The 121896-nt window shown below is 44.2% G+C and overlaps 9 protein-coding genes and 1 non-coding gene across 10 annotated transcripts in view; 3 read left to right on the top strand and 7 right to left on the bottom strand.

Moving 5' to 3' along the window:
* Window positions 1–1263: 1263 nt before the first annotated feature.
* sympk (symplekin) lies at window positions 1264–17856 on the bottom strand. The gene is made up of 27 exons (XM_062988421.1): window positions 17766–17856; window positions 16567–16654; window positions 16286–16351; window positions 16142–16195; window positions 15974–16047; window positions 14454–14580; window positions 14081–14330; window positions 13179–13349; window positions 12802–13041; window positions 12570–12721; window positions 11367–11517; window positions 11058–11280; window positions 10814–10964; window positions 8394–8629; window positions 7897–7978; window positions 7644–7757; window positions 7416–7563; window positions 6343–6503; window positions 6153–6261; window positions 5737–5837; window positions 4438–4528; window positions 4250–4351; window positions 3969–4156; window positions 3230–3406; window positions 2709–2819; window positions 1552–1734; window positions 1264–1472 (listed from the first exon to the last, which is right to left on the bottom strand). The coding sequence occupies exons 2-27, from the start codon at window positions 16636–16638 to the stop codon at window positions 1314–1316; spliced, it is 3693 nt and encodes a 1230-aa protein (XP_062844491.1). The 5' UTR covers window positions 16639–16654; window positions 17766–17856; the 3' UTR covers window positions 1264–1313.
* A 2137-nt stretch (window positions 17857–19993) lies between these two features.
* hnrnpul1l (heterogeneous nuclear ribonucleoprotein U-like 1 like) lies at window positions 19994–35634 on the bottom strand. The gene is made up of 16 exons (XM_062988315.1): window positions 35564–35634; window positions 34014–34220; window positions 33627–33923; window positions 33247–33439; window positions 33082–33155; window positions 32120–32259; window positions 31881–31980; window positions 30529–30641; window positions 30167–30433; window positions 29211–29333; window positions 28815–28943; window positions 25834–26002; window positions 23720–23983; window positions 23287–23459; window positions 21076–21330; window positions 19994–20212 (listed from the first exon to the last, which is right to left on the bottom strand). The coding sequence occupies exons 2-16, from the start codon at window positions 34201–34203 to the stop codon at window positions 20096–20098; spliced, it is 2604 nt and encodes an 867-aa protein (XP_062844385.1). The 5' UTR covers window positions 34204–34220; window positions 35564–35634; the 3' UTR covers window positions 19994–20095.
* Window positions 35635–36283: 649 nt separating this feature from the next.
* On the top strand, window positions 36284–42017 carry im:7138535 (uncharacterized protein LOC797998 homolog). Its single transcript, XM_062988821.1, has 9 exons — window positions 36284–36338; window positions 36457–36604; window positions 37560–37666; window positions 38132–38248; window positions 39096–39349; window positions 39474–39551; window positions 40048–40164; window positions 41187–41330; window positions 41404–42017. The coding sequence occupies exons 2-9, from the start codon at window positions 36561–36563 to the stop codon at window positions 41578–41580; spliced, it is 1038 nt and encodes a 345-aa protein (XP_062844891.1). The 5' UTR covers window positions 36284–36338; window positions 36457–36560; the 3' UTR covers window positions 41581–42017.
* A 2488-nt stretch (window positions 42018–44505) lies between these two features.
* LOC134303703 (GAS2-like protein 2A) lies at window positions 44506–52289 on the top strand. Its single transcript, XM_062989177.1, has 6 exons — window positions 44506–44869; window positions 45603–45820; window positions 46545–46652; window positions 46818–46914; window positions 47484–47688; window positions 50753–52289. The coding sequence occupies exons 1-6, from the start codon at window positions 44506–44508 to the stop codon at window positions 52287–52289; spliced, it is 2529 nt and encodes an 842-aa protein (XP_062845247.1).
* A 5421-nt stretch (window positions 52290–57710) lies between these two features.
* On the bottom strand, window positions 57711–63484 carry LOC134303594 (ras-like protein family member 10B). Its single transcript, XM_062989046.1, has 3 exons — window positions 63254–63484; window positions 61116–61240; window positions 57711–58073 (listed from the first exon to the last, which is right to left on the bottom strand). Exons 1-3 carry the CDS (start codon window positions 63467–63469, stop codon window positions 57803–57805), a joined length of 612 nt encoding a protein of 203 aa, XP_062845116.1. The 5' UTR covers window positions 63470–63484; the 3' UTR covers window positions 57711–57802.
* A 6037-nt stretch (window positions 63485–69521) lies between these two features.
* ap2b1 (adaptor related protein complex 2 subunit beta 1) lies at window positions 69522–98800 on the bottom strand. Its single transcript, XM_062988288.1, has 22 exons — window positions 98751–98800; window positions 96803–96857; window positions 96581–96686; window positions 95011–95146; window positions 93818–94063; window positions 93010–93200; window positions 91575–91796; window positions 91263–91383; window positions 89517–89612; window positions 88264–88379; window positions 88007–88172; window positions 87129–87227; window positions 86701–86960; window positions 85560–85758; window positions 81961–82002; window positions 81458–81604; window positions 80867–81012; window positions 79728–79857; window positions 79003–79087; window positions 78004–78090; window positions 75207–75361; window positions 69522–72122 (listed from the first exon to the last, which is right to left on the bottom strand). Exons 2-22 carry the CDS (start codon window positions 96837–96839, stop codon window positions 72048–72050), a joined length of 2862 nt encoding a protein of 953 aa, XP_062844358.1. The 5' UTR covers window positions 96840–96857; window positions 98751–98800; the 3' UTR covers window positions 69522–72047.
* A 282-nt stretch (window positions 98801–99082) lies between these two features.
* pex12 (peroxisomal biogenesis factor 12) lies at window positions 99083–101831 on the top strand. Its single transcript, XM_062988932.1, has 3 exons — window positions 99083–99208; window positions 100103–100638; window positions 101189–101831. Exons 1-3 carry the CDS (start codon window positions 99083–99085, stop codon window positions 101577–101579), a joined length of 1053 nt encoding a protein of 350 aa, XP_062845002.1. The 3' UTR covers window positions 101580–101831.
* Window positions 101832–104404: 2573 nt separating this feature from the next.
* Window positions 104405–104500, bottom strand: LOC134303766 (Z30 small nucleolar RNA). The gene has a single exon (XR_010007697.1). It is a non-coding gene; the product is annotated as a Z30 small nucleolar RNA (small nucleolar RNA).
* Window positions 104501–113249: 8749 nt separating this feature from the next.
* orai2 (ORAI calcium release-activated calcium modulator 2) lies at window positions 113250–117598 on the bottom strand. The gene is made up of 4 exons (XM_062988957.1): window positions 117520–117598; window positions 115079–115134; window positions 114690–114922; window positions 113250–113857 (listed from the first exon to the last, which is right to left on the bottom strand). The coding sequence occupies exons 2-4, from the start codon at window positions 115113–115115 to the stop codon at window positions 113318–113320; spliced, it is 810 nt and encodes a 269-aa protein (XP_062845027.1). The 5' UTR covers window positions 115116–115134; window positions 117520–117598; the 3' UTR covers window positions 113250–113317.
* A 1736-nt stretch (window positions 117599–119334) lies between these two features.
* Window positions 119335–121896, bottom strand: part of bckdk (branched chain ketoacid dehydrogenase kinase) — a 16134-nt gene continuing 13572 nt past the window's right edge. The window contains exon 11 of the mRNA XM_062988683.1: window positions 119335–120462. Coding sequence (XP_062844753.1) covers window positions 120318–120462 — 145 coding nt within the window. The 3' untranslated portion in view covers window positions 119335–120317. The remainder of the gene's footprint in view (window positions 120463–121896) is intronic.

Here is a 121896-nt window from a genome sequence, read left to right as displayed (position 1 = left end):
ATATTGTGAAGAACTTAAATGAAGCTTCCAGTCTTTTAGTGCGTAAGTACGCTTTCAGGTCAGGGTTTATCCCTCCCAATACTTAGGAATACTGAATACAGAATGGTTGAAAAGACGCTTTGGAAATAGGGTGAAAAGCCAGCTCGGCGAGGTCACTGTAGGAGACATGACAAGAGATGGTCAGGAGCTTTAATTATGGTATACACTAGTGACCCAGTAGTAGCCGTATGCAATCAAACAACTAAAATGAGTATGGTTACTAGGAATTGTCTCAATACTAGTATAATACATCAAACACAATTTGGGACATAGCCTCAGATTACATGCCAGATGTTTTTGAGACCCAATGATGAGTTGTAGTGCCACCTTCAGTAGTGAAGCTATAATATACACCGATCAGCCATAACATTAAAACCACCTCCTTGTTTCTACACTCACTGTCCATTTTATCAGCTCCACTTACCATATAGAAGCACTTTGTAGTTCGACAATTACTGACTGTAGTCCATCTGTTTCTCTACATACTTTTTTGGCCTCCTTTCATGCTGTTCTTCAATGGTCAGGACCACCACAGAGCAGGTATTATTTAGGTGGTGGATCATTCTCAGCACTGCAGTGACACTGACATGGTGGTGGTGTGTTAGTGTGTGTTGTGCTGGTATGAGTGGATCAGATACAGCAGCGCTGCTGGAGTTCTTAAATACCGTGTCCACTCACTGTCCACTCTAGTAGACATTCCTACCTAGTTGGTCCATCCAGGGTTGGTCCATCGCTCATCTATTGCTGCTGTTTGAGTCGGCCATCTTCTAGACCTTCATCAGTGGTCACAGGACGCTGCCCACGGGGCACTGTTGGCTGGATATTTTTGGTTGGTGGACTATTCTCAGTCCAGCAGTGACAGTGAGGGGTTTAAAAACTCCATCAGCACTCATACCAGCACAACACACACTAACACACCACCACCATGTCAGTGTCAGTGCAGTGCCGAGAATGATCCACCACCTAAATAATACCTGCTCTGTGGGGGTCCTGACCATTAAAGAACAGCATGAAAGGGGGTAACAAAGCATGCAGAGAAACAGATGGACTACAGTCAGTAATTGTAGAACTACAAAGTGCTTCTATATGGTAAGTGGAGCCGATAAAATGGACAGTGAGTGTAGAAACAAGGAGGTGGTTTTAATGTTATGGCTGATCGGTGTATGTACGCTTATTTTGTCTCTTGTCTATCTGACGCTAAGTACCTCACTACAATCAGTCTGATTAGGCTTTTAGGAGGCATTTTATTATTATTCAGTCCTTATTCAGAACGGTCACTCTGCGCTGTCCACTGTTTCAGGTTCTGCACCACCGTGCTCCACCGCCTCCTCCGGATGATCTTCCGCAGCTTCCGCCTCCTCCATCGGTTCCTCTGGCTGTTCCTGAGGAACGGGTGTCGCCTCAGGTGTCGCCTCGTCTTCGAGTGCTTCGTTCTGGCAGGGTACAAATCATTCGACGTCAAGCCGTGAACCGAACAGACGTGGTACTATTGTGCAATAACGGGATTCTTACTTGTGTTGTGGTTTCGGTGGCGATCTCGAGAGATTCTGCACCTGCCGGACCTTCCTCCATGGGTTCTTCTTCTTCGTCCTCCAGAGTGAATCCTGACTGAGGTGCTAGTTCAGGGGGTGCTACCAGGGTTGGAGCTGGGGGTTCAGCGTGGACGATGGGCATCACGTACGGCTGGTGATGGATCTAAAGAACAAAGAGGTGGATACATTTGGATATAGATTCCACCTATGTTGCTGCTCATGCCTCCTCTGTCCCTAGGCAGTCCTAGCAGACCCCTTCTTTTCGCCCATCCTTTATCTGCTAACCAGGGTCCTTACACAAGTGTTTGAAGACCCGACCCACTAGTCCGGTCATTCCACCGTGGCCAATTTTTGTGTCTGCTGCAGGCACTGCCAACTGTGCCGGCTAGATGGCGTCCAGCCGACCGGGGTGTTCAGAATCTCGGCGCTGGTGTGCTAGTGGAATATCCTGCCACACTGACCGAGGAGATCGAAGCTAACCCGCGCCCCCTCCGACGCGTGGGCAGCAAGCCGCATGCATCTCATCACCCACACATTGACGAGTGTTGTGCCGCCTAGCGTTGTGTACGGAGAGACACACCCCAAGAGCGCTCCTTCCTCATCTCTGTGCAGGCGCCTCTAATCAGCCAGCAGGGGTCGTAATTGCACCAGTCTGACAGAGAGAGACCCACATCCGGCTTAGTCCCGCCCATCTGAACAACCGGCCAATCGTTGTTCATGTGGCCGCTCAGCCTCGACCGGCAAGGCAGAGCTGAGATTCCATACGATGTATTCGAGATCCCAGCCTGGTTGCAGCGTGTGTTTTTAGCGCTGCGCCACCTCAGCGGCCTGGGCACCTATATCTTTATTTTATTTTCCATTGAATGAGAAACTAAAAATGCAGTATAGAGACACAACGACACAGAGCTAGGGATTACAAGAAATCCACATATCCACATGCTAGACACATTTAGAGCTCATTTAACATGTCCCACACCCTTCCCGCTGCTCCTGTACTTGGGTCCTCATGCCTAATTTGGCAGTTTTTACACCGGTTGCCTTTCCTGAAGCAACCCTCTTTATCTCTCATATTAACTAACTGATGAGAAATGGGATGTGATGAACAATTATTAGGTAAAATAAAATTTTAAATGGGACCTCTCTTTGCTCCAGTGCTTCCATGCGTTCAAGTGCAGGCTGCGGTTCAGGCTCGGGCACCCTGCTGTTGGCCTCCAGAATAGCCATGATGGATGATGGAATGTGGGCTTGCTATAGAGACAGTGGAACACAAGTTAAGTGAATGTGTACAAACAGATTAAGCCCCTAAGTCCCTAAAACAGCTTTTTTGTGCTCTTTTTGTGCTTCTAGCTGCATTACATGAACATCATGTGTTTGTATTTTTGTGTACATCAAGTCTAAGTGAAAGAGAACCTATTTTTATGCTTTATTTATGTATAACTAACACACTGTGCATTCAAGCTGCCAAAGCATCACATGTAATCATAACTAGTAGCTGGGAGATATGGCTGATTTAAATACGAAATATTCATGCCCCCTTTCCTCCCCCCCCCATTGTCCGAATATATATATATTTAAAATACTAGCTGGCCAAGCTGGATCCCCCCCCATTCACACTTTAGGTTGACAACAGACTGTACTATGGATGTTTATGTTCTTACCTGGTGTGGCGTGAATAACCGGACATGCTGCAAAAGAGGCTCCCTCATCTCGGGGCAGCGTTCAAACACACTGACCAGCTGTGCGGGCGGCAGCTGGAGCAACACGGTGTAGGACTGCGGCTTGGTGCGCTGGCAGCACTTCACAAAACCTTCCCACACCTTGGGGTACTTCCAGACCTACGAACACAAGACGGACAGTCAGCTCAAGCGTAGATTTGTGGAGGATTTTGTGTGTGTATATATATATATATATATATATATACACACACTAATCAGGCATAACATTATGACCACCGTCCTAATATTGTGTTGGTCCCCCTTTTGCTGCCAAAACAGCCCTGCAACTGCGATGCGCTGTGTATTCTGACACCTTTCTATCAGAACCAGCATTAACCTCTTCAGCTATTTGGTGGATCGGCCCACACGGACCAGCCATCGCTCCCCAAGTGCATCAATGAGCCTTGGCCTCCCATGACCCTGTCGCCGGTTTACCACTGTTCCTTCCTTGGACCACTTTTGATACATACTGACCACCGCAGGCCGGGAACACCCCACAAGAGCTGCGGGGTTTTGGAGATGCTCTGACCCAGTCGTCAAATCCTCACGCTCGCCCATTTTTCCTGCTTCTAACATGTAACAGGTAACAGGTGCCGTGATGAAGAGATAATCAGTGGTCATAATGTTATGCCTGGTCGGTGTATACAAGGTAAAGCGATCTAAAATCAAAGCAGGGACGCACCTGTTTGGGGATCAGGCGAGACAGGATGTTCATGACGAAGCCACCCAGGCGAGGGTACATGGTAAGCGACTGGATGACGGTTCGCATGAGCAGCATGGGTAGAGGACTCTGTTCCATCAGGTGCTGCATGACCACGGCCAGCACCTCAGACGTGTACACGTTCTTCTCAACGAAGCACAGGTTTGTGGCTGGAGGTTGCAGTAAATTGCAGTAAACAAAGGAAGTGAGAACAATGCGACACACTGTACGCACTTTTTTTAAATTTCTATTAGCTCGGTTACCTTTGATGATGGACTTCATGTCGCACTTGTTGGAGTCGATGTTATGGAGAGCGACGAGGAGCTCACCAGGAGTCAGGGGCGACATAGAGGAACTACCTTCACCTGAGCACAAAATTCAGTGATTTTACAGAGTATCGATGCTGATCTATTTCCCATAATGCAAAAAAAGAGCTGTAACTCGTGCTTACTGTGCTGTGTGCCCAGGAGACGGTTGAAGACTTCTTTGACTACTATGGGGTTCAGCTTGATGAGTTTGGGCAGTGCTTGAATCACCTCTTTCTGTTGAACATGAACATACAGTGGGTGTGAGTTTACATGCTTAATAAACCACCAGATAACACGTAGGGCGGGTGTAGCCTAGCGGTTAAGGTACAGGAGTAGTAATTGGTCACTGGTTCAAGCCCCACCACTGCCAGCGTGCTACTGTTGGGCCCTTGACCTTTATTGCTTAGACTGATGAACTGTAAGTCGCTTTTAATAAGGAGTCTCCGAAAATGTAAATACCATTTCAGTATTTTAAGTGTGCAGTTTTCTCTCATGGGTGGGGAGAATGTACAACCCCAAATCAGAAAAAGTTGGGACAGTATGGAAAATGCAAATAAAATAAAAATGCAGTGTTCCTTACATTGACTTTGACTTTTCTCTGATTGCAGACAGTTTGAATCCAAGATATTGCAAAAAAGAAGCCTTATGTTAACAATGTCCAGAAGCGGCGTCGACTTCTCTGGGCTCGGAGGCATCTAGGATGGACCATCACACAGTGGAAACGTGTACAGTATTGTGAAAATGGATGCTGTGTGCTCCGGACCAAATGCGAAAAGAACCATCCAGGCTGTTGTCGGGAACAAGTCCAAAAGCCAGGGTGTGTCATGGTATGGGGGCGTGTCAGTGCCCTTGGCAGAGGTCGTTTACACTTCTGTGATGGCAGCATTAATGCAGAAAAGTACATTGAGATCTTAGAGCAACTTATGCTGCCTTCAAGGGACGTCCATGCACTTTTCAACAAGACGATGCAAAACCACACGCTGCACACATTACAAAGGCACGGCTGCGGAAGAAGAGGGTACGGGTACTGGACTGGCCCGCCTGCAGTCCTGACCTGTCCCCAAGAGAGAATGTGTGGAGAATTTTGAAATGAAAAATGCAACGATGCATACCCCCGTACTGCTGCACATCTTAAAACCTGAAACACTAAATGCTTGGTGTCCTCGGTGCCAAAACGTCTTTTGCAGGCCTGAAATGCAGGAATGGCTGTTTATTAATGAATGAAATAAACTTGACCAGACATAACATGAAATATCTCAGGTTCATCCTGTCTGCAATCAAATAAAATTCAGTCAATGTAAGAAACTGTGTTAAAATTATTTGCATTTTCCATGCTGTCCAAACTTTTTTTGATTTGGGGTTGTATTAAATGTAATTGCTCATAAATATCACATTATGAAATACAAAATATCAGCGTAAGAACAAAGTGAGTGAGCAAAGACCTTCTCAAGACCATTGATGACCGGGATGAGGAAACGGACGTCTGGGACTCGTTTGTGATACAGATCCCGCACTCGCTTCACTAGGTCTGGAGAGGGAGGAACTGCAGAGGAAAACAGAGAACAGGGTAATGAGACGGGGCGGCTGATGCATTCTGATCAACCAATGAGAGGTACAAGATCTTTTTCTATTTTTTTCCATCAAATCTAGTCATATCCAATTCCCGATTGTGAATCCACTGCTGCTTGGACAACCTCAGTCGAGATTGATAAGATCCGGATCACCAAACGCCCTCTGTGGCTGCTTATCATCACCTGCCAGTGTTCGGTTCCTCTACACAGAGCCTAATCACATATGGAGAGCCACGCCCACCCATCCTACCCCTTGCAAGAAGCAGCAGGAAGCTGCACCTTTGTACCTTTGTCGGTCAGTATGTGCAGACAGCGAGTGACCAGAGTTTCTGCTCCCTTGGGACAGTTTTCCACCAGCAGCAGCAGGTCAGGAGAGTTCATACCCATGCCCCTGATCTAAAGAGATAAATAGTTAAGCAGCTAGAATTCGGTCTCGTCTCCCAGACAGGACAGACTGAGGAAAGTAAAAGGTCTTACGGGCTGCTCGATGACGCGGAGCACGCTGCGTTTGATGTCGGCGATGGCTTCTGTGTAGACGGCTGCTAACTCGTGGACCAGGCGGTGGTTAAGAGGGAGGAGGGAGAGGTAGAGATATAGGCACTGTCTGACCGTCTCCTCCGTCCAGGGAGACGCCACCTCTACAGGCAAAAGAGAAGAGTTTAGAGATTCTTTAGAACATAAACAGACAGACAGACAGATAGGTAGACACAGACATATAGATAGATAGCTAGACAGACATACAGACAGATAGGTAGACAGACAGACAGACAGATAGATTGATAGGTAGACAGACAGACAGGTAGATAGACAGGCATACATACAAATAGATAAATAGACAGACAGATAGACACAGACAGATAGCTAGACAGACATACAGACAGATAGCTAGACAGACATACAGACAGATAGTTAGACAGACAGATAGAAAGACAAACTGACAGATAGATAGCTAGACAGACAGATAGACAGACATACAGACAGATAGGTAGACAGACAGAAAGATAGATTGATAGGTAGACAGACAGGTAGATAGACAGACATACATACAAATAGATAAATAGACAGACAAATAGCTAGACAGACAGGTAGGTAGACAGACAGATAGAAAGACAAACTGACAGAGCTAGATAGCTAGACAGACAGATAGACAGACAGATAGACAGACAGACAGATAAATAGATTGACAGGTAGATAAACAGACAGACAGACAAACAGGTGGATAGACAGTCAGACTGACAGATAAATAGATTGATAGTTAGACAGACAGCTAGATAAACAGACAAGTAGACAGACAGACAGACAGACATAAACAGACAGGCAGATATACAGACAGACAGAAAGACAAACTGACAGAGATAGATCGGTAAACAGACAGGTAAGCAGACAGACAGATAGGTGGATAGACAGACAGACAGACAGACAGATAGATCGGTAGAGAGGCAGATAGGTGGATAGACGGACAGACAGACAGACAGACGAACAGATAGGTAGATAAACAGATAGATAGATAGACAGACAGACAGGTAGATATGAGAGAAGCTTTTCTGAACCTGTGTCCTCTCCGACTCCGAACAGCAGCGACGGAGGATTTGGGTGAACCAGCAGCTGCATGTAGTTCAGAGCAAATTTCTCGATGTAGTCTCGCAGATGCTCCTTCTCGTACATGCGCTTGATGAAGGTGAGAGCGGTGGAGCGAACCTGAAACAATCGGAGCTTATAATTCAGCAGATTTTTTAAAGGACGTAAACAGAAAATGCACTGCATGATGGGAGACCAACCTTTTCTTTCTCGTGGGAGCTGAGATCCAGAAGAACGTGGAGGTACTGGAACTGTCTGGATGGGCGTTTGTATATGAGCTCTTTTAGAGTGGTCATGCCCAGGTACACGCGAGACTGGCGCACGACAGGACAAAGACAAAATTGCACACAAGAGTTCAGTTTAAAACTTCTTTACACTTTATACACGTCTTTCGTGATTTGTATTTATTGATTACTGTTCTTTCACTACGCCCACGCTGGCTATTCCTTTTACCTCGTCCTCACAGTAGCGCCGTATCACTTCCAGGGCTGACTCAGTGATCAGAGGAGCTTCCAACACCAGCTTTGTGAACAGCCTAGAAAAGAAAATAACTATGGTCACGGTGGGGGGGGCTTTTCAATGGGCGCAAGGCACACAGAAACACCCTGGATGGGGCAACAGTCCATCGCAAGGCAGACACACACACACCCATTCACCTATAGGGCAATATAGTGTAACCTCCAATTAACCTGACTGCATGTTTTTGGACTGTGGGAGGAAACCGGAGCTCCCGGAGGAAACCCACGCAGACACGGGGAGAACATGCAAACTCCGCACAGAAAGGACCCGGACCGCCCCGCCCCGCCTGGGGATCGAACCCAGGACCTTCTTGCTGTGAGGCGACAATGCTACCCCACAGAAATTTATCAACCACTCTATCATGGTCTGGGTCTGGTTCCACTGGGAAACACTGGGTGCAAGGTAGGAATACACTGGACAGCGGGACTCACCCGTCTCTTTGCTCAGGTCGCTCTTGTAGGCCCGACAGCATAACGATCAGGCATTGCTCGTAGCTTTCCAGCGATCCCGAGGGCAGCTGGCTCAGGTACTGGTTGTACTCTTGGTAGAGGAGGGAAAAAGCCAGGTCGCTGCGGTTCCGGATATCCTCCAGAATGAAGCTCAGCACGTGTTCTTTCAGCGTACCGTCGAACTGGGTCATCAGTCTCGCCAGCAGCTTGACTCGGACCTTGAAGGCAACACAGACAGCCAAACCGGATAAGCTTACACTGATTAATGCCGATTATCAGTCACGTTCCTTGATGCCATGACATATATCGACATCTATTGCTGCTCACGCCTCCTCCGACCCGCGCGCAGCCCTTAACGGAACCCTTATCCGCCAATCAGGATCCTTACACAGCGTTTGAAGACCCCACCCACATATTCCGGTCCTGCCTCCCTGCGGGCACTGCCAATTATGCCCGCTAGATGGCGCCCAGCCGACCGGTGGCAAGTTCGGAATCTCGGCGCTGGTGTGCTAGCGGAATAACCCGCTGCGCCACCTGGGCGTCCTGAAAAGACCATTTTGATTTCAAATTACCTTTGAAATTGCATTTAGATTTTCGGTATTTAGCAGACGCCTTTATCCAAAGCGACTTACAGTACTGGGACAGGGCAGTTGTAGCCTAGTGGTGAAGGTACTGGACCAGTAATCAGAAGGTTGCCGGTTCACGTCCCACCACTGCCAGGTTGCCACTGTTGGGCCCTTGAGAAAGACCCTTGACCCTCAATTGCTTAGACTGTATACTGTCACAGTACTGTAAGTCGCTTTGGATAAAAGCGTCTGCTAAATGCTGAGAATGTAAATGAATGTATACAGTCCCAGTAGCCTGGCAGTGGTGGGGCTTGAACCAGCAACCTTCTGATTACTAGTCAAGTACCTTAAGTGACTTTTTACTCGACCCAGGCAACACAATGCATCTAACTCTCTCTATACAACATGTAACATAAAGCGTCCACAAGGGGGTGTTCACATACAACTTTATTTAATTATTATTATTTTTCTTTGCGTCCCATTTTTTTCGGCTTTTTGAAAAACCCTGCAGTGAAGAACGCTGCCAAGTTACCAACAGCTAATCAAGGAGAGCTGACCATTATGGACTTCTCTCATTGAACCTAAAAATCCTCAGGTCAAGCATTCCATAACATCACAAGACGCCCAGTGGAATAGTGTGAAATCATTAGGGCTGGGTATCGCCACTAATTTCCTGGATCGATTCGATTCCGATTCACAAGGTCCCGATTCGATTCGATTTTCGATTCGAATTTCGATTCGATTTCGATTCAACACATTTAGGCATATTTGAGTTACATTAACAGGTTTTGTTTAAATATGTACAGATATTCAGAGAACGAATGTGATAATTGTACAAAGAACACTCATTATTAAAAATATTTGTGTATTTTGTTTACATAAATAATTAATCCAAAACAGAAAACAGTAACATTCATTTTTTATTATTATTTTATATGTCTGACACGCTACAACATTGTAAATGTAATGTAAACATTCACCTGGCTGTTGAACAGCTTATGCCAAGTTTACACGACACTCTGATTAACACCTGGTCGCTGTAATGTTCACACTACACGACTGATCGGCGATGGGGGGTTTTACACTACACCATCTATCACCAGGGGGAATCACAGGCGAGCTTCTCTGCTCTCCGAAACTACGTTTTGTCACGAAAACACACGTGAGAAGTGATGAAAGGTTTAATGATACCACATCCAAACATGCACATCAACAAGTAGCGAGAGATGAAAGTGTGCGCGCTGATGAAATAAATGAATCTGAGTGGATTTGGCAACACGAGCAGCATGGCTTGTTCTATAGTGAGTTGGAGGTTAATAAATATTTTGTTTTGTAGAGAACGATCAGGTCAGAAATACTGTAAAACTCGCGTGTGCTGATGTATTCTGATAGAAACTATATTGCGCTCCACCACCTGTTTACAACCTCGCCCCTGTGTTTCCCCTCGCTGTTTCTCACATTGATCGAGAGCCGAGTTTTGATCGCAGAGCGAACACCGAGTTCCTCCCGAATCCAGCACCGACCCGTCGCCGAGCGAAAATCAGTGCAAAAAGTTGTGTAGTGGTCATAACTTGAGCTTCTGCCATGCTGAACTGATGTGCAGGTCAGATCTCGTTGCATGAAAAAACAGTGGCTGGTCACGCGAAATTAAAGGGGGTAACAGATTTCCGTGTGCACCGTAAAAAGGGGCGTACTTAAAAGATCGATCTCGCGTTTATATGAATCGATATCGGATCGTTCAAATAAAGATCGATTCGAATCGAAAAATCGATTTTATAAACCCACCCCTAGAAATCATGCTGGGATAACATGGATAGTAAAAAAAATGAAGTTTACGTGTGACATTCCACTACGAGCGATGGTCTTCTCTGCTTGAAGGATGCGCTTCACGGCCATGCCTGTGAACTTCTCCAGGTGCGATTCGGACAATGGCTGGACCACATCTGCCAGTCTGAAGACTTTCTTCCGTCCACTGGTTCCAGGAGCTCTGATCACAAAATAAATATATTGTATACTGTAAAGACCAAAAAAACACCAGTACTCTTAGATCTCACTAAGCCATTAGTGTCTATGTTTATACTTGGATTGTGTTGTAAGCAGAATGGGTTCTGGAAGCTTTTTGGTCTGAGGTGTATCTTCAGCAGCTTGGGTCTTGTAGGAGGACCCCACTACGGATATAGCCTGGCCCAGGGACACGGCAGACACTTTTCGGATGATGATGGGATCCTTGGAGGTGGATTCCCCGGCTTCGGCGTCGCCCTCTCCTCCCTTTTCTTCACCCCGGGCCTTGCACTGCTCCAAACCTGAGGTGAAAGAGGTGAAATAAGATGAGACGTGTTAACACTATCTGCACATATGATGACATATGAAGTCATAGGAGGCTACCGACCTGGTCCGAGCCCTGCCGAAGTCATCTGTGTGGCCATCAGCCGGGCCAGATGTTTGATCTGGGAGTCTGTGCCAGCTGACTCCACAGGTGTGTAAGTAGCCTGGAAGGAGGCTGGCATGACATCTGGGAGGTAGACCATGCTAATGAGTACCTGCGACGAGACACAACATGAGAAAGGTAATCATAACAGAAGTTACATGTCACCTGATTGAACGTTGACCCAGTTTGACTTTTTTTTTTTTTTGTTTTTTTAATTATCAATTTTTTTATAGATAATAACTTTTATCCCCTAATCTAGTCGTGTCCAATTACCCCGATTGCCTCCTCTATACTGATTCGACCCTTTTGCCGCTGACTGAGGACGCCACTCAACTGACTTGCGCCCCCCTCCGGCACGCAGTCAGTACAGCCTGCATTTTTCACCCGCACGAGCAGAGTTCATACACCGAGAGACACCGCACACGGAGGGTCACACCCCCCTCGATGTTATTCCTCAGCCCTGTGCAGGCGCCGTCAGTCAACCAGCAGGGGCCGCAGTCGCGCCGGTTATGAGTACCTGTGCTCCGACTCTACCCCTAACTCTGAACAACAGCCAAACGGTGTTCATACTGCCGCCCAACCCAGTCGGAAAGGCAGAGCCGAGTTTCGATACGATGCATCTAGAAACCCAACTCTGGTGAGCTAGCGTACTTTACCGCTGCGCCACCTGAGCGGCAACCAGTTTGACCTTTTCAAAGCACCTCCAATGAGACGAACTGTTTGATATGACGTGGTAAAATCGACTCCGTATGAACAAAGCTTAACATGACTTGTTGTAAAACAACGACAGAGGAATTTAATTAGTGGAGAGAACTTATGAGCAGTAATAACTGAGATAGGTTTAGTGCTCCTGTGTCGATTTAAATACATTAAGTCATATTAAGCTTTTTTTTTTTTTTTTTTTTTAACAATAAGCGTTTTAGACTCTCAGAAAAGCTGATTCTTACAATTTCTCAGAACCTCGAGCTGTAACACAAGTTTAAAAGTGAAACAGTGAGCAAAATCCAGCTAAACACAGATACAAGTGGACGCTTTCAGACTGGATTTTGATGAATCTCATATTCACACTTTGATGACGTCTTACAGCACGGCTCAAGCCGAGCTCTGAGCAAAGCGGCAGTCTGCACCCTAAAAGCATAATAAAACAGTATAAATGAGGAATACCAGGTTGGCCACGTTGTCCGGCGTGAGAAGAGGCAGCAGGAACTCAGCGGTGAGATCAATAGCAGACTGTGAGCCCGTGGTGGCCGACGGCTTGGGCGCAGCGACAGGTACGGACTCCTCCTTATCCTCGTCGTCCTCGATCAACGCAGGTTCTGTAACACAGACCCTGAATTGTCATCCAACTTACGTGACCTGAAGTTTGTTTATTGAGATTGTGCAGCTTTTTACTCACCAATTTTGATCCTCTTGCCCTCGCTGTAGGGCTCGTGCCGCACTCTCTTGCGCTGCACGGATGCCGCCGGGACGATTCTCGTGATCTCGGCCTGGGTCATGCCCAGGTCCAGCAGCAGTGTAGAGATCTGGCTGTTGAAGTCTATGCTGCTGGGGTGGCGCAGCAGAGACATCAGGTGCAGCTTGAGGCATTTTCGCACGCTGCTCACCTGAGATTTGGCCAGAGTTGGGGGCAGGTTGGCTGGGGGAGGAAAAGGGGCAAGAAAGATTGTGAATCTGCTGCTGCTTGCGCAACCCCATACAGACATTTGGCCTAAATGATAAACTACATAGTCTGCACCCAGACTGTGATACAGTGCATGTGACATCATCACTCACCATGTAAAGTCTCATAGGCCTGCACCACTTCGGACATGAACATGGGTCTCTGTCGGGCTAGGGTGGCCAGTGAACCCAGAGCCGTGGTCAGATTAATGCTGGAGATGGCGGGATGAACCATGAACTCCAGTAGTTTGTCCAGAGCCGACTTCCCCTCCGAGCTCAGGACGTCTGAGGGGGAGAGAAGCAGTAAATTAAATGCCAAAGAGCTGATGGATGTTTCTCAGACTGACCAACATAACACACTGGGATTGTTTCAACCAATCAAAAGCAACTTAACCCTAACCACAAGATATCTGGTATCAGCTTAGTTACAAGGTGGAAGCCAATCTGATTTACTGAATGAACGATTCCCTCCAAGTAACAATTGCTTCCATTCGGGGACGTCATTTATCTTGACTGGTCAGGTCAGTTTTTAATATCAAACACAGTCATGGACAATTTTGTATTTCCAATTCAACTCACTTGCATGTTTTTGGACTGTCGGGGGAAACTAGATCCCAGAGGAAACCCATGCAGACACGGGGAAAACAGGCAAACACCATACAGAAAGGACCCAGACCGTTCCACCTGGGAATTAAACCCAGGACCTTCTTGCTGTGAAGCGACCGTGTTGCCCAAGGGTCACCGCAGTGGATCATTCGTCTGCATATTTTCTTTTGGCACAGTTTTTACACCGCATGCCATTTTTGACTCATTCCTCTTATTTATCTGGGCTTGGGATTAGCACTATAAGAGAACTGCTATGTCTCCCCCGCCCAGGCATCCCCCCCCCCCACACACACACACACATTACACCGTGTGCCCAGGTTTCAAGCCTTCAAACTAAAACATGGCTATGTTACTTAATGACACAAGAATAAGCAATTATACAATCAGCAAAGAAATGACCCTTCACCGACCCCAGCGAATGTACGAGTGATCCTTGGGGACTTTGTCCAGACTGATGTCCCCCTCCTGCTTCTTTGGGACGTCCGAGTCGGCCGTTCGGGGGGACAGCGCGATGATGAGCGACTCTGTGAACTTGATGGCGTGTGTGCGGATGCCGTCGTTCTCCGAGTCGAGCAGAGCCAGAACCTGGTCTTTCATCTGGGTCACCATGACCCAGCACGACTCCTGTGTTTCCGAGATGCTCCTGGTTCGCACCAACCACTGCCGGGACGAACGAGAACGGAATGTTACGATGGCGACAATGAAAGATATGGTAGGGTATAATCTTCCTTAATGGAAAACCATTATGCTATGCATATTTCTTAACTACATATCAGCCAGTACCTGTAGAGCCACTTTGTATAGTTGCGAAAATGTGAGGATGGCTTTCTTGACGACGTTCACACCCTCGTCTGTCAGCCAATTGTTCAGGTTCGCAATCAGCTTCCACAACAACTCGTTATCCCGTTTACTGTAACACAGACAGAAAGGTCAACCGAGGGTCATCCAGGCTTAGATTACTGTGCAAGTGTTTCTTTAATTGGTGTTTTTTATTTAATTTTTATTAATCACAACCAGCCAAGATAGCCAGTCGTGTCTGTGTAGATGCCTGGCTGTCCGATAGCACCACTGAGAATCAAACCTGAATCATTTATATCAACCGCAACCCTCCAAGATAGCCAGTCGTGTCTGTGTAGATGCCTGGCTGTCCGGTAGCACCACTGAGAATCAAACCTGAAGCATTTATATCAATTACAACCCTGCAAGATAGCCAGTCGTGTCTGTGTAGATGCCTGGCTGTCTGATAGCACCACTGAGAATCAAACCTGAATCATTTATATCAACCGCAACCCTCCAAGATAGCCAGTCGTGTCTGTGTAGATGCCTGGCTGTCTGATAGCACCACTGAGAATCAAACCTGAATCATTTATATCAACCGCAACCCTCCAAGATAGCCAGTCGTGTCTGTGTAGATGCCTGGCTGTCTGATAGCACCACTGAGAATCAAACCTGAATCATTTATATCAACCGCAACCCTCCAAGATAGCCAGTCGTGTCTGTGTAGATGCCTGGCTGTCTGATAGCACCACTGAGAATCAAACCTGAATCATTTATATCAACCGCAACCCTCCAAGATAGCCAGTCGTGTCTGTGTAGATGCCTGGCTGTCCGATAGCACCACTGAGAATCAAACCTGAATCATTTATATCAACCGCAACCCTCCAAGATAGCCAGTCGTGTCTGTGTAGATGCCTGGCTGTCCGGTAGCACCACTGAGAATCAAACCTGAAGCATTTATATCAATTACAACCCTGCAAGATAGCCAGTCGTGTCTGTGTAGATGCCTGGCTGTCTGATAGCACCACTGAGAATCAAACCTGAATCATTTATATCAACCGCAACCCTCCAAGATAGCCAGTCGTGTCTGTGTAGATGCCTGGCTGTCTGATAGCACCACTGAGAATCAAACCTGAATCATTTATATCAACCGCAACCCTCCAAGATAGCCAGTCGTGTCTGTGTAGATGCCTGGCTGTCTGATAGCACCACTGAGAATCAAACCTGAATCATTTATATCAACCGCAACCCTCCAAGATAGCCAGTCGTGTCTGTGTAGATGCCTGGCTGTCCGATAGCACCACTGAGAATCAAACCTGAATCATTTATATCAACCGCAACCCTCCAAGATAGCCAGTCGTGTCTGTGTAGATGCCTGGCTGTCTGATAGCACCACTGAGAATCAAACCTGAAGCATTTATATCAATTACAACCCTGCAAGATAGCCAGTCGTGTCTGTGTAGATGCCTGGCTGTCTGATAGCACAATCTACTGTATAATTAACAGTGTATAAGTGCTGCACTCACCATGCCTCTTCAATGAAACCAATAACAAATTTCTTCACTTCCACTGATTTGTCTGACTGAAAGGCCAGCATCTCCTGTTAAGATATCAACAAACATGAATGCATTATGATTTGTTGGCACTGTGATCCACATCTTGTTGCAATATTCACAAGAAGAAATGGCACTTACATCCAGGTAGTTGTCGAGCAGTGTGGGATCCTTATTAATAATCAACTCTTGGACCTAAAATACAAAACAAATTCACTCAGTAAGTCTGAGTTCAACCATCTAAACATTCACTGATGTCTGACAAGCTGGTAGAAATACGTTTACCTGCTTAAGGATGGTAAGTTTCTCATCAGTGGACTTAAGAGATGCCGTGTTCAGCAGTTCTACGACCTGAGATACAGACAGAAAAGGAAATCAGCTCTTAAATCGTACACATACACGTGCACAGTGCAAAACAATTGCCATTGTACGGCTCCCCCGTCACCGAAAGCGGATGCATGACAAAGCCGGGATTCAAACCTACAACTAGAGCAACATAACCTGTTCAAATTCAATCAGAGGACAGAAAACAAGACCACTTTGTGATCTGTTTATGACCAACATACCCTTTCATTAGTAGTCATATCGATTGCTGCATCCCCCGCTCCAGACGGCGCGTCTCCCGAGCCCAAATCCATCTTGGTCACGTTGTTACTAGAACGATTATGCACAAAGGTTTACACTAAGGTTAAAAAAGACATTTGCACAACGCACTGCATGTATGCAAGTCACATAGAAGTAGTTTGATGAGGTCAGATTCGAGCATTGGCTATGACCAAATCCCCTGATCTATACACCTATACACACTTGCAATATGTATACATACACCGATCAGCAACAACATTAAAACCACCTCCTTGTTTCTACACACATTGTCCATTTTATCAGCTCCACTTACCATATAGAAGCACTTTGTAGTTCTACAATTACTGACTGTAGTCCATCTGTTTCTCTACATACTTTGTTAGTCCCCTTTCACCCTGTTCTTCAACGGTCAGGGCAGTCCCCACAGAGCAGGTATTATTTGGGTGGTGGATGATTCTCAGCACTGCAGTGACACTGACATGGTGGTGGTGTGTTAGTGCGTGTTGTGCTGGTATGAGCGGATCAGACACAGCAGCGCTGCTGGAGTTTTTAAATACCGTGTCCACTCACTGTCCACTCTATTAGACACTCCTACCTAGTCGGTCCACCTTGTAGATGTAAAGTCAGAGACGATCGCTCATCTATTGCTGCTGTTTGAGTCGGTCATCTTCTAGACCTTCATCAGTGGTCACAGGACGCTGCCCACGGGGCGCTGTCGGCTGGATATTTTTGGTTGGTGGACTATTCTCAGTCCAGCAGTGACAGTGAGGTGTTTAAAAACTCCAGCAGCGCTGCTGTGTCTGATCTACTCATACCAGCACAACACACACTAACACTCCACCACCATGTCAGTGTCACTGCAGGGCTGAGAATGATCCAACACCTAAATAATACCTGCTCTGTGGTGGTCCTGACCATTGAAGAACAGCATGAAAAAGGGCTAACAAAGTATGCAGAGAAACAGATGGACTACAGTCAGTAATTGTAGAACCATATATATATATATATGTTACACCATTTACATTCACAAGCACTTAGTTGCTAAAGCTAGTGAGAGCTAGGTTAGCTATGCTAGCTAACGCTAACAACTCCAACTTTGTTCTATTGGCTATTTTAAACTATAGACAATAAAATAAACTATGAGTTGATTTATTTGCACATATCGAACAATTCACAATACCTTGCTGGAATGTTATTTCTTCTGTTTAACAGTGAGATAACTATTAGAATCAGACTAGCAGCTTCACCGGCGCCATGTTGAACCGGTACCGAACGATTCCATTAGCGCCTGAACTCTGAGGAGTTGGGCTGTATTTCAATCGGAGGTGAACTTCACTACACCCTACGTCCTGCCAAGGGTGCATCCTTCACACTCAGAGATTTTACCTCAGAATGCACTTTATAGTTTACACGGCACAATATACACTCACTAAGCACTTTGTTAGGTACATCTATTTATCTAAATCTATCTCGTTTATTATTTTAAAGCTACACATACCGTACAGATGAATTTTATGGGTATACAATCACTGACTTTGGCTCATCTGTTGCTCTGTACACTTTGAGCTCTCACTGACCAGATTTTAAATTCTTAGAACTTGCAGTGACACCATGGTAATAATATGGTAATATGTGTTGCAATGGTTGAGCTTATTTGATACAGGAGTATTACTGTGATTTTTACACGGTGCTTCAACCAAAAATATTAAGCCAACAGTCTTGTGATCAGTACGTGGCCACGAATTGAGGCCTCGAGGACGATTAACACAAATTGAAAAAATAAATGATCTCTAGTCTCTAACTGTACACCTACAACCGATGCTAACAGGGCATGTGTTCCTAATAAAAAAGCCAGTAAGTTTTAACAGTAATTTAAAAATCCTAACAACATTGCTGCACCTGCTACATCTATACAATGTCCTACCATGTCATTACTATGTTAACCGATCAGCTATTACATTAAAACCACCTCCTTGTTTCTAAACTCACTGTCCACTTACCATATAGGAGCACTTTGTAGTTCTACAATTACTGACTGTAATCCATCTGTTTCTCTGCATGCTTTGTTAGCCCCCTTTCATGCTGTTCTTCAATGGTCAGAACCCCCACAGAGCAGGTATTATTCAGGTGGTGTATCATTCTCAGTGGTGCAGTGACAATAACATGGTGATGGAGTTTTTAAATACCGTGTCCACTCATTGTCCACTCTATTAGACACCCCTACCTACTTGGTCCACCTTGTAGATGTAAAGTCACAGACGATCGCTCATCTATTGCTGCTGTTTGAATTGGTCATCTTTAAGACCTTCATCAGTGGTCACAAAACGCTGCCCACGGAGTGCTGTTGGCTGGATGTTTTTGGTTGGTGGACTATTCTCGGTCCAGCAGTGACAGTGAAGTGTTTAAAAACTCCATCAGCACTCATACCAGCACAACACACACTAACACACCACCACCATGTCAGTCATTGTCAGTGCAGTGCTGAGAATGATCCACCACCCGAATAATACCTGCTCTGTGGTGGTCCTGACCATTGAAGAACAGGGTGAAAGGGGGCTAACAAAGCATGCAGAGAAACAGATGGACAAAGTGCTTCTATATGGTAAGTGGAGCTGATAAAATGGACAGTGAGTGTAGAAACAAGGAAGAGGTCATAATGTTATGCCTGATCGGTGTAGTCTATGCATTCTGTTAATGGAACCTTAAAAAATGAATAAATAAACACAACACAGCTTTTTTCTTCCATATTATAATCTCAAATACAAAAACAGCTTTGATCTGACACAAATCCACATGCAGATACTCTTTCACAAACCTGATACAAGGTATAAAAACTTACAACCACAATGATACGGGGGAGAAAACATGAATGACGTTTAAAGGATGGTATAAAAAAAGATGCGCTGTTAAACTCCACAGGTATGCATAATCAGTCAGGTTTCATTCAATCGTAATTAAAACTGAGCTTCTTTAAATACACTTACATGTACTAGATCTAGACAAATTGCGTTTATGAATGAATTCTGGCCTATCGTTGTAAATGAGTCTACCGAACCTGCTATTCGTAATAAATGGGGTTAAGACAAATCAAGCGAGTAAAATGTTCCATTAAAAAAAGCTAACTGATTAGATGTGTAAATGTTCCTATTGCGAAGCACTCGAGCATGAAGCGTACAAGCAGAACGGCTGTGCGTGCAGGATCCTGAGCAAACTACACACGTGGCTACTCCTTTCAAGTAGACCGGGTTTCCATTTATAAATATACTTTAGCACTGAAGCTAGTGCCACCGAAAAGAAAAAAACGATAATGGGGCATAAAGAAACCGCGGTTAGCTCGGAGACTGAATCTTTTAAAGAGAGAGAGAAAGAGCTAACGTAGCAGGATTAGGAGGGATTGGTCTATGGAAGATGGAAGGAAGACTGGGTAAGGCTGGGGATAGAAACTTTAAAAACAGGTCGAAGAAGAATGGCAATGATGGAATGATAACGAAGCGTCGGAGCTGGATGTGGCTACTGCTGCGGTGCGCCTTGGGAGCCCTGCTGGTAGCTTCCGTAGCCGCCGTACTGGTTGTAGTACTGATTCCACTGGCTCTGGTTCTGGTAATACTGCTGCCACTGCTGAGCGTACTGCAATCACATAAAAAAAATAGAGTCCGTTATAACAGACGATTCATTTTGTACAGTCTTAATAACGTTGTATAGTTGTATATACACCAATCAGCCATAACATTAAAACCACCTCCTTTTTAAACACTTTGTAGTTCTACAATTACTGACTGTAGTCCATCTGTTTCTCTGCATGCTTTGTTAGCCCCCTTTCATGCTGTTCTTCAACGGTCAGGACCCCCACAGAGCAGGTATTATTTAGGTGGTGGATCATTCTCAGCACTGCAGTGACACTGACATGGTGGTGGTGTGTTAGTGTGTGTTGTGCTGGTATGAGTAGATCAGACACAGCAGCGCTGATGGACTGGGAATAGTCCACCAACCAAATATATTCAGTCAACAGCGCCCCGAGGGCAGCGTCCTGTGACCACTGATGAAGGTCTAGAAGATGACCGACTCAAACGGCAGCAATAGATGAGCGATCGTCTCTGACTTTACATCTACAAGGTGGACCAACTAGGTAGGAGTGTCTAATAGAGTGGACAATGAGTGGACACGGTATTTAAAAACTCCAGCAGCGCTGCTGTGTCTGATCCACTCATACCAGCACAACACACACTAACACACCACCACCATGTCAGTGTCACTGCAGGGCTGAGAATGATCCACCACCTAAATAATACCTGCTCTGTGGTGGTCCTGACCGTTGAAGAACAGAGTGAAAGGGGGCTAACAAAGCACGCAGAGAAACAGATGGACTACAGTCAGGTATGGTAGATGGAGCTGATAAAATGGACAGTGAGTGTAGAAACAAGGAGGTGGTTTTAATGTTATGGCTGATCAGTGTGTGTGTATATACCTGTATATAACTACTCATCACTGACCTGCTGGTACTGCTGGTTATAGCTCTGCTGCTGCTGCTGCTGCTGCTGCTGCTGGGCCGGTGGTGCCGGCTGCTGCTGCTGATGTTGCTGCTGCTGCTGCTGCTGATGGTGATTGTATCCCTGGGCCGTGGCAGCAGGTGCCTGACTGTAGGGCTGGTTGTAGCTTGGATACTGGCCGTAGTTTCCGTAGTTGTATCCCTGGCTGTAGCTGCCTTGGTTGTAGCCTTGGTTATAACCTTGACCGTAGTTCTGAGGCTACAAAAACGAGAAGGTATGTGGCGTTACTATATGAACTGAGTTTGACTGAAGCGACTGACTGATACAAATCAAAAGCGGTGAAGACTGCTCGTCATTTATAAAGGAAAACCTACATAGGCCAAAAGGGCGTGCTGGTTGCGGCAAGTGCACACCGGTAAAGCTGAGCAGTATTTACTACATGAGTACAAAAGTATGTCACACAGAAAGGACCCGGACCACCCCACCTGGGGACTGAACCCAGGACCTTCTTGCTATGAGGCGACAGTGATAGCCACTTATGCCAAGTTCACACTACACGACTTTCCAAGTCTTTCAGTCGGTGTATATTTCACACTACACGACTGATCGGCGATAGGGGGTTTCACACTACACGATCCATCACCAACTGGAATCGCAGGCGAGCTTCTCTGGTCTCCTTTTTTTTCTTCTTTACAAAAACACACGTCAGAAGTGACGAGGGTTTTAATGACACCACGTCCAAAAATGCACGTCAACAAATAGCGAGAGATCAAAGTTTGTGCGCTGACGTGATGAAATCAAGGAGGAAAAATAAATGAATCTGAGTGGATTTGGCAACACGAACAGTATGTGGCTTGTTCTGTAGTAAGTTGGAGGTTAATTAATAATTTTGTAATGCAGTGTGGGTGTTATGTTTTGTAGAGGACGATCAAATCAGAAATACTACGTGTGTGTGCCGGTGTATCCTGATATAAACTATATCCTCTTCTGCATTTCCCTTCACGCTGTATCCTGCGTTCTCATTGGCTGTTCGACATGTCACTCATTCCCAGTTGCCCATCCGAGATCAGATATCTGACGTGCTAGAAAACTCGATCCGGTGGGCGAGCCGGTCGGGTCGAGTTGTTGGATAGTTCACACTTAGCGACTGAGAGCCGAGTTTTGATCGCCGAGCGAACGCCGAGTTGCTCCCGACCCGGAAAATCGGGAAAACCAGTCGCCGAGCGAAAATCAGGGCAAAAATCGTGTAGTGTGAACTAGGCATTAGACACTGTGCTGCCCTCATGAATATCGTTATGGAAAACAGTGTGTCGTTTTTAGACATTAACTTTGTAATGCTGCATTATTGTGAAGTCACATGACACATCTGAATACAGAATCTCCTCCGATTCTTTAGACTCCTGGATCCTTACTTGTAGCCTTTTCTCTTAATATTATTAAGATTGTCAGTGGGCAAGTGCTTAATTCCCCGATTTGTAACTCGTCCTCTTCACTTCTTGCCCTGACTATCACTCGTTCCCCTGAGACAGGGGTAGAGTCTCACAGAGAGCCATATCTGGGACAGTGGTAGCCTAGTGGGTAGAGCTTTGGGTCCTTAACCCTGTCTGCTCCAGGGGCGCTGTACAATGGCTGACCCTGTGCTCTGACCCCAACCTCCAAGCAAGCTGGTATATGCGAAGAAAGAATTTCATTGTACTGTACGTCTGTATATGCATACATGACACATAAAGGCGTTCTATTCTATTCTATATGGCATACTGAGGGCCATGCTATGTTGTCGGGTGATCCACCACCCCTCAGGCGCTTGGACCTTATTGTATACTATCCTGTCGTACCTTCCTGTTAATCATCTGACCCTTATTTGCTTCCCACAGCTTGTCAGCAACATATCATTTGCCTGCCATAATGTATCAATCACACGTGTTAATATTCCACACACTCCTGTTTTTTTTCTGTGTCAATTTGGTTTATTTGGTTTTATTTTTCCATTTAAAACCACAATGACATTCATTTACCACCCATTACCTTCTATTCCCTTTAATATACATGTACACTATAGTTACTTGATTCTTTGTGATATATATTTTCATCACAAATAAATGAGCCATGTCCCTTGGTTACACTGCTTCGATGTCGTGTATATCTGTTTATGTAGCCAACAACAAACTGGAACCTGAAATTGAGAAACCGTGCACCACTAGGGCAAAGGAATACCTGGGACTGATTGTAGCTACTGCCTGCTCCGCTGCCTCCTTTGTTGTAGGAGCCCTGGCGACTGTGGTTGAAGCTTCCCCCTGATTGCTGGGTACGGTTGTAGCCTCCCCGGTTGCCTGAATCTCTGTAGTTGTTCCCCCAGCGGTTCTGGTTGTAGCCGCCGCGGTTGAAACCTGGATTAAAACACAGAAGAACGTGTTTATAAATGTAATTTGACAGGATTGGCCACTGTTGAGCATATAATAATGTGAAAGGAGAATATAATTAAAATGTAATGTTAGACCAGACTGTGCTATTTATGAATATAGATTTAAATCTGAGGTTATGACCAGATTTGTTTTTTAAATTATATATAAATTATGTTTTTATAACGTCGACAATTTTCACTGTTTCACTACGTCAGTTCAGACACAGACCATCACAAGTTCATTACCTCCGCGGAATCCGCCACCGCCACCGCCACCGCCAGAGCCGCGGTTCTGGTACGAGCCTCGTCCGCCCTGCGGGGGGCTCTGATGCTGAGACCCGCGTCCACGGAAGCCTCCCGGGCGGTTATCGAAGCGTTTGTCGGGCGGCGGGCCGGCCTTTTTGCCCTCCTCGTTGTACTGCTTGATCAGCGCGTCGGTTTCGTCGCGTTGCAGCTCGACGAAGGTCACGTCGTCCAGGAACTCCCCGGGTTCGGGCAGCGCAAAGTTGGCTGAGGGAGGCAGAGGGCACGCAGTGAGGGTGAGAAGGGATGTTTCAGAGAAGACAAAGAGAATTGGACGTTAGATTTATTCAAAATAATGGCCAAAATAAATAAGAACAAGGGGAGAAGAAGTGGGAAGAGAGTAGTGGGTATGGTAGGATAGTGGACAAATATTGCTATATAAGTGATTAAGGGAAAATTTGTACCAGACTAGGTGTAGGCATGTAAATAAAAAAATAAATAAAAGGGACAGTTGCCAGAGTTCCTTTCAAATAATTTATTTTACACTGGTGTTAAATTTAAAAGTTCCCAATGTACACTATATTGCCAAAAGTATTCACTCACCCATCCAAATCATTGAATTCAGGTGTTCCGATCACTTCCATGGCCATAGGTGTATAAAACCAAGCACCTAGGCATGCAGACTGCTTCTACGAACATTAGAACGAAAGAATGGGTCGCTCTCAGGAGCTCAGTGAATTCCAGCGTGGTACCGTAATAGGATGCCACCTGTGCAACAAGTCCAGTCGTGAAATTTCCTCACTACTAAATATTCCACAGTCGACTGTCACTGGTATTAGAACAAAGTGGAAGTGATTAGGAACGACAGCAACTCAACCACGAAGTGTTAGCCACGTAAAATGACAGAGCGGGGTCAGCGGATGCTGAGGCGCATAGTGCGCAGAGGTCAATTGCTACAGACCTCCAAACTTCATGTGGCCTTCAGATGAGCTCAAGAACAGAGCGTAGAGAGCTTCATGGAATGGGTTTCCATGGCCGAGCAGCTGCATCCAAGCCTTACATCACCGGATGCAGAGGTGTAAAGTACGCCGCCACTGGACTCTAGAGCGGTGGAGATGTGTTCTCTGGAGTGACGAATCATGCTTCTCCGTCTGGCGATCTGATGGACGAGTCTGGGTTTGGCGCTTGCCAGGAGAACGGTACTCGTCTGACTGCATTGTGCCGAGTGTAAAGTTTGGTGGAGGGGGGATTATGGTGTGAGGTCGTTTCTCAGGAGTTGGGCTCGGCCCCTCAGTTCCAGTGAAAGGAACTCGTAATGCTTCAGCATACCAAGAGATTTTGGACAATTTCATGCTCCCAACTTTGTGGGAAGAGTTTGGGGATGGCCCCTTTCTGTTCCAACATGACTGCGCACCAGTGCACAAAGCAAGGTCCATAAAGACGTGGATGAGTGAGTTTGGTGTGGAAGAACTTGACTGGCCTGCACCTCAACCTGATAGAACACCTTTGGGATGAATTAGAGCGGAGACTGCGAGCCAGGCCTTCTCGTCCAACATCGGCGTCTGACCTCACAAATGCGCTCCTGGAAGAATGGTCAAAAATTCCCATAAACACACTCCTGAACCTTGTGGAAAGCCTTCCCAGAAGAGTTGAAGCTGTTATAGCTGCAAAGGGTGGGCCGCCATCATATCAAACCCTGTGGATTAATATTATGGGATGTCACTCAAGTTCATACGCGTGTGAAGGCAGACGAGCGAATACTTTTGGCAATAGTGTATCTCTGTGCTCATCGGAGTGTCTGTGCAGTGTACGCTGACGACGTCAAAGTACGTTTTAAAAGTAGAGTAAATTTGAAATGAAATGTCACAGGAAACGGGGTTAAAGGACAGAAAAAAAATCACAATTAAAGACAAGAACAAGAGGACGAGCTCTTTTGTCTGGCAAAACAGAAAAAAACAGGGTCTTCCAATTATAGGGGAAAAATTAAACCAAATAAAAAAAGTACATATATATATATATAAAAAAAAAAAAAAAAAAAAAAAAAAAAAAAACAGCAAAAGCAGATCTGGGTGTGTAGTTGGAAGCATTGTTGTTTGGTTAATCCATGGCATTCCTACCTTTCATTTCTAAAACAGCATGATCAGGCACATCCTTCCCTTCCTCATCAGTTCGCTTTAACGTTCGCTCTTTTAAATCCTCATCCGTGGGACAAATTACAATAGCCTTGCGTTGAAACCCTTCAAAAGGACGCATTTTTCGTCTCTGGGCTGATCCATATACATTTGTCTAGCAATGGTGACAAGAAAGAAGTAGAAGCTTTTTCATTATTGTTCACTTGTTTGCTTTTTGTTACGGCTTCGGGTTCCGAAGGAGGGGTTTGGGGATCCTGCAATGATGAAAGTGAGAGATTTTTTTATGGCTAGATTTACTACCAGGAATGACTAATGGCTCTCTCTCACAAACCCCCCAATTCACTTACCTTAGAAAAGACAGGAACCATTTCACCACAGGAGTACTTTTGGGTTTTATTTAGATAAAAAGAGGACCAAGCTTTTTTTCCTACAGATTCTAGTCTATATTTTACGGTGTGCAAAGTTCAACCTTCTTAATTCGGTATCAACTTGACCAGAAATCTATTCCAACGTAATTATAAAATTCCATTCCTACTTGCCCCTTACATCCAAACCTCTATAACTAACTATAAATAACAGGTTACCTTTGCAACATTTACACATACCTGCTTTACGTATCAGTTTACCAGGGTCTAACTTTTATAAATGAAAAGCTCAATACACACAACTTAACACAACAATCTCACCTACAATACGTCTGATGGAGTTAAACTTAGCTTAGCAGTACATCATCAAATAAAACACTGCCTAACAAATGGTGCCTATTGCAGCTCCTTACTGGGCTGCTGGTAGCACTTTGATTTCCCAATAACGTAAATTTGCAGCCAGCGTAACTTATTATCTTCAATGCTATACACTATGTCTGAAAGGATTTTCTTTATCAGCTGATGCTGAGTTTCCCCACATGATCTAGCAGTCAGGATTTCTGGTTTTCACCCAGGCTGCCTGGGTTCGACTTTAGGTATGGGAATTCTTTATTATTATAATTATTATTAATTTCTATGGATGTAACTCTCTACCTACACTCTACCCACGATGCGATTCACGATACTGGGTTCACGATACGATATTTTCCTTTTATTATTTCTCTTAAAAAAAATAAATAAAAAATAATACTGTATTTGTGCTTATCTTTTATTTAATCTAAATAATGAATGTCCTTTTTAAATTAAGCCCAATTTAGCAAAAAAACAAACAAACCCGAATTTGGCAACCAGACGTATAGTGCCAGTGACGTCAACCAGGCGAGGTGTATAGCGCCAGTGCCCTCTGCTGTTTAAAGTGAATATCAATTCATTATGCATGTCGAATCGATTTAAATTGTGGAATTTTTGAATCAGTTATTACCTGTCTTGTGGTGAATCGTTACATCTCTATCTATCTATCTATCTATCTATCTATCTATCTATCTATCTATCTATCTATCTATCTATCTATCTATCTATCTATCTAACTGTCAGGGTCACCACAGTGGATTATTCTGACTTGCATACCTAACGAACTAGCTCGAAAACGAATCATAGACATTTTATTTGTTTATTGATTTAATTACATAAATGCCATGTTAAATGAAAGATCACATTCATGGCAGAACAGGTTGAGTTTTCACTCCTAGCAAATAAGTCAGTGGTGTTTCTCTAAGAGACATTATTTTCCATTGGTCTTTAGTAGTTTTTTTTAATTACTTAGTATTTGTATCATTGTACCTCTATCTCAAACAAAATGTCTTTCAAAGACCTGGGTATGAGCGTTGTTTGACGATCGTGATTCAGATGTTTGAATCGTAGATAGTATTTCAGCCACATCAACTGACATGTAAAGAGGTTTGCCGTTTTGGGGTGTATGGTCTTCAACAATATTGAATTTACCACATTAAACCAATTTTAAAGCACTAAGTACAGTTTGAATTATTAACAACTGAAAAAAACCCCACTATTAAATAATGAATAGTGTCAGTACTAGTTACCATGACAGTCCGACCGCCTACCTACTCACCCTAATTAACTATTAAATCATAACCGCAGCATGCAGGTTTTTCTCTTTTGAAGCGACCCACAGTCTGTCCAAATTGTTTTTACCTGGACCCAGGCAACACAAACAATGCATCAAAACGAAACACAAAATCTGGTCCCGTCGTAGTTTACAAGATGTAACTTAAAGCCTCCACAAGGGGGCGAACACGTGCAAGTTCATTCATATTCGTTTATTTCTAATTATTATTACTATTTTTCTGGCTGCGAGCCACCCTGGTCTAGTCTACACTCTCCTAGGTCCCCTTACTTACCGATACTTACCAGCTCGTCGAATGGCCAGCTATGCCCACTACAGACAAACATTCACGACCTACCTGCCAGTACTCACGGTTTCCCTAATGAACCCGAGGTGCGTCCGTTTGACCCTACCTACCTTATTCTGACTCGTCGAGAACTGGCCTGAAAACTTCAAAGCGGGTTAATTCTACTTACCGTGCGCATCATTATTAATACAACAATTAACAGTTCCAAGTATATCTATCAGTAAACATCAAAGCGATGTTGTGTTTTTAGCATTACCATAGCAACAGAAGGTGTTTTCTTACTCACCAGGCTGTGATTACTTGTTTTTCAACATCTTACTATTGACATGGACTATTTGTACAATGTACAAGCTATTTAACAACACATACAGTATAAAAGGAAAACAAGCATGTTTAGGGTCATTAATGAACGACTAAATATCTTTCCTGTTAATGAAAGATCAGTACAAAACAGAATTCTATACAAGATAATGAAGGGCAACATAAAGTGGCGTCTTCAGAAGCACAAGCCGCTAACCGATGCTTATGGGCTACAGAAAGAGCAGAAGTGTGTTAACGAACATCAGCATCAGGGAGCAGCAATAGGCTGCTTTTTTACAGGGGTCGGAAATGTTTCAAAAGGAGAAAATGGGTGGACTAGTAGCACCGACAGAGGGGGAAATGACAGTACCTGGTCTAGGATGTAGTTACGCTTCTTGCGGGCGGCGATCTGGATGAGGCGATTGAGGCACTGAGTGGCCTGCGAGATGAGAACGTCCCAACGGCCGGCGTAGTTCCTCTGCCTACGGAGTCCCATCACCTGCAAACAGAAACAGTAGTGATTTCACATTTTTCCAATTCACGTTTAATGGTTAATCAGCATAATGAGGCTGTCCGAGCAATCCTACAGCAATTCAGTTAGCAATCGGTTATTCAAAATATCCAAGATGTCAAAGTTTAAAGCAGCTAAAAACTTGGCTAACCCAACCAATTCTGTGGACGCAGAGTGGGGGTGTCAAAACACAGAGCACACTTTCCCGTGAGTGTAGTAGGGCCCTAGTGATATTGAACAGCGGTCTGTACTTACCTTCATCTTCTCTATGATGGCATTGGTACCCAGGATATTGAACTTCTTTTCTGGGTGCTGTTGATAGTGCTTGTTGGCCCAGGTGGTCTTTCCAGCACCAGGCAGGCCGACCATCATAAGGATCTGTTAATAATGGTAAAAAGTCATCCTGATGAGCTCTTTGTAGTTCTACAATTACTGACTGTAGGCCATCTGTTTCTCTACATACTTTTTTAGCCCCCTTTCACCCTGTTCTTCAACGGTCAGGACCCTCACAGGACCACTACAGTGACACTGACATGGTGGTGGTGTGTTAGTGTGTGTTGTGCTGGTATGAGTGGATCAGACACAGCAGCGCTGCTGGAGTTTTTTCCCCACTCACTGTCCACTCTATTAGACACTTTTACCTAGTCGGTCCACCTTGTAGATGTAAAGTCAGAGACGATCGCTCATCTATTGCTGCTGTTTGAGTCGGTCATCTTCTAGACTGACATCAGTGGTCACAGGACGCTGCCCACAGGGCGCTGTTGGCTGGATATTTTTGGTTGGTGGGCTATTCTCAGTCCAGCAGTGACAGTGAGGTGTTTAAAAACTCCATCAGTGCCGCTGTGTCTGATCCACTCATACCAGCACAACACACACTAACACACCACCACCATGTCAGTGTCACTGCAGTGCTGAGAATGATCCACCACCTAAATAATACCTGCTCTGTGGTGGTCCTGACCATTGAAAAACAGCATGAAAGGGGGCTAACAAGGTATGTAGAGAAACAGATGGACTACAGTCAGTAATTGTAGAACTACAAAGTGCTTCTATATGGTAAGTAAAGCTGATAAAATGGACAGTGAGTGTAGAAACAAGGAGGTGGTTTTAATGTTATGGCTGATCAGTGTATATATATATATATATATATATATATATATATATATAAACACATTTGGGGGTAAATGGTGCTTTACTACATCTGCGTATACCTCACACTCAGCCTTGTTGGCTGGCCCGACTGTTCCTCTGGTTCGGTCCTGCAGCGGCAGGTCCTGTAGAAACGTATAACCCGGAGGCTGGGGGAAGAGCGGCTCGTCACGCTGGCCGAAGTTGAACTCCACGGAGCAGTTCTTCACCAGGACGTGCGGGAAGAGAGCGCGGCCGGCCAGGTCGCATCGGGGGATGCTGTAGCAGACACCCAGCCACTTGCCATTTTTAGTGAATGCCATTTCCACTTGCTCTTGGCTTTCGAAGTCCTGAAGGAGAAGGTGTGAGATTCGTGAGGTAAGAAATAAGCAGCTTCTCAGCGTTTCTAAATAAAACGTCGCTTAATTGTCAAAAATGCACTCACGATGTAGCAGCCGATGACATCATTTTCACCAAACTTCTCCCCATAGTCATCAAATTTACAGTTACAGGATTTCTTGCCAGTTCCACCGTAGCCATAAGAGAAGGGTTCCTCTCCTATTAAAAAAAACATTAATATTGATAAACAATAAGCAGCTAAACAGTGCAAATATGACTTCCATTTAAAAGTCATTTAATATTTTAGAAAGTGTACACAAGCCCACTACAACTAAGATCCAGATCTGGAGTTCTGAGTGAATCTCAGTTTGTTTTGTTTGTTTATTTATTGGGATTTTAACGTTCCATCAAGATCCATCAGTTCACAAGTTTAATGTTAAACACAGTCATGGACAATTTTGTATCTCCAGTTCATCTGACGGCACGTCTTTGGACTGTGGGAAGAAACTGGAGACCCCGGAGGAAACCCACACGGACACGGGGAGAACATGCACAGTCCACACAGAAAGGACCCGGACCGCCCCACCTGGGGATTAAACCCAGGACCTCCTTGCTGTGAGGCTACAGTGCTACCCACTGAGCCATCGTGCCGCCCCAGTGAATCTCAGCAGTGCTGTCGGCTGGTCAGGTGTTTGCACAGACTTGATTGTTTAATGACCGAAAGAGGGGCGGCCATTTGGAGGTGCACTTGGATAAAAATATAAACGTCACAACAAGCCTGGCTTCCCCAGGAAACACTGGATGCAGGGCAAGAAAAACCCAATCGAGTCTGTGCAGTCGCCCAGCTGGACGATAGCACGTGCTGTGATCTGAACCTGAATCTCCGCAGTGACGTGGTAGCATAATAAGCCGCTGTATGTATTCAGTTGAATGGAATTGTTCATATGCAGTATTATACAGCGATCCCCAACCTTTTTTTGCACCACGGACCGGTTTCATACAAGATATATTTTCACAGATCTGCGGGGGGGGCGGGAGGATTTAAAATAGAATAACTCTAATGCTCACAAATGAGCTTTTTTCGCTGCAATGAGACTTTGCTTCCACCTGAGGGTGATATAAGACGATAAACACCAGTGTGTTGTCATTGAAGTAGCGATCTCTAATTATTCTTTCTGTGCAGCCCGGTAATAAGTGACCCGTTGGTTGGGGACCAATAAAACAACAATAACAACAATAAATCTACATTTAAATTTGTGGCACTTTGCAGAGGCTTTTATCCAAGGCGAATTACAATCATCACCGAATACAATTTGAGTAATTAAAGGTTAAAGGGCCTTGCTTAAGGGCCCAACAGTGGCAAATTGGTGATAGTGAGGCTTGAAACAGCACTTACTGTTCAAAAGTTAACAGATAACTATTGATAACAATTACAACAGAGTTTCCTTTTCTACTTACCAAGTTGGGTATTACAGGAGTCCAGGGACCATCCAATTCTCACCACGTGTGGATCAGGCTCGGATGTGGGAAGGTGCTTTACTGAGATCTCCTCATTGATCTAAAAAAATAAACAAATAAAGGCATGTCACGTAATCCTTCACTGATCAGTAACCACATTTATATTAAGGGCCATTAAAGAAAACATCAGAAAACATCATTTTCAACATCAGGTTCAACAGCTGTTTCTAGAATATTACCCTCATTTCGTAGCAAACACGTCCTTTGGTAACACCATAGGAAGCTCGGGCGCCTGCCCACAAGTAGGCGAATCCTTCGATGGTAAGTGGATAGCCATTGTAGCGGTCACGAGCCACCTTAAAATGCAAGTCACAATTATCTGCAAAAAAAAAAAAAAATGAGAAAAGATCAATACACAGTCAGTGATATCAGTCACATGTACACTGCTTAGCCATAACATTAAAACCTCCTCCTTGTTTCTACACTCACGGTCCATTTTATCAGCTCCACTTACCATATAGGAGCACTTTGTAGTTCTACAATTACTGACTGTAGTCCATGCATGCTTTGTTACACCTCTTTCATGCTGTTCTTCAATGGTCAGAACCACCACAGAGCAGGTGTTATTTGGGTGGTGGACACGGCAATGCTGCTGGAGTTTTTAAACACCTCACTGTCACTGCTGGACTGAGAATAGTCCAGCAACCAAAAACATCCAGCTAACAGTGCCCTGTGGGCAGCGTCCTGTGACCACTGATGAAGGTCTAGAAGATGACCGACTCAAACAGCAGCAATAGATGAGCGATCGTCTCTGACTTTACATCTACAAGGTGGACCGACTAGGTAGGAGTGTCTAATAGAGTGCACACGGTATTTAAAATCTCCAGCAGCGCTGCTGTGTCTGATCCACTCATACCAGCACAACACACACTAACACACCACCACCATGTCAGTGTCACTGCAGTGCTGAGAATGATCCACCACCCAAATAATACCTGCTCTGTAGTGGTCCTGTGGGGGTCCTAACCATTGAAGAGCAGGGTGAAAGCAGGTTAACTAAGCATACAGAGAAACAGATGGACTACAGTCAGTAATTGTAGAACTACAAAGTGCTTCTATATGGTAAGTGGAGCTGATAAAATGGACAGTGAGTGTAGAATATATACATATAACACATATGTGTTTATAGCATTGTACTTACAAGTGTCAATGGCCACGAGCGTGTCATCAAAGTCCTCCTCGTCTTCCTCAGCTGGAGGTTGAGGCGATCGCCCCCTGTGAACCAAACGAAAGGTACGTGTCTGCCAAGGTGGACGAAAACCAAATTAATATAATATTTTAAAACAAAGGCAAACAGAGGATTTACCTTCGGTCTTCACGATGCTCATAGTAGCCATATCCTCTGCCATCATCGTGGGGTCTTTTCCGACTGTATCGCTCCTCTTCTGTCTTTACTTGATGTGTTTGGTCTCCTTCCAAAGGTGCATGCTGATTTGCTGCTTCTGAGTTTTCGGGCACGTCTTCCTCTTTCTTTGGCTCTTCTTTTACTTTGCAGGGAGCTGGTGAGATTGTACAGCGTTCATTAATACAACATATTAAACAATAATGCTTATAAATATATTTTGTATATTCGACAGGCTTTATTAAGGTGCTGTGTGTCTGTGTGTCAACAGCCCTACCATTAAATCAGGTAATCTGGACTATAGATATGTGATGCTGTTATATATGATGCAAGATCAGACTCACCTGGTTCACTAGCCTCCTGCTCCTGAGACTCTTGCTCCTGTGACTGATCCTCTTGCTCCGCTGCAGGCTCCTCACACTCCAGCTTCACCTCAGGATCCTGAGCTGGCTCATCCCCGGCCCAGTTTTCTTCCTGATTCTCATCGCCCTGTTCATCTGGAGCAACGTCGGTCATTTCAAAACCAGAATCAGGAGCACTGTCGAGGTTCTCGTTATCGTCTTGCTCTTGGGTTTCGCCGTTTCCATCGTCACTCTGAGGTATGTCGGCTTCCCCGTTACCAGGTGCCTCTAGAGCGGATTCTGGAGTCAGACATACTGATTATTATGGACTGTCATCACTCAGTCATAGGTGCATAAAGTACAGAAGTATGCTATTAAACGTGTTGTTACCTTCTTCACTGTATTCATCTTCTTCCCCGGCGTCCGGCTCTTGCGTGGCTTCTCCGGCGGCCTCTGCGTCCAGTGCCGCCTGCAACCTGTCCACCAGGTCGGCCTTCAGACCGCGAGTGTCCAGGCCACGCCGCTGTAGCTCCTCTTTTAGCTCGTTGACTTTGAGCTTTTTTACATTCAGGGTGCTCATTGTGTCCTCTGCTCACCCTGTTAATAAAAAATAAAACAAGCTCAGAGAGATGCAAATTATGTTCGCAATTCTTATTACATCTTCTTACATGTACACTAAACTCTGCAATCTGCTGAAAATGCCCACTTACATATTAGATCCAAATGAGAATGTTAAAAAGTAATCAATTACTTAATAACAGAAAAAGAAATCGATGTATTTGATCATCACTGTTGGATAAAAAAATGCTTAAGTACACTCATACAAATTTAAATACAGTGCACCCTTGAGTGTCTGTGTTGGGCCCTTGAACAAGGCCCTTAGGGTTCAACTACACGATCGTACTTGGTCACAATTACATAAATGGATAAACACATTTGCTAAATAACACAAGTGGGTAGCACTGTCGCCTCACAGCAAGAAGGTCCTGGGTTCGATCCCCAGGTGGGACGGTCCGGGTCCTTTCTGTGTGGACTTTGCATGTTCTCCCCGTGTCCGCGAGGGTTTCCTCCGGGTGCTCCGGTTTCCTCCCACAGTCCAAAGACGTGCAAGTGAGGTGAATTAGAAGACAATAAATTGTCCAAGACTGTGTTTGATAACCTTGTGAACTGATGAACCTTGTGTAATGAGTAACTACCGTTCCTGTCATGAATGTAAGTGTAGAACATGACGTTACAATCCTAATAAACAAACAAACGACACAAATGTAATCGTAGAGTCGATGTAAAGCTAAAAAAACAAAACTGTGAAGTCAGAGGGTCTATGACTTTGATATGTTTAGCTGTAGTAATTAAGAAAACAATTAATTGTAAATTTTACTCTAAATTGTGATCCTCCTCGGATGAAGGTCAGTCAGGTTCCCAAACCCTCGTTTCAAGCTGCAGCTGAATGCAAGTGTAAACATTGATAAGCCAACAAATAGCTCTGAATTCAATCTTAGTGCACTATAAAGTGTGCTAATGCCATTAAATTGCACTAAATGTAGGGCGCATGTGTAGGGAGCATGAAGCCTGTTGTTATGTGGCCCGCCTCGATGGGACGCTCGGTTGTCAGCCAAACAAACCCTAAATGGCAATGTTTTTGCACATGTAGTGCAACAAAAGAGTGCCTAATTACAATTTTGTCGAAGCTGGTTAACTATAAGACCCAAAAATGTGCGCAAATTGAGCTTTGCGTTGTATTGTTTAATATTTAAAAATAAACAGGTTAGTTTAGCCTAGCCTAGCCTAGCTTAGCATAGTTTACCTAACCAACGTTAAGCAAGTCAGCTAAAACCACCGCTGAGCAAATTCCCGCGGTTGTTGCGATATGCAAAATAATTGTGAAGTAATTAACCCGAAGCTAACACAACATTTTAGCAAATGAAAGCCTATTCGCATACCTTATAAGTTTGTTTTATTTACTGCAAGCCTCTGTAGCTGCGGTGTCTACAAGATGGAGGATGACCGAAGCTTACCAACTTACGCTACTTCCGTGAGAGTGTTAACCCGCGTTATTTTAAGCACGTAATGATTGGCTGAACAAGCTGTCAATCACAAAAGTCTTTGTTCTCATTGGCTAGTTTAGTATTAGTGCAGGAGATGGGCGTGCCCATTCGCAAGTTGAGGTTGCCTTTTAGACCGTACACTAGCGTAATAATTAGGAGAACGAATTAGAACACCGCCAACAGCGCTGTTGGTTGTCTGTAGCGAAGCTCGGAGTCGACTCCGATTCAGATTCGAGGTGTCGGGTATCTGCCTGATTTGTAGTAAATCAACATATGACATATAAAAAAGTCAATATTTCAAACTATTAACTGTACTAAAACTGTATTTTGTTAATTAGTTTACATTTTTTATGGTAATTATTAATATACTTTTGGCACATCTGTGGGATCAAACACTTGGTCAAAGTGAAAGTAAATATGTGGTCGAACTATCAAACTTATTTCCATAAAATGATTGATAAAGTCTGCTTCCTTACCATTTTTGAATTAATTTAATGACCTGCAGTGTTCTATCATTCGTCACACAAGTTAATATTTTTCTCTTAAAAGAACAATTAAGTAAACTCATCATAACTCTGTGAGGAGTCGACTCCAAAGCTTCAGTGTCGACTCTCAGTTCATGAAGCCTGAAAGTTGGGATTCGTATTTTTGTTGTCGCTGCATTAATCCTGTAATTATTCTCTGTTTCTCTTTCTTCTGTTTGTAGAACTTTTGAGCTTGAAATGTAATTTACATTAAAGTCTATAATAATTCGGATCTACTTGATTAGTTCGGTTTGTTGTTGCTAGTTCTCATGTGCAGGTGAAGGCTGTCAGTGTGAATCAGGAAGTGAAGGGAAAGCAAAGATTCCGACCGTATTTCATGTGAATCTGTATCAGAATCAGTTCTTGCGATGGAAAGAGAAGTCTGGACCATAAAGACCCTCAAATCTCTGGGGTAAAGTATCAAAATGTATCCTGCAGTCCCATACTTACACCGATCAGCCATAACATTAAAACCACCTCCTTGTTTCAGCTCCACTTACCATATAGAAGCACTTTGTAGTTCTACAATTACTGACTGTAGTCCATCTGTTTCTCTGCATGCTTCGTTAGCCCCCTTTTATGCTGTCCTTCAATGGTCAGGACTCTCCTAGGACCACCACAGAACAGGTGTTATTTAGGTCATGGGTCATTCTCAGCACTGCACTGACACTGACATGGTGGTGGTGTGTTAGTGTGTGTTGTGCTTGTATGAGTGGATCAGACACCTTACTGTCACTGCTGGACTGAGAGTAGTCCACCAACCAAAAAATATCCAGCCAACAGCGCCCGTGGGCAGCATCCTGTAACCACTGATGAAGATACTCAAACAGCAGCAATAGATGAGCGATCGTCTCTGACTCTACATCTACAAGGTGGACCAACTAGATAGGAGTGGACAGTGAGTGGACACGGTGTTTAAAAACTCCAGCAGCGCTGCTGTGTCTGATCCACTCGTACCAGCACGACACACACTAACACACCACCACCATGTCAATGCAGTGCTGAGAATGACCCATAACCTAAATAATACCTGCTCTGTGGGGGTCCTGACCATTGAAGAACGGCATGAAACGGGGCTAACAAAGCATGCAGTGAAACAGATGGACTACAGTCAGTAGTCCACTGTTCATGACAGATTCTCGCAAGCTCCATCAGATTGGTGAGCATCTGTGAGCTGCCATCTAGAGAACATTAGATACTCGCCCCAAAGCCTCTACAGTGTTTCTATTCAAGGATATTTCTGTATTTGTCTGTATTCGTCACTCAATTCCTACCCATCTAAGCTAACGTTATTTCAAATGGCCATTGGGTTTTTCGTCTTGCATCAGTAACCAAACTTCTAACCAAAGTATGTTGTTTCTTTTCAGGTATAAGAGCGATCAGTGTATGACTGAGTGTAAATGTGATGAACTGCCATGTCCTCTCATTTCCTGGCTGGTGTCAGAGCTCAGGAACGTCTGTCCTGAAATTACAGGTATGAATCCACAACAAATAATTCTATCCAAGGGTGATATCCAATTGGTGGCTGGATTTTGGCCTGGTTTACAAAAGGCTGCATAAGCAGTTTGAGCTACTGAGTTCAAGTCTCAGTGTTGTTACTCATTAGATTCAATCGGCCATGCCGGAGGAAAAGACTCATAGGATTCGTACTCACTGCTACTGCAATATGGCACTTTAAACATCCAACAAGGGTTGTGCACGTGTGGTGGTGGTCTGCCGTGGCAGTGGCAGTGTAGCCCTGCAGTTAAGGTACCGGACTAGTAATCGTAAGGCTCCTGGTTCAAAGCCACACCACTGTCACTATTGGATACTACAGTAATAGTTCTAAGTCACTTTGAATAAAAGCTCTGCTAAGTGACATAAATGTGACACTGTTCTCTGCCAGTGTGCGGGACCATTAGAACCATCACAACACGCATCACAATACTGTTTTTTTCAGGAGACGGTGGGACCGTTCTGGCTGGGGAGCTGAAGGAGATCCTAAATGTTACGTTCTACCCTTATGACGCTCTCAACTCAGAAACTCTGACCCCTATTCATCTCAAAAGAATAACAGGTAAACTAGTGATGGCAAAAGATTTGATCAAATGAACTTTTGTATGTATTTAAAACAATAGAAACATCATAATCATCACTGTCCATTTTATCAGCTCCACTTACCATATAGAAGCACTTTGTAGTTCTACAATTACTGACTGTAGTCCATCTGTTTCTCTGCATGCTTTGTTATCCTTTCAAGCTGTTCTTCAATGGTCAGGACCCCCACAGAGCAGGTATTATTTAGGAGGTGGATGATTCTCAGCACTGCAGTGACACTGACATGGTGGTGGTGTGTTAGTGTGTGTTGTGCTGGTATGAGTGGATCAGACACAGCAGCGCTGCTGGAGTTTTTAAACACCTCACAGTCACTGCTGGACTGAGAATAGTCCACCAACCAAAAACATCCAGCCAACAGCGCCCCGTGGGCAGTGTCCTGTGACCACTGATGGTCTGAAGGTCTAGAAGATGACCAAGTCAAACAGCAGCAATAGATGAGCGATCGTCTCTGACTTTAGGTCTACAAGGTGGACCGACTAGGTAGGAGTGTCTAATAGAGTGGACAGTGAGTGGACACGGTATTTAAAAACTCCAGCAGCGCTGCTGTGTCTGATCCACTCATACCAGCACAACACACACTAACACACCACCACCATGTAATTGTAGAACTACAAAGTGCTTCTATATGGTAAGTGGAGCTGATAAAATGGACAGTAAGTGTAGAAACAAGGAGGTGGTTTTAATGTTATGGTCTTGGAATAGGATGTCCGTTATGCTCGCCCTTTATTACATTCATCTTTGTTGCATGTTTGCTGTTGCTACAATCGTCCACGCAGTAACTTCCATATCGTCATCTGTGGTTACAGAGTTCCTAGTGTCCGAGCTACAGGCAGCACATTTGGTCCGTTATAAAGAGAGCTGTCCAGAAAACATTGAGCCGCTGAGTGAAACCTGCAAAGAACAGAGACAAACAGATTCCAATGCACACACTGAGGAGAAACCTGAACCCGAAGAAGATAAGGATGATAAAGATGGAAAGGAGATGATGAAAGAACTAGAAGAGTTGTTCAGGACCCTTGATATGGGTCCCACTTCTCAGCTCAGTGATGCCTATTCGCAGGTAAGACCACCACTCAGACGGCACACAGCCTCAGACTATCAGACCCCTCTTCTGACATACATAGTCGCCTACCGCTTCTTTTCACCTGCCAGAAATGATGTATTTTTAAAACCTGCATTTTTAGGTGGAGTCACGACTGGCATCTCTCGAGGCTGAAGTCGGAGAGCCGTTGCTAAAGACCAATCTGAGTTCTTCACAATGGGTATGTATTGTTAAGACTCTTATATCCAACCAGTCAAACTACTGGTTGGCCAGATTGCTACACAACTGCATATTCATTAAAATGCCATGAAGAATGTTTTGCCCTCTATGATGTCTTCTGATCATCGAGGGTGGAAAGCCAGTCTGTGATCAGAGGGTCAAATGCAGCTCAGTTTTGCAAGGTAACACGGTAAAAATCGAAGCGCAAGAGCTCAAGAGTTCATCTCTAAATGGCTCCAAAGAAGCGGTATTAGAGTTTGCGGTGGTCTTAAGTTGAACCACGTGGAGATGATGTGGCATGACGCTAATTAAACAGTTGATCAACGAAGCCAGTGTAGAAAGAGTTGGTCTCAATTCCTCCATAATAATGTAACAGATTAATTCATTTGGATCTCTAGTTATCTGAAGACGTGCGTTCAGGTTTGGCGTTTCTCATTATTGGACGGCCTTTGATCATCTTTTATTCAAGTCTGTTTTCTTGACCATGTGTGTTTCAGAGTAAACTGCAGCAGATTAACCGAGCTCTCCGCAAAGACTACGACAACCGACGTCAGATGATGATCAAGCGCTTCTATGTCACCCTCCAGTCCTTTACATGGGGAGAGCGAGGCAAGGTAAAACACGGCTGTTTAATAGACCAAGTACTGCTTCATCTTGTTAAGAATTGTGGTGTGTAATGTGAAAAACCTTTGACCTGTATTTATACACAAAGTATACAGACCAAGATATAAATGTTTTGCATTATGAACCTAAGTGTTGTTTGTATGTATGTGTTCCAAAAGACTTGGAACTTGGAAGAATAGGAACGTTGTGAAATAGTCAAAAACATGGTAAACAAGTAATGCATTCATAATCATAACATAATTATTCGGAATCATTCATAACAACTTAGCTAACCAAGCAATTGTCGATAAACAAATGCAAGTAAAACGGTACTATAGGGCACTCAGGTGTTGAACACACTGTTTCGGATCCAGTCTCAGCTCTGCCATCCGGCTGGGCTGGGTGCCCACATGAACAACGACTGGCTGTTGTTCGTACAGGGTGGGAAGCCGGACCAGGGACTCCTCATAACTGATGAAATTACGGCCTCTGCTGGCTGATTGTCGAGGGATAATGCGTTGATCAGGGTGTGGCTCGCCGTACACAAAGCTGATCCGCATATGAACTCGCCTCGTGTAGGTAAAAAGATGCAGTTGGTACTGCACACGTGTCGAAGAGGGGGTGTGTCGGCTGCGTTTGCTCCTCAGTCAGCAGTTGAGGGGTGTATCGGTAGGGGGGAAGCGTAATGCAATCAGGGGGATTGGATACGACTACATTAGGGAGAAAAATTGGTGGGAAAATTTGCAAAAAAAAAAAAAAAATAACCCAAACAAACTGTACTATAGCCAAATGTCAACAACATCCAGAAACGGTGCAGACATCTCTGGGTTTGAGCTCTCTTAAATTGGAACAATGCTCAATAAAAACTTGTATTGTTTTTTGACAAGACGACCTTTCTCATTGCTTATTTAAATAATGAATGTTCTGTTCTCTTGGCCAAAGAAGAAAAGGACCGTCCAGATTGTACCCAGCGTAAATCTGAATAACGTATATTGTACAACATTTATTCGAAACGTTTGTGTCTTCCTTTAAGGATCGCAGTGCTCTGCTCTCCAAGATTCCTCCCTTCTCAGTACATCTGGAGTCTTGTGTTTCCATTGCCCTCTTGCTGGCAGCTAGAGAGGATCAGTCTTGCATCCTCCCAGTGACAGCGGGACCGTCCACGGCCATCCACAAGGTGCCTGTTTGCAAGCCAGTTCATCCACCCATGCTTAGTATGAAGCTAAATGCTAAATGCCTGATTCTTGCAGGTGCTGATGGGCAGCGTACCAGATAGAGGAGGTCGACCCGGAGAGATCGAGCCCCCTATGCCGATTTTCACCCGCCGCAGTGAGGGAGGCGGCGGTCAGAGGCGCGAAAAGAACAGATTTAAGAAGCGGGAGTACTCAGGAAAAAAGAAGAAAAATAAGAAGAAGGATGAAAGTTAAATTGTAGCTTTAATTTTGGCTGTACAAGATATTATTTCTTATTTATTTGCATTCATATTTTGCTGATAATGTTGCTTTCATAATTAAGAAATGTGCAGAGTATAAATAAAGTAAATGAATATATTTAGATTCGGTTTAGCACTTTTAAAACGTATATTAAATTGTACGTCTTGAATCATATTTGAATCATTTTTGCACTACAAAATATATGATAAATTTTGAATCTGCTTTTTTTCCACTACCTTCTGTATACAATGCTTTGAATATTACTTTGTTGTATTGCTGTATAACAGATTTGTGTTAATTGATGACTGACTGTGCACTGATAGTGGATTCATTTATTAAGATTTGGTTTAATATTACTGATATACAGTTGACTTTAGTTTACATTCGCATTGCAATCATTTCTGTACCTGTTACTTTTTCTGGCTAAATGATTAAAACTCTAATTTCTTTAGTTAATTTTTGGGATCTCAGAAAATGTGATGGTTCAATATATACAGTGACTTGATTTATGATTCATTTATGCAAAAAGCTCTATAACATTGTTTAGATTCGTGGCATGGTCTTCTGGTTCCTAGATGGGATTATAACTGATGGCAAGTCCGCCATAAGCTGAAGGTTGTTGGAATATGAGTGACACTATTCCGGTATTCTTTACACCCCCAAATGCTTAAAGAATGCATTGTAAAAATGAGACCACTGTTTTCTGTACTTTTAAGATGCAGTCATACAACCCCTATTTAGATGGGCACAAAGGCCCCAATTTTTACCATGGCATTGTGTGCTATTTTACATGGTACTGTGACTCAATAGGCCTATATCACCAAGGTTTTTCGACTCCATGTATCTGTGGCTGTTCGACAAAGGTTGAAAACCCCCGCATCTTTTGCTTTAAAGTGCAGTAGTTCTACGTTTTACACCAACAACCTGGCATTGGCATTGTTTATAGTGAACTTATACTAGATGTCATGAGCTTTAAGAAAAAAGAAAAAAGGCAAGTTATTTGATGCCAGTCTTGGTTGTTTTTTTTTGATAATCTGTACTTTCTGTCGCTTAATAATCAGAACACTATGCCTTAAAAGCTTCTGGGTTCTTTGCTAGGTTGGAATATGTTTATAGAAGCTGTAGAAAGTTCTTCAATATCATGGAAGCCATGATATTATGTCTTGGTAGTCAAAGGCAATCTTAAAATCATCAGAACCTTGGATGGATGGATGGATAGACATACAGATAGATAGATAGATAGATGGATGGATGGATGGATGGATGGATGGACATACAGATAGATATATGGATGGATGGATAGACATACAGATAGATAGATAGACAGACAGATAGCATTATTGGATTATACAGCAGGACGTTTATCCAAAATACAATACAAAAACGAGTTTCGGTGTGGTCCTATTAAAGTCCTTTGTAGTTGGTGTGGCAAGACTCGATATGAGCAGTTCGTGTCTGATGAAGAACTGTGCGCCAGATTCAGAAAAGAATTGCTGTGATTTGTTTAGTAAAGTAAAATAATTTAGTATGTATCTAAAATGATGTGATTTTTTTTTACAGCTCTGTAAATACACTGTAACAGGAGTTTACTCTGTGGTGATGAAATGGTTAAACTGATTGTTTGGGTGTAGAAGCTACTTGGTCACCAAGGGCGACATGAACACCAAGGGCAGCTCAGCTTCAAAATACAACCAGATACTTCAGACGAATGGGAGATTATTTCCACATTTTTGTATTATTTTCTGCTCATTTGAGTGTTTTTTTTAATTTATTTATATTGTTAAACCATGCAGTAGTGAATGAGTTTGTCTTTAATTGTAAGTACTGCATTGCAACTCTGTTAAAGTGCTTTTACCACATGGCTTTATTTTGCATTAGGATGCATATTAGTTTAAACTGTATATATTTAATGCATTACTTCCATACTTTCCATACTTTAAACCCTTTGCATTAATTAATATTGATGCCAGTCATATTGGCTGCAGTAATAAGTCACAGTGTTCCATACAGTGTTTTCTGATACAGCACTTTTTGCAAGTACATGTCAGGACAATAAATTAGAAAGTGGATCAGTGGTCTCAACCCAGATTTGTTCAATTATGGCCAGTCAAATTAAGAATTAAGAATTAAGACCAGTTTTCACTGGCTGATCATTCAGTACATATAAGATAAGATATTCTTTAATTGTCAGATATACATATACAGGTGTACAATACGTACAATAAAAACTCCTTCTTCACATATCCAAGCTTGTTTGGAAGCTGGGATCAGAGCGCAGGGTCAGCCATCGTACGGCGCCCCTGGAGCAGAGAGGGTTAAGGGCCTTGCTCAAGGGCCCAACAGTGGCTGCATAGCAGAGTCTGGACTTGAACCACCAATATTCCAGTTGATAGTGCAAAGCTCTACCCACTAGGCTACCACTGTCCCTATCTGTATTTTCTCTAAGTTTATTGAGAGTTTCCTCTCAAACCTGAACTCTTTTTAGGATCAGAAGATTTTGGAGTGTGTCTGTGTGTGGCTATTTTGTTAAGAGATTTGTCAGGTTAGGCTATTTCGATGTTTATAAGAAGCTCTGGCTTGCAAATGACTTTCCAATTCGTTCCAAAGGTGTTCAATTGGGATCCTGGACATCAAACTTGTAAAACCATTTCTTTATGGACCTATATGCAACTTCCCATACTTGGAAAAGTTGGGAGCATATCATTTGTCTTCATAAAATTGGTTGTGGACACCTGTTAGGAATGGGAGTCATGACGTCTAGCCTGAAAGGTTGTAGTCAAGACGAAGAGTTCTTTTCAAACTGTATTTAAAACATTTTAAAAACATGTTACTATTTTGATTTCATACTGAATATATCACTGAATATATGTATATAATAGTCATTTGTACTTCTAGACAGAGCTAAACGAAATCCTTGCCATGTCTGGGATCGAGTTGGCCTCCTCTCAGAGTATCCGAGCATTCAAATCGAGTGAGGAGTATCTATACGCGATGAAGGAGGACCTGGCTGAATGGCTAAATGATCTGTACGGAATGGACATTACCGTGGATAACTTGGTGCAGGTGCTGCAGACCGGCTCTCTGCTTTGCGTGCATGCCAACAAAGTGACCTGTGCTGCGGCCGAATTCCTGCACGAGCATGGGAGTGCACACGTGCAGCTACAACTGCGGCTGCCCACGTCTGAAGTGGGCTTCATCTGGTCGGCTCAACCGAACACCTTCCAGGCCCGGGATAATGTGTCCAATTTTATCAACTGGTGTCGAACTCAGATGCACATCAAAGGTAACTCTGACATTTGTGGCGCTATTGACCTGTCTGGGCGCTTAACAGACATAGTTTGAAAAGGAAAAGTCAGATGGGGTGCTAGCATGAGTAGTGGAGGACTCGCATTAGGTGTATCATGACTCTCCGTGCTTTGTTTGCATCTCAGTGAGCATCCACTGTCGGGCGTAAAGAAGCAGCCAGTGATTGCAAACATGACATGTGGGCTGGGTGCTAGTCCGGGGCTCTCCTTGGCCAGTATGGAGATGGTGTAAGTTACTAGTTATGGGAAATGCAAATACTGTATATACACAGCTTATACTGTATATCAGTATTTATTTAATAATGATTCTACAGTTGTACCACTAGAGGGTACTACTACTTTAAATTCTCGTTTTTGGATGAGGTCCCCCCCACACACAAGCAAACACGTGGTATTTCTTCTTTTTAAAAATGTCTGCAGTGATAAAAACAACACACAAGATAGATTACGATCAGGGTTTGCCTCAAAAACAACCTAGGTATTGTCTAAATGCTGCAATGCGTGGTTTGTGGTGGCATGTTGGAGCAATGTGCAAAATAAAATCTTCCAGATCTACTTTCCACATTGTGTTCCAGAACTTCCCGTACATTTTCCAAGCTCAGACCTGATAATAAAACTGGAACTCATAACCCCTGCCTAAAATAAAGTCTTTAAATTTGTCAGTGGTTCTCCTGAACAGTTCAACTTACCTACTGTTCTAACCCCCTGCAGACGTTCTGATGTTCGAGACGGACGACCTCGTCCTGAGAAAGAATGAGAAGAACGTCGTGCTGTGTCTGCTCGAGGTGGCTCGCCGGGCCTCTCGCTTCGGCATGGCCGCACCCGTCCTCATACAGCTGGAGCAGGAGATCGACGAGGAGATGAGGGTGGAGAATGACCAGCCTGTGGTGCAGAGATGCCTGATGGACAGTCAGAACCTGGATAACATGGTGATTGGTTTGGCATATGTGCTGTAGATTTTTGAATAGGTCACTACCATTGTTGCAGATTTACATGTGGCATGAGAGGGGGTTAAAAGGGGATTTATAACGGTCATCAGTTCTGACGTTGTTTGACCCTGTGTTATAGTAGAAATTGATACCCGGTACTCAGTATTAGAGTCAAGTCCAGTTACTTTGTAGTAGCATAATATGAATAACTTTAATACTGAATAGACAGGTTTTAACTTTGAGTTAGTGTCCACGAAAAGGCCACGCAGGAGCCACTGCAGCCTGTGGTCCAGAGACCCTTGATGGACACTCAGGAACTGCAGTGTAGTTGGTTAATGTCCAAGAATAGTCCATGTTCAGTGACCTCAAGACTATGTTTGTTTTCAAGTCATATCTGATGTTCAAATTTAGACATTCCAAAACTAGTGAAAACTAGCTCTTATGTGGCCTGCAAAACATAATTTCCACTAGCAATAAAGCATCACCTTGGCCTAACCTCCATTAGAAACATTGATTTATCTGGTTTGCATTCCAGTCAGCAGACACCTTGTGCTAGACATGAATTTTGATATGTGAGATCGCTTGCCATTTATTTACAGATAAATGCTGAAAGCTTTATGATATATTGAGCTGGATTAGGCAGACTGCTGTGAGATTAGTGAGAGGGATTGAATCAAAGCCTCAAAATAAGTGTCTGTGTGTTCTTCAATCCCTGTGTGTGCAGGTTCAGTGTCTGATAAGTCGATGCACTTGTCCTACTCAGTTTCCCATGGTGAAGATAACCGAGGGCAAATACAGAGTCGGAGACTCCAGTACCAACATATTTGTCAGAGTAAATAAACTTCAGTGTCATTGCTCTCTCTATCTCTCTTTTCAGTCTTCTATCGCTCTGGCAGTCTGACAAATAACTAGAGATGTTCTCTCCAGAGACACTGTTCTTGTTCATGTACTGCATGGAATATGGGTTGTATTAAACAGTGTGTGTGTGTGTGTGTAGATCTTAAGAAATCACGTAATGGTGAGAGTGGGCGGAGGATGGGACACCTTGGAGCACTATCTGGACAAACACGACCCCTGCCACTGCACGTCTCTCAGTGAGGGTCCGCACACATACACAAACAGTTCGGCCCTGGAAGCAAATGCATCATATACAATTACCCAGTAATATCTGGCCAACCTCTTCTTTTCACCTGAATGGGGCAGATTCACACAGGGATTAGTTGTGTATATGGAGAGTCACTGATCTCCATTATTCCCCGTCTGTCTGTCAAGGCGCTATCGACCAGCCACAGCCAGCAGAGGTCGTAATTGTAGCAGCATTCGGCTGGCCATTAGAAGAGCTGAGTGGGCTACCAGCGGACAGCTTCTCTTATAGAGTGCAATTATAAAATTCCACAATATTTATGGTCTTCTACGCTGAGCTGATAGCCATTTAATAGGACAAAACATAAGACAAACATCAGTGCTGTAAAACTGCTCAGACAGAACTAAATCAAATGGTAAGCTTATTTCTTAAGGCTTCTCACTAGAGTGTAGATGTTTGGTAGGGTTTAGCCATGCCCTTTGTCTAATACACCGTTTTAAGAATTGAAACACAGCCCTTGAACTGATGTCCCTTTGCTTTTCCCCCAATCTGTGTTTTTGTTTCCCTTCTCCTTACCAGTACATAAACTGGCACAGCGACCAGCTACTCCGGTCCACGAGATCAAAGCCAGACAATTTGGGCCAGACGGCCAGACCGTATCTCAAACGTCTTTGTTGCTGAGCCGAGTTCAGTCCCCCGTTGATCCTGTAGTCTGGTCACCTTCTGGCCCCCCCAGGACGTCCAGATCAGACCCAGTGCTCCGGAACAGCTGTTCTCCTACTAAGTAAGTAATGAAATACAGTACAAATGAAATATTACATAATATATACGTATATAAAGACTGTAAATGGTAAACCTTTGCTGCTATAACAGCCTCTAATCATTTATCATCCAGAAAGTCACTTTAGAAGCCAAACATCTAAGAAAATGCTTGCATTGCTCCTCTTAGATCAATGTTTATGGGCAAAAATAGTATCTATGGGACAGTTCCCGGGTGAAACCACTGCTAACCAAGAAAAACATTAAGGCTCATCTTACAATTGGAAAAAAATCCACCCCTGTGTGTCGGAGGGGGCTCATATATGGTCTGCAGCTCTCTTTGGCCAGGATGGTGGGGTGCAAATGGCAGTCAATTTACAATGGAGGGATTGAAAAGGGAAGAATTCTACACAGTATGTTTCATTTGATGTACCCCCGCCCCATGTTTCAGATGTGTCACTTTTTATCTTTTAACAGGGGCAAGGAAGGTTGCGAAAAAAGTAATAAGTGGGTGAATGTCACTGAATGCCACAGACATTACTCACAGTATGAGACTAATAAATCCTTTAAAAGTGCTGTAGGTTAATTAGACTCAGCGGGACCCTGATGACAGGTTAAGGAGCATCAGTAATCAAATCAAACGTTGTTTTCGCATTGCACATATAACTGGTCCAACAAGATCACCAATAAGATATACACTGATCCAAGTTTCTACACTCACTGTCCATTTTATCAGCTCCACTTACCATATAGAAGCACTTTGTAGTTCTACAATTACTGAATGTAGACCATCTATTTCTCTACATACCCTGTTCTTCGATGGTCAGGACCCCCACAGGACCACCACAGAGCAGGTATTATTTAGGTGGTGGATCATTCTCAGCACTGCAGTGACACTGACATGGTGGTGGTGTGTTAGTGTGTGTTGTGCTGGTATGAGTGGATCAGACACAGCAGTCCACCCACTGTCCACTCTATTAGACACTCCTACCTAGTTGGTCCACCTTGTAGATGTAAAGTCAGAGACGATCGCTCATCTATTGCTGCTGTTTGAGTCGGTCATCTTTGAGACCTTCATCAGTGGTTACAGGACACAGGATATATTTTTGGTTGGTGGACTATTCTGACCATTGAAGAACAGCATGAAAGCAGGCTAAAAAAGTATGGTCTAAACTGGTATGTTTGCATGCCAGGTGTCCACAAACTTTTGGTCATTTATTGTATTTTTAGAAAGAAACGTTTTTAATATGCTCTAGTGATGGACTTCCATTCATTACTTCATATCTCATTGTTTTCAGACTGGTATCAGAGTGACAGAAATCCATTAAGCTCTGCAGATTTGGGTCACCGGGCTCATAGTCAGATAACAAATACACATACTGTTCAGAAATCTGAATATCATGAAGTGTTCGAGCTGTGCAGCCACAGGGAGCTGTTTCTGTTCTGAAAATACATTTCATCCGTCCTTTATGAAGTGCACTCATCCAGCACTTCATTACTCATAATTAATCAAATTCCTGTCACACCATGTTAATATCTCAGCAACGTTGCTACACACCGGAGAACGAACAATGGCATCTGGAAGTAGATGGATATTGGTTTTAAATTATTCATATTGCCATAAATGTGCTGCTTTTAAACAGATTTAACAAACTTGCTAAACGATTGGTTTATTAATTACTCTAGTGAACCAGGATATAACAGGGGAGAAACCAGTTAGCCTTACAATCACCCTGTTTAGGGAAAAAGTCCATTTTATCAGCTCCACTTACCATATAGAAGCACTTTGTATTTCTACAATTACTGACTGTAGTCCATCTGTTTCTCTGCATGCTTTGTTTCCCCCTTTTCATAATGTTCTTCAACGGTCAGGACCCCCACAGGACCACTACAAAGCAGGTATTATTTGGGTGGTGGATCATTCTCAGCACTGCACTGACACTGACATGGTGGTGGTGTGTCAGTGTGTGTTGTGCTGCTATAAGTGAATAAGACACAGCAATGCTGCTGGAGGGAGGTTTTGTCCACTCTATTAGACACTCCTACCTAGTCGGTCCACCTTGTAGATGTAAAGTCAGAGACGATCGCTCATCTATTGCTGCTGTTTGAGTCGGTCATCTTCTAGACCTTTATCCGTGGTCACAGGACGCTGCCTACGGGGTGCTGTTGGCTGGATATTTTTGGTTGGTGGACTATTCTCAGTCCAGCAGTGACAGTGAGGTGTTTAAACACTCCAGGAGCACTGCTGTGTCACTGCTGTGTCTGATCCACTCATACCAGCACAACACACACTAACACACCACCACCATGTCAGTGTCACTGCAGTGCTAAGAATGATCCACCACCCAAATAATCTCTGTAGTGGTCCTGTGAGAGTCCTGACCATTGAAGAACAGCATGAAAGGGGGCTAACAAAGCATGCAGAGAAACAGATGGACTACAGTCAGTAATTGTAGAACTACAAAGTGCTCCTATATGGGAAGTGGAGCTGATAACATGGACAGTGAGTGTAGAAACAAGGAGGTGGTTTTAATGTTATGGCTGATCAGTGTATATTGAAATAATAAACTATTGCATTCAGCTCACATAAGCAGCAGTACCTGTGGTACTCCTTATTGGCAGCCCCCAGCCCAGAGGTGTCAGAGCCAGACGTCACTTTAAGACATTCTGCATCTTTTAAAACACCTGACTGAACCCATCTGCTCATTAGCTTGGCCGTCGTGTGCCGAGTTTGATGTGATAGAAGAGGGGAAATACGAGTCTTCAGGGACCCACGTTTGACACTTCTTTTCTATCTTAAGTGCCTCGGCCGAGGGGATTACCATATAGTGAGTCTCAGTGGGGTAAGGCAGTGGAAATCTGTCATGGCAACTATCACTGTATTCAGCTTGGAAATGTCTGGCCTGATCATCAGAATGTTAATAAGGGTTTGATAGAGCTTGTTTTTGACATTTAATGTATGAATCTGTTTCACTTTATCTGAATATTACTGCTTTCTGGTTAAATGGTCATACTAATAGACCCAAATTAATAATATCAAGCTAATTAGAGGTTGTCAGTGTCATTCGGCTTTGTGGATCTTCTTTCAGACTGAGACAGCCCAATTCCGAGTCTAAGGATGACATGGTGCTGAAGTCCACCAGCAGAACTAGCAGAGATTCCAACAGGGCATCTCCATCTCCACGTCTAACGAGCAGTCTCCCACGGCCAACCCGGCCCTCCACCCCGACACGACCTGAGACTCATCGTCCCAGTACGCCTTTGGTTTTCCACAAGGTTAACAACCAAGCTTGTATCAAAACCCAACAAGGACCGGACAACAAGCTCGGCCAAACCTGGACCAAATCACAGTTTGTTTCAAAGCTGAGACAAAATGCTACAGTTGTGACAAAGACCAACCAGGAGAGCCAGAGACTTCAAGAGAAACCGGCTGGTCAACACCGCCAAAGAAATAACACTCAAGCTAAGCCTTTCCAGTGCGTCACACCGGTTCAAAGTGTCAACCAAAGTTGTAGCACTCAAGAGCCTGAGAACAATATCAATGTTGGAAAGAACCAGTTCATTCGTACATTTTGCCCCTCCAGAGGAAGGATGGGGGTTATTTTAGGGGAATCAAATAAAAAAGGTCAGTCAGACTCTTCAGAACAAATTCAACCTACTGTTCAAGGACTCATGAGAAGCCTACAAAGATATTCATCACCCACCAAATCACATTCCAAAGGGACACCCCCTGAGCCATACTCTATTGTAAATGCAAAAAGAAGAGATGGAGATTTGGGTAATAGGTACCTCTTTACTCCCCCTCCGATCAGTCCTGCTCAGGAGGCCATGCTGTATCAGAGCCTTGAAGAGGAGATCCTGTCCAATCTGCAACAGCTTGAGATGGACTCCGACTCTGGTGACTCAGAGCAAAACGAATTTAGTATTCGCCCTGAGACTCCATATTTGCTCAATTCTACAGAGAACACATCCTCTGTTTTCAGTTCAACTTCTAGACCTACTAGTAGGAAGGATGCTAGCTTTGATGGCTTCATCGGAGCGCTCACGAAAGAAAAGAAGCCACGTGAGAAAGGATCCACTGAAAGATGCAGAGGCAGGAAGCAAGAAAGACAGTCTCAGTTTGATCCAAGATATGGCCGATCCATGGCCAATTCCTGGTCCTCACTAGGATCAAGTATGGAGTCGAGAGAATCGATTGAACCACCCAAGATGTCAGGTGTTTACACCGCTGTGCAGGCAGATTCCTCGGACTCTGGGATTAAATGTAAAGAAAGGCCTCAGGGTTCCTCTTCAAGTAAGAGAAGGTCCCTAAAGAAGCCAGAACGAGTGCCTTCCATCTACAAGTTAAAACTGAGGCCTTGTGTGCGCCCCAGACGGGACCACAGGCCTGACAAGAATCCTACAAGAATCCCTAAACCAGTCTTCTACCGGAGAAGTCAAAGCCCGAAAGACACCACTCATACTATCACGGACAGTACTGCTATGTCTAATACTCGGAAAGGACTCAGTATAATTCGTAGATCATCCACCCTGAGGCGCTCCAGGAAAAACTTAGGGAGGACCACAAAGTGCCAAGGAATAGTCCAGGAGAGAGTGACTGATCAGGATGTTGAATACTGGGTTTAACCTACAAACAGCACTAAAATCTGGACCTCAACTGTCCAGATCCTATTTGGACGCACAGCAGTCTAATGTGTTAGCCTACCACCACTGAGATCTAGAGCTCTCAAGGTCAAATCTACACTCTGCAGAGATTGGTTGACCAGGCACCTACACATACATGATTGGATGCCTGAGGATGGGCAGGCTAAAGGAATTTCTTATTTCTGCTTCAATTATACCCCAGTAGTATTTCGTTAACATTGGCTTTTGCTGAATTTGTACTACTGTACTATAGCCTGTTTGTCCTGTTTAAGCCCTGAATTGTTTAGTTGCTGTATATTTTGCTGACCTCTTGAAGCAGTATAGCCCATTTTGAGCATTTTGTTCAATTGAGGCATGCAGTGAAGGAAGTTTTTACAGTAGTTTGGAATTCCATTCCAAAGAATATTCTTGAAGTTGTAATTAAATATTTAATGTTTTTAGATTTAGATATTTTATAATGTGTTGTGCCAGGTTTTTATCCCAGATCTCTTTGCACTGTCACAATGCAATTCTGTTTACAATTCAAGCCAAAAAAAGAATAATCCAAATGGTTTAAGATACAGTTGAAATATCAGTTATTTGAATTCTGATAAACTGTAAATGCTTTTTTAAAAATTTTTTCTTGTAATTTGAACCTGTTTTATATATCATCTGCAGATAAAGAAAAAAATATAAGAATATTTTAGGCCAGCGGCCCCCAACCTTTTTTTGCACCACGGACCGGTTTCATATAAGATATAATTTCACGGACCGGGCGGAAAGGGGGGGGGGGGGGGGGTTAAAATAGAATAACTATAGAATGGAAAATCAGTGTGAATACTGCACTGCTCCCACCTAGTGGTGATTGGAGACAATAACACCTGAAGAGTATTGGAAATTTAATTGCTCTTGTAGCGACCTCTCTTTCTGTGCGGTCTGGTAATAAAGACCCACAGACCGGTACCGGTCCGCGACCCGGTGGTTGGGGACCACTGTTTTAGGGGACTGAATAGTTTCTCAGGGCATTGCATTCATAGATGATTGTGATTGTGGATTGTTAACATTAATGTGATGTAACATCAGTAAACTAAATCTGCAGTACATAACGTTTGGGGAATAGTAATTTGAAGAGCAGTACCTAAGTTATAAGGAAATCTGGGTGTAAATTTAGATGCAATCCATAAATCATCAAAACAGAAGATCTACCATGAATTAGTAATCATAGCTGCTGGAAAATACGGGTAACTGTCCACAGTCAAGCCAGCTTCACATCGATACTGTGATGAGCAATGTACCAAAGTCACGCTTACGAGTGCTTACCTGTTTGGTCGTAGTTCCTGGGTTACACCTGACTATCACAAGTGCAGTCAAACTATGCTTATTAATATAGGCACAGAGAAGTCACCAGGATGCCTGTACCCAAAATTAAATCTAAACGAACCCTGTAAACATATGATTTGATTTGGATTTTGAAATGAAAATCGATTATGAGCTTATTTGTGGGTGCGTTTTCATTGTAAGTGTTTACAGATCACCATGCAGCCTGCCAGTGTTTGTTGATGCAGTCTATAAATACACCCATGTGTAGTCTGGATCTATTTATAGCCGTAGTCTGTCACAACAGAGCGGCCGTCCGCGCCCCATAGCTCTTTCTCTTGCATCCTAAATTTTCTCTCGAAGGACAGTAGCACTTCATTATCCTTGGGGAATGAAATTGCCTGTCGATGCTGATTGATAGCTTTTGTCAAAATGACACCAAAATTTGTAATTGAAGTGTCCATAAGTAACTGTCAACATTGAATGTAATTTATTATATTGGGTTGCACAGGAAAAACTATAATATCTGAGACCTGATATGAGAAAAAAATGATTTATTATCAGATTTAGTGCAACAAATACATCCTGACCTGTAATCCTTTAAGTACAGTTTGTATTTGTACCATATTATATTAATTTCATTACAAAGGAATCATATTTTCTCCTACTAAAACTGTTCTCCCAAGGGGTGAGGACATAAACATAACATGCCATAACATTAAAACCACCTCCTTGTTTCTACACACTGTCCATTTTATCAGCTCCATATAGGATCTGAGTTCTACAATTACTGACTGTAGTCCATCTGTTTCTCTGCACAACACACACTAACACACCACCACCATGTCAGTGTCACTGCAGTGCTGAGAATGATCCACCACCTAAATAATACCTGCTCTGTAGTGGTCCTGTGGGGGTCCTGACCATTGAAGAACAAGGTGAAAGCAGACTAAAAAAGTATGCAGAGAAACAGATGGACTACAGTCAGTAATTGTAGAACTACAAAGTGCTCCTATATAAGTGGAGCTGATAAAATAGACAGTGAGTGTAGAAACAAGGAGGTGGTTATAGAAAATATATATTAAGCTTTTATGCTTAATATAACCTGAATATTAGTATTGTGCTGTTTTATACATTTAATCCTTATGAAGCTGTTGTAAAATGTTGTAAGCAGATAAGAAACAACAGTCAGCACAGAATGGAGGTTCCAAAGTCCAACACCCAATGTAATGTGACTAGAGCAGTAGAAAGGGAGGCACAGTTCTGCTCCTTGTTCTTCAGCTATTCCATTGCTGTAAGAACCCACGATCGTACGATACCTGTGGGATGAATTGGACCTCACAAATGCTCTTTTGAGTCTGTTATAATTGGTGGCACAGTTTCTGTCCAACAGGCTTATAGTCAGATGTCCACCACATAGTGTAGATGTTTAAATAAACGTAGTGCATGAATAAAATCATTTAGAATCTCAGTACTGTTATAAATGTGTGAAGAAAGTGCAATTCTCGCACTACAATGCTTTTCCTGACAAGATTGTGCTTTCCTTTAGAATAAAAATGAGGTCAGGTCGAAATTTGGTTTCACATTATTGGATCGTTTAATTTAAACCTTTTACTCATGCAGTCCTGGTACACTGGTGAACTAAATCAAATGATTCACTGGCCTCATTCCTGTTCTTTCATCTTATTGAGGGAAGTCGAGACATAACGCCTGACAATACCAGGACTAAACTGCGTCTGGACAAAGTAAACAGCATCAGTTGTACGATATATTCCGAAACCCTTCTAAATAATAATCATAATAATAAATAATAATAAATTATTTAGAAGGAACAGCAAAGAACCTTGAAGCGGATTCCGCACCAGGTGTATCCCCACAAGTCCAAGACCTGGAAATGATCCCAATCTGCAGAATGTTGAACCAAGTTAGAAACCAGAGACAAACAGAGTAACGTGAAAATAAAAGAGATGGCCAAAATAATGGAAACAAAGTAACAAATCAAAGTCAAAAACATTTGCCGCACCCATTGGAGAAAGTGGACAGAAAAGGGACAGTGCAGAAACGTTACAATATGGCAAGGTGCTCAGAGCGCCTGCGACAACCAAATTCTCAGGAAAAAGATGGAACTAGACGCCAACTGGCACAAACGTAGGGCCCTCTGGGGTAGCTTTTTCATCCAGGGCAGTCCCTCAGCAGAAAACAGGACTGGATCGAGCCCGGCATCATGGTTACAAGAAACAGAAGAGCTGGCAAATCTTTGAGGAGGAAACCTACTTCCACCTGGAGCAAATAACGAATAAGACAAAGTGTGCCAGCAGAAAACTGGACCAGGTTGAGCCAGGCATCACAGTTTCAAGAGCTGGCAAATCTTTGAGGAGGAAACCGTGATAAATAGAAATACTTCCACCTGGAGCAAATAATGAAAAGACAAAGTGTGCCAGCAGAAATCTGGACCAGGTTGAGCCAGGCGTCACGGTTTCAAGAAACAGAAGAGCTGGCAAATCTGTGAGGAAGAAACCGTGATATATAGAAATACTTCCACCTGGAGCAAATAATGTTTAATGAGTTGTGAGTGATCATCAGTTGAGAGAAACTGACAGGTTAATCATCTGCACCTAAATATCTCAGTGGGACATGATACCGTAACCGAGCCCCCTAGCTGAGCTCCACGACAGGTGGGCCAGTTAGATGCGTGAAGCTGGACAATGGCATTTCTGAAGGCACTGATTTTGCCAGCCTGGCAGGGTGCTCAACAGACAATTGGATGGTAATTGGAAGGTAGGGTTTCTCCTACCCTCCAGCAACCTCTGGTCTGGTTGAAGCACTGACATTAGCCACAGAAGAATATGGAATATGCTTGCATTCTCAGGGTTTCTGTAGGAACCCAGCAAAGGTTGAGTGACAACTGGACAAACGTTCTACAAATTGAGCACTAGATGTCCTGCACATCCAGAGCATGATCTGCATTCCTAAACAGGAAACAAACATCATAGTTTGAGCCATTCTGGCCTAAATAGCATCAATCACTGATGGAACGATTAATTTAAAATGTATTTTTAATCTCCCAGGAGATTATCGGGGTAGCAATGCAGCACATGGGACATAAAGCCTAATGAAAGATGATGCAACAAGACAGAAACGGATTTGCCAAGGGTTCACATTTATTTTCCATTAATGTCTTTATTGTTATTGGAAATCAATGCAGAAATCCATGATATAAAAGGGTTCACACAATTCTCCCATTGAAGTACCTGTTGAGGATTCACATATATTCACACTGATCAGCCATAACATTAAAACCACCTCCTTGTTTGTACACTCACTGTCCATTTTATCAGCTCCACTCTACAATTACTGACTAGTCCATCTGTTTCTCTGCATGCTTTGTTAGCTTGCTTTCACCCTGTTCTTTACTGGTCAGGACTCTCCCAGGACCACTACGGTATTATTTAGGTGGTGGAACATTCTCAGCACTGCACTGACACTGCACTGACACTGACATGGTGTCACTTCTGGACTGAGAATAGTCCACCAACCATCAGCGTCCTCTGACCACCAATGAAGGTCTACAAGATGACCGACTCAAACAGCAGCAATAGATGAGCGATCGTCTCTGACTTTACATCTACAAGGTGGACCAACTAGGTAGGAGTGTCTAATAGAGTGGACGGTGAATGGACACGGTATTTAAAAACTCCAGAGGCGATGCTGTGTCTAATCCACTCATACCAGCACAACACACACTAACACACCACCACCATGTCAGTGTAGTGCAGTGCTGAGAATGATCCACCACCTAAATAATACCTGCTCTGTAGTGGTCTTATATGGTAAGCGGAGCTGATAAACTGGACAGTGTGTGTAGAAACATGGAGGTGGTCATAATGTTATGCCTGATCGGTGTATTTGTGCTCACGTTTCTGAACAGAACTGGAAGATCCATCAGTGTACGCCCATGAAAAGGCAGACTGGTTTGAGTAAAGCAGTTCTTATTTGCATTTCAGTAGCATGATAATAAAGCTGATATTTTTTTGATGCCTCACCATCGTCGAGGCATTTCGTCCGACTCCTTGTTTGGAGAAGCAGCATTTGAGGACTCCTCTTGGCATCAAAAAGCGAATCATTCTGTCAAAGTTCCTTGGCGAAAGAATAATCCAAGCTCCTCTTCGGAAACAGTGAGGCATCGGGACTGACCTGTCTCACATGAGCGTGCAGCGCTCCCTCCTCAATGCCCGCTGAAAGCGCACGGTGGCGTGCACGTGTTTGCAGCGGACGCAGCCCACGCTGCGCAGCGCCTCGCCGAAGAGCAACAAGACGTGCCAGTTGAATTTGGCCGAGCACTCCACGTAGGCGCACTTCCAGCTCTTGCGCACCAGGTCCGACACGTTGTGGCGCGGGATGACCCGGCCCCGCTGGAGGTCCCGCTTGTTTCCCACGATGAGGATCGGCGTCTCTGAGGCGCCCATCGTCCTGTGGAAACACAGCACAAGCACTACTGATCACCAGCTTAAACATATGGACAGATAGACCTTTTTAAAATGTTTGTATTTTATTCGAACTATAAAATGCAGTATTTGTATTTGCATACTTTGAAGTTTGGGATGCGGCGATTTGTATTTTGCAATAGGCTTCAATATCTGTTAGACCTGGAAATTCCACATAGCCACATAAGTCATTAACTAAAGAGGGGCAGGTGTAGCCTAGTGGTTAAGGTACTGGACTAGCAATCAAAAGGTTGCTGGTTCAAGCCCCACCACTGCCAAGTAGCCACTGTTGGGCCCCTGAGCAAGGCCCTTAACCCTCAATTGCTTAGACAGTATACTGTCACAGTACTGTAAGTCGTCTGCCAAATGCCAAAAATGTAAATGTACTCAATATTGGGGCAGTGTAGCTTAGTGGTTACTGTAGTAGACCATCAATCAAAAGGTTGCTGGTTCAAGCTCCACCACTGCCAAGTAGCCACTGTTGGGCCCCTGAGCAAGGCAAAGCAAACCCTCAATTGCTTACTTAATATTGGGGCAGTGGTAGCCTGGTGGTTAAGGTAGTTGGCTAGCAATCAAAAGGTTGCTGGTTCAAGCTTCACCACTGCCAGGTTGCTGCTGTTGGACCCTCAATTGCTTAAACAGTTTACTGTCACAGTACTGTACGTCGCTTTGGATAAGAGCGTCTGTAAAATGCCTAAACTGTAAATGTACTCAATATTGGGGCAGTGGTAGCTAAGTGGTTACGGTAGTGGACTAGCAATCAAAAGGTTGCTGGTTCAAGCCCCACCACTGCCAGGTTGCTGCTGTTGGGCCCCTAAGTAAGGCCTTTAACCCTCAATTGCTCAGACTGTATAATGTAACTATAATGTAAATCGCTTTAGATAAAGGCGTCTGCTAAATGCCGAAATCTTGTAAACCACAGTAGGACCAGATTGTACAGTAAAATGCATTGTTTGTGTTGCCCGGGTTGCTTAAAAAAAATTGGTATAGAGGACACCCGAATTAAAATGCCATCAGTCTCTAAACAGGATGCGAATGATTTTTCTAATTTAGCATACACTTGTTTACCCTAATCAACTCTCCGACGCCCTTGCTATCAATCTTCGTGTCCGGCCAAGGTCTCTGTGTGCAAGGTGGCCAAGATTGGCTCATCTATCACACGCTGTGACGTTCTGCAGTCTGCGGGCTTTGCACATCTGCTCTTTCCCCGTCATCCTACACCTCTCAGACACAGTTCTGACGGTACAGATGTGCGCTGTGTGTATTTACACCGCTTAGAAAAAAGCGTTCGCCCATAGACCGTACATAACTGAGCTATTGTTGTGGACCATGGCTTGTTGGATATCACATGGGCATTAATGTAATATACTGTAAGTCCCACCCTCTCCTTTTCCCAAGATGTCAGAGTGTGTCATGGGAATTTGTGCCCGTGTGGTTCTTTGTAGAGTTCCAGTGGAGTTCCGTCACATCAATACACCGATCAGCCATAACATTAAAACCACCTCCTTGTTTCTACCCTCACTGTCCATCTTAACAGCTCCACTTACCATATAGGCCCACTTTGCAGTTCTACAATTACTGACTGTAGTCCATCTGTTTCTCTGCATGCTTTGTTACCCCGCTTTCATGCTGTTCCTCAATGGTCAGGACCCCCACAGGACCCCCACAGAGCAGGTATTATTTAGGTGGTGGATCGTTCTCTGCACTGCAGTGACACTGACATGGTGGTGGTGTGTTAGTGTGTGTTGTGCTGGTATGAGTGGATCAGTTTTTAAACACCTCACTGTCACTGCTGGACTGAGAATAGTCCACCAACCAAAAACATCCAGCCAACAGCGTCCTGTGACTACTGATGAAGGTCTAGAAGATGACCGACTCAAACAGCAGCAATAGATGAGCGATCATCTTTGACTTTACATCTACAAGGTGAACCAACTAGGTAGGAGTGTCTAATAGAGTGGACAGTGAGTGGACACGGTATTTAATAATTTTATTTCATGATAAGAGCAGCTCTTATCCTAATTAATTAACCGTCATCATTACATCTAGCAGAAATAGAACACAGACACTGGTCTATAAAGCAAAACTGCCTGAGACAAAATCCCTGAGTGGACAGCAGTGGACAGCAGGACTGTCAGCCTTGACAGGACTTCATCGTGCTGAGATCGATAGAACATATTCGTCCCCACCGAGAGCGGTTCACCTTGGCTTTGACGCAATCAGATTGCGATGCCGTGGTGTCCAATCGATCCACGTCAAAATGACAAGGGTCACATACGCAACGAGGGAATAAAAACAGGACGTACCGCTTGGATAGTCCAGTTGGCTTACTTTAGATTAAGTACACACAAGACCATAGGCTTAAGACTACTGTCTTAATGAGATTCATCATCACGATGGTCGAAGCAGTTAAAGTCAAGGCTCTGCAAAGGCTACTGGAGTGTCTCCACACCAAACCCGTCCACTAATCAAACCGTGTCTTTATGGACTGTGACACTAGGGTGATGTATGAAGACACGACATATGAGGGTTCTTCAAAAAGTTTCCTCACTTTTCAAACTCTATTTATTAAGAATTTCTCCTGGTGTCGTACCAACTTTTTAATGCCATCAGCAAAAAACACTGCTGCTTTTACATCATCATCACATGAAAATCTTCTTCCCCTTAAAGCTTCTCCGAGCATCCAAAAAGGTGGAAATCAGATGGCGCTAAATCCAAACTATAAGTGTCTCTCTCGGTCTCTTAGTCTCTCAGACACGACCGATTACTCCTCCTCCCACCCTCACCGCTTATAACCAAAATATAAAAGTGCGGAAACTTTTTGAAGATCCAGATTAAGGCAGACCAGAATTGACTTAAAAATGACCATTTTGTACTGAACATGTCTGGTCAGTTTGTGTTAACTGACCATTATAAATCATTATTTTTATAGATTTTTACCCAATAAATTGGGGATCACTTAGCACCTCAAGAACAGAAGTCCAGAACATGGAAAGGTGGGACTGTATTGTGAAGCAGACGTCCGTACCTGGTCTCCAGGATCTGCTGGCGCATGGTCTTGACGTACTCGAAGCTGTCGAAACGGCAGATGTCGTAAACCAGAATGTACACGTGGGCACTCCGGATACCCCGGCAGCAGACGTCCGACCACTCCTGAGTATGACACAGACAACAGCCAATTGTATTACAGACTTGTTTCCCAACAATTACTCAATTGCTCATCTAATTACTTCAAAATACCCAGTTCTTAATTTTCTTAGCCCAGTCATTCACACATAACCCCTAATCAGAAAAAGTTGGGACAGTATGGAAAATGCAAATAAAATAAAATTGCTTTAAATTAGCATATTTCTCCCCGTACAGTGCATAATATTATTAAAAGATTCAAGGAATCGGGAGTGTGTAAAGGCCAAGGGCGCAAGCTTAAGCACAAATGCCACTTAAAACTTTACTGTGCAAAAAAGAAGCCTTATGTTAACCATGTCCATAAGCGGCGTCGACTTCTCTGGGCTCGGAGGCATCTACGATGGACCATCACACAGTGGATGAACATGTAAGACAATGTAAGAACATCTGTGTTTTTTATTATTTGCATTTTCCATGCTGTCCCAACTTTTTCTGATTTGGGGTTGTACTTTTTAGTATGTGAAGAGCACTTGTCTCTACTTTAAGTAGATTGAGATTAGTAATTACTGCACTGATGAGAGGGCTGGGTATATACAAAGGAGTAAAGAAGCATCCTGATCGGTGTGAATATTATTTACCCACAAACGACTATTAATATTCACATTTCACACCCTTCTCTTCCGTTTCCGAGCCTGCGATATTCAGCCCACGATCGATGCCAGAGGAAGCGGGGGTGACAAATGTGCCAGGACCATCTAGAGCGCATCATTCATATCAGACCGAGGTGAGAAATAATTTTAACTAGTTCATTTCTGAGCCGGGGGGGGAAGGGGGGGGGGGCTGTCAGTGCAGAGAGAGTGAATTTAACACGACTCCCGGGATCAAAATAACTTTAATCCAAGGAGACGTACAGTTGTGTCAGGATACAGTGCAAGGATTTGGGGTTAAGGGTCTTGTTTAGGGGTGTTTGCACCCTTGGATTTGGGCAGTTTATCCCATCTGGGCTTTGACTGGGCCCTAAAGCCACTCCAGTGTTGTTTTGGCTGTATGGTTTGGGTCATTGTTTGTTTGTTTTTTGATGGATGTTCCCATACTTGGTTGCACTCATCCGCCCCTGTGTTCTTAGACTTCCAGTCTAGCACATTCTGTCACATGTCCATCTCAGGGCTTAAAATCTTGTATTACAGCTGCAAGGATTTCTGGTTATGTCCCAACAAGCTTTGCACCCTTGGCACACTTGGATTTGGGCAGTTTATCCCATTCTTCATGGTATTCTCTGTGGACCATGTTCAGATCTCTCTACAGCTGTTCAATAGGGGTTAAGTCTGGGCTTTGACTGGGCCCTAAAGCCACTTCGGTGTTGTTTTGGGTGTATGGTTGGGGTCATTGTTAGGTTTTTTTGTTATGGATGTTCACATATTTTGCTGCACTAATCCGCCCCTGTGTTCTTACCAGACTTCCAGTCTAGCACATGCTGTTGTAAAGCCATTCCAGTGTTGTTTTTGGTGTATGGTTTGGGTCACTGTTAGGTTAATAGGTGAACTTTTTGAGTTTACCACGAGGGTTTTTTTGTTTTTGATGGATGTCCCCGTATTTGGCTGCACTCATCCGCCCCTGTGTTCTTACCAGACTTCCTGTCTAGCACATGCTGTTGTGCCCAAATAGTTTTTCATCTCATCAGACCAGCAGTGGTGGGGCTCGAACCAGCGACCTTTTGATTACTAGTCCAGTACCTTACCTGCTAAGCTACAACTGCCCTCTTAACAACTAAACCTTTTTGAGGAACCTTTCTCAGTCTACATTAAGTGGCCAAAAGAATGTGGACACCCCTCCTAATTAGTGAGTAAGTTAGTCACACAAATAGCTAAAATATGTATTTTTGCCCAACATGACCCTGATCAAGGTAAAAGCTGATGGAGACTGTTAGAGCTGCAAAGAAATTAGGATTCCATGTAATGCTTATAATTTTAAAATGAGGTCAAAATCAGGTGTCTACATACTTTTGGCCACAGTGTAATTATCAGCGCCAGATGCTTGTACCTGTAGGGAGCTGCCAGGAAAGCTGCTGATGGCCGGGTAGTCCGTAATCTGCAGGTCATGGACGTGCCCGTTGAGCACAGCGGCGGACAGGTGCACCCGGCGGGTGCGGCTCGGGACGTGGGACTCGCTGTAGTCATCGTTGAGGAAGCACTGCACTATGGCCGACTTGCCCACGCCCTGCGCGCCGAGAACCGCTATCCGAAACGACGGGGGCATAGCACCACGCCCGCCCCGCCCTCTGTGGCCCAATCCGCCCTCCTTGCTTTCGCAAACCGCCGGCCAGTGCATTTAGGGAGGCACCAGGGCGATGCATAGTCCTGACCGGGGCACGGGGAGCAGAGCCGGGCGCGACACTGTCCCATTCATAGGACGACTGCACCTGGGAGTGGGAGAAATACACAGATCAGGCATAACATTAAAACCACCTCCTTGTTTCTACACTCACTGTCCACTTTGTAGTTCTATAATTACTGACTGTAGTCCATCTGTTTCTCTACATATTTTTTAACCTCCTTTCACCACCACGACAGGACCACCACAGAGCAGGTATTATTTAGGTGGTGGATCTTTCTCAGCACTGCAGTGACACTGACATGGTGGTGGTGTGTTAGTGCATGTTGTGCTGGTATGAGCGGATCAGACACAGCAGCGCTGCTGGAGTTTTTAAACACCGTGTCCACTCACTGTCCACTCTATTAGACACTCCTACCTAGTTGGTCCACCTTGTAGATGTAAAGTCAGAGACGATCGCTCATCTATTGCTGCTGTTTGAGTCGGTCATCTTCTAGACCATCAGTGGTCACAGGACGCTGCCCATGGGGCGCTGTTGGCTGGATGTTTTTGGTTGGTGAACTATTCTCAGTCCAGCAGTGACAGTGAGGTGTTTAAAAACTCCAGCAGCGCTGCTGTGTCTGATCCACTCATACCAGCACACCACCACCATGTCAGTCACTGCAGTGCTGAGAATGATCCACCACCTAAATAATACCTGCTCTGTAGTGGTCCTGTGGGGGTCCTGACCATTGAAGAACAGCATGAAAGAGGGCTAACAAAGCATGCAGAGAAACAGATGGACTACAGTCAGTAATTGTAGAACTACAAAGTGCTCCTATATGGTAAGTGGAGCTGATAAAATAGGAAAGTGAAATAAAAATAAAAAAATAAAATAAAATAAAATATTGTATGAATTATATGCACTTTCACTTTGGGACCACACTGAACCACACTGACAGCAAATACGTAACAGAAATGTATCCAAAGCAGGAAATCAACCACTGAAATGGTATCTGGTGGCATATCAATGTGTCTGGGTGGTTAGTAAAAATTAATATATTAATATCTATAAAGTTGCACATTCATATGTCACCGCTTTATCTTATTATGGGATGTGGTGGGTGCTATTCACACCCTGGTTAGGGCACACACACACACACACACACACACACACACACACATAGGGCAATTTTGAATCTCCAGTTCAACTGACTGCATGTCTTTGGACTGCACTTAAGCATGGGAAGAACATGAAAACTCCACCTGGGAATTGAACCCAAGACCTTCTTGCTGTGAGGCAACAGCTCCCCAAGTGCACAGTATTATATTATAGTAACACTATAGTAAACTATAGCACAGGCTATGTAATATGTCTCATTAGTGCATACCTGTGTATGGCTATGGATGCATCCTCGTCGGCGTGTGATTCATCCTAATCAGCAGGTTAGAAGCTCGATTCGGCGCAAACAGCGACTTTTCACGACTTTTGGCTGCCCATTAGTTTCCCAGTGTGAAGGTATTCCAGGTGTTTCCAGCTGCAGCAGTTCCACTCCTGAAGGAACATCCTCGTGTTCTGGTTGCTGCAACCCTCATCAAGAGAGAGAGAGAGAGAGAGAGAGGGAGAAAAAAATCCCCAAACCAAGACACAACAGGTTCCGGTGCGCTGCGCATACGGCGCAGACTGTGCACGCAGTGGCGCAAAGGACGCGACCTTGCTGCCTCGCCTCGCTGCCTCGCTGCTCGGCTCGGCGTTGCGCTCTGTACGCAGATCTCGAATGGCACAACGTGAAGGATGCTGGTGTATCAATCCTTCCATCCCTCCACCTCCACCTCCACCCCCATCGGATCCTCCCTCCCTCCCTGCTTCCCACCAGCGCCCGCATGCTCTCGTCCTCCGGTACCACACACGCCAGAAATAATAAGACGCACCGCAGTCGGGTCGTTATTCGGATCTGGGGTGGATCAGGGAGCAAAACATTCAAGTTTCTGTTCAATATCGTGTCACGTTTTTAATGATGAACAGTTTGCAGCTCTTAAAGGTTCAACTGAAGTCAAAAGTTTGCATACACTTGCAATTCACAAATACCTGTCACCTATTTGAGTTCCTTTATAAGTTTATTTAGTGTCATTCAACTTTGTTACTCTATTAGTGATTATTATTGACTCGGAGTACTTTGATGTGTCCTTATAATTATGGATAGTTCGACTGCACCCATAAAGGTACAGCAAACAATCCAAGACGCCAAGACAAAAAGGTCATGATATTAAAAACTTTATTCCCCCCAAATTTAAGGTTTGTATTTAGCGCTTTACCATTTTCATTCATGTGCCTCACGTTTACTGGTTAATCTGCAATATGAGGCGTCCTAGCAATCCTACGGCAATTCAGTTAGCAACCGTTTAGTCAAAATGTCAAAGTCTAAAGAAGCCAAAAAACACGACTCTTGAGTTTGGAACCGAGATTGGAAAACTTCCAACCGATTCTGTGGACGCGAGGATGGTGGTGGGTTGTCTCTGAGATCGTCGCTGGATGTTCTAGGTTTACATTCAACCGTTAAGGTAGCTGTGCTGTGTATTGTAGCTTCCATTTATTCTATCGTTCGAATTATGAGTGTTATTTAATGACTGCCGTGAAATGCGACACTTTTCTATTAAATGCAGTTATTCCAGTTCCAGTTCCAGAGCCATAGACCAGCTCCCCAGCCCTTCTCAAAAGATGCTTCTTTTACACAAGCCAGCATTGGAGTTCTATCAATCATGATGATTCACCAACCAACAACACTGTAAGGAGTCCTTCACTATGTGTGTCCTTGACCCATCAGGAGGAGTGACTGTTATAGTGAAATAGAAGGACAAACCTTTGCCTGGCGTGGCTGGTAGCACCAATGATGCTTGAACCCAAGAGCTTGAACTCTGGCTTGTTAGACTGCTGCACCATCTGAGTGACCTTAGATTGCTCAACTTTTTAGTGCACACTTGAATTTAAATCTATCTAAAAATGTTACCTTTAATCGTTTCCATTGGCATGGTTGAAGTCCGCTGCATCCATGACTTGCTGTTTAATTAGAATATAAATATGTGATGATGAACAGGTGGGTGGGTTGGCGCGTTAGCCAGAAGTGTCACCAAGGATAAGCGTATTCAGAAAGGCAGCACAGTGTTGGAGCAGGCAATGTGGGTCCAACTTAGCACCAGGGTCATGGGCACCTGGGGTCGAACCTCAACCTCACCTTTGGTCGTTGACTGGGTTGGCATATTTCTTATGGTGGTTGGACTGGCTGCTTTATATTAAATCCCAGGGTGTACATGGGTGACTGTCTGGTGCCATTCAATGAACTGGAATCCAGTATGGGATGTCTGGGATACCAAGGGTTAGTGTATTTAAAAAGGCAGCACAGTGTTGGAGCAGGCAATGTGGGTTCAACTTAGCACCAGGGTCATGGGCACCTGGGGTCGAACCTCAACCTCACCTTTGGTCGTTGACTGGGTTGGCATATTTCTTATGGTGGTTGGACTGGCTGCTTTATATTAAATCCCAGGGTGTACATGGGTGACTGTCTGGTGCCCTGCAATGAACTGGAATCCAGTCTGGGATAGAAGGCAATGTGGGTCCAACATAGCACCAGGGTCATGGGCACCTGGGGTCGAACCTCACCCTTGGTCATTGACTGGTTTGGCATATATGTAGTGGTTGGACTGGCTGCTCTGTATTAAGCCCCAGGGTGTAAATGGGTGACTGTCTGGTGCCCTGCAATGAACTGGAATCCAGTCTGGGATGTCTGGGATGAAGGAATGGGATGTATCAACTTGTAGACTAGAGACCAGGTCAATGGTTCAAGCCCTACATCTGCCAGGTTGCCACTGTCGGGCGCTTTTGGGAGTCTGCCCAATGTGATAATTAAATCCATGTTTCATTTACCACCCAAAGCTTGTAATCACCCTAGCACCATACATCATGTACCACAAACCATGGTAAACCTCCAGTGCTGCTGTATCACTCCATTCCCGCGTCTCTTTGTTCATCCCGAACCCTTTAAAATTCACACCGATTTTCGCAGAACGTTTTACTACACAACGCGTGCCACGCCGAGCATCTGAAGTGCAGTAGTACCACGGCTGTTCCTTAGCAACCCAGACTTTCCCCTTGTTGCTAAGTAACCACGTGGTCCGTACCTGTCTCCTCGTCCCTGGCGCGCTCCGCGGCCAGATGTGTACAGGTACGGGACGGCGTCGGGGCTTACCGATCCACGCGCGACTCCTGCTAAGAGCGAGAACTAACAGGTCACCATCTGTTAAGCGAGCGGGGAAAGGGGAAATTGAGCGTGAACGTGACGTGATGCGAGGCGTGTTCAATTTAAACCTGGACAGAGTGGAGCGTTTATGAGGTTCAGATGGTCAAATGTAGGTGGACGTTCCAACATTCTTTCAAAACCATGGTTACTAATATGGAGTTTTATCAGCTCCGCTTACCATATACAAGCACTTTGTAGTTCTACAATTACTGACTGTAGTCCATCTGTTTCTCTACATGCTTTATTAGCCCCCTTTCATGCTGTTCTTCATTGGTCAGGACCCCCACAGGACCACCACAGAGCAGGTATTATTTAGTTGTTGGATCATTCACAGCACTGCAGTGACACCGACATGGTGCTGGTATGAGTGGATCAGACACAGCGGCGCTGCTGGAGTTTTTAAATAGTGTCCACTCACTGTCCACTCTATTAGACACTCCTACCTAGTCAGTCCACCTTGTAGATGTAAAGTCAGAGACAATCGCTCATCTATTGCAGTCCAGCAGTGACACTGAGGTGTTTAAAAACTCCAGCAGCGCTGCTGTGTCTGATCCACTCATACCAGCACAACACACACTAACACACCACCACCATGTCAGTGTAGTGCTGAGAATGATCCACCACCCAAATAATACCTGCTCTGTAGTGGTCCTCAGAGAGTCCTGACCATTGAAGAACAGGATACAAGGGGGGTAACAAAGCATGCAGAGAAACAGATGGACTACAGTCAGTAATTGTAGAACTACAAAGTGCTTTTATATGGTAAGTGGAGCTGAAACAAGGAGGTGGTTTTAATGTTATGGCTGATCGGTGTAGTAGTGTAGCAGCACTGGTTGGACATTGCATTACTGAGCCATGTTTCAATCCTGGAACTCAATTTGTTGAAGTGAAGTGAAGCTGGTGAAGCACAGAGTGTTCTCAAGTGGTGTAGCGGTCCATTACACCGGTCACCGCCTACTGGGTGAACGAGATGGATTGGCGTCCCGACAGAGTTTCCTAGTGAAACCGGACCCGCTGCAACCCAACCAATATAATAAAACGTTTAATATAAATGAATTAAAAGTAAATAAAGGTAAAGCATCTTCAAATGACCATGAGACGACATTTATCAGGTTCATTTAGAGATGTAGCTTAAAGCGTCTTGGTTGGCGAGCGCTCCTTGGTATTCAGCCGGGAGGCTTAAAAAGCGGGAACATTACGGACCACAGGCGTCAGAGCCGGCACCCATGTCACAACGACCAATCTAGTCGTGTCCAATTACCCTGATTGCGTCCTCTATACCGATTCGACCCTTCACCGCTGACTGAGGACGCCTCTCAACCGACATACGCCCCCTCCGGAACGTAGTCAGTACAGACTGCATTTTTCGACGGGCACTGTGTACGGAGGGACTCACCCCATCAGCATTATTCCTCAGCCAGCAGGGGCAGCAGTCGCACCAGTTATGAGGACCCATGATCCGACTTTCTTACCCTCTAACCCTGAACAACAGCCAATCGTCGTTCGTGCAGCCGCCCAGCCCGGTCGGAAAGGCAGAGCCGAGATCCGATACGACGTATTCGAAACCCCAACTCTGGTGCTCAGCTTTCTCAAAATCCGGTAATATTCCCCACAGTGAGACGGAAACACGGCCAGTTTTTTTATTTGATTTATTTAAAAATGAAAAAGGCATGAAGCGAGTACAGACAAGGAATGATTGAGAGTTGTTGACTTGGAATTAATGCCTTTATTAATGGTAGGAAAATAAACAAAAAAACAGGAATACAGTTAAACACTAATTAAATGAAATATTTTCTTTGCTATTTCACCAAACAGTTGAATTACGTCACGATAATCGCTCAAGCGCAATGTAGTTTATTAGATGCAGACTACGTCTAAAAGCTTCGTATTGGTCATGGTCCACATATTAAACAGCTCTAATATTTAGCACAACAGATACTCGATGATCGGCACAGTTTCTAACACGACCCCCCAGCCGATACGGTTCTCCGTCTACAGACACAGCTATAGCATGACCCGATGACTCTATGTGTATATGTACGCTATATGAATTATATCGATTGTAATACATTTACAGTACACACAACTGAACAGTTAAGGTTGCCGCTTGGAATGGATCTGGAAGCCATGGCACAATGCTATATGGAATTATAAAACTTTATTGACCGCTTAACTAATATAAGCTGTTATGTATGTATGTATAAAAAAAAGAACGGTTTCATTTCAATTTAGACTCTACGGTAACGACATGGAGGGGTGTACATTTTGAATAGCGTATACGTTATAAAACGGCTACACAAAGTCACGTAGGTAAGATTTAAAAAGTGGCACAATTGATTAAACCCTGAACCATTAGGACAGAGCAGCATGACATTTATCGACATTGTTAATGCACTTGAACGTCAGCATTTTTGGTGGCATCAGTTCTGTTTAAACACCGACTTCATTGTGACGTCACAATTCCGCTGTTAATTATGATGTCATCATGCTCTTTAATGTCAGCATTTTTGAAGCCAACAGGATCAGCTTTGTTTAAGTATCAATTCCATTGTGACATCAGAATTCCGTTGGTAACTATGATGTCATAATGCACTATAATGCCAGTATTTTAGGTGTCATCAGACATCGGTTCGGTTTAAACATAGACTACATTGTGACATCACAATTCCAACGCTAATTATGACGTCATAATGCTCTTTAATGTCATTATTTTTGGTGGCATCAGGCATCAGTTCTGTTGAAGCACTGATTTCATTGTGACATCACAATTCTGTCATTAATTATGACGTCATAATGCTCTTTAATGTCATTATTTTTGGTGGCATCAGTTCTGTTGAAGCGCTGATTTCATTGTGACATCACAATTCCGTCATTAATTATGACGTCATAATGCACTTTAAACAGAAGACGCCGATACCTGATGCCACCGAAAATACTGACATTAAACACTGACTTAATTGTGACATCACAATTTCGTTGGTAGTTATGACGTCATAATGCACTGTAATGTCTGTATTTTTTGTGCCATCTGTATCAGTTCTGTTTAAACAGATTTCATTGTGACGTCACAATTCCACTGTTACGTCACAGTACTAATGAACATTAAATGAATACATAATATTATGACATCATAATTTATTTGTAAATATCAAATGAAAATCACAGATTTTTTTTGTGTAATGCATTTTACGCTGGCACTGTTGTTTTCACCGCTGTCAAAGCTAAATCTGGTACATCACATATACAGGCCTGTCATAAATATCACCTGATCACAAAGTTTATGGTTTTAAATAGCCTGTGTATGGTAGGTTCACAGGTAGTTCTCCACTGATGTTGATCTCCACCCTGGTTGAGGACGCTTCTCAACTGACACACGCCCCCTCCGACACGTGCTCAGTACAGACTGCATTTTTCACCTGCACGAGTCGAGTTCATATATACCGATCAGCACTGCGCACGGAGAGCCACACCCTGATCAGCATTATTCCTCGACCCTGTGCAGGCGGCATCAATCAGCCAGCAGGGGTCGTTATTGCACCAGTTATGAGGACCCGTGATCCGACTTGCCCCTAACCCTATGAACAACAGGCAATCGTTCATGCAGCTGCCCAGCCTGCCGGATGGCGGAGCTGAGATTCGATACGATATAAAGCCAATCCAATATTATTAACGACAGGTACATCATTTATTATGATATTTGTCAGCAAAATGTCATGACTGTGACAGGCCTATATGTATTAGGAAAATGTATTATGCTCGATTTATCCAGCATATCACCCGTCCCTAAAAGCTTCTGATACAGCGGTTCCCAGGAGGTGACTATTAATAACGTCAGATTTCCAGCGGTGATAAAGTCAAGCTGCTTCCATTAACACGACAACCTACTTTTTCAACTGTCTAATACAGAGGACGTGCTGGCTCAGAATCCTCTCAACATCTTACAATGTGAAACTGACATGACGAAACACTAAACACACAAGATAGAGAAGAAGTACGCAAAGAAATAAAATCCCATTTCATTCATGTGTATTTTATAATAGAAGGAATAATAACGGTAACACAGAGGCACGAAGCACCACGTCCACTTATCCACGACACATCGTTTGGCAAGAGCAAAACTGACAAAGACGCTAATAGCTACATGTAAAGTAGTGGAGGAGTGAAGTAAAGAGGTGGAGCTCGTTCTTGTACCACAGGAATGTTGAGGACGGAGGGCGGGTGGAAGGACTTCAGTTCTTCAGGACGCCGTCGTACATCTGGTACACGTACTGAGACACTTCCGGAGCCCTGCACTTCAGAGAGAGCTGAGAAAGAGTTACAGAAACAGTCTGTCAGTCATAGAACCAAAGAGAAACCACTCTGCATAAGTAAGGTCCTGTTTTTTTCCCCTTATATATATTGACTATGATACTGATTTCTATTCTAGTTACACCAAATGTAGATCACAAGATATGTTTCATGTTTTTTTCTTTAACATTCTTTAATTTTCAGTAACGGCTGATCAGGCACAACCTGGTCAGGGTCATGATGGGTCTTGAGCCTTGTGGTAAACATCTATTGCATGAGTTAATGAGCTGCAGACTACTTCTAAAAGCTTCTGTTCTGTTCAAACACAGACTACATTATGACATCACAATTCCGTCGTTAATTATGACGTCATAATACACTTTAATGTCAGCATTTTTGGTGTCATCAGGCATCAGTTCTGTTTAAACACCGATTTCATTGTGACATCACGATGCCGTTGTTAATTATGACGTCATAATGCACTTTAATGTCGGTATTTTCGGTGTCTTCAGGCATCAGTTCTGTTTAAACACCGATTTCATTGTGACATCACGATGCCGTTGTTAATTATGACGTCATAATGCACTTTAATGTCGGTATTTTCGGTGTCTTCAGGCATCAGTTCTGTTTAAACACCGATTTCATTGTGACATCACGATGCCGTTGTTAATTATGACATCATAATGCACTTGAATGTCGGTATTTTCGGTGTCTTCAGGCATCAGTTCTGTTTAAACACTGATTTAATTGTAACATCACGATGCTGTTGTTAATTATGATGTCATAATACACTTTAATGTCGGTATTTTCGGTGTCTTCAGGCATCAGTTCTGTTTAAACACTGATTTCATTGTGACATCACGATGCCGTTGTTAATTATGACATCATAATGCACTTGAATGTCGGTATTTTCGGTGTCTTCAGGCATCAGTTCTGTTTAAACACTGATTTAATTGTAACATCACGATGCTGTTGTTAATTATGACGTCATAATACACTTTAATGTCAGCATTTGTGGTGTCATCAGGCATCAGTTCTGTTTAAACACTGATTTCATTGTGACATCACGATGCTGTCGTTAATTATGACGTCATAATACACTTTAATGTCAGCATTTTTTTGTGTCATCAGGCATCAGATCTGTTTAAACAAAGACTACATTGTGACATCACAGTTCCATTTGTCGAGAAAACTAGATGTTTCTCCGAATCATCTCAACCTTTATACCTGTAAGGTGTCCAATGGCAACTGTAGAACAATAGCTCTGTGTGTGGATAGATGTGTGTGCTTTCTGAGCCGCGGCTCCGGGCCAGTAGTACCCAGCTGGCCCGATTCCCATTATCATTACTTCAAAGTGAAAGCAGGCCACCAGCGTCAAGAAACGTGGGCCTAAATTTTGAATAAAATCCAGCCGAATCAGATCAGATGATCATCCCTGACCGGATGAGGCGACGACGATCTCAGGGGGGTTGTAGGTAATTACGTCCTGCGGCGGTGCCTGAATAGTAGCCTGCTGGAATGCTCAAAGGCTGAGTGTCTGTATTCAACGGATTATTCGTCATTCAAGCCCACAATGGTTGTCAGGGTTCCCAAAAACATGCAGACTATCAAGTGACCAAGAGTCTATGGGACTCTTCTATTCCCACACAAAACCGTATCGCCAGTGTAGGGTCCCACCATGCTGTGTGTAAATCCCAGCCTGGCCAGGTTGGTAGCACCGCTGTGGCAGTGGAAATCTGTCCAGATTGACGTCATTGATTCAAGGACCAACAACAATCAGGTCTGCCATGAATTACTGCTGGAACACAGGCTGCACTGTCCACAGTCAGGAAAACAACTACACATTCCAGTAGGGAGGTTAGTAGGGAGCTCGGTGGCGGTGGTTGTACAATGACGTTTTGTACACAGATGGACATGTCTGGTGATAAACACATATGGACATGAAACAAAATGTTCCTTCTTATCTCCATCAGCAATGCATGTTGTGCTGGGTGTGATCTTTTCAGACCGCTCACTCCAAGTGGGAGTGGCAACATTACCAAATCTCTGTTGTGCTATCAACCTGACCAGGAATCCAACAGACACAACTGGCCATGCCTGAGGGAGGGTTGCAGCAAATCTGATCTCTGCTGGCTAGATAGCTCAGTGATTAAGATACTGGACTAGTAATCAGAAGGTTGCCGGTTCACCAGCGCCGAGTTGCCATTGTTGGGCCCCTGAGCAAGGCTTAGATAACGCTCAACTTGAGGGTGACTGTAGGGCTAACAATAATGATCACTTAGTGCTGTTAGTCATTCACCAAGGCAGCGGTACCTCAGTGGTTAAGGTACTGGACTCGTAATCAGAAGGTTGCCGGTTCAAGCCCCACCACCAGCACCAAGTTGGCATTGTTGGGCCTCTAAGCAAGGCCCTTAACTCTTAATTGCTCAAAATCAGGTTGTAAGTCTGCTAAATGCTGAAAATGTGGATGTAATGTATATAAGGCGTCTACACAGAGTTGTATACCGGGTCTCCTGAGGACTTTGACTCTTTGTAAGACACGTTTTGATTTCAGGCTGTAAAACTGAATGTCAAAATGTCTGTTTTAAAATGGAATGGAGAATGCATGAATAAGCATTTAATGACGCAGTCGATCACCGAGTCAAAAGAATTTAACACATCAGAAACTACATAGTCGAACAGGGTGAAAACACGTAAAACACGACAGCGATGCATCAAAGGGCGAGCTGTCGGTCAAGCGTCATCTCGTGTAATGTTCAAGTAATACGCTCGGCCCGTTTGACCTTCCTGCTGATTGTTGGTGCGTTCCGAAAGCCGGTTAGCCGGATCATAATGTCTCTCAGGGACACGCATTCATCAGGCGGCGCAGCGGAACATCGCTGACGCATGCACACCTCAGCACACGCGTACGTCACTTTACGATGCATTTTTCCCAGGCACTGGACAGGCACCACCCAGGCTGAAATACAGGGCATCGTACACCAGAGCAGCCGATCCACTGGTGCTTCTCACTTTTAGGACTATTATTGCTGGGAACGTCCTACTAGTTATTCAACACAAGGGGGCACATACTTCTTCTACCTGTACTGTGAGGTATTTACCGTGTAGTTGGGGTTTCCGGGTTGGATACGGAGCTCGGCCAGGATCCAGATGCCGTTGGTGAGTTTCAGGGACTGGTAGAGCATGTCCTGACCCTCCACGTTCCTCTTGGCGATGGTGTAGATGTTGTTACTCTGCAGCTTGCCTGACACCGTGTCTGTCAGGGCCACACACACACACATACACACCATCGGTTACACCATCACACCACACATTGCTCGGTCAATCTAACACACATTTGTCCAAAAACAGGCTGAAACACAGAAGTACGCCACTGGGTATATCAGGGAAAATCTAAACAGGATGATGCTAAGTGACTGGCATACTAAGCAACTATTATGCAACTAGGCTACAGGACATGATCTATTCCGATGTCATCCTCACGAAGGGCGCGTTGAAGTGCCTACAGCAGCTATTTATAAAGTCGGTCCTATCGAAAGTGCAACTGATTTATTCTGTAAATGGTTCAAATATTAAATATGTAAATGAAATATTGCAAGAACTGGAATTTATTTGCGACCTTGGCAAAGAAATTACTGTTTATTTTAATAAAATAGAGGCTTAAAGCCTTAGGTTGATGGGTGTAGTCAAATTAGTCCTATTTATTTGGCCTCAAAGGTCACCAAATAGTCAATAAAAAAAAAGCTACTTCATGATACAAATGATCCACGTATGTATATTTTGACCCAGCTGATTTTTTTTATTTATAGTGCTACCCTCTTTTAGTCCGTTAAATCGAGGTTGAACTGTATGCGAATGCTGCCAATTGAATATCGGTTTAACAGAGGAACAATGCATACCCAGTGCATCTTTAATTTAGCCCAAGACACCCAAGTGTCACTTTGATCCCTACCATTTATGGATGCATGGAAGTGCACCCATACAGAGACGCTATGTGCAAGGTTTGAATACGGTAATCAGCATCGTCAACAAATAAAGAGAGAATAAAGAAAATGAAGATCCCGGACGAACCACCACATTTAGACTGTATCATGATGTATCATAGTTCTGAGCTGTGTTTTAGACTAATCACATTTCCTCTCCAGTTACAAATACATCAAAACGTAGCACTTGTATTATGACCCTGCCTTCTCCTGCTAAAAAAATGCCTGTCAAGACTCTAACTCAAAGCCAATTCTGAAACAATGACACTTTGAATGGATAGAACATGATCGACTGATTCGCTGCTTCGATTTGTCCCGCTGTGTCTGAAAACGAAGACGTGAGTGAGGCAGCACGCATTTGATAACTGCTCACCGATGGAGTTCTGAGTATCTGGAGACTAGAGCATAGCCTATCATCACTAAAGCCTTGAACTTAAGTGATTGGCGGGTTCGAAGGAGGAGCTATAGATCCTAAGAGTGAACTGATGGTCAACAGCTGGAGAAGAGATTACCAGACTACCAGACTGAGATCAAAGAGCCGGCAGGGCATCAGAATGCATGAGAGGAGAAAAGAGAGATGATGACATCAAGGGCAACTGAAACTGTATGAATTAGGATTAAACAGACAGGAGGTTTGTGAATGAGAGAAGCAGAAAAAGAGAAAAATAAAACATTGTGGTTGGTTGGGCTAGCTGTTTCAATCAATAAGAAATGAATTATTTCTATTTTTATACAGTGCCTCAAACAATATCCACATATAGACCTGATTGTTTCTCTTGACACTTTGAGGATATAATTGCCGTTTTACCCATCAATCTATACTTAATTACCCATAATAATGACGTTAAATGAATTCATTAGAATTCAAACCCTTTATTCAACACTTTGTAGAAGCATCTATGGCAGCAATTAGAACTGCAAGTTGGCACATGTGGATTTGGGCAGATTATCCCATTATTCATGGCTCTGTCAGATTGAATGGTTAGGTGTCTGGGAATTGACATCTTCAGGTCATCCCTACTGAAGATGTTCAATAGGGTTGGAGTCTGGGCTTTGGTTGGGCCACTCAAGAATATTCAGAGACCCAGATGGAAGCCACAGATAAACAGATAGATACTTTTCTGATTTTGAATGTAATCAAAGACTAAAGTCTAAGACTTCTGCATGTTTCTCCATATATCCCATTGCCAATTCACCTGTTGTAATTCTCAGCTGCCTGTACCACCCACTGGCCAAAGAGAGCTAAGAGTAACTTATATTGAGCTGAACAATAGGGTTTGAGTCTGGGCTTTAGCTGGGCCACACTCAAGGATATTCAGAGACCCAGTTTGAAGCCACTCCAGTCTTTATGTGTATGCTTGCTTTGGGTCACTTTGCTTTTGGGTCACTTTGAAAGATGAGCTGTTGCCCCAATCTGAGGAGCATTTTTGAAGTGACCATTAGGGTTCTATCCTACCTCCTTGACGATAAGTACCCAATTTGACCAGATGACCAATTCCTAAAAAGACTCCAAGCCTTAGATATTCCAAAGCAAAAATAGTGGACGAATGTAATGCAAGCAAATAAGGGTAACTTGACAGTGGTGGAGCTTAAACCAGTGATCTCTCGAATATTAGTCCAGTACCTAGAACCTATCTGGGTTTAGATTAGTCATATAGCCAACCCTAACAGTTGGTTACTTTTATGGCATTTTGTTCAGTGATTTTTAACTGTAGCCAAAAACAACCCAAGCAATAGAGGGTTTAGGGTCTTACTCAAGGGTCCTACAGAGACACACTGTGGTGTCTTTGTACGTGGACCCAAACTTCAGACACAATTGTGTGTGCTGATTCAATTGACCTTGTTATACGTAGAGTAGAAGAAGACCAGTATTAGACTCATATGCAGCCTCAATTACGCCAGCATTTATTCTTACCTGCATTTAAGTGACACTCCTTAATTTGGTACTGCAGCTCGTTCTCGTTGGGGATGTCTTTCCAGGTTGCAAGGAACACCTGCCGCTCTAAAAAAGAGACAAAAGAAGTGCAAAGAACTCTTATTTAGCCTAAAATTCCCCAAAGGAAAACACATAGCAACAATTGTTTACCACCTTTCCGAAGACGCTTGTATGTTTTTCCATATACGTATCTAATTACCAATTCACCTGTACCACTTTGCCTTGGCCAGTACCACCCCCACTGACCATAGAGAGCTGAAAGTATCGCATGTTACTCTGAGAGTATTGTATATCCCATCCAATGTGTGCAGTCGGGGCCACATCTCCTCACCGGACCATGGCAAGGCCTCACAGATAAGCGTACCATGTAAGGAGAGCCTCACTAAGAACTTGTCTGGGATTCAAACTCAAAAGCTCAAGATCTTAGAAGAAGTGGGGTAGTGCACTGGACCACCTGAGCACTCGCAAGTGGAATTTTAAGCACATTTTTTAAGCCCCCCCATTCTCCCAATTTTAGTGCAGCCAATCCAACGGCGTCCAAGAAGACGCCTGACACACACCCCGTTCGATGTGTGTGTAGTCCACCAATCCCTTCTTGTTCTCCCATACTTCTGTGGATTTGCGTGTGAGGTCGGCTTTCTCATACAGAGAGCCACGCCCCGATCTCCTGGAGCGCTCCTCCACAGTACAGTCTGTACAGACACCCTGGGCAACCGAGGTCTCCAACCCCTTAGTCCGGTCTTTCCCACCCAGCAGACTGAAGGTCAATTTTTTTTATCTGCTGCCTGCTAGATGGCGCCCAGCCGAACGGTACCAGAGCCGAGGTTCGAACCCTGGAGCCTTCAATGTCTAAACTAACAGACATTCTCAGACACCTTCTCATTCAGACCAAATATGCATCATTTATTTTCACCCCACTTGGCCCAAGTCCAAACTGCAGATAAGACGAGGTGCACAGGGCACCGGGGTGACGTTTACCCATTTTGCCGTCCTCCACGAAGAAGATGTTGAGCGGAATCAGCACGCTGAAGTAGAACACGTCGATACTGTTTTTCACGGCCACCTACAGCACAGGAGAGTCAGACAAAATGTAAAATGAGCAAAGGAATAAAAAAATGGAGCTCTGGAACATCAATAATAATAAAAAAAAAACACTCCAGACTCATGGCTGGGCGGGAAGTCGGTGGAGAAATCATCTAGGATCATTATGGTGTAAAGGCTGAAGGAGGAACACACTGTGCACGTCACAGCAGGGCACCACAGCAGCCCTGTTTCTTTACCGTACTGCTCTTTCTACAAGCTGCCTGCTATCAGTGAGGGGCTAAGAGCGAAAGGCTGTTCAAACATAAGCTGGGGGTGATTTCCAATTGAACTCAAAAGGAAACAGCAGTTCTGAAATAAACTGAATGGAGAACGTCACGATTTTAGCTGATGGATTGGCTCTCTAGAGCTGTCGCCACTGGCAAGCGCTAATCACCTTCTCTTTTTCGAACAGCGCTCGTTTTTTATCGACTGGGACTCACGACAGAGTGGATAGATCTCCCTGACAGACGGAGGAGATGATTACACAACCCCGGTGTAATTGTGAGAAAGATGAGCCTGCCAATTTGGGATGCCAAGCGCAGAATAATGATGCAACGCTACAACGTATCATCATGTCCGAGAGGTACGTGAGATCCGAGATCGTTGGGTCTGTGCTTTACCTGAAGGTTGTTCAGTGGGTCCATCTTCATAACAGGTCCGATGGTGTTGATAGGCAGGGAGATGTCGATGTTTTGATTCGGCATGAGGGGCGTGTGAACGGGAAGAGGGGTGGTCGGAATCATGCCAAAACTACCCAGGAGACAAAAAACCAGTGTGAATATGAGCTAGATTTGATCTTCCAGTACAGAAAGAGCATTTATGTTTCAAAACGAAGACTTACTGAGTACATTGTTATACATCAGGCATAACATTATGACCACCTTTCTAATATTGTGTTGGTCCCCCTTTTGCTGCCAAAACAGCCCTGACCCGTCGAGGTATGGAGTCTGACACCTTTCTGTCAGAACCAGCATTAACCTCCTCAGCAATCTGAGCTACAGTAGCTCGTCTGTTGGCCAGCCTTCACTCCCCATATGCAACAATGAGCCTTGGCCGCCCGTGACCCTGTCGCCGGTTTACCACCGTTCCTTCCTTGGACCACTTTTGATAGATACTAACCACTGCAGACCGGGAACACCCCACAAGAGCTGCCGTTTTGGAGATGCTCAGACCCAGTCGTCTAGCCGTCACAATTCGGTCCTTGTCAAACTCGCTCAGATCCTCACGCTCGCCCATTTTTTCTGCTTCTAACATCAACTTTGAGGATAAAATGTTCACTTGCTGCCTAATATATCCCCCCCACTAACAGGTGCCGTGATGAAGAGATAATCAGTGTTATTCGCTTCACCTGTCAGTGGTCATAATGTTATGCCTGGTCAGTGCATTGCTATATACTATTTGTTACAGTGGTAGCCTTGTGAGTAGAGTTTTGGGCTGTCAATTAACAGGTTGAAAGTTCGAATCCCTCTTCTATTGAGGCCTTTGAGGGTCCTTAACCCTCTCGGCTCCAGGGCGTCCGAACGATGGCTGACCCTGCACTCTGACCCCAGCTTCCAAACACGCTGGGATGTGCTAATAAGGAATTCCATTGTACTGTTACTGTATATATTTCAGACCCAACTTGGGATTTCATCATTTTTTGTCCAGTTCTAACCTTACAAATGCTCTAAACCTTACAAATTGACCAAAGTAGCACAAGTTCCCACAGACATTCTGCATAAAGCCACGGTTTCTGAACAAAATTTCACTTAATACATACCTATTCTTATTGAACTGGATGGCAAAGTCTGTCATGTGCTGCAGGGCTTTGTTAGTGAAGAACATGTCCATGTACATGTGACCTTGACGGCGTGAGAACGTTCCAGAGATTTCCAGCCCTTTCGCTTTGACTGCCGGCAGCCAGACCTGAAAGAAAAAACGTTTGCAGATTTTTACTTGCTGATGACTGCAACAGGTTTGTAGTTCTACCCCTGTTCTTCAATGGTCAGGACCCCCACAGGACCACCACAGAGAAGGTATTATTTAGGTGGGTCTGATCCACTCATACCAGCACAACACACACTAACACACATTAACACACCACCACCATGTCAGTGTCAGTGCAGTGATGAGAATGATCCACCACCTAAATAATACCTGCTCTGTAGTGGTCCAGTGGGGGTCCTGACCATTGAAGAACAGCATGAAGAGAAACAGATGGACTACAGTCAGTAATTGTAGAACTACAAAATGCTTCTATATGATAAGTGGAGCTGATAAAATGGACAATGTGTGTAGAAACAAGGCGGTTGTTTTAATGTTATGGCTGATAAGTGTATGTGTGTGTGAGAACATAGGTTGGGACACTCACAGCTTTGGGTGCCACGTAACCCCCTGTATTGTTGGCCATGCTTGTGGAGAGCTCAAACAGGTCGTTCAGGCCACTGCTCATGGGCGCTGGAGTGGGAGACGGAGCAAACGTGTTGGGCACTGAAGACGGAATGAAGTTCTGGCCAACCTAAGGAAGAGAGTAAGTAATAAGTAAAGCCCAGAGTAAATCAATTATTCAAATAATACGAGAAAAAAAGCATTTTAAGCTACATTTTAACCCACAGAGAGGAATTCTGATGCTAGGAACACCTGTAAACCTGCTGATTCACCCTGTTGGGGATCATATGATTCTACAAATGTCATACGGCTTTGTGTGGCAACCTAGAAGATGCAGCCTGGTTTAACAGACACAGGTTTACCGTGTCTGAGAGACCACGTTCTAGAACGAGCAAGGGTACAGGTGTTCCTAATAAATCGACAGTGGAAAACAAAAAAGGAGACAAAGACACAAAGCCAGATGGGTATGAAGGCTCAATGACTTACTGCCGGGCTGCCTCCGACGCCACCTCCAAGGTCTCCCCCGAGCTGCAACAGAGAAGTCACATTTAGATCAGTAAGAAAGTAGATGAAGCAAACTCCACACAGAAAGGACCCGGAACTGCTCCCCCTGGGAATCGAACCCAGGACCTTCTTGCTCTGAGGCGACAGTGCTACCCACCGAGCCACCCGTCTTCTTGTCATAAGCCTTGCCTTTTTTATCATCCATATGACTCCTAATATGACTTCTAATTTGATTCATCGCTCCGTAGAACTATGAAGGATCTTCAAAAAGTTTCCGCTCTTTTATGTTTTGGTTATAAGCCGTGAGGGTGGGAGGAGGAGTAATCGGGCGTGTCTGAGAGCCTGAGAGACATTTCCACCTTTTTGAACACTCTGGGAAGCTTTAAGGGGAAGAAGATTTTCATGTGATGATGATGTGACGATGATATGAGGGCAGTTGTAGCCTAGTGGTTAAGGTACTGGACTAGTAAGCAGAAGGTCGCTGGTTCAAACCCTACCACTGCCAGGTTGCCACGGTTGGGCCCTTGAGCAAGGCCCTTAACCCTCAATTGCTTAAACTGTATACTGTAAGTCGCTTTGGATAAAGGCGTCTGCATCAGTGGCTACGTGCTCAACCAAAATCATATTTTGCTGATGGCATTCAAAAGTTGGTACGACGCCGGGTGTGTTATATATAAACCATGTGATCTTATGGTTGCAACTGATAATATTGTAGTCCACGCCATGTTGTTATGCCCATATTTGGTAACCCGGGTCTAAGAGAAATTTTGAATGGGAAATATGAATGGAGATTTCGCAAATTGCCTCTCTGGAATCCTGTAGTCATAAAAAATTTTCCAGAGCTGTTACGTTTCGTTTTATGGAGATTCTTCTGTCTATTATCACTGGATCCTCTGAATTACGAAGTCGTTAAAGAGTCAAAATATGAATATTGCTACATGTAAGCTAATGTTACTGCGCACTGAATTGACGTCACTAGACTGGAAGCCTCTTAAATAACCGCACGAAGCAGCGCGATTCACCAGCGTAACAGTGGAGTGATAGTTTTACTTTATATTTTACAAGTTTTACTTTATATTTTTAGTAGCTAGCTACATTAAAGTAGAAAGCAAGGATGGTCGGGTGTTACGTCTTTGGTTGTACTTAACAAAAGCGGGCTGCTCTTTCCGTCAATTTGATTGGTGTAGTTCAGTGACGTCTAATTAATGTGCAGTAGCATTAGCTGTCGTGTAGCATTATTAGTATTACGATCCTTTATTGGAGACAATAACACCAGTAAAATAATTCATATAACTTTATTTCTCTGTTTTTTTGTTACCCTTTATTTTTATTTATGATGATGACTATTATTATATACTTTTATTTTTATTTATTATTATTATTATTGTTATTATCAGTCATATTCTTTTACTTCCCTGTATTTTTATTAGCCTTTATTTTTATTATTAATTATTATAATTATTCATTTAATTTTATTTTATTTATTGATTACTGTTATTATTATTATTACTACTATCATCATTCATATAATTTTATTTCCCTGTTTTTTACCCTTTATTTATCATTATTATTATTATTATTATTATTATTAATGTATTTATTATTAATTATTAGTGTAGCATTATTAGTATTACGACCCTTTAACAACCTCATAATTCAGAGGATCCAGTGATGTACAGGAGAAAAATGTACATAGGACAAAACGTACAGGGTTCTGAACGTGTTTATTTAGCACAGGATGCGTTAGAGCCCATTTTTTGAAAACCCCATTCACTTTTCCTATAGGAAATCTGACTTAGACCCGGGTCTCCAAATATGGGCATAACGAGGACTACAGAATGACGCACGACTTCAGTGGTCTATTAAATATGCCTAAAAATCCCAATCAAGCCACAATTTCCATTGCTTACAATTCCACGTGCTCTAGTCTTCTAACCATCAACCCCAGGCACAGCGGATAAATGTTTGCAAAATTCATTTAGCAAAATGAGCAATGTCTTCTCCCTTTTCAACTCCTCACATTATTGCTCTGTCTTTTAGACCATGTCGCTCATTAAAATGCGCCCAATTCTATTTCTTGCTCTGATGATTTACCGTGAGCTGCTGATGGAATCTTAATAAGTTCTAATAAGAATGGAAATCTGGTGTGTAAGTAACGTAACGGTGGCTCTAATGACGGCGTCGACTGTCACACTTTAATCTTTAATTAGTCCTGGATCTCCGTTGGATGCTTCTGATTAGACCGGAACGTCATTCAGGGCCAATATTAGATTTGGACTCAATTGTACTGGATTGTTATATTGCAAGGTTCAACCTCAAGCCAGTACGTCTGACCTGTGAGGTCAGGTGCGTCTCATTTTGGGCTCATTTCTTTATTCAATATACCCTCCGGCTTAGTAATATCAAGCCTGGAAAAGCACTTGATTGCATTGTTAGGATTTTATTGAAAAGTCCAATACCTCTAGGATTCAAGAGAGGATAAATTAATGTGTGCGTGTGTGCTGAATAGAATCCTTTAGTAATGGAGCTGACAGTCCACTTCGGGGCTGGTTTTTTGGGGGGTGCTGAATCAATGAGGACAGAAGAGGTTTTGCTCTTAACAGTCCTGTTAACTGTATTCGTGGTCTGATGTGTGTTCCTGTTATGTCAGTATATTTTTGCCATTTCCATCCCCAGTACATATATCAGCCATAACATTAAAACCACCTCCTTGTTTCAGCTCCACTTACCATATAAAAGCACTTTGTAGTTCTACAATTACTGACTGTAGTCCATCTGTTTCTCTGCATGCTTTGTTAGCCCCCTTTCACCCTGTTCTTCAATGGTCAGGATTCTCCCAGGACCACCACAGAGCAGGTATTATTTAGGTGGTGGATGATTCTCAACACTGCACTGACACTGACATGGTGGTGGTGTGTTAGTGTGTGTTGTGCTGGTATGAGTGGATCAGACACAGCAGCGCCGCTGGAGTTTTTAAACACCTCACTGTCACTGCTGGACTGAGAATAGTCCACCAACCAAAAATATCCAGCCAACAGTGCCCCGTGGGCAGCGTCCTGTGACCACTGATGAAGGTCTAGAAGATGACCGACTCAAACAGCAGCAACAGATGAGCGATCGTCTCTGACTTCACATCTACAAGGTGGACCAACTAGGTAGGAGTGTCTAATAGAGTGGACAGTGAGTGGACACGGTGTTTAAAAACTCCAGCAGCGCTGCTGTGTCTGATTCTCTCATACCAGCACAACACACACTAACACACCACCACCATGTCAGTGTCACTGCAGTGCTGAGAATGATCCACCACTTAAATAATACCTGCTCTGGAGGTATGTAGAGAATCAGATGGACTACAGTCAGTAATTGTAGAACTACAAAGTGCTTCTATATGGTAAGTGGAGCTGATAAAATGGACAGTGAGTGTAGAAACAAGAAGGTGGTTTTAATGTTATGGCTGATCAGTGTAAATGTATATGAAAATGTGTTTTTTAATAGAACACAGCGTCCTACATGTTGATCTAATTGCAAATCTATGTTTAAATATCTACTAATTAATTGATTAATTATTACTCAGTACTCACCAGACTGTCGAGACCTCCTCCCAGAAGGTCCACAGCACCCATCTGCATAGAGGACACCTGAGGCACGTTGACATTGACCGGAGGGCCAAGATCAAGGTTGAGCAGGTCGCCCAGGAGGTCACCCTGAGATGGGATGACCTGAGGCTGATCGATAGCAGAGGCCGGGCCGCCGCTAACCGGGCTCTCGCCGGTGTCGATGCTACGGTGCCAGAACAGAAGAAATAACCCGTCAGTCCAATCAATCAAGCATTGTCTTCATTTAGGAAACAACAATGTTGCTCTTGTCAGACGGGGCTCGTTCTCCTGTCAGCTGATGGGAACAGATTTCTGAATGAGTCAGATGAATACTAATATCTGCTAGCGCGAAGAAACATCGCTCGGGCTGTATGAAAGTACGGCTGTCATGATGCGTCCATCACCACTACTACCGCGACTAATCGGAATCTCTTAGGGTGCTTTCACATGAGAAGTGTTTTACGCTCTGCTCACCGTGGTAAAATGTGTGGAATAACCGTCAAATCCAGTCTGAAAGCTCCACATGTATCTGTGTTTAGCTGGATTTTCCTCCTGTTTCACTTTTAAACTTGTGTTGTACAGCTCAGGGTGCTGAGAAATTGTGAGAATCAGCTTTTCCGAGAGTCTAAAACTCTTAGCATTAAAAAAAACCCCTAATGTATTGCAAGAATGGCACATGAACACTAAACCTCTCTACATTAATAAGATTAATTAGTCGTTGTTGTAGTACAATAAGTCACGTTATGCTTTGTTCTCGTTAAGCTTTGTTCTCGTTAAGCATTGATCGCTATTTCAACGTCATATCAAACAGTTCGTCTCATTGGAGGAGCTTGAACAAAAATCAGTGGCAAACTGGGTCAAAGTTCAATCATATTTAGGAGGGGTGTCCATATAGTTTTGTCACCGGTGAGCTCACGTGGAATAACATTGAGAGCCTGAGTTCTGTGGGATTGAATCCCAGGCTGGGCTCACAAATACAGAAGTCACATGACATGACGTGAACCTATCCATTGGTGGGAGACATCAGTGCACCCCTAGTGCTGGTCCCAAGCCCGGATAAACAGGAGCGTCGTGTCAGGAGCAGCTCTACCGGTAAAGGAAACCCGGTATTCCCAGGTAGTCTTACCTGCCATGCTGGATGGGCAGGTGCTTACGGTGAATGCCATGGCTGCCCTCGACGAAAGCATTGGGTGGCTTGTGGTAAACAGAGGCCAGCGAGCCGATGTGGCAGATGAGCTCGTCCAGCAGCGTGGGCTCGATCAGGTCCGTCTCCTCCGAGATCAGCGGCTTCTCGGACAGCACCACCTCCTTGGCCGTTACCGGGTCGGTAGAGAGCAGGCGCCAATAGATGTAGCCACGGTCGCGCAGGTCAGGGTTGTCAGAGTCCTAAAAATAACAAAAAAACAATATGGAATTAAGTGTAAGTCTGTTGTATGATAGTGGATACTGAGTGACTGAGAAGCCCTCTTGCAAGCATAACCATTAAGACGTTGTGTTACGAGATGGTAAGAATCATCTAAGCTCAGTAGCTTGGTTGTACAATGAATGTCTCACCTGAGTGGCCAGACTGAGCACCTGCTGCACCAGCTCCTGAGTCTCCGAGGGCTTCTTCAAGAACAGCTTCACTATAGCGGTCAGCAGAGTCAGCTGAACCTGTGGTCAGAAAAACAACATATAGATTTAAGTCACTCTAAATCTATGTTGGACAAATATATTGGAAAAGAAAATTATGGCCGCTCAGGTGGCGCAGCGCTAAAACACACTAGAACACCAGAGCTGGAATCTCGAATACATCGTATCGAGTCTCGGCTCTGCCTGCCGGCCGGGCTGAGCAGCCACATGAACAACGATTGGCCTGCTGTTCATATAGGGGTGGGATTAAGCCGGATAGGGACGGGATTAAGCCGGATAGGGACGCTCTCATATCTAATGCAATTACGCCCTCTGCTGGCTGATTGATGGCGCCTGCACAGAGATGGGAGAAGAGTGCTGTCAGGGTGTGTCTCTCCGTACACGGTGCCGAGCTGCACTGCACTGCACTCGTCAAAGTGTAGGTGATAAGATGCATACGGCATGCGGCCCACGTGTCGGAGGGGGCGTGGGTTAGCTTCGTTCTCCTCGATCAGAGCGGGGATCGGCATCGGTGGAGAGGAAGCGTGACGCAATCGGGCAAAAAGGGGAGAAAATGCATTCAAAATAAAAAAAGAAGGAAATTATGCTTGAGGGGGTAAGCTAAAAGAGGACGAGGATGGCCAGCAACAAGATGCACGGATACAATTAGAGAGAGGAACAGTGTACAGGCCGTTTATAAGCCTGAAGACACAAGTAGTACATAGGATGCTCTGGAGAAACACTATTCAGATGGTCACCAGGAGTCAGAACTTGAATGCATTAAATATTAATAATAAAAATAATCCATAAGAATGACAGACCTGCGTGCTTTCATCATGGAAGCCCTCCAGGAAGCTCTCCAGGAGCTCATCGGCATTGTCAATCCTCTCTGCGTATTCACCCACGATCCAGATCATAGCGGCCCGGGCATCCGGTTCATCCAGAGAGTCCAGGTTCTCACACAGCGTAGCAATGATACTCTCATACCTACATAAAGATCAGACAATAAGTACCGTGTTGTACCGCGCTGTACTGTTCGAGAAAGGAACCCACATCCTGTACAGATAATGGAACTGACTTGTTGGGGTACTTGCGGAAGATGTCTCTGATCACCACGATGGCCTCCTGCACCACATAGTTCACCTTAGTCTGGATGAGGTCGAGCAGGGTGCTCACGCAGCGCTCGGCTGATTGCTAGCATTTAAAAAAAAAAAAACACAGATACACAATTTAATAACAATAAGCTACAACTAGAGAGTGCATTTCCGGAGAAAATGCGAGTGTGATTGCCGTGTAGCGGTAGGCGTGCGCGCGTATCCCGACGCCGTTTCTAAGCCGGGTGCGGCATCAACGGGCCGGACCATTCAGAGTCGGAACGGCGTCGATATCTGGATATCTCCAAAACGGGCGTGGCGGGCGGCCGGGTGTGCCCATCCAAAAATTACATCCATGTCCCGGTGTCATCAGTGGGCCGAACGATTAGGAGTTGGAACGGCGTTGATATCTCGACATTGAAAAAAAAACGGGCGTGGCAGGCGGGCGAGGGTGCCTAGCCAAAAATTGCATCCATGTCCCGGTGTCATCGATGGGCCGGACGATTTAGAGTTGGAACGGCGTTGATATCTCTAAATATATAAAAAACGGGCGTGGCAGGTGGGTGGGGCTGCGTATCACTATGCTGTATCCAAGACGGGGTGTCATTAACTGGCTGGATGATTTACAGTTGGAACGGTGTTGATATCTCGAAATTTCCAAGAAATGAATTGAAGTGAATTTGACAAAAAAACGGGCGTGGCGGGCGAACGGGCGGGTGGATCCAAAAGCTGTGAACAAGCATTGTTGTAATTTACGGGCCAGACGATTTATAGTTGGAACGGTATTGATATCTCGAAAAATGTAGAAAACAAAGCCAGAAAGATTGGCCAAAACCGGTAAAAAACGGGCGTGGTGGGCGAACGGGCGGGCGGATCCTAAAGCTTTCTTCAAGAAGTGATGTCATTAACGGGCCGGACGATTTAGAGTCGGAACGGCGTCGATATCTCAAAATTGTTTCGAAAATGAATGGAAGTCTATGGGACCAAAAAACGCTACAAAAACGGGCGTGGCGGACGGACGGGCGGGCGGATCGAAAACCTGTATACAAGGAGTCCATTCCCGTATGGGCCGGACGATTCGGCGCTGGAACGGGGTCGATATCTCGAAAACTGCGGACGAAGAAAGCCGGACAAAAGACGGGTGGAATGAGGCAATCGCACTAACTATTAGTATTAGTAGTTTAAATGATGGTCCACTTCCAAAGAAATGGCCACGATTTATGGTCTACGGTCCTACCTCTACTTTGATGGCGCAGCGCCCGATGGCTCGGACGGCCTTGCGCACGAAGTCCACGTCGACCTCGGTGGCGTACTCCTTCAGCTCAGCCAGCACCTTGAAGCAAAAAAAACCAAAAAAAACCCCAGATGTTTAATTAAGGTACCCGGTTATGTACCCTAGGCTTAGGTGGTGGAGGAATACAGAGAGCATAGCGTGATCTGCTATGTGTGTTAAAGCGACATCTAGTATCTCCAGTTCACCTCACTTGCACGTCTTTGGACCGTGGGAGGAAAACCGGAGCACCTGGAGGAAACCCACGCGGACCCGCCTGGGGATCGAACCCAGGACCTTCTCGCTGTGAGGCGACAGTGCTACCCACTTAGCCACCGTGCCGCCCATGTGCAGTGCACGTGACCTTGGATGACCATAGGGTCTGTCTGAGAACCTAGTGATCTCTCTGCATAGATGCATGTTACTTCATGTTGTAGCACCTCATCCAAGTTGGTTTGAATGGCGTAAGGCTCACTGTGTTAGCTCAGTAAGCAAAAACTGCAGCTCACTAGGTTTCGGAGACCCATAGTAACACAAGCCGGTCCAAGTGAGCAAAATAAAACAGGGGAACTGGTTTACCGTGAGCCTTCCTGATTTACTGTCACGAGATACCAGACCAGATTTTGTGACTGAGCAGATCTGGGCTTTGCACACTCTACAGTTACAGAAGCTGCTGGGCGAGAGACGGGCTTTTACCAGAGGGAGGAAATGTTTCCTGTTTCCTGGCGATCGAGTTTTACTCCACCGATACTGATGCTGGGCTTGTCTGAGCTTGCCTACGCTAATACAGTAATCCTCCGACGGTCCCTGAACAGACTGCAGCTCAGACTGTGATGATGCTCAGGCTGCCTCATATAGGATCTTTATATTTCTAATATCAAAGGAATATACACCGATCAGCCATAACTCACTGTCTAGTTTATCAGCTCCACTTACCATATAGAAGCACTTTGTAGCTCTACAATTACTGACTGTAGTCCATATGTTTCTCTACATACTTTTTTACCTGCTTTCATGCTGTTCTTCAATGGTCAGGACCCCCACAGGACCACCACAGAGTAGGTATTATTTAGGTGGTGGATCATTCTCAGCACTGCAGTGACACTGACATGGTGGTGGTGTGTTAGTGTGTGTTGTGCTGGTATGAGTGGATCAGACACAGCAGTCCACTCACTGTCCACTCTATCAGACACTCCGACCTAGTCGGTCCACCTTGTAGACGTCAAGTCGGAGACGATCGCTCGTCTATTGCTGCTGTTTGAGTCGGTCATCTTCTAGACCTTCGTCAGTGGTCACAGGACGCTGCCCACGGGGCGCTGTCGGGTGGATGTTTTTGGTTGGTGGTTTATTCTCGGTCCAGCAGTGACAGTGAGGTGTTTAAAACTCTGATCCACTCATACCAGCACAACACACACTAACACACCACCACCATGTCAGTGTCAGTGCAGTGCTGAGAATGATCCACCACCTAAATAATACCGGCTCTGTGGTGGTCCTGTGGGGGTCCTGACCATTAAAGAACAGCGTGAAAGTGGGCTAACAAAGCAGGCAGAGAAACAGATGGACTACAGTCAGTGATTGTAGAACTACAAAGTGCTTCTATATGGTAAGTGGAGCTGATAAAATGGGACAGTGAGTGTAGAAACAAGGAGGTGGTTTTAATGTCATGGCTGAATAGAGGAATCTATTAACAGGGTGTGTTAGCAGCTCTACCTGGGCGATGTTGGCCTGAGAAGCCAGTCTGATCATGATGTCCAGTTTCTCCAGCTTGACGTAAATGGGATCGTTGTACTTGACGAAGAACACTTTGATCTCTTGCTTCAGGATTTCAGGCCTGCGGGCGGAATGAATGCTGGTTAGTATCAAAAGCAGCAATGACAGTAATGGCTGTGTACTAATCCGTCATGCTTTAATTTGGGATTGGATTGGGACACAGCCAGAGGCAAGTCCGTTCAGACACTAAGTGCGCCACTCAAGCACCCTCGCAGCTAAGCCGCGTGTACGCCGCGTGTACCGGATTCTGACCTCTTCTGCACGATCAGGTTGATGTTCCTGAGGGCCACGTACTGGACCTCGGGCTCGCCGGAGAGCAGCGTGACCAGGGGCGGGGAGAGCTTCTTCAGCAGGGTGTTGTAGTACTCGGAGTCCTTCGGCAGCAGCTCCAGGAACTTCATGAGGACCTTGACGGCCGAGAGCACCACGGCGGAGTTGGCGTGGGACAGACGTGGGGTCACGCGCTCGCAGATGCTGGGGGGAACGACACAAAAATGGCAAACAAGTCACATACTTGGAAATGAATAGCTATTATAGTTAGGGCTGGGCTTTTCATCATATCGAATCGTGTCGTATATCGAGGTATGAGTCTTTCAGTCGTATCGCTTAGCCCTAATTATAGTTGGCGCACAGAAATTGAATAAATGTCGCCACCTAGTGGATTTCAATAGAAACAGTGAATTATGGCTGAGTGTATTGAACTGGTTCTACTGCCAAGGCCTAATAAACACACACTGAGCAATTTATTAGGTACACCTGACTAGTACATTTATTGCCTATTTGATCTAGACCTTTGTAGGTATACAATCACCAACTGAAACATTTATGTTCCTTTGTACAGCCATGCCATTTAGCAATTGAAGGGCACCCTCACTGACCAGACGACATTGGGTAGTGGACTGTTCTCGGCACAGTAGTGTATTGTTCTGGAATGACCGGTAAGTCTTTGGTCTTAGTTGTTTAAAAATCCCAACAGCAGTCGCTCAGGTGGCGCAGCGGTAAAATACACACCGTTCACCAGACCCGAGATCTCGAATACGTCGTATCGAATCTCGGCTCTGCCTCGCCGGCTGAGGCTGAGCGGCCACATGAACAAGGGGGGCGGGACTAAAGCCGGAAGGGGACTCTCTCTCTCAGACTGGTGCGATTACGACCTCCGCTGGCCGGTCGGTGGCGCCTGCACGGAGATAGGAAAGGAGTGCGGTAGAGGGTGTGGCTCTCCGTACACAGCGCTGCACTGCGCTGCGCTCGTCAAGTGTAGGTGATAAGATGTTCGAGCGCTGTGCACGTGTCGGAGGTGGCGTAAAGCAGCCTCGTCCTCCCCGATCAGGAGCAGGGACCAGCACTAGTGAGGGGATGACTGACGGTAGAAATTGGATTCGCTAAAGTAGGAGAAAAAGGGGGGGGGGAAAAATCCCAACAACACTGCTGCACCTTATACCGGTCAGATTAGCCAGTTAACATGTTATTACTATGCTGGACATTGCAGTCTATTCTGATTGATCAATAGGCTACAGTCAGTAATTGTATAAGCACTGTATGGTCGGTGTAGCTTATATAGTATTCAATAAACGCACATACTAGACAGGCGTACCTAATAAAGTGCTTGGTTAGTGTATACACACTTGACCCAGCTTATGACAGGAGTTAAGGGAATATAGGTATAGGAGGCATCTGGTTTTATTACCTCTGGGCTTCACGCTCGTCTTTGGGGTTGTAGTTGGACAGACAGTCCAGGATGAAGATCTGGCCCCACTCGGTGCACTCGTTCAGAGCGGTCAGCAGCTTGTTGATGTTCTGGGGGTTCAGGTCCAGGAGATTGCTGTTGGGGTGGGACTCGCTGATCTCAGACAGCGCTGCCACGGCATTAGCCACGACCTGTAGAATAAAAAAAACAATGATTTTTTTTATATTCCATTTTTGTTTACCGCTGCTAGTGATCTTGATTGCACCTGAGGAGGTTGTATACGCCTGGCCCACGCCCCCTCCGACATGCGTGGTCAGTGATTCTGTGGATTCACACATGAGACCGGATATCGTGCACGGAGAGCCACACGCCGATCTCCATTCTCCATGCTTCTCTACTAACCAGGGTCCCTGCACAACCCACTCATAAAACCGGCCTTTCCCACCCAGCAGACCGGTGGCCGAAGGCACCGGCAACTGTACTCGCTAGAAGGCGCCCAGCCGACCGGTAGCACAGCTGAGCTTTCACGCTGCACCGCCTGGGCGCAATTATATATATTTTTTTATCGTAATGTTATATTTAGGTCAAAGCAACTTCATTTAAATAAATTCATATTGAAAATTCAAGGTCAAAAAGTAGATCTCAAGCTGAAATATCTGCAGTGCTATCGACCAGCCAAGGGTCCTCAGAGAAATGGCTGTGTCTGAGGGAGGTCGGTCGAACAAGTTCAATATTGCTGCTGCAATTGCGGCCTCTGCTGGCCGGTCAAGGTGCCTGCAGGAGGATCACAGTAAACGATAGTGCGTACCATTGGGTTGGAGTCGGCGATGAGGTCTCTGAGGGAATCCAGGAAACCCTGATCTTCCACCATCTGTGCGTTGATGTCGTGCAGCTTGGCCACGCACACGGCAGCGGTCTTCCTCACGTAGGGGTCCTCGTCCTTCAGGCATTTCCGGAGCGGCTCGCACAGGTACTCTGTGATTTTGTCCACTCGGATGCAGCCCATGGTGCGCACGGCCAGGGCCCGGATGAGCGGATTGGGATCTTCGCAGTCCTAAAAGTAGACAAAAAAAACAGTACTTCACTGTTAATGACTTTTACACTTGAGTTATTGCTGTCTGTGCCAAAGAGGGACGTCTGGGATTCAGATCTACCATTCTCACCCCACTTGTTGCCCCAGCTACTTTGGTGCTGTGCTATTACCTACAGGGTACTGCAATACACAATGGTAGAAACCTTGCCCTGTGTGTTTGAACCTACATTTAGAAATCCACCCGCTTTTTCTCCCCCCTTCGGCGTGTCCAATTGCTCAATTGCGTCGTGCTTCCTCTCCGCCTATGTCGATCCCTGCTCTGACCGAGGAGATCGAAGCTAACCCACGCCTCCTCCGACACGTGAGCAGCAAGCCGCATGCATCTCATCACCCACACATTGACGAGTGTGGTGCCACCTAGCGTCGTGTACGGAGAGACACACCCTAAGAGCACTCTTTCCTCATCTCTGTGTAGACGCCTCTAATCAGCCAGCAGAGGGCGTAATTGCACCATTCTGACAGGCGGCTTTAGTCCCGCCCATCTGAACAAAAGGCCAATCGTTGTTCATGGAGCCGCTCAACCTCAGCCGGCAAGGCAGAGCTGAGATTCGATACGATGTATTCCAGATCCCAGCTCTGTGTTTTTACCACTGCGCCACCTGAGCGGCAAACCTCGCACCCTTCTACTGAAAATGCCAGCCAGCCAGGTCTGCTGTTGCACCACATGTGCGGAACTTCTGCACAATGGTGTCGCTAGGAATCGATGATCTGATCTTTCAGCTTTTATGACAGCTTCTTAGTTTTTACCATGATTAAATCTATGGGTGGGTGTTGTTTACATAAAACATCCTAGCTGAAGCAAATCAAAGACTGTTGTTGCATTCCCAATGGTTTGATCAAGTTGTAACCCAACTTTAGGTCCTACAGACCAGCTGTAGGTTTTAAGAAACTGGAAAGGAAGCACTTACCTTCACGAAGCTGTTGACAGCCATAATAGCCATGTCAGGCTGACTCTTAGCGTAGTTCATCAGGTACAGATAGACCAGCTTCTTCAGCTCCAGGTTATCAGTCTGCATGCAGTTCACCACATCAGGGAACAAGGAGCTTGGGGAACAAGGAACAAAAACGAAAGTTTACCTTTTTTTTTTAACACTGGCACCACTTCTATCTCCGCCACCACCCCTCAGCTTATGCCTAGTTCACACTACACGATTTCTGCCCTGATTTTCGGAACTCGGCATTTGCTCGACGGTCGAAACTCGGCTCTCAGTCGCTATGTGTTAACTGTTTAACAACTCGATCTGAGCGGCTCGCTGAGTGCTCGACGACTGAAGAGAGATATCTAGCTTGTGGAATATCCGAATCTGAGTTGCCCGACTGCCAATGAGTGCTATGTCGAACAGCCAATGAGAACGCAAGATACGGTGTGAGCGGAAACACATGGGAGGAGGTGTAAAAAGGTGGGACAGGGGTGTAATGTAGTTTATATCAGAATACATCTGCACACACACACAAGTTATATTCAGTATTCTGACCTTAACATTCTCTACAAAACACCAACGTTGCATTGCCAACTCACTATAGAACAATCCAAGCTGTTCGTGTTGCCAAATCCACTCGGATTCATTTCTTTTTTTCCTCTTTGATTTTACGCTGCACATCTCTGATCGCTCGCTACTTGTTGACGTGCATTTTTGGACGTGGTATCATTAAACCCCTCGTCACGTCTCGCGTTTGTTTTCGTGACAGGACGTAGTTTAGCCGCTCAGGTGGCGCAGCGGTAAAAACACGCGCTTTTCGAACACACCCATGGTGTCGAATCCGGCTCTGCCTTACCCGCTCGAGGCTGAGTGGCTACATGAACAACGATTGGCCAGTTGGGGGGTGGGACAGAATGTCAGAATGGTGCAGTTACGACCTCTGCCGGATGATTAGAGGCACCTGCACAAGAGATGAGGTAGGAGTGCTCATAGGGTGTGTCTCTGCGCACGCAACGCTAGGTGGCGCCACACTCGTCAATGTGTGGGTGAAAAAATGCATCCGGCTGCTGCTCATGTCTCGGAGGGGATATGGGTTAGCTTCGATCTCCTCGGTCAGGGCGGGGTTCGGCATAGACAGAGAGGAAGCACGATGCAAATTGAATAATTGGACGCGCTACAGGGGGAGAAAAAGGGGAGAAAATGCAAAAAAAAAAAAGTAGTTTAAGAGACCAGAGTTGGTCATAGATGGTTTAGTGTGAAACCCCCTATCACTGATCAGTCGTGTAGTGTAAAATACACACCGACTTGAAACCACACCGACTCCAGATTACAAGAGATCCGGTCGTGTAGTGTGAACTGTACAGTGACCCGACCACTTGGAATGTCGTGCAGTGTGAACTTGGCATCAGTGAATCTAGTTGGTTTTATCTATGCTTTGATCACAAATCATAAAACATGTCATAGCCAAAAGTTTGTGGACAAAAAACAGAACATTGCTCCAACGTCACATCACAGGCCATGATATTGGACGGAACTCCACCTAAAAATCACATCGTACCTCACATCCTTGCCTACAGTCATGGCTGCAATGACCTTTTTCACAGCTTCCTTCCTCTTCTCCTTTTTCTCATTGTTCAGCTCAGCTTTCAGCTCAAAGATCTCCCCTGAAATAAATACAGCATCATAAACCTGGACAGATCTTATAAAATGCATGTGATTTATTATATAACTCTGTGTGTCATGCTGCATGACGTACACCGTACGTGGATCTCTTGATTACCTTTTTTATTTGTGGTGAAATACTTTGAATCCGTCATTCTGCCTGGTCTTCAAATCTGCAAAAAAATATCCCACATTATTTACAGTCAAAATCCAAAATACATGAAAGGTGTGGATGAGTAAAACAGTGGTTTGTTAATGTACTTTATGTACGACTTTGTATCTACACTATACTGCAAAAAGTATTCGCTCGTCTGCCTACACACACATCTGTACTTGAGTGACTCCCATTCTTAATCCATAGAGTTTAATATGATGTCGGCCCACCCTTTGCAGCTATAACAGCTTCAAGTCTTCTGGAAAGGCTTTCCACAAGGTTCAGGAGTGTGTTTATGGGAATTTTTGACCATTCTTCAAGAAGCGCATTTGTGAGGTCAGACACTGATGTTGGACGAGAAGGCCTGGCTCACAGTCTCCGCTCTAATTCATCCCAAAGGTGTTCTATCGGGTTGAGGCCAGTCAAGTTCTTCCACGTCTTTATGGATCTTGCTTTGTGCACCGGTGCTCAGTCTGTTCCCACAAAGTTGGGAGCATGAAATTGTCCAAAATCTCTTGGTACGCTGAAGCATTACGAGTTCCTTTCACTGGAACTGAGGGGCCGAGCCCGACTCCTGAAAAACAACCCCACACCATAATCCCCCCTCCACCAAACTTTACACTCGGCACAATGCAGTCAGACGAGTACCGTTCTCCTGGCAAGCGCCAAACCCAGACCCGTCCGTCGGATTCGCCAGACGGAGAAGCGTGATTCGTCACTCCAGAGAACACGTCTCCACTGCTCTAGAGTCAAGTGGCGGCGTGCTTTACACCTCTGCATCCGACGCTTTGCATCGCGCTTGGTGATGCAGCTGCTCGGCCATGGAAACCCATTCCATGAAGCTCTCTACGCTCTGTTCTTGAGCTGATCTGAAGGCCACATGAAGTTTGAAGGTCTGTAGCAATCGACTCTGCAGAAAGTTGGCGACCTCTGGGCGCTTCGTGGCTGAGTTGCTGTCGTTCCCAATCGCTTCCACTTTGTTATAATACCACTGACGGTCGACTGTGGAATATTTAGTAGGGATGAATTTTCACGACTGGACTTGTTGCACAGGTGGCGTCCTATCACGGTACCACGCTGGAATTCACTGAGCTCCTGAGAGCGACCCAAGCAGTCTGCATGCCTAGGTGCTTGGTTTTATACACCTGTGGCCATGGAAGTGATTGGAACACCTGAATTCAATTATTTTGGCAATATAGTGTATATGAACAGCATGCACAAAGGAGTTCACTGATTAATCAAAGCCACTGGAACCACCACACATCAACTGCCACAATTATATTGACATTTTTACCTGCCAATAAACCTGCATGTGTAAATTATGGCTTAATACATTAAGCTATTAATCTGACATTTGTTTAGTTTTATTTCATTAAAGAACTGTGTTTATATAGTAGTGTGGTTTATTTTTGAACATATTTCCATGTATGTAAATTAAAAAGACAGTAAAGTATCCTAATCAGCTCATACCGTCATTGTTGTGTATATATAACAACCACTAATGCAAACCCTTAATGTGCAAAGTTTAAGATTGTACTTATTGCAAAAACATAATAATTTAATTCATTATCATTTTGCTCTAATAACATTTACAGATCAAAACATAACCGGTCAGCTAGCATTAGCCTGCGGCTTAACCGTTATATATATATAAGTCAACATAACAACCACACAACGTTAAAATACTAAAAAAAAAAAAAACATATAAAATTGATTATTTACTTAAATAATAAATAAAATGTCAAATGTAAATAATAAAAAATGACATTCTGGCTTTGAGGAGTTAGCTAACCCTTCACCGCTAGCAACAATGCTAACGCGGCTAATGTAGCAAATAAAATTAGCTTCCACTCAGCTTGCACAGCGACACGACAAACGACAACGTTAATAAAACGTTAATGGCTTAACTCACCTCGGTTATTCAAACAAAATGTGGAATTCAAGTCAAGTCTGAGTAAAAAGGAGTGAATTAAAGGCGATGGGCGTTTAAATGGAGGAAAAACTGACCGCCCGCTGTAAAATCACAACGGAACTGAATGTGTGAGACGTTCAGAGACACGGAGCGATTATTCAGTAACACGGGGGCAAAATACATCAGGGGAATATATTATCGCGACACTGTTACTAGTTGTACCGTGTGTACATAATTATGGAGCACCTTATTTACTAGATATTTATGCTGTACTGAGTATATAGCATAACGCGAGTTTAGATCGCTGTGTGTATAGCAGTGAAAGCAGCATTATGGCGGAGAGAGGAGCGCACCTGAATACAACAGCGGCTGAAAGCAGCAGAGCTTCCATATTTGAACTTTTGGCTCAGGACTCGTTGATGACTGCTGTCAAACCAGCCCTGCTACACGCTCTCAAAGTTAGTTCCTTCTTTCTGACGTTTGATTTCTCTTGGTCAGGGTCGCAGTAGGTCCTGGAATGCACCCTGGATTGGTGCATTCACTGATAAGGAGTCTATCCAGATCTTCCAGGCTTCTAGATCCTTTCTGGTGGACTCTTCTCAGCTCACTCAACAGGATTCCAGTGGGGTTTAGGTCAGGGGGCAGGGATGGTTTGATTCTGTGGTCATCCAACCAGTTTTGCATTAATTTGGAACTATGTGACACATGGTTTGAATAAGCAATGAATCCGCAATCCCTCATGCAAGCGCCTTGACCAGCCAGCAGAGGTCCCAGTTGCAGCAGCATTGAAGAACTTGTTTGACCATTTACCATCAAGCTGGTTGATAGCACAGCTGAGATTCAAACTCGAGAGCACTGGATCTCAGCGGTGTTGGGCTAGTAGACTGCTGTGCAACCCAGGCACCAGCTATTTACTTAAAACACACTAGCACACCAGAGCTGACATTTGGAACTGCCATCCGGCAGGCTGGGCGCCTACACGAACACCGATTGGCTGATGTTCAAGGGAATGCCGGACAGGACCTTATAACTGATGCAGTTACGACCTCTGCTGGCTGATTGATGGCATAATGCGTTGATCAGGGTGTGGCTCTCCGTACACAAAGCTGATCCGCGTATGAACTCGCCTTGTGCAGGTGAAAAGATGCACTCGGCTACTGCGCACGTGTCAGAGGGGCCGTGAGTCAGTCTCGGCTCTTTTCGACCAGGGTGGAGATCAAAATCAGTAGAGAGGAAGCGTAATGCAGTTGGGTATTTGGATATGACCAGATTGGGAGGAAAATTGGGAAAAATGCAAATAAATTGTCTTTAAGGTTGGATTATTTATTGTACCTTTCATTTTCAATTCTTAGGTCTTGGCTGATTCTAACCCAGCTCGGTTCGGAGTCTTCTGGAGGAATTTGGATGAGATATACGCCGTCCTGGACCTTCTCCTGCAGCATCACTACCTTTCGCGCACCAGCGCCTCCTTTTCCGAGAACTTCTACGGCCTGAAGCGAGTGGGGCCGGACGGTACCCGCCCGGCGCATCGCGGCCTCGGTCGCAGGCAGCACCTGCGCTCTCTGCTCCTCCTGGCACTTCTGCCTTACTTACGAATCAAACTGGAGAAAGTCCTCGCTCGTCAGAGAGACGAGGACGACTTCTCCATACAGATGCCCAAGTCCCTCGGTCAGAAGATGTACAGAGCCTTTCTGGCTGCTTATCCGTTCGTGTGCATGGCATGGGACGGGTGGAGTTTTTGCCATCAGTTGCTGTACGTTTTCGGCAAAACACGCACACATTCACCCTTGCTTTGGCTAGCGAGGGTCAAACTGTCCTATCTAACAGCTCGGGACATCCAGAACTTGGATCTCAAGCAGGTGGATCGGACACTCAGTTCTAGTCAAAGGTTTGTAGAAACGTTTAGTTTATTTTCTTCTCGGTTTTACCACCTTCTGTTTGTTAAATGTTTAAATCTAGTGACTGGTAAGGCAATTGAAGTACACTGGCTGTGCTGCACACTGAACTTTACTCAAACCCACATTTTATACTCATATATGCAGACTTAACTCTTATTAATTTCTTTCTTTCTGTATTTCAAAGAAGGTCAAATAAGCACTCCAGTTTAAAAAAAAATTAGAATGAGGTTTTTTTGGCAATGTTTTAAGTTTTAAATTATTTGAGTCCAAAAAACTAAAGGAAATTAAAAGTGAACGGGGTGTTAAAAATATATATGTTCTGTACATTTTTGTTTGTTAAAAACATGCAGTAAACAATACATAAAAAAAAAAAATTTACATTAAATCCTGATGTATCAAATATGATACAAAAAAATAAACTCATACAAGCAAACTTACAAAAAAACATTTTAATATTTTACAGAAGGTCAAATAAGCACTCCAGAATTTCTGGCCAATGTTTTGCTAATTTATGCTTAATTTCAATTCTTCCATTTTCAGTTTGGGAGAAAGGGTGCAGAGTCTCTTGTCGGCGGTGATCGGCGGCATGGCGGTGTCCCTCTCCACCAGTCTCTCTTTGGGTGTGTTTTTTCTGCAGTTCCTAGAATGGTGGTACTCATCAGAGAACCAGAGCACCATCAAATCTCTGACCTCTCTTCCCACACCCCCGCCCCCACTTCACCTCGAGGACCAGGAGGCGGCATCGACGCACGGCAGTGTGTGCCCGCTGTGCAGGAAAGTGCGCACCAACGACACGGCGCTGGCAACCTCAGGCTTTGTTTTCTGTTACCGCTGTATATACACGTACGTGAAGGCCAACCACAGATGCCCTCGAACAGGATACCCGTCTGAACTGCAGCACCTGATCAAGATCTATTCACCAGATGGGTAGACCGCAATCATGTGACTTTTTCAGAAATGTAGATCAGATTTGCAAATCATGCATTTCCTGTCTGAAGCATCGTTGTCATTTTAATACATTTAATACAATAATATTCAGTCCAGATGGTAAATTTATGTTTTTAATGTATATTGAATATTCATAATCCACCAGTGCTATTGGCTGGGCAAGCGTTTACACAGACCTGATTGGCTGTGTCTCCTTCTGTCCATTTAATAAAGCTTCAAGTGAATTAACAAATTACAGATTTCAGTCTTTATGGAATTTTTAGAAAGTGTCCCAACTTTTCTAGAAATGGGGTAAGTACATTGATTGGTTACGAGTGGCTATATTGTCATTTCAGCTCTATACAAGTACATATTGAGACGAAACAACGTTCCTTCAGGAACACCACACAGTGTAGTTAAAACAGTACTATAAATACTGAAGACATTCCTAATCTACAGGAATTGAGGGGGACGGGACCGGGACCAAAGACAAAAGTAGTGTTAGCCAGTACATGGCACCGAGTACATGATAAGTGAGGTAAAACACATATTCTGATATAGTCAGCAGCTTACAGCAGGGTTCACTCATCCGTTCTGGTCGTAAGCATGGGCCATGATAACTTGCCACTTGTTGATCATATACTGTAGCACTAGGACCTGTAAGACATTTCCATTATCTAGACCACCACATGTGTCAAACTTAAGGACCGCGGGCCAAATCCGGCCAGCCACGTCATTTTATGTTGCCAGCGAGAGCTTAAAACTTATAGTTGTCTTAAAATACACTGTAAAATCGTACATAAACTGCATCTCCCACAATGCATGCCGATTTTGTGACCCGCAAATTGACCGCATCCCACCACTAGATGGGAGTGTTTCCACATCAGGGTTTAACTGAGGCAGTTTTCCAACAAGTGATGTTGAGAAATATTTACAAATAATCCCAAAAATGTACAAGAAGTGCTTCAAGAAGATAAACCCGGTACATCTCTTGTGTTATGAGGCCGTGTCTGTGGTAAAGGAGTACAATATAAATGTAGATATACATTATAAATATACAGTATAAATTCACCATTTTGACACCAAACACAGAATTTAGCCACCAACAACAAATTGTCCTAACTTAAAAGGCAGACTGCAATCATAGCAGGATACGTTACAATCAGCCCATAATGCAAATGTGGCCCTCTGTGAAAATAAGTTCGACACCCCTGATCTAAACTATTATCAGTCTAGGGCCAACCTCCGGACTGACCGCACACAATGTGGCTGTATGTTTACCGGATTATTTACAGTCCGGTTGGGTAATAGTGTAGAAAATGTCTTGTAGGGGGGTCCTTTCACTATAGATTATACATGTTTTGTAAGTAAACAACCCTCTCTACAGAGGTCAAAGCAGTTGCAAAAGCAAATTAGGATTTTAGGGGGTTAAAGCACACTGGTCAGACTGCCTGCAAATTGTCAGAATTAAAGACCAAGCTTCTCTTTGGGACCTTTCTAAATCCGATGAGGCATTTGCAATACTATACAGCTTTCCAGAAAAAGCTGTGGGAAAGCACCAGCTCTAATGGAAACTCCCAATGGAAATCCAAGCCAGAAGCTCAGCCTGTAATGGCTTCAGTTAAACCAGCATTAAAAACCTTTAACAGTCCAGCTCAGAATTTAACCCCATTTACTCAACACACAAAGTTTGGATTTAAACTAATCCCTTAGTGCTAGAGTTACACATTCAACCTTATTCACATTAATCCTGATTAATAGAACATCTGTCTGCACAAACTACTGAAGTATTGAATAGTAAAATTATCTGATATGCAAGAAAACCATCAGTGTTTTTACAAGATTCAAAGCGAAGTTACAGTCACGGGTTAAATATAGTCGTTCCCACAACCAAGCTGAGGTTTAGGACCCGAAGGAGACCAATATTTCACCAACTCCCTCCGGAAGAGCCTGGAATGTACAAATGTTAATGCAGCCTTTGTGAGAAAACAGAATATCAAGTAACTACGACCTTCAGATCAACAAGTCATACATTAAAGGCTTTACTCTGACACTTTTTGGTTCTTTTTGATTCATTTCTTCACATCATTGAAAGGAGTGGACTTCCCATAGGTTAAATCCAAGATAAAAACTTAGCAATTCTGTATTAAAAACCAGGAGGTCAACAAATCTATGAGGGCGAGGCTTGAATTGCTCGACTGTGTGCATTAGAAGACAAGCTTTTATTGGAACAACCACAGAAAACCACTACTCTTCCTAACCACTGCTGTGCAGATAATGTTCATTTATCTAGATGTTCCACAATGTTTCTGAGAACGTTCTTGGGAAGAGGAGACCAAAGTGCATCTGTAGATCAAATGAGCATTTGTGAAGTCAGGCAGCAAGTTGTCGAAATGCTTTTATATTTATTTATTTATGCCAAGTAAATAATATGCAATGCAAAACAATACATCAATAATTACAGTAATCAATGTTCCAATTCAACTCAAGGGTAGTCAGTGGGTTTAAAGTCAGGGCACTGTACAGCCCACACCAAACTGCTCAACCAATGTCTTTATGATCTGCGTTTGGTGCACAGGGTCACAGTGATGTGAAAGTAAGAAAAGTCCTTGAGAAAACCTTTCCAATAAAGGAGCCAGGAGCCACTGGACAGACCTGATCAATGAGTACCTAAAAGACAAAAGCATGTGTAGTATTACAATGATCACAATATGTTAAACAGCACATGATGACCAGACCACAGCGTATTTGGAATCTGAGGAGTCCTATAGGGTTCACAAACTTTTCTCCCCACCATACATTAGTATATTGTAGCTGCATCATGATTAGCAGCTCAGAGAGAAGATTAAATGCAATCAGACCTTGGTCAGAGACACCATTCAGTGGCAATACCAATTCAGCATTGTTTCTTTGCTCATCATAGCTGCCAGCAGTTTTCAGCACAGTGTTCCTAGAGAAAAACAGCATCGGTTTTAAACAACATGCAAAGCGAGTGTTAAAGTGCAAGGCCAGATTTGTTTAAAATGTAAATGCAGATGCGGTCACGATGGTCCCGACAGTCATCAAACACCTTTTCAATACTGCCTGCAGCTCAAATCCCAAACTTGTGATGACAAAAACTATAGATCAAAGCTGAGGTTATACTAATGTCTCCAAGTGACTTAATCCTAAAAGATACATACTACAACTTTAAACTAAACCATGGTGGATTTGGTGCAAACCAATCACACACCTACATGCAGGAGTAGATACAACATGCAAGCATGGACCGATCAGCCATAACATTAAAACCACCTCCTTGTTTCTACACTCACTGTCCATTTTATCAGCTTCACTTACCATATAGGAGCACAATTACTGAATGTAGTCCATCTGTTTCTCTACATTCTTTTTTGGATTGCTTTCACCCGGTTCTTCAATGGTTAGGACTCTCCCAGGACCACTACAGAGCAGGTATTTTTTAGGTGGTGGCTTATTCTCAGCACTGGTGTGTTGTGCTGGTATAAGTGGATAAAACACAGCAGCGCTGATGGAGTTTTTAAACACCTCACGGTCACTGCTGGACTGAGAATAGTCCACCAACCAAAATATATATCCAGCCAACAGTGCCATGTGAGCTGCTGTGGTGGTTTGCCTATTTGTTTTACTTAATTAACAATTATATTATCAACCCAATTAATGTAAATAATAAGCAATCTGATTAATTCCTTTATACATGAACACAACTAAAAAAGGAAAGGACATGGTGTAAACAGAATTGAGATCATTGGAATAATCATACAGCTTTTTGATTGAAGATATAGAAGCACATAAGGCAGAAACATGATTTATTATCATTACCTGTCAGCAAATGCACATTCAGTAAAAAGCTGGAAGTTTAATCAGTATTAAAATCTAATATTATGAGAAAATTCTGCAGCTTTTGAGCTCATTTTATCCCAAAAGAGGAACTTTTTCATTCCTTCCTCATTAAAGCTTGCTAGGCTTCACCTGGGAACTCATAATTACATGGACGTTCATTAAGCTCACTAATTAGTGCCGCTGAACCAAAAACGACACAGATGTTTTATTTTTCTACTCATTACAGCTGCTTCAGTCACATATATTTAATATTATATAATTGTGTTTATTGACGGTTGGGGTGACAGAGGAGGATGTTTGGGACAGGGTAAAAAGGAGACGAATAATCCGCTGTGGCGACCCCTAACGTCAGCAGCTAAAAAATAGAATACTGTAATAAGTATGTTTTTGTTACTTTATATGTAGTTTTAAATATTTTTATTTACTTTTTTTTTTTTGCTTTATTTCAAGTTTTACTCGTGTTATAACTGTGGACAAATAAAGAATACTTATTTACTGATAGCTAATAGCTAATTTAACCTGTTAGCACTGGTTGATACCGGTTATGCTAACAGGCTATGCTTGCTTGTGTTATTTTAATAACAATTCTTTAACATTTCTCTATGAGGAACAAGCTTAAACTTGGCATTTTCTGTGAATTTGGTGCATAATGTATTGTAATTTGCAATTTTTTTTTTACGACATTTTATGTCTTACTGCATAATAATAAAGCACAATTCCAAAAAAGTTGGGACAGAAGGTAAAATGCTAAAAAAAAAAAAGTATTAGGCATTAACAAAAGCACTTATTTACAAAGTGTCTTTGACAGGTTTTAAATTTAAATCATCAGTTTATCGATTATTGTGAATAAACATTATGCTATTAAGGTTATTTATATATAATTTTCTGCTCATGTTTGAGTACGATGTCAAATGACATTATGGATGTAGATTTGAAGTCCATATGTGCCAAAAGTATAGTAAATATTGTTATAAATAGTCTTGCTAAATTGTGAAGATTTATATAACGTTACATAACGTAATATTAAACTGTTTACACTGTTTACAAGTAAAATACAGGGATGACAACAGGCAGGATGTCATGTTCTCATGTCCAAGAAAATGTAAGTAAAGAAGTAAATGTACAGTAGGTGTAGAAATGGCCAGCGACAACCAAAAGTTATTATTTAGTAGTAGTACGCTTAGTCAATCTTTATTTATGTTATGACTGTAGACCATAAAATTGCTGCAGATTTTAAATGCTTGAGGGCAAGATTACTTGGCAAAATCCCCAAATCCCAAGTCGATCCCCCAAATCCCAAGATCTTGGGAAAAATCCCAAGGAATGGCGACAGTGGTAAATAGAATGAGTTAAATACCTGCCTCCCCCCTCATAAACTTTCATTTTCTGTCTTGACTGATTAACTGCAGGTCTTTTCGGCCAACACGTCCCATCGAGGAAGAGGTGCCAAGTGATGTCAGCTACAAATGGTCCCAGTAAGGTTGCATTCACAAGGATTCACAATTTCTCACAGTTTAAAAACACTACTTCATGTAAAAAAGGTAAGTTGTTTATTTGATATTAAGTTAACACACAAGTCCACGGACGATATTACATATAACGATGTTCTGTTAGAAAACAGTGCTTGGTTACATGTCGGGCACAAGAACGGTGTTTCCACTTTGACAGGACGTCCTTTGTTGAAATGTGATGTGGCCCGGAGAACGTCGGCTCGGAGAAACTGCACATAATGAAGTGATTTGTTAGAGCCCACAGGCTCTTAACATGCAAGTGGTTTAATTTGGTCAGTGTTTTGTCTCGGACGCTGTTGGCACCTCGGCTGCTTTAGGGTTTTTAACACTCCTGCAGAACAGCTCACTGCATCTACTGCTGGATTGGTGGCAGTTCTTGCATTGAAAAATCCAACTCCATTATGAAATCACTCTATTTGACCTAGTTTGACTCCTAAAATGTAAATAAATGTAGGTAATGAAATGTATGCATGAAATAATACTCTAAATGACAGGGTCATTTCTATTTAAAAAATCCATTTAGTCCATTTGGTCAAACACTTTGGAATGTTGTCCTTGGATCTTTCTATTCCATTCTGTACAGTAGTTGTTTTCATTAACCTTCTGGTTACTGTTACCTTGAATGTTCAGCCATAAAGATACATTTTTTTAATGCATTTTCTCCATATTTTCCTCTAAATTTTTGTCTTCCGCTGCTGCGAGATACCAGATTGCATCCGAGGAGAGCACGTCGCTGTACACGCCTCTTCCGACACGTGTACAGCCCTCCTCTTCTCGCCCATGCGTCCTGCACAGGCGTCTCTTCCGGCAATCAGGGTCCTTACACAGCGTGTGAAGACCCACCCACCCACCCACACATAGTCCGGCCCCCACCCTGCAGATACGGTGGCCAATTAGTATATGTTGCAGGCACTGCCAATTATGCCCGCCGGATGGCGCTCAGCCGACCGGTGGCAACACCGAGTTTCGAACCGAGGAGTTCAGAATCTCGGTGCTGGTGTGCTAGCGGAATATCCCGCTGGGCGCATAAAGATATATTCTAAAGTTGGCTAAACTTGTAAGAGACATGGGGACGACAGGGGACATCCGTCCAAATTATTGAGTCAGTCTACGCCCATGGCATTACTTGTGCTGGTACCTCAACCATACAGCAGAGTTTGCATCTTAGTAGAAACCCTATACGACCTTCCTGTCCTGAAACAAGATTTACTGTGCCTGGGAGTGCCCGGCCTGTATGTCGAATGTTCAGTGGGGTTGGGTAACGTATTAGATAACCGCGCCACCGCAGTGGCTTTCCCACAGAAGGACTCAAATCTTGGAAAGTCTGCCCAGAAAGGGAGGATGGCTGTACATTTAAGACAGGATGTCCAACAGGCTCTTGGGTATATTATGTAAGTGTCTTACAAACGTCTTTAGACATTTGATTGTGCAGTATGTACAAACCCTATCTCGGGAAAAGTTGGGACATTTTATAAAATGCAATAAAAACTGTTAGTTGTTCATTCTCTTTAAACTATATTTCACAGGCAAACGTACAAAGAAGTGACCACTGTATTTTATAAACATAAATTGAAACTTTGAAGTCTGCAATACATTCCACAAAAGTTGGGACACAGGCATGTTCACACCACCCTTTTCCTGCTAATTACTATTTTTAAAGGTTTGGGAACTGCTTAAGAGTCGAGAAAGATGTGGACTGCAGGCGTGCCAGTCAAGCATGCGCACTCTCAGAATAAGGTGTAGTACTGTCTTTCTTAGTTAACAATTGACTCAACATGACCTCGATGGCCGTACATCTCTATAAAATCCCAACATAAGCCTTTGCGTTAATGGTACCTTCATACATATGCAAGTCAGCATCCTATGGTCACTGATACACCCCCCAACCCTGACAGATGCTGGGTTTTACCTCATTCAACAGTCCACATTCCCTTTTTACATTTTGATGTAGGGAAGATCGTCGTATCCAATTACCCTGATTGCGTTACGCTTCACCTCTACTGATACTACTGATACAACCCTCCACTGCTGACTGAGGAGCTTCGCAACTGACACACGCCCCCTCCGACACGTGTGCAGTACCGACTGCATCGTCTCACCTGCACGAGGCGAGTTCATATGCGGATCAGCCTTGTGCACGGAGAGCCACACATCATGATACCCTTACTGGTTACCAGTTCACCTGCTTATCGTACTTTCCACCCGTGTTGCCTCTGTCCCAACTTTTTTTTGAGTGTGTTGCAAGCATCAAATTCAATACTTGATGTATTAATATTTTTTTATTTTTTTTTATTTTTAAATTATCAATTCCCCCCCAATTCCAACTTTTATTCCTATTCTAGTCATGTCCGATTACCCCGATTGTGTCCTCTATACTGATTCGACCCTTTTGTCGCCGACTGAGGACGCCACTCAACTGACTTGCGCCCCCTCCGGCACGCAGTCAGTACAGCCTGCATTTTTCACCCGCACGAGCCGAGTTCATATACCGAGAGACACCGCGCACGGAGGGTCACACCCCCCTCGATGTTATTCCTCAGCCCTGTGCAGGCGCCGTCAGTCAACCAGCAGGGGCCGCAGTCGTACCAGTTATGAGGACCTATGCTCCGACTCTACCACTAACTCTGAACAACAGCCAAACGTTGTTCATACTGCCGCCCAACCCAGTCGGAAAGGTAGAGCTGAGTTTTGATACGATGTATCTAGAAACCCAACTCTTTACCGCTGCGCCACCTGAGCGGCTTGATGTATTAATATTTACAAAGAAACTAAAAGTCATGTCTTTGCTACTTGTTTTTGCATCTTACAAAGTGTCTTTTAACTTTTCTGGAAATAGGGGTTGCAGTACAAGGACAAAAACTTTCCTAGACTGTCTCAGCTGTTTGCTTGAAAATGTGGACGCTAAAATAAAGAGCTGACCGCTTCTATTACAAACAAATATGCACCAGTGTAAAGAGCTACAACTCTCAAGACCTGGTGCTTTGTTAAGACTGTATGCGTTCCTTTTCATGTTAAATGGTCCTGTAAGAAAAATGTAGTGTCAAAAAAGCATTTACAAGTGTGTAATCAGTCAGTATAAAAAAGTGTAACGATAACATTTTCACTTTCAAAGTACAAGCTCGTACACCAATGATTCATCATCACTGCATATCTGACTCACTTTGGTAGCGAGCGTAAATCGACATCATCGTTACTGTAACCAAGGCTCCAATGTTGTTGCCAGTTTTTGGCACACTTATTCATACCACGCAACTGGCAACCGGCTCAAAGCAAGCTCCTAGTACATAATATAGGTTAGTAATTTGGTTAAATATGAAATAGCCATTGCTGTATATGAGTTCTAATGTATCTGTATGTAAGAACATACTCGATGCATGAGTAGGTGTGATTTTATATATACACAGATCAGGCATGACATTATGGATGGCAGGACGCAAGGTTACCCAGCAGAACGTTGCCCAAAGCATCACACTGCCTCCGACGGCTTGTCTTCTTCCCATAGTGCATCCTGGTGCCATGCGTTCCCCAGGTAAGCGACGCGCACGCACCCGGCCATCCACGTGACGTAAAAGAAAACGTGATTCATTAGACCAGGCCATCGCTCCGTGGTCCAGTTCCGATGCTCACGTGCCCATTGTTGGACAGGGGTCAGCATGGGCATCCTGATTGGTAACCTTTCTATTAGAGCCAGCATGAACTTCTTCAGCAATTTAACTACAGTAGCTGGTCTGTTGGATCGGACCACATGAGCCAGCCTTCGCTCCCCACGTGCATCAATGAGCCTTGGCCACCCATGACCCTGTCGCCGGTTTACCACTCTTCCTTCCTTTTGATAGATATTGACCACTGCAGACCGGGAACACCCCACAAGAGCTGCAGTTTTGGAGATGCTCCGACCCAGTCGTCTAGCCATCACAATTTGCCCCCCGTCAAATTTACATCTAACATCAACTTTGATGATAAAATGTTCACTTGCTGCCTAATATATCCCCCCCACTAACAGGTGCCGTGATAAAGAGATAATCAGAGTTATTCACTTCACCAGTCAGTAGTCATTATGTTATGCCTGGTCGGTGTATCTATTACTAAAGAGGTTATAAACATCAGGATCTACTGTTGTGGTAGACTCGTCCAACCCAATTCAGATCAGCCTTGTGCACGGAGAGCCACACCCTGATCAGCATTATTCCCCAACTCAGGGCCAGCAGAGGACATAATTGCACCAGTTATGAGGGACCCTGGTCCGGCTCATCGTTGTTCATGTAGCCACAAAGCCAAATGTATTAGAAATCCCAGCTCTGGTGTGCTAGTGTATTTTACCGCTGCGCCACCTGAGCGGCTAATCTGTCCCAATTTTGATATACTCAATTCTTCTGTGCACCGTGGTGACCTCTGCTGGTTGACGACACTCTTGGTAGCTTGGGCGGTGCCCAGCCCAGCACATGAAGGACAATTCATTTTACAAAAAGCCAATCATCAAACCTTACCCTATCAAATACGTGGCATGTTAAAACAGTATGGCTATTTCATATTTTATTTCAAATAATATATAAATATATAAGTTCTGCTCTACAATTTGCACAAAAAACATATTTCAACAGATTTCAGTCAGTTCTCTGTAAAAAAAAAAAAATGTAAACCTAGTTTTTGTTTTTAGCAAAGCAACAGAACATGGAATTCCATCAGTATCAGTATCAGTAGTGTCCGAACCTTTGCATAAGACTTAAGATATAAACATTCACAATCTGACAGTAGAAGACATACGACTTGACTCTCAAGAATCGGCTTTTGATTTGACTCTCAGAATGCAGCTTGTGCTTGTGTCGCATTATAAATTGAAATGCACTGACGCTTAATCGAAATGCATTTGCATATTTGTTATACGTTTCTGATTGTAGACCACTGCATTTCATCAACGCTGGCAGAATCTATTCCCCAGTTGAAAGCAAATTCGTGAAACGAACTTACTATTCAAATTTAAAGGGACAGTTTAGCCAAGGACGAAACGTCTCTAATTTCTCAGGTAGCCAATCGTAAGTGCTTGGGTGGTGCGGCAGTCCAGACTCTACACAATTGGTAGTGTCTACTGTACTACTGGATGAGGTGATGGAGGAATACAGGGTGCACAGTGTGATCCTCCATACATGATAAAGGCTTCCACCTCTGGAGGAATCCACCTCTGGCAGTTTATGGATTTAGACGTGTCAAAAAGGGGCGCGGGTGTGGTGCAGTGCGTAGGGTAAAGGATCATCATTGGATTTAATTTGCATTTACGGCATTACATTTACATTTGTGACCGTATACATTGCAAGCAATAGAGGGTTAAGGGCCTTGCTCAAGGGCCCAACAGTGGGCCACATATGTGACACGTTTCATATTTTGATAAGACGCTACAGGGCAGTTCTAGCCTAGTGATTAAGGTACTGTGCAGCAGCCTAATGCACTAGCCATGGGAAGTGTCTACTGTACCACTGGATGATGTGATGGAGGAATACAAGATGCACAGTGTGATCCTCCCTCCATACATGATAAAGGCTTCCTGGATGGATCCGCCCCTAAAATCCGTTTTATGGATTTAGACGCGTCAAAAGGGGGCGTGTTGGGGTCTGCAGCCCTCCTTGACCAGTATAGGTGTGGTGCAGTGCATAGGGTAAAGGAATAGCATACATTTACACTTGTGACTGTATACATCGCAAGCCGTCGCCTCACAGCAAGAAGGTCCTGGGTTCGATCCCCAGGCGGGTTGGTCCGGGTTCTTTCTGTGTGGAGTTTGCATGTTCTCCCCGTGTCTGTGTGGGTTTCCTCCGGGAGCTCCGGTTTCCTCCCGCAGTCCAAAGACGTGCAGTCAGGTTAATTGGAGACACTGAATTGCCCTGTAGGAGAATGGGTGTATGTATTTGTGTCTGCCCTGCGATGGACTGGCGCCCCGTCCAGGGTGTTACTGTGTGCCTTGCGCCCATTGAAAAGCTGGGATAGGCTCCAGCACCACCCACGCGACCCTGATTGGATAAGCGGTTAAGACAGTGAGTGAGAGTGAGAGTACATTGCAAGCAATCGAGGGTTAAGGGCCTTGCTCAAGGGTCCAACAGTGGCAGCCTGGCAGAGGTGGGGCTTGAACCACCAACCTTCTGATTACTAGTTCTAATGAGATGTGACGTGTTTCATATTTTGATGGGACGCTATAGGGCAGTTGTAGCCTAGCGATTAAGGTACTGGACTAGTAAGCAGACGGTTGCTGGTTCAAACCCAACCACTGCCAGGTTGCCACTGTTGTGCCCTTGAGCAAGACCCTTAACCCTCAATCTTGGCCAAACTATTCCTTTAAAGGCTGAGGAGGTGCTTGGAGACGTAAAGCTTGGTGGTCCAAATCTCAGACAGCCTGCAGCCCGCGCTCCTGGCCGTCCAGCTGCACCTTAATCTTGTGCAACTCCTCGATCTCCTGGTGGTGCCTCTCGGTCTTGTGGCGCACCAGCGAGCGGTAAAAGTGCACGGTAAAGACGACGAAGATGAACCCCACGGGCACCATGATGATGGTGGAGGCGAGCGCCGCCTGCCAGCCGCTGTAGCCCGGAGTCTTCTCCGCCGCCTTGGGGTCTTTCCCCGAGTCCACGGGCAGGAACTTGATCCAGCAGATGAGCACGACCTCGGCGAGGAAGAGCAGGATGCCGAGCGCCGTGGAGAAGCCCCAGGCCAGCTCGATGTAGTGGTGCATGCGCTCGTGCGGCGACTCGCAGACGGAGTTCAGGTTGTGGATGTTGCTCACGGCTTCCACGTTGGGCAGGATGCAGGTGCTGATGAGCAGCGCGAACAGGTGGACGGCCACCAGCACCGTGGTGCACACGCTGAAGCCCACCAGCAGTGCGGGTGGGTAGTTGTACTCGACCTCCAGCTCCACTTCCACCATGGCTACCTGGTGAGATACAAAAATGTCATCTGAACACTTGGGCTACCTGTGCTTTACCCTCTGTAGTTTGGATATTCAGTGCATAGACACAGATCAGCCATAACATTACAACCTCCCACCTAATATGCTGTCAAAAGCCATTATGGGTACCCACAGACAGTGGTCCATGAGTAACGACAGCTCCTCTGGCTGCTAACTAGGGTCCCACCCACTTATTAGTCCAGGCTTTCCCACCCAGCAGACTGGTGGCCAATTTTGTCTGCTGCATGTGCTGCCAATTGTGCCTGCTAGAGGGCGCCCAGCCAACCGGTAGCACAGTCGTGACTTGAACTGGGGAGTTTAGAATCCCAGTGCTGGTGTGGATCCACCTGGGTGCATCCAATAGCGTCCAATTGCCCGATTGCGTCATGCTTCCTCTCCACCAATGCCGACCCCCGCTCTGATTGAGGAGAACGAAGCTAACCCACGCCCCCTCCGACACGTGGGCAGCATGCCGTATGCATCTCATCACCTACACTTTGACGGGTGCAGTGCAGATCAGCCCTGTGTACGGAGAGACACACCCTGAGAGCACTCTTTTCTCATCTCTGTGCAGGCGCCATCAATCAGCCAGCAGAGGTCGTATTTGCATTAGCTATGAGAGAGAGAGAGACCCTATCCGGCTTAATCCCGCCCATATCTGAACAACAGGACAATCGTCGTTCATGTGGCTGCTCAGCCCAGCCGGCAGGCAGACCTGAGATTCGATACGATGTATTCGAGTGTTTTTACCGCTGCGCCACCTGAGCGGCCTCCATCCAGTCGCTCTTAATCTACAGTTCAAATCACGTCCTCTTACCATGGCAAAACCGGAAAGCAGAGCCGAGGTGCGACTGGACGCTTTGAGTTTGGCCCGGCTCAGGTAGAGCTTCCTCCAGGAAAGCGCCTGCACCGAGTGGTGATTGGAGGTGACCAGTTCCAGGTAGCTGCGCCGGACCCAGTCCCGATAATCCATACCGCTTCCCTCCTGGAGCCGATCGGACATCCCGGCCGTCGACGAGCCCGCGGGCACATTCAGGCCGCTGTTCATCGCTACAATGCAGAACGTAAACCATGTGAATGCACCTTTGTCATCATCGGGACCATCTGATATGTCTGTCAAAGGGTTTTGTTAAAGACGTGTTTGTAGATGGGTGCTCGGGTGTCGCGGCAGTCTATTCCGCTAGCCCCAAAAAATATGATACTTACAGGGTTGGGTTTCCCCACTTTTATGAAAGGCATTCATTGCATTCACTCATACATTTCTGTGGGAAAAAAATTTAAAAGCATCATTATTACTTCAATCAAATTATTACTGCAATTCATTAAAACCACCTCCTTGTTTCTACTCTCACTGTCCCATTTTATCAGCTCCACTTACCATATAGAAGCACTTTGTAGTTCTACAATTACTGACTGTAGTCCATCTGTTTCTCTGCATGCTTTGTAATCCCCCTTCTATGCTGTTCTTCAATGGTCAGGACCCCCTCAGAGCAGGTATTATTTGGGTGGTGATACTGACATGGTGGTGGTGTGTTAGTGTGTGTTGTGCTGGTACGAATGGATCAGACATACCGTGTCCACTCCTACCTAGTTGATCGCTCATCTATTGCTGCTGTTTGAGTCGGTCATCTTCAAGACCTTCATCAGTGGTCACAGGACGCTGCCCACGGGGCGCTGTTGGCTGGATGTTTTTGGTTGGTGGACCATTCTCAGTCCAGCAGTGACAGTGAGGTGTTTTAAAAATCCAGCAGCGCTGCTGTGTCTGATCCACTCATACCAGCACAACACACACTAAAACACCACCACCATGTCAGTGTCAGTGCAGTGCTGAGAATGATCCACCACCTATATAATACCTGCTCTGTAGTGGTCCTGTGGGGGTCCTGACCATTGAAGAACAGCATGAAACAAAGCGAACAAAGCATGCAGAGAAACAGATGGACTACAGTCAGTAATTGTAGAACTACAAAGTGCTCCTATGTGGTAAGTGGAGCTGATAAAATGGGACAGTGAGTGTAGAGGTGGTTTTAAGTGCAAATCAGACCTTATGTATGACAAATGTCAGTCAGTAGATCTGATTAGAAAATTTGATCATGACATCACAACAAATCAAACATAAGAGGCAGCTGATTATGTAGGACAACACGTCATTACGTATTATTGTTAAATATATTCATTCATATGTACAATGTGGGCGCCCTGCACCATGCTGGCAAATCTCACACGTCCACAGTATAAGAAAGATTTAGGTCAGTATTTTTAGGTCAGTAAGGGTAGTGATGCTGTGGCTTGTAAAAAAGAAAAACCACAATGCCTCTGCTGGGTCAAAAGTGTGCCAACCGAAAGCCAAAGAAAAACACAACACACAATGCTATGGGTCAGGTAATAGACAGAGTGAGTGTGGACAAAATGAGCAAGCACATGTCCAATTCAGTTCGGCGAGTCCTCATCAAGCGAGGCTTCATCACAAAGACTAGACCTTTATGTTTGTTAATTAGGATTTTAACGTCATGTATTACACTGTAGTTACTCGTTACACAAGGTTCATCAGTTTACACAAGGTTATATCGAACACAGTCATGGACAATTTTGTATCTCCAATTCACCTCACTTGCATGTCTTTGGACTGTGGGAGGAAACCGGAGCACCCGGAGGAAACCCCAGGACCTTCTTGCTGTCTTATTAAACCTGCAGTACCTAACTCCTGGTAATAAGCAGGCTTTATTTACATTTACATTTACATTTTCTGCATTTAGCAGACGCTTTTACCCCAAGCGAATTAAAGTACACAGTCTAAGCAATTAAAGGTTAAGCGCCTTGCTCAAGGGTCCAACAGTGGCAACCTGGCAGTGATGGAGTTTGAACCAGCAACCTACTGCTTACTTGTTCAATATCTTACCCACTAAGATACAACTTTATTGAGCGATTTGTGACCTAGGGTACAGTCATAGAGTACAGGGTACAGTATTATACAATTATAAAACAAATAAATTGATTTTATACCCCTATGAGCAATACATAAGGGTGATACACCTAATCTTATATTAATGAATGAGGGGTATCTACATTGTTGTGCTTTTATCTGCATCTTCTTACCTATATAAGCAAGAAGATATACTGTTTACAGTCGTATTTATTTTTTTTAATCGCATTTATATGTTTAACATACAATTAAAGGATAAATAGTGAATTGTATTAAAACACCAGCTTGAGCTTAAGTTACAGGATCTCTGTACAGGATATCTACAAATGTGCGCCACGTCAGAGTCGACCACAATAAAACTTCACATAACACAAACAGAATATTTCATTATTATTATTTCATTAAATTGCTTTAATTTGGTTTACTTTGGTTTATAATATATTCTACAAACGCCGTGACTTGGCATAAACCGCCTGGCAAGCTCCAGTGGTTCATGAGCAGCCACTTGCTAATAGAGTTGAATTAATGATACTGGCTGTATCACAATTACCTCCGTGTCGCCTATATAAATGTACTAACAAGTCAGGACACGGAACTGTTCATACAGCCTACGCAGTGCACTATAAAGTGAATAATAAAGCAAATTGAACACGGCCGTCATCATATTCAGATGCTGCTGGATACAATGCCGCTTTGTCACCGCTGTTTGTTTTTTAATGCTCACCTTCCTATGCGATATTAACCAAGAGAGCTCGCATCCAAGGTCCAAAAGACCGTCTTGAACAAACAGCCGACCGAATGAGTCCAGTCAGTGAAACCGAACCGACTGTGATATCTTTGTTTCCGTCCTCCTGGTTTGGTTAGCATGAGGTCACGTGACGAGGTGTAGAGCCCAGCCCGGTTTAAAGAGAAAAGCGTAGGTTAACTAACGCGCATGCGCGACAAATAAATTGTCAAGTAAATAGTCAGATAATATCTGTAGTTATCTGTAGTATTACTTTTAAAATGCAGAATGTTATATTGTTATGGTTAAGGTTAGTAATCAGAAGGTCACTGGTTCGAGCCCCATTACTGCCAGGTTGCTGCTGTTGGGCCCTTAATTGCTGTAATGTAGGTTGCTTTGGATAAAGGTGTCTGCTAAATGCCGTAAATTTAAAGTGATGTGAATTGCATCAGTTATTTCTTTACAATGGCACCTTCCAAAAATTGGAATATATTAATAACAGCCATTTATTGAAGCGGATACTTTGAGAGCTGGTAAAATATCGTTCAGATCCGAACTACTATGGCTAGGGACAAATTGTGATTTCTGAAGGCCTTGGTTAGTGCATCTTCAAAATAACAGGCCTTGTCGGGTGTTCCCAGCACCAGAGTGGTTCAAGGAAAGACAACCGATGAACCAGCCACAGGGTCATGGGCGCCCAAGGCTCAGTGATGCTAGCCAGTCTGGTCCTATCCCCCTGAAGAGCGATGCTGCCTTTAATAGTAAGATGTCAGAACGCACCACGTGAGTTTAGTCTACTTTAATATTCCTATTCACTAGACAGGTATACACTCTGGACAGGGCACCAGTCCATCACAGGCCATAATTCACCCACATTCACATGAACCAGCCACATGGTCATGGGCATCCAAGGCTCAGTGATGCTAGCCAGTCTGGTCCTATCCCCCTGAAGAGCAATGAAGCACAAATTACAAAGGAAGTTGATGCTGCCTTTAATAGTACGGTGTCAGAACTCATGTGTGAATTTAGTCTACAGTACTAGTTCAGTACTACAGCCTAGGTATACACCCTGGACAGGGCCACCACTCCATCACAGGCCATAATTCACCCACATTCACATGAAATAAAGGGGCAGTTTTAAACACATGATCAAACCCGTGTTGATGATTAGTCAGAGAATAATTTGCAATGTGGAGTAAACTGGTTACGATATGAACCCCTTCATGATACATAAATCTGTATCAATATAGTGCGGCTGCTCCTAAGCTCTGGAACTCTCTGCCTCACTCCCTGGTTAGTGCATCTTCAAAATAACAGGCCTTGTTGGGTGTTTCCAGCACCAAAATGGTTCAAGGAAAGACAACCGATGAACCAGCCACAGGGTCATGAATGGTCAAGGCTCAGTGATACTAGCCAGTCTGGTCCTATCCAGGACAGTTGATGCTGCCTTTAATAGTACGATGTCAGGACTCATGTGTGAATTTAGTCTACAGTATTTTAATGATCTCCCTAGGTGTACACCCTGGACAGGGCACCAGTTTATTACAGGCCATAATTCACATACACATTTGCTTGGATGTATGGGCAGTTTAAAGCAGCCAATCTACTATGATCATGTTATTGGGAGGTGAAATGAAAAGCTATGCAGGCAACAGGATCATGTTGGTGATAAGTCACAGAGAATAATTTGCTATGGTGATGAAACTGATGTGTCAAGCTAAGTGTCAAACAACTCACAGCAAAATAGTTACTGAATATGATTAAATTCATGTTAGTGCCTGTAGTGGGGAAAAAAAACAACAACAACAAGTGAGGCAGATTTGAAACGGTTTTAATGCCCTTAAAGAAGCTATGCAAAATTGGCATCTATGGGAGAAAAAACAAAACCAAGAACAAATAAGTGAATAAAATGATCCCATGTATATCATTCAGAACATCTCGCACGATAATTTGGCCGAATATGTTCACCAAAACAAAAAAAACTATGGTAAAATGCTTATGTTGGTTAGCTTCAACACGGAATACAGCATTACAACAAATTATCCAATAGCTTGGGTGAGAGTGGTAGTTTAAGGTTTCATCACCAGAGGGCAAACCTCTGCCAGAAATCAATATTGTCCTTCAATACAAGCAGCACCCTGTTGAAGCAGAACCCATTTCTCAAAATATCCTTCATAAGAACAGTTATTAGTCATTTATTTTAATTGTACAGTAATAGTGACTATTTGCTATTGGAATGTAGCAAAACCAAATCAGATCTACACAAGAGAGTCAAACTATTCTCAAATGTTTTATAATTTTATATGACAAACAAGCCAAAAAAGAAATAATAAAGAACCATTGTGTCATTTGTCAATATGTGAATCATACAGAGATTATGGTTAAACACTGGGCTGGTGCAGAGAACAAGAAGCAGGCTGATCAACATTTCCATAAGGCTTTACAATCCACAGGCTTTCTCTGTATGGACGGTCATTTATAACCGACCATAAACCTTCCCCCCTCAGCGTCAGTCCTCCAAAAAGAGCTTTCAGCCCTTTAAAAGTTCAGTTTTTATCCTAAAGCGAACCGAGAGAGGAGATCATAGTCGTGAGCAGACCGTCTATCTTCTCCTTCAGTGACCTCAGATACACACGAGTCCAGTCAGACCGGCAACGTCTCAGAGTTCATTCCAGACTCTTTCATGCAATACAAAATGCAAAACGTGATAAATGAAACGAAAGGAGCGAAGGACCGTCGACAGCTTCCGGGTCTCCGGCTGATGAGTCCGTGGCGATTCCAGTGCCAGTGCCACCGCGTCACACCCTGAAGCTCTCGCCTTTCCCGTCGATGTGGCGCAGGCGCAGGTAAACGTCCGTGCCGATGCCCTGCATGGACTGGATGGAGAGGGAGCCACCCAGGTATTCGGCGTACGCTCGGGATGTAGGGAGGCCGAAGCCAAACCTGCAGACGGGGCAAAGTTCAGAAAATAACTCGATTACATTCATTTCTGACTCGAGATCAATACAGAGGGGAAAGAAAACAGTGGGTCGGGAGCCTACCCGGATACATTAGGCAGCAAGAACGTTTGTTTCCTAGGTCTGCATGATCTCCCAGTGTTTGCGTGGGTTTCCTCCGGAAGCTCCGGTTTCCACTCACAGTCCAAAGACGTGCAAGTGAGGTGACTTGGAGATACAAAATTATCCATGACCGTCATTAATTCAACCAGTGTGTAAAACATGACATTAAAATCCTAATATATAACTAAACATTATATAAACAGAGACAGTGGCAGCCTAGTGAGTAGAGTTTCAGGCTATCAATCGGAAGCCACTGTCGGAACCCTAACCCGCTCGACTCCAGGGGCCCGGTACGATATCTGACCCTGCGCTCTGACCCCAGCTTCCAAACAAGCAGGGATATGCAAAGAAAACATGTCACTGTACTGTACACTGTATATGTATACAGTGTATCACAAAAGTGAGTACACCCCTCACATTTCTGCAAATATTTTATTATATCTTTTCATGGGACAACACTATAGAAATAAAACTTGGATATAACTTAGAGTAGTCAGTGTACAACTTGTATAGCAGTGTAGATTTACTGTCTTCTGAAAATAACTCAACACACAGCCATTAATGTCTAAATGGCTGGCAACATAAGTGAGTACACCCCACAGTGAACATGTCCAAATTGTGCCCAAAGTGTCAATATTTTGTGTGACCACCATTATTATCCAGCACTGCCTTAACCCTCCTGGGCATGGAATTCACCAGAGCTGCACAGGTTGCTACTGGAATCCTCTTCCACTCCTCCATTATGACATCACGGAGCTGGTGGATGTTAGACACCTTGAACTCCTTCACCTTCCACTTGAGGATGCGCCACAGGTGCTCAATTGGGTTTAGTCCATCACCTTTACCTTCAGCTTCCTCAGCAAGGCAGTTGTCATCTTGGAGGTTGTGTTTGGGGTCGTTATCCTGTTGGAAAACTGCCATGAGGCCCAGTTTTTGAAGGGAGGGGATCATGCTCTGTTTCAGAATGTCACAGTACATGTTGGAATTCATGTTTCCCTCAATGAACTGCAGCTCCCCAGTGCCAGCAACACTCATGCAGCCCAAGACCATGATGCTACCACCACCATGCTTGACTGTAGGCAAGATACAGTTGTCTTGGTACTTCTCACCAGGGCGCCGCCACACATGCTGGACACCATCTGAGCCAAACAAGTTTATCTTGGTCTCGTCAGACCACAGGGCATTCCAGTAATCCATGTTCTTGGACTGCTTGTCTTCAGCAAACTGTTTGCGGGCTTTCTTGTGCGTCAGCTTCCTTCTGGGATGACGACCCTGCAGACCGAGTTGATGCAGTGTGCGGCGTATGGTCTGAGCACTG

The sequence above is a fragment of the Trichomycterus rosablanca genome, chromosome 26, assembly GCF_030014385.1.
Source record: "Trichomycterus rosablanca isolate fTriRos1 chromosome 26, fTriRos1.hap1, whole genome shotgun sequence".
Lineage (NCBI taxonomy): Eukaryota > Metazoa > Chordata > Actinopteri > Siluriformes > Trichomycteridae > Trichomycterus > Trichomycterus rosablanca.
This window is presented reverse-complemented; position numbering and strand designations above follow the sequence as displayed.

Bases quoted from the DNA above. Each gene is read 5' to 3' on its own strand.
- sympk (XM_062988421.1), bottom strand. From the start codon at position 16,638: ATGGATTTGGGCTCGGGAGACGCGCCGTCTGGAGCGGGGGATGCAGCA. The intron at 16,048-16,141 runs GTAAGTGCCATT...ATATCTTAACAG, and splicing joins TGCTCGACAACTACCTGGAT to GAGATGCTGGCCTTTCAGTC. The intron at 1,735-2,708 runs GTCCCATTTAAA...TTTGTTCTTTAG, and splicing joins AAGCACTGGAGCAAAGAGAG to ATCCATCACCAGCCGTACGT.
- hnrnpul1l (XM_062988315.1), bottom strand. From the start codon at position 34,203: ATGAGCACCCTGAATGTAAAAAAGCTCAAAGTCAACGAGCTAAAAGAG. The intron at 29,334-30,166 runs GTATACGCAGAT...CATTATTAACAG, and splicing joins CCAACAAGGCTGAGTGTGAG to ATCCTTATGATGGTCGGCCT. The intron at 23,460-23,719 runs GTAATGAACTTG...GTTTTAATCCAG, and splicing joins CGGTGGCGGATTCCGCGGAG to GTTTCAACCGCGGCGGCTAC.
- im:7138535 (XM_062988821.1), top strand. From the start codon at position 36,561: ATGGAAAGAGAAGTCTGGACCATAAAGACCCTCAAATCTCTGGG. The intron at 37,667-38,131 runs GTATGAATCCAC...TGTTTTTTTCAG, and splicing joins CGTCTGTCCTGAAATTACAG to GAGACGGTGGGACCGTTCTG. The intron at 39,350-39,473 runs GTAAGACCACCA...CTGCATTTTTAG, and splicing joins TCAGTGATGCCTATTCGCAG to GTGGAGTCACGACTGGCATC.
- LOC134303703 (XM_062989177.1), top strand. From the start codon at position 44,506: ATGTCTGGGATCGAGTTGGCCTCCTCTCAGAGTATCCGAGCATTCAAA. The intron at 46,653-46,817 runs GTAAATAAACTT...GTGTGTGTGTAG, and splicing joins GTACCAACATATTTGTCAGA to ATCTTAAGAAATCACGTAAT. The intron at 47,689-50,752 runs GTAAGTAATGAA...ATCTTCTTTCAG, and splicing joins AACAGCTGTTCTCCTACTAA to ACTGAGACAGCCCAATTCCG.
- LOC134303594 (XM_062989046.1), bottom strand. From the start codon at position 63,469: ATGCCCCCGTCGTTTCGGATAGCGGTTCTCGGCGCGCAGGGCGTGGGC. The intron at 61,241-63,253 runs GTACAAGCATCT...TGTCATACTCAG, and splicing joins TTCCTGGCAGCTCCCTACAG to GAGTGGTCGGACGTCTGCTG. The intron at 58,074-61,115 runs GTACGGACGTCT...GTGTTTCCACAG, and splicing joins CAGCAGATCCTGGAGACCAG to GACGATGGGCGCCTCAGAGA.
- ap2b1 (XM_062988288.1), bottom strand. From the start codon at position 96,839: ATGACGGATTCAAAGTATTTCACCACAAATAAAAAAG. The intron at 91,384-91,574 runs GTCAGAATCCGG...TTCCGCCCGCAG, and splicing joins AACCTGATCGTGCAGAAGAG to GCCTGAAATCCTGAAGCAAG. The intron at 78,091-79,002 runs GTAAACGTCACC...TCTCTTTTTTAG, and splicing joins CGTGGAGGACGGCAAAATGG to AGCGGCAGGTGTTCCTTGCA.
- pex12 (XM_062988932.1), top strand. From the start codon at position 99,083: ATGGCGGAGAGAGGAGCGCACCTGAATACAACAGCGGCTGAAAGCAGC. The intron at 99,209-100,102 runs GTTAGTTCCTTC...TTCAATTCTTAG, and splicing joins CCCTGCTACACGCTCTCAAA to GTCTTGGCTGATTCTAACCC. The intron at 100,639-101,188 runs GTTTGTAGAAAC...TTCCATTTTCAG, and splicing joins ACACTCAGTTCTAGTCAAAG to TTTGGGAGAAAGGGTGCAGA.
- orai2 (XM_062988957.1), bottom strand. From the start codon at position 115,115: ATGAATGCCTTTCATAAAAGTGGGGAAACCCAACCCT. The intron at 114,923-115,078 runs GTAAGTATCATA...TCTGCATTGTAG, and splicing joins AAGTGGGGAAACCCAACCCT to CGATGAACAGCGGCCTGAAT. The intron at 113,858-114,689 runs GTAAGAGGACGT...GTATCTCACCAG, and splicing joins TGCTTTCCGGTTTTGCCATG to GTAGCCATGGTGGAAGTGGA.